This window comes from Mesoplodon mirus (genome assembly GCF_964341445.2).
Source record: "Mesoplodon mirus genome assembly, chromosome: 1".
In the NCBI taxonomy this organism is placed as follows: Eukaryota; Metazoa; Chordata; class Mammalia; order Artiodactyla; family Ziphiidae; genus Mesoplodon; species Mesoplodon mirus.
In genome coordinates this window covers 13,545,819-13,678,183 of record NC_138976.1, presented here as the reverse complement: position 1 = coordinate 13,678,183, position 132,365 = coordinate 13,545,819, and the positions used below count along the sequence as shown (strand labels likewise).

Here is a 132,365-nt window from a genome sequence, read left to right as displayed (position 1 = left end):
GCACATTTTCAACAGACATAAGTAGTATGGTAAATATTTAGAATATGTTAAATAAACTCCCAACAGGCTCTTCTTCACCTGGCTTCTTCCTGAACAGAACCTCCAGGATAATCTTCTTCAAACACTGTTTACATGACATCATGCCATGCCCAAAAGACGTCCTTGGCTCCCTATATCTTCAAGATCAAACCTGAACACCTTGAGATATGCCACAGCAATGGCCTCTGATATGTTCAATGTTTACTGTCCATGGGGAACTCTAACAAGGGAACAATGGGGTCCGTGGAGCCATTCACTGCTATGACAGGTTCACCTGAACATGCCATCCCCCCAAGAACTCTCCCAATGTAAAATAATCCACCAAAGCTGGTACTTATTCTCCCGGAAGTGTTTCCAGGCCAGCTGCTGCAGCCAAGTCACTGTCATGGTCATCTCCACACCTTGCTTCTTCCTGGCTCCAGACCTCTGCTCCTTCTGCATGTCACCCAAGACATGGTCCAGCTTCTCTCTATCAAACCATGTCCATGGTTTCCTTTAAGACCAAGTTCAAGGGACTTCCCTGGTGGCGCAGTGGTTAAGAAGCCGCCTGCCAATGTAGGGGACACAGGTTCGAGCTCTAGTCCGGGAAGATCCCACATGCTGCAGAACAACTAAGCCCACGCACCACAACTACTGAGCCTGCACTCTAGAGCCCACAAGCCACAGCTACTGAGCCCGCATGCCACAGCTACTGAAGCCCATGCGCCTAGAGCCCATGCTCCGCAGCAAGAGAAGCCACCAAAATGAGAAGCCCGCACACCGCAATGAAGTGTAGCCCCCACTCGCCACAACTAGAGAAAGTCTGTAAGCAGCAACAAAGACCCAACACAGTCAAAAATAAATAAATAAATAACGAAATAAATAAATAGATAGATAGATAAATAAAGACCAAGTTCAGGACCTGCCCTCATCCTTTCATGATTTCCTCCAGAGTAACTTAATAATCATCTCCAGTACTGCCTTCCCTTCAAGCTGGTCTGCTATTGGTCCTACATCATCCCCTACTTGGCTTACTGTATTATGTGTGCTTGTTTGCCTTTCTGAACTCAAATGCTTATGAAGGACACACACCATAATCCCTCGAACAAATCAAGAGATGCTAAGGGAGGAAGCTCTGGAGAAAGACAGACCTGGGTTTGAATCCTGATTCAGCTAATAATTATCAGTATGATCTCAGTGGTTACTTAGTTTCTCTAACCCTCTGTATTTTCATCTGTAAAAAGGAGATAATAATTATATTGATCCTATAAGGTTGTCATGATGATATAATGCATGCCATGCACTTCTCACTGGTACCACAATTATACTTCTACAACCCTCACCACATCTGTCCACGCTTCACAAAGAGCAAGAGGATATGAACTAATATGACCCACTTTAGAGATGGACCCACCAAAAGATGTTCTTTAATGGGGCCATTGAAATGTATTTCAACTAACATTAAATTTACACACAAAAAATGTCAGTCAGAATAACAGAGTATAAAATTACCAGGTTGTACCCACAATAGATGCTAAGTAACTACTTGCGGCTATTTAGTAATGAATAATTTAATGCCACATTTGACTAGTGTTATAATAATGAAAACTCTTTATTCATATAATGAAAATGCCATGGTTAAATTTTATTTAAATTAGTTGCATACTCACTATAAAAGTTAAGGTAACTCCTCTTTGCAATGGCTTTAGGTTTTCATCCAATGAATAAACTCTAACATTTACTGTAAGGGAAAAATTGTCATTATTAGAAACTCTGTTGAACTCTAAATGATCTGACAATATTATTAATAACCCTATAATATGAGGGCCGTGAAATTAAACGTAAAGTTAAGAAAGCCCAAAACATTAAATCCAAGTTTAAAGGGAAAGATGAGCTAGGATGTTGGAACGTGAACTTGATATTAAAGTAGAAAATAATATTCTTGGGGCTTCCCTGGTGGCGCAGTGGTTGGGAGTCCGCCTGCCGATGCAGGGGACACGGGTTCGTGCCCCGGTCCGGGAGGGTCCCGGGAGGGTCCGGCGTGCCGCGGAGCGGCTGGGCCCGTGGGCCGTGGCCGCTGGGCCTGCGCGTCCGGAGCCTGTGCTCCGCGATTGGAGGGGCCGCGGCGGTGAGAGGCCCGCGTACCGCAAAAAAACAAAAACAAAACTAAAAAAAAGAAAATAAGGTTCTTTTCACAAAAGATTTCCTGAATGGGATTCTTTAAAATGTTTCTCTTTATGCATTTAAAATATAATTCAACTTATTAAGAAGTATTTTTACACAGCCTTTTGTATTTTTAAACCACTGATAGATAAAAAAAAAGACTGGTATCTGAATTTATTATGGAGTCGAGGAGGAAGAACATAAGCAGTAAGTTATGTCAACAGAACCCAGTGAAGCATTCTCTAATAGAAGGAAGATGCAGGCAAAAATCTGCATGTCTCAGGGTATAATTAAGTACTGGAGTGCATAGAAGGGTGGAAGCCTCACAGGCACCACAGTTCTCCTTCAACACACAGTCATTTTCTGATCAGGTGCCCAAGAAACAGTTCTGTCTAAGGCCAGGTTAATGTGTACTGGCGGGGACCTTGACCTGTTGCTAAAATTATGGCAGTGGTTCCATCTTATCTTATTAGATGATGCTTACCTAATTAGCATCACCATCATCTTCAGTGATGATTCGCAAAGTGCAGCTGCATTCAGTACACCCCCATTAGCTCAACCTTCCTTCCCACTCTTGAGATAACTTGTAAGATGGAATTTCCTGAAAGAAGACTGAAACCATTTCCAACTGGAAACATAAGGAGGCAGATGTAGGTAGGTGAACTTTGCAATTTAGTTCACAATTTTCAATGTTAATATGAAATTGAAATATTTTTATAAAAGGAGATGATATTGAGAATTAAAAGTTAGATTTTTTAAAGTTAAAATTCAGCCTCTATGTTAAGTTCTATAATACATCACTTCAAGGGTTTCTTTTTAAAACCATTTTGAAAGGAGCCTTGGCATCATTCTACGAAAGGTCTTTCTATCTCCAAATTATACTTGTAGTTTTCTGATTCTTTGTGTTTATAATTTACAGTTTAACCTTTAGTTTGTCAGCTCTTTACTTTTGTGTATGGTGTAAAGTTAGGAATTAAGTTCATTTTCCTCCCAAAATAAACCACCTGTCCCAATACCATTAATCAGGCCATCCCACATTTCCCCCAGAAATTACAATTCCCTCTGTATTATACCTGACTGATCTGAACTGTAAATAGATTTGTCTGTCTGAATGAAGAGAAATCCACTGTCATAGTGTAGTGGAATTTTTGTTGCTTTTGAAAAATGAGCAGATACCACTTCTAAATATACATGTGAAACTGCATTTGGTCCTCCAGATAAATCTTTTGGTTGTATCTGTTTAAAAAAATTAATGGATGAATATTGTATAATTAAGATATTCAGATAATATAATTTTATTATATTAATTATGATATATGATTATATTGATTAATTATATATTATTAACTAATTATATCTTAATATAAATACATTAATATAATGAAAGCATTTGTCTTTTAGGTATCTATGAAGATGATTTGAATAATTGTTTACATGCAACACATGTAAAAATTTTGGGGCTTCCCTGGTGGCACAGTGGTTAAGAATCTGCCTGCCAGTGCTGGGGACACGGGTTTGAGCCCTGGTCCGGGAAGATCCCACATGCCATGGAGCAACTGAGCCTGTGAACCACAACTACTGAGCCTGTGCTCTAGAGCCCACGAGCCACAACTACTGAGCCCGTGCTCCTCAAAAGAGAAGCCACCGCAATGAGAAGCCCACGCACCACAACGAAGAGTAGCCCGCGATTGCCACAACTAGAGAAAGCCTGCACGCAGCAACAAAGACCCAACACAGCCAAAAAGAAAAAAAAAAATTGTAAAATAAAATAGTAAATATGTTTTTTCCAGAAACACTTCTGTATTTTAGTTTCTTATCAAATTTAGGTTGAAACAATTACTTTTAAAAAGTTGATCTAGAGTATATGTCTATTAAAAATGACAATCATTGAAAAAATTCAATTTTTAGTAAACAAAATAACCAGAAGTCATTAAGAAAGATAAAAAGCTCAAAAGCTTATCAGCAATAGAGGGGTGGGAGAATGGGGTGATTCAGATGTCAGATGGAGAATGGGCTAAATGACTTATCACATGGTAGTATAAAATATCTCTTATATTTATTTATATTTAGACTTACACTGAAAGTTAAAATGTTTCTTTTGCTAATGTTTTTCATGTCTATTGGTCATTACATAATTAGTATGTAGCCCTCTTCAAATATATTGCATATGGTCAGTATATTTTATAGTAATAGAGTTTGTGGACACATCTCTAATTTTCCTTGACATCTTTCACAAATTTATTTGAAAGAAAATTTGTTTGATTCAAGTCCAAACAGAAAGTACCAAAAGCCTATGATAGATACACACTTTAGGGGAAAAATTAATTTTTCTAGAAAACCATGGGATTAGAATGTTGAATATAGTCTAGGAAAACAAATGTTCAAAATGTTCTCCATTCACTTCTCTGAATTTTTTAAATCAACAGAGTCAAACCTATTTTTATGTCTCTATATATTAATATTTCTGTTCCTCCTAATAAATAAAATTTAAGTATCTAAATTGTCTCTTTCTAGTATTCATCTGTTAATTCTGAAACAGGTGCATGTGTTGGTTAATTTAGTTTTCAACTCATGTCACCAAGTCTTTTCACCTTAAAAACCTTTATCTGCTTCATTCAAAAATTTACATTTCCTGACATTGTCCCCAAATCAGAAACAGATTCTCTGCTAAACATCTCCCATTTACTTACATGTATAAACATATGCCACTTATCTCTCACCAACTAGTAAACTCACTTAATAGTGTGATGTATCACATTTTATCCACGTATGTAAAAAGGATCAATGTACCATCTACAGGTATGTTTTACAAAGACACATTGGCATACAAAAGAAACTGTAAGATGAATATGTACAGTTAAGTTTGAAAAGCTTTGGAATTTATTTTCTGGAGATAAATTAATCTGATCAGAAGAATATGTAAAACTTTTGTCAGGATAACTTTTAATAGCAATGGTCACTGGAAGTGATTCTGTGTATCCATGAACTTGGATTACTACATTTTCAGAGGCTCCAACATAGAATAGTTCAGGTGCTGAGACAACATATCTGTTGAAACAGTGAAATTATAGAATGATTCTCTAATACAACATAATTTTTAATGTTTTCACTTAGTTCAAATTAGCAATTTTTCTTACATTTAGCAATACGTGTCTTATTTCTCAAAAATTTATTATCTATGATAAAGCCAGGATAGTGTCCTGAAAAGCATCCTAAGGATGAAATTTCAAAGAGACAGATCGAAATGATTTTGATCATTTGCAGCCAGGGCAATGTTTAATAGAGTCCTCTATTAGAAGTGCAAATAGGGATCATGCTGTAGTCTTTTGAATTTTTAATCAAAACTCCAGTCAGTAAATTACTCTTCCCCATGGCAGGGATAACAGCCTGGGAAAATACAGAGTATTTGAATATAAGTCATGATAGCTCACAAAGTACTAATATTAAAAAACGGAAATGACATTAGACAGGAGAAAAAAGAGGAAATTCACTTGGAGTTTTCAGAACTAGAAAGTTAATTTCATGTGGCATTGATTGAATTCTGCTTTCTATAAAACTACAACCAAAATACATTGCAAATGAAAATGGGATCCTTCACTTACATTTGCTCCTGTCCCCAACTTCTTCCCAAGTAGAAAAAAAATACACACTATGCTTAAAATGTCCATGGCTGGGTTAGGATTAAACTATTGATACAACCTTTCTTGAAACTGCCCTTCTTTTTTGTGAACTCAGCTTGAATAATTTGGTTAAATAAGTCTTCAGGTTAATTATTAATGTCAGATAGTGGGATCACTAAGAAGGAAACCTAAAAATTTAAATGATAACCTTTTAACGTCCACAGATAATTTTGGGATTCAAAGCAGAGAAACTTGATTTTGATGACTAAAGCAGAAAAGACACCCAAATGGGAGTCTTCAGGAAAATGGTTCAAAGCTGGACACAGATACAAAATATTTGGAGGCTGCTCTGGTCTTGAACATTTTCCGGGTGTAGCAGATGCGGCTGATGCCCAGACCAGATCCTCTTTTCTGGGCCTGCTATGCCCATCCTACAGATGCTGTGAGTGTTGGCTGCTAAAGTTTCCTAATTGCTCCCTTCTCCAGGTAACTCACCTCAGCCCCAGGAGACAGCTTGCCCAGAAATGCCTGGGAAGTTATATCCTCTCCTTGGGATTGGTCCACAGTCAATAATTGACTGATTCTGGGGGTACAACAGACTAGCTCCCTTGCCTCAAGGTGGGACAACCTTGTGGTACCATTCATGCTACAGAGCCCCTCATGGGATCAGGTTGAGGCTAGACCTTGGTTGAAACCACATCTTTGCTTATCTTCTCTCCTGCCCTGTCCTGCTTCCCTCATTGCTTATAAAATTCTCTTAATAAAAGTCTCACAATAAACCACTTGCATGAGAGAGTCTCCCAGTCTCAGGCTCTGCTTCTAGGAAGCCATTCTAAATTTAAGGAGCATGAGAGGGGACTATCATCCTCACTCTCTGTAGAATGTCTCAGATATGGAAATGGTTCTGAGGTTTCCCTGGAATGAGTCTGGTTTGAATTGTGCCCATGAGGCCTATACTGATCCACTTTGGAGCAGATCTGAAATCCCATGGCATACTCCCAAATGCTGAAGTATTCCCAGGAACTCTGGGATTAAAAATGACCCATCAATGACCAGACATGGGCAAGGAAACTATAAAACTGTTGTTGTCATAGTTTCCTCAAGTCTGCATTCAATTGTATGCACAGGCCCATCCTGAACTACAAGTCTCTAGGTATAGTCAGGATTGCTGGTGGTTGGGATGATGGGTTGTTTAATTGCCTATTCACTTGTCTGTTTTCCCCTCTTGACTGCAGTTCCATGAGGACAGGTACTGGGTCTAACATATACAATGGGGATACACACAGAACTTATCACCTAAAAGGCACTTAGACAGTTAACAAATTGTTGCTAAATGAATGAATAAATGAATGCATCATCAGGTGGACCAAGGAAGATGTTGTTGAAAGGTAGGTTGAGGGCCAGATTATATATGGCCTTGAATGCCATGCTAAGGAGTCTAGAAGAGAAATTAAGGACATTCTGACCTTGCTTCTCTGACCCTGAGGATGTTACCATCTATTTATGACATACTAGTATTCTTCATTCCGTGAACAGAATAGACAAGTAGTACGTGTTATGCAAAGAATTAAGAAAATGGTTCTCTAAGGCAAAATGCAAGCAGAAATTGTTGAAAGTCTGAGATGTCAAACATGCATTCACAACAGCAACTTTCAAAAATGATCTCCCACAGCTCGGTGCTTTGTGACCACCTGGAGGGGTGGGATAGGGAGGGTGGGAGGGAGACGCAAGAGGGAGGGGATATGGAAACATATGTATATGTATAACTGATTCATTATGTTATAAAGCAGAAACGAACACACCATTGTTAAGCAATTATACTCCAATAAAGATGAAAAAAAAAGATCTCCCATAAAAGCATTAGATTTTGATAGTGTTTGTTAAGCAGGAGTCTCATAACTGCAAAGCTAGATTTCATCATTTTGTTGGGACTAATGGAATTGTCCCACATGCTACCTACAGGATATACACTTTTGGTTCGAAGATAAAAACAGGTTGAAAGTAAAAGGATGGGAAAAGATATATCATGAAAACAGCAACTACAAGAAAACTGGAGTGGCTATACTATGTTAGACAAAACAGACTTTGAAATTAAAAATGTTGCTAGAGATAAAGAGGGATTTTTACAATAATAGACGGGTCAACCCATCAGGAAGATATAACAATTATAAACATACATATACCTACCACCAGAGCCCCAAAATACGTGAAGCAAAAACAGACAGTTGAAGGGAGAAACAGAAAATTCAACAATAATAGTTTCAATTATGGATAGAACAACTATGCAGAAGATCAACAAGGAAATAGAAGACTAGAACAACACCATAAATCAACTAGACCTAGTAGACATCTGTAGAACATTCTACCCAACAAGAGCAAAATACACATTTTTCTCAAGTGCACATGAAACATTCTCTAGGATAGATCATATGCTAGGCTATAAAACAAGCCTCAGTTAGTTTAAAAGGATTGAACTCACATATTTCTCTGATCACAATGGAGCAAAATTAAACATTAATGACAAAAGAAATTTGGAGAATTTCCAGATCTGTGGAAATTCAACCACACATTCCTAAATATCCAATGAGTCAAAGAAGAAATCACAGGGAAATCAGAAAATACTTTTAGATGAATGACAGTGATAACACAACATACCAATACATATGGGATACAGCAAGAGCAGCACTTAACAGAAAATCTTTTACTATAAATGCCTGTATTAAAAAAGAAGAAAGCTCTCAAATCAACAACCTAATCTCCACTTTAAGACAGTGAGAACAGCAAACTAAGTACAAAGCAAGCTGAAGGAAATAAATAATAAGGATTAGAATGGAAATTAATGCAATAAAGAGTAGAAAAACAACAGAGAAAATCAACCTAACCAAAAGTTGGTTCTTTGAAAAGATCAACAAAATTAACAGAGCTTTAGTTAAGCTCTTTATGAAAAGAGAGAAGACTCAAATTGCTAAAATCACAAATGAAAGAAGAGGCATTATTTCCAATATTCTACAAGTGGAAAGGATTATAGAGGAATACTAAGGGATCATCTCCTAAGATTCAGTTTGGTCTCTCTGTTTACCCTTTCAAGGTACCAGATGGAACATAAGTGTCACCCTAAGTGAAAGCCACCAAAGGCCTAATTACTAGGGAGGTCTTCAGAAATCATTATAAGAGAGAGTTAAGAGGAATTCAAGCTCCTGAATTGAGCTACATGGAGCTGGGAAGATGATTCTGATAATAGTTCATTGTCTGCCATTCTGAGTTTCCTTGGACTCAGCTTCAATAGACTCATGCTTGAGTCCCAGGAAACCCTAATAACAGCCTGGCTTAAAAATGCTCAAATCTCCATGAGGTATTGGGAGACAAGACTTCAGTAGCATGGTTTTGATTGGTTACAGTGGTGATTAGCATTGACAATGACAAGAGTCAATTATATCTCATAAAACTGGAAAAGGAAAAAGAAAACAATGACAAGGGCCAGGACTTCCTGGTTTAGGAGACTCCTCCCTCAGTACAACAAAAGTGCCCTGGCCATCAGGCACTTTCACCCTCAGCACATACCTCCGTGCACTTCAGCAACAGTATGGTGTCTTTGGTGGTCAAAGCAGTGTGAAAACCATGGAGATGGGCTGCTCAGATTTCCCTTGATTAAAGAACTTGCCATCAGTTGCAAGGGGGATATTAGCTGACAGCCTCCAGCTGTTAATGCCTTAAAGCCCTACCTTAGCTTTCAAGCTGAGGCCACGCTCTTTTCAAGAAGCCCTCAACCAATGACTGAACACTAGAGCCTGACCATTTCTATGGAAGAAAATAACTTTATCTTTTAAGACTGAAAAATAATGCAAACTGTAAATTGAAGGAGTTTAGCTAGGTGATATAACAGAACCAGAGATCCTCTCTAGTTCTTACAGTCCATAAATCTGCTGAAAAGAATCTGGGAAAGTTTTATATGGACTATCAGTCCTTTGGTTTGTGACATTGGCTATTATTCCTGGGGAGTCATGTGATCTTAGCTTTTTAGTTCATGAATTACTCAAGGTCTTACTGGCCCTGTCTCTGATTGCTAAATTCTAACTTTGTACAATCTTGTTAATTTCCAAGTTATTCTGATAAATTAAATAAGAGGAAACTCCATTAATATTAAATGATATGATTATGAAACTGCAAGGTTGAAGGATTTCTACTGGGTGCTATATGAAATATAAGACATATCTCCCATCAGGAAGCTGCCTGACAACCTTAGTCTGATTCTCCTCTGAAGCAAATCTGCAAAATTATTAAACTGGATTGTGAAACATGAGGCAAGTGACAATAAACAGAATAGCTTTCTATCATTTGGAGAAAAGAACTGAGGGATAGCTAAGTCACTCTGCTATGGTTAGTATCTGTATTGTAAATGCAACTCAGAAGAGTAACAACTTCATATTATCAGATAAATACAAATTAGTGTGGAATCAAAGAGTTGCCCTCACTCCTTCCCTATTCTCACTCCTGCTTTGGGGAAAGAGGTTCTTTTAGCATGCTAAGAGAGGCAGTTAATATTCAAATTAGCTAGAGAAAGGTTTCACCTCTGACGGCTCTAAGGCCTGAGGTCTATCCAAGGCCTTCATCGTGCTAGACACCAGCAGAGGATCTGGTTGAAGGAGGAGAACTGGCCAAGAAGGAACTGGCAAGTAGCCACCCAAGGTTAACTGGATAGGGAGCGAGAGACTACCCAAGGGAAAAATAAGTGTTTTGCACCATCCTCTGGATTTTGTGTATATTTTTACCAGCTACTCATCAGATTGATAATGAACTACACCAGCACACCATGATTTGATAATGGATCCCACCTAAATATCATGACAGACTTTGAGGGACAGAGCAGTGAGGTGACACCATAAATCCAATTCTCTGTTGGAAAAGAGAAAAAGAAACGAGTGTCAAAACAAAAAGACAAAAAATAATAGAACTGAAATTCAGCAAGGTACACATTCCAAATAAATATCATCTGAACTTAGATTTTTTTAAAAAAGGATACATCTTCCTTTCAATTTAAAACGTGGAGCTTTTAATGAATTTTGACTTTTCTACAACTCCAAGGGCCTCCTTCCGTGTTGCATAAATAGTGGGGGAGAGGGGAGCATCATTCACATAAATGTGAGTGTGAATGGCGCCCCCTGTTGGAAGCCACCTGAACTTCCTATTCCTGAATCCATCTCTGCCTTCAGGAAAAATTACAAGTGCCTAATATGGTTCATAAGGTCCCTCTTCCTGCTTTAGCTTCTACACTCCAGATTTTTGGCTGTATCCTGATCTGCTTAACGTCCAGCTCATTGCCAAGCTCTTTTTTCCCCCTCCTCCTGGGGTTTGCAGAAGTTGTTCCCTTTGCCAAGCAAATTCTTCCCCACTCCCATACTCCTTGAACTAAGTTCTTTGCTTCTTCCAGGACTTAGGAAGAGGCGTCACTTCTTCTGGGAAACCTTTGCCTAATGCTAAAATAACTGAAACATATTGAGAGCATATTATAGGGCATGTGAGAGAACTTAGAACTGTTCTAAGTTCTTTCACATACATGGACATTTATAACTGTCAGGATAACTGTGGGAAGTAGGTAGGATTATCCCATTTCACAGATGAGGAAACTGAGGCACAGACAGGGGAAATTCCTAAAATAGTGTTACACAGATGGGCCATGAACTGTGAAAAAACGGTAAGAACAAGGGATTGGAGGTCACAGTGAAGTGAATTGTGCTGGGACGGGGGTCTTCCGAGCAAGCAAGCTGTTAAGATTGGAGAACTATGGTAAGGGAGAGGTGGTGCCTGCGTTGGCGATTTCTGGAGATGGTGCAACCACTGATGGTGACACTGTCCAGGGTACCAACTTGGAAATGGGAGGCTGGAGTGCAGGAATGGTGTCCTCGGCGACAACGTTTTTTAAAAGAATTCACTGTATTTCCCTGGCATCCAGCACAGTATGTTCTAAATTCTCTTAAACTATCTGTTGAATATACGTGGTGAAATGCAGCCCTTCCAGGCGAGCCCCAACCGAAGTTTCTTCAACCGCTTCTGGCTTTGGCTTCCCTCTCACAACCAGAGCACTAGTCTCTGCCAGGACTCCCAGGTTGCTCTCTCTCCCTTAACCTCGGGGGCAGCTGGAGCCCAAGCTGCGTCCCCTCAGCGGTTTATCCACGTCTGGCCCCTGAAGCAGAGAATTCGCCTCAGAAATGGGCCTCGAGAAGGAGGAGCGTGGGGCGAGGCACACTAGTTCAAACCCAGACGGCTGGCACTGGAAGTACGGGAGCTTGGCGACAGCGCCACATCGGTCTCTTAGGTCGTCCTCAGGCCCAGCCCCCACGGAGCGAGTCGAAGCCTGGCCGTGAGGCGGCCGCTTCGCCTCAGAGAAAAGCGCTAGGCCTCTAGCCAGCTGCCACAGGGAACCTCCTCTCCCGCCGACTCCCGCGCGCCTTTGCGCGCCCGCGGCCCTCTGCGTCCTAGGCGGCGGGAAGCCCGGCCCCGCCCCCATGCTCCGGGGAGGGGCGCGACCGCAGCAGGCCCCGCCCACGCCGCACGCACTGCCCCTCGGCAACCGGCACAACACAACAAAATGGCCGCCGCGCCGCTAAGCGCCTGAAGGGAGCGACCAGCGCCTCTCCGTCCGGCGTCGGCCCGCGAGCTCGCTCGGCCCGGCTCCTCCGTGGTGAGTGGCCCTGGTTGAGGCCGTTCTCCGGCATCCAGACGGAGCGGTGGGGGTGAGGGGCGAAGGCGGGAAGGCCTGAACCTTCCCGCGTGGGATGGATTCGGGGCGGGGGCGTGTGCCTGGGAATTGGGATTGGATGGGAAGGAGGGGAGGGCCCGGAACGGGCGTGGGGAGGAGGAGGATGGAGGGAGGTTTGGATGGGAAATGAGGAGGTCAGGGGTGGGGTGCGGCGTGGAGGAAGATGGGGTCCCGCCACCGAGCGGAGGAGGGAGGAGGTGTGCCGGGTGTATGCGGGGAATGACAGGGGTACAGGATGGTTTGGGTATCCTGACGGGCGTCCTGGGATCGGGCGGAATACAGTACATGGAGAAAAATGAGAGTTAGGGTATTGGGAAGAAATATTTGAAGGAGGGGAAGAGCAAATACTTTGTTGTATAATGGTTAAGGGACAGGTGCATTTTGAAGTCAAAACTTGGCTTCACGTCTTGATTCGGCCACCTTTGTTACCGGCTCTGAGATTTGGGCGTGGTCCTTAACCTTCCCGAGCAAATGTTTTCTTGTTTGTAAAAAATAGTCGCTAATTACTTTCGAGTGTACACTGTGTGCCAGATTCAGTTCTGAGTCCTTTAGTCCTTTGCGTTAACTGATTTAGAATTTAAAATAACTTGTATGAGGTTTTCATCCCCATTTCAAAAGTGATGAAACTGTGGATCAGAGAGGTTAAATAATTTGCCTGTGTCACACAGAAAGTGGAAAATTAACATTTGAACTCAGGTTGCTTAGTTCCAGAGTCCAAGCTCTTAATTCTCAATGATACCCTGTCGCTTATCAATGAGGTTAATAATTTTGACCTTACACACCATCTGCGAGAACTGAAATTTGGTAATGTCTTTAGAGTGCTTAGCACAGTCCTTTCTTCACTCATTCAACAAATATTTCTTGTGCACCAAACAATAAACAGATAGAGTCCTTACTGTCTTGTAGCATAAACTCTAGAAGGAGAAACAAGCGATAATCAAGTCGTTTCACAAATAATCATTTAATTCTAATTGTAAGGTGTTGTAAAGGATGCTATTTGGTGCAGAGACCTAATCCTGTTGTGCGTCTTGAGTGTAGAAACCCTGCCTTCTCAGCCCTGTATTCTTAGAGCCTAACACAGTTCTTGGTGCATAAAAGTTGCCGAATAAAATTGGATGACTGAATAAATAAAATACTGGAAAGGGATGGGGAGCTTGGTTTTTTGGGTACCTGAGTAGAATGGAGAGAGATGTGAGAGGAGAGTTCAGGATGTTAATAGGATGCAGAGGGACACAGATGTCAGGGTGTTGGAAGAGAAAGGCAAGTAGATAGGCAGTTGGGTTGAGATGAAGAGGAATGGGTGGAGGTTTGATTATTTTGTTTGAAGAGGGGTTAATTAGAAGTCAGAGTATTGGAATGGATTAGGATGTTAGAATATTTGCTGTGATGAGCAGTTTGGGAAATCAAGATGGATATAGAAGTGTTGAGTCAGGGTACTGGAAAGAACTATAGAGAAATGGAGGAGACTAATACAGTGTTAGGAAATTGGAACAGAATTTGTGGGAGAATTTGGCAATCGGAATAGGATGAAGGACGGGAGGCAGAGGTTGATGAGCACAGGATGGAGAATTGCCATTGGAGAGGAATAGGAGTCAGGATATTTGAAAGGACTAGTTAGAGAGTAATATGTTTAAATGGGTGAGGGTATGGGATGAAGTCGAATTGTAGGGAAAGTACTGAGATGTGATTAAAGGGCTAAGGGATGCAGTGGAGAGGATTTGGAGGTCAAGAAATGGGGATGGATATTTGCCTATTGGAGTGGCTGGGAAGAGAGAAGGAAGGTTTGAGAATTATTGAGGTCTGCTTCATTGGAAAAGATCAGAGAAGAAGGTGGAAAGTTAGGAATGTTGGGAAAGGCTGGATAGAGGTGGAGGTGCGGTCTCTACTAAGCTGTGATGGAGGGGATTGTTAGATCAAGGCAAGTATCTGAGTCTGAGAATGACAGGATGCCCGGTCATATGATTCGGATGATCACATCATCCAACAGCTTTCCGTACTCTGCAGACTACCTTCTGGACCTTCAAAATGTGTCTCCAGCTCTGGACTTGTTTTGCTTGTTTTGTTTTCTCTTTATCCTGCCCTTCACACACTCTAACCCTACATCTCAGCTCTATCTTCTCTTTTCTATTGCTTAGTCTTTGTTTATATTATTGCAAACTACAGCCTAGGTCAAACAACATCCGTATCTGTCTCTTTAAATTGTGGTTCAAGGTGTCACTACCCCCAGGTGATAGTCTCTGAAATAATGCCAGCCTTTCTCAAGCACAGTAAATCCCTAACCTCATTTCACTGAGTTAGCTGTTGTATGAGATCCTATGTCCAGGCTTTACAGGAGCTATGGCAACCAAGGGAGGGGGTCTGGCAATGCACTGTGACTTTGGAACCATCATTTAATCTTTCAGGTTACAATTCATTAAAGGAAAGAGTTGATTTCAATTTCTGGAATCCATTCTAATATATTTCTTTAACTCTATAAATGAGTAAGGCAGAGTTTTTCTAATCAGGTGAGGTAACAAAGGACTGCATGATATTCTAGTGAGGCCCAAAGAGTCTTGGTTATTAGGATGTTCTGAGAGGAATTCAGGATGGTTCAATATTTTAAGAATTTAGAGATAAGACTAAGGTGCAGGATACAGAATAATTGCATTGCATAAAAATATAGGATGTGCATTTTTAAACCAAGAAACTAAAAAAATATGTAAGCTATATCTCTGTAACATGTACCATACTATCATTCTAATATTATAATTTTCTATCATGCTATGGGATAGAGAAAGACATGTACAAGTGGGAACTGGGCCCTGTGCCTCTCCTCTTTTATCTTTTAAATCTCTTGCCTTTATGAAAACTATATTTAATTCAGGAATGAATTAAATTATACTATTAAAGTACATGCCTCTTAGCTCTTCTCAACCTTGAGTATATTATTATTTAGAAAGAGCACACCAGTGCAGCTTAACACAGAATGAGGAGTATTACTAAGAGACTTTTTGCCTTGGCAGAATGGTGAGACAAAAATTGTTTACCACGCTTCTGAAATTAAGACCCAAAACCTTGTGGCTGTGGCATAAATAGCAGGTACGTGAATTGGGGGAAAGCTTTTCTGACCTATGGGGATGATATGACATGAAAAAGTGAAAGAGAAAGTAAAGAAATAGATTTGCACTTTAAAGTGACCTAGACTATTGGAACAAGGTAGTTGGCCATGTTGTACTGTATACCTGTGAAATAATAGTCACTTTTTAAAAATTTCGCAGGTTTTTGTTACCTTCAAACTCGTCACCTTAAGAAGCTAGATCATGAGTTCAGTGATGCTATTTTTGTATTAAATTTTCTGTTTTTCCTTCAGGAATAGTTTTTATAGTGTATGTCGTCCATTAACCAAGGTTGTTTAGTGGCACTTGTTTATGATCTGTTTTGTCTAAGGCACTATCCTAGGCCCTGCAGAGTGAATCAAACATGATCTGGCCTCCAGAAAACTCAGTCAGCAGTATGACATGGTAATGAAGTCATGGGCTTTGGAATCAGATCAAGATTCAAGTCTTGGCTTAACCAATTAGTTATGGGACTTTGAACAAATTATTTAACCTCTTAATCTTTAAAATGGGAGATAATAACACCTATTTCATAGAGTTGTTTTGTTTAATCCTTCTAATGTGATGATACATACAAGAGCTTATCACAATATTTGGCACATCGTAAAGTTAACAATCAAACTGGGAAAATAAGAACAAAATGTAGTTGAAGTGATGAATCTAGTTTTCCTGTGAGAATTATAAATTAATTCTGAAAGCAGGACCCAAAGAGGAATTCCAGAAATGTTTTGGGCAAGATCAGCATTCCTAGAATGACTATATAGTCATTGAAAGGTACTAACATCTGTTAAATGTTGGTTAATTGATTCGATATATTAATGGCAGCCCTCCTTTACATATATTGTATGTGTTCTAAGCATTTAAAAAATAAGTTTCTTTAAAATCCCAGCCTGTATAATAATACCCATGTACATACCTGTGAAGGTGTATTTATTATATATGAAGATGTTCACACATCAAACCACTATAATATCTCTTTCTAATACCAATTTATATGGCATTAAGATTTTTTTTAGACTTTCGTGGTGGTTCAGTGGTTAAGACTTCATGCTTCCAATGCAGCAGGCGCGGGTTCGATCCCTGGTTGGGGAACTAAGATCCACACGCTGCCACACTATGCGGCACAGCCAACAACAAAAAAAATTAAAATAAGATTTCTTTTTTTTAAGCTACGATTTATTATTATTATTTCTTTCTCTTTTTTTTTTTTTGGCCATGCTGTACGCAGCATGTGGGATCTTAGTTCCCCAATCAGGGATCAAACCCGCGGACCCTGCAGTGGAAGCATGGAGTCTTAACCACTGGACCACCAGGGAAGTCCCTGGCATCAAGATTGGAGCTATCCAAAAACTCTGGATTGCAAACTACTTTTCTAAAAAAAGAATTTGTGTTTTATCTTCACATTTTAAGTAGTGAGAGTAGGGGAGATTGTGGATATTGAGCAAAAATAGAATCATTGTTAATGCAGCTTTGTTCAAGACCTATGCTTCTTATAAGATTTTTTGGTCTAAAAGTTTGTCAAATTTATAATTTATGCAATGTACTTATAAGAGCAATTGTATAACATGAAAATCTTTTTTGCATAAACCTAACTTGTAAGTTAGGGCTCTTGGTATTGAGAACTAATACTACTCATGAAGATATCCTATGGCTGAAGTACTAAATAGCATTTTATTGGTTCCAGGTTCTTTATGAATAAATCATTCCATAAGTAGTAATTATCTACTATCTTTTAGGCTCTGTTCTAGGCCTGGAATACATCAGTGAACAATATCCCTACTTTCATGGAACTTACATTCTACTAGATTAATTATGTGATTTGACTCACAAATTAATTTGAGAGGAGAACTGATGCCAGCTAGCATTGTGTCTGACCAAGTCATTTACCATTCTGGGCCTTAATTTTCTTACATAACAAGTAAAGGAATTTGGTCAAATGATTTTTGACAAGGGTACCAAGATCATTCAATGGAGAAAGGGAAGTCTTCAGAAATCGTGCTGGGAAAACTGGATATCCACATGCAAAAGAATGAATTTGGACCTTTACCTAATACCATATATAAAAATTAACTCGAAATGGATCAAAGACCTAAATGTAAGAGCTAAAATTATAAACCTCTTAGAAGAAAACGTAGGGCAAAGCTTCATGGCATTGGATTTGGCAGTGACTTCTTGGATATGACACCAAAGGCACAGGCAACAAAAGAAAACATAGACAAATGGGACTTCTTAAAAAGTTTTAAATGAGCATCAAAAGACAGTATCACAGAGTAAAAAGGAAACCACAGAATGGGAGAAAATTTTTGCAAATCATATATCTGATTAGGGTTAATATCCAGATTATATGGAGAGAATTTCTGAAAAGTTTTTAAAAAGGAAAAGACAAGACTGAGGACAAGCATTTACAGCAGAAGAAATTAGATGTAGAGGTCCGTATGGCTGGAGCCACAGAGTTGAGGGAACCAGTGACAGATGTGAGGCTAGAGACAAGGCTGTATCATGGGGGACCTCATAGGTCATGTTAAATATTTCATTTATTACAGACAGATAGATTAACTTTTAAAATAGATCAGTCTGGCTGCAATGTAGTGATGGAGGAGGAAGGCAAGAGAGCTTGTAGACAGATCAGTTAGAAGCTATTATTAGTAGTTTGATGAGGGTGTGGATTAGAGTAGACGACAGTGGAGATGGAAAGAATGGACTATTTTGAGAGATATTTAGGAGGTCGAATTGACAAAACTTGGTGATTGTTTGGTTATGGGAAAAAGGGAAAGGGAAGCATCAAGAATGACTCCCAGGTTTCTGTCTTATTCCCAAGAGCATTGTTCATAGTTAGGGAACACTGGAGGAGGAACAGGATGGGAAGAAAATGAGGAAGGAGTGAGAGAAATGATAAATTCAATTTGGACATGTTGATTCAGGATGCCAATGAGATATCAGGTAGCAGTTGGGAATAGGTGTCTGGAACTCGGAGAAAGGTTGGATTGAAAATATAAATATTAGTATACAGGTGGCGTTGGGAACCATGGGTGTGCATTAGATTGTCTAAATTAAGATTAGAAAGACCAGAAGAGACTTGAGGAGCTCTGACATTTAAAGATTGAATAAGAGAGCCTTGGCCAGCAAAGGAGGCCAAGGAGTGGCCAGGGAGACGGGAGGATACCAGGAGAGTATGGTGTCCCAGAAGCCAAAGGAAAAAACTGTTTCAGGAAGGAGAGACTGCCCCTATATTTCATTATCAGTATGAAATACTGCTGGTTGCCAAATATTTCCACCTTCCTGCAATCTAGGACCCCTTATGGGTAGAAGAGACATTGTGACCAGTTTGGCCAAATAAACTGAGAACTGTAATGACAGGTAAGGCTTCTGTCTGGAGTATGTGTCAGTACAGGACCCTCAAGAGGTCTCTTTTCCCTCTGGTAAAGTAATCAGCAATGTCTGAAATAGTGTCTTCTCCCATCACCTTGGAGTAGTTTAGGTTCTAGCATCTATAACTTCTGAGTTTATAACTTTGTAGTATTGAAAATTCTAGAAATAAATAGTTTGATAGCTCTAAAAATTAACCTTGTTAAATATACTGGAAACTCTTACAGGTTTTGATGGATACCTGGCTTTATTCTTGCAATGAAGAAAGGTCCTCAGCAAAAAATTTCCAAAGCAAAGATGCCACCATCATCTCACTCTCCTAGTCCATCATCTCTTACGTCCAATATGAGATCTAGGTCACTTTCACCTTTAAGTGGATCCGAGACTCTACCTTTTCATTCTGGAAGACAGTGGTATGAGCAAGTTGAGATTATAGGTGAAAACACTGTGCTTTTGGACTACCAAGACCATCAAGGTATTGCTTTTAATCTAAGAATTTCACCAAATACTCTTAAGTACAGATGGAAAATATTCAGCTTACATTTTTGGTCCAAATGTAACATATATCCAACTACTAACTTGAACCATTGTTTTTATTGACAGAAATTGTGTAGGGACAGTGGAGGCTGGAGGCTTCTGGGTGAGGGTGAAGATGTCTGAAAGGGTTAGGAGAAGGGAGTTTCCTGAAAGAGGAAGCTTTATTTCCTGTGGTGGGAGAGTGCCTTAAAGCTCTTATGCCAAATTTACCATAATCCTTGTCTGGGGGGAGGGCATATCTGTTCACTTCAGAATGGAGTGCCTTAATTCAGTATAAAAATGCTATCCACCCCTGGGCTATTCCAGTCTGCTTATTAGCATCTTGCTTATTAGCAATCTGTGAATGGACTGATTTCCACATAAGGGAGATATAAATGTTCCACCAAGGTTTTTATTTTTTCTTAAAAGCATTCTGTTAGTCTGGGAATCTATAATGTGATTAAGTGTGAAAGAAAACTTTGTGATTTCTTTGCTAAGTCATGAAATCACAGTCATCAAACTGTTGACCTGAATATTGATCAGTGTTTATTAATAAACATTATCAGCCTTGAGTTGACTGTACCCTTGCTGCCTGTTGGTACATTGTTATTTCTAATTTGATTAATATTTTAGAATATGTTCTTTCCTAGAATGGCCCAAATTTTTAAAATTATTTTATTTTGAACCAAAATAAATGTAATATTAACTTATTATAAGTAATCATAGGGAAACTTTGGCCCACAGCCTGGATCTGAACCCAGGATTAATTATCTTTGATTCATAAAGAAAGAACCAAGAGGCAATTTTCTTTTATTGGATGCTTTTGCAGAATTTAACATAGCTTTCTTTAAAATAATTTTTTTAATTGGAGTATAGTTGATTTACAATGTTGTGTTAGTTTCATGTGTACAGCAAAATGAATCAGTTATTCATATACATACATCCACTGTTTTTTTGATTCTTTTCCCATATAGGCCATTACAGAGTACTGAGTAGAGTTCCCTGTGCTATACTAACATGGCTTTAACAAGCTGTGACTGCAATATCCAGGAAGGTCTTAAGATAGGGTGTGCTATCCACTAAGTTAGTACTTTATTTCTATAAAATATGTTATGATCCTCTATATTTAAAAGAGCAACATATTTGAGTTTCCTACCGTAAAAAAGAAATAGGAAAAGAGGTGTCGTGGTCTGAACGTGGGTTGGAAAAGAATTTCCAGACTCAAGGCAGAGTGTAAAGAAGATAGAATTTATTAGAGGGAAGGGTTGCTGCCAGAACAGCGGGCCGACTTCCTAGTAGTCTGGGAGAGTCGAGCCCAAACATGTGCTATCGATCAGCTTTTATAGCCAGAAAACAAAGGAATGGTCCGAGGTGAAAATTTCATTTACTGATTGGTCGAGGCACATCTACCTTCCTTCTATAGGGTGGAAGTGGGAAAGGGCAGATGCCTTTCCTTATTTGGGACAGGCCCTGTAGCCCAGGTGGGCGTCGCCCAGGTGGGCTCAGGAATTTCGTAACCATGGCAACATGGTGGGGAAGGCGATTAAGAGTCAGTAGAGGGTATAATGGGGTATAACGCTGAAACTTTCTGAAAGAGGGTCATTCTTTGTCCTTGAAGCACCATTGTCCTTGGAGCACCACAAGAGGATTTTTAAGAATTCCAGTGTTTTTGAACTGTAGATAAGAATTTTAAAAAACAAACAAATAATGCCAATATATATATATTTTTAAAATAGCTAACATTAAAATACTGTTAAAAACCTCAGTGCTGCATATAATTAAAAGTATAAGTTTTAGTTTCATCTGCCTAGGTTCAAGTCCTAGATTTGCACATTTCTAGCTGCAAGGTCTTGAATAAATTATTATAATTTCTTTTATAAAGGGGAACAGTAATTTCTATCCCAAAAGTTTGTTGTACAAATTAAACTTTTTAAATTAATTAATTAATCTTATTTTTGGCTGCGTTGGGTCTTCATTGCTGCACGCAGGCTTTCTCTAGTTGTGGCGAGCGGGGGCTACTCTTCGTTGCGGTGCGTGGGCTTCTCATTTGCGGTGGCTTCTCTTGTTGCAGAGTATGGGCTCTAGACGCACGGGCTTCAGTAGTTGCAGCACGTGGGCTCAGTAGCTGTGGCGCGCAGGCTTAGTTGCTCCGCGGCATGTGGGATCTTCCCGGACCAGGACTCGAACCCGTGTTCCCTACATTGGCAGGCAGATTCTTAACCACTGCACCACCAGGGAAGTCCCTAGATTAAATTTTTAAATGTAAAGTATTTAGCACAAAGCTTGCACACAATATTTATAGAGTATAACTGTTATTGTCATTATTATGAAATGCTACATAAAGTAAAATATTATTATTAAAACGTTGCAATTAGAACTAGCCAGCTGTTTTTACATTTGCATGGCTTAAATTTTTTTTGTTGTTATATAACATCAAGACAATTTGCTTTTCAAAGTATTCGTGTCTTCTTCTACTGATAATGATCTGTTTGTGTAATTTCAGAAGCTGATTCACATGAAGGAGTTCGATATATTACCGAGGCCCTGGTTAAAAAACTTACTAAACAGGACAATTTGGCTTTGGTAAAATCTCTGAACCTTTCACTTTCTAAAGATGGTGGCAAGAAATTTAGGGTAGGTTACCAACATTTCTGAATACAGACATTGTTTTTAATTTCTATGTGCTTTAAAATTTTTTTAAAAGAGTATATTAGATTTACAGCACCCTAATATCACCGAATTTGTTGCAGATCTTTTATTGCTTCTAGTAAAAGTTCTCCATCAGAAGTGTGACATCTTCAAGTTCATAAGCTCCTATTATCCTACACATTATTGATTCTCTCTAGAATGAGTCAGCAAACTACAGCCTGTAGGCCACATTGGGCCTACTGCCTATTTTTGTTAATAAAGTTTTATTGAAGCAGAGCTACACTCATTTGTTTACATATTGTCTGTGGCTGTTTTTGCACTACAATGGCAGAGGCAAGTGGCTGTCAAAGAGACTGTCTCACAAAGCCAAAAATATTTACTATTTGGCCTTTTACAGAAGTTTGCTGATCCCTGCTCTAGACTGTTTACTACTTTATTCATAAACTATACAACATGAGCACATTATAATGACAACTTAATTTTTTAATTGGAAATAATATAAACTTAGATGCCTACTACATTAGTCAAAAAATTAATTCCAGAAGATTGAAAATCTTAATGAAAATGAAACAAAAGTCAACCAACAAAAGTGCTATAAAATTATTAGGAAAGAATATAGGAGAATATATTTTTAAATCTTAGAGTTGGGAAGGCCTTTCTAAGCAAACACCAACCCTAATACCACAAAGAAAAATATTGACAGGTTTAGCTTACTTAAAAAACTTAAAAAGTTGTGTTTAATGAACGATGTCTTTTAAAAAGTTAAAGCAAAACAACAAGCTGGGAGATAGTGTTTCCAGCCTATGTAACAATATCCACATAATATATACAGTACCTACAGTTCAATAGAAAGAGACAGCTAAATGGAAAATGTGCAAAGGATATGAACAGTTTGTTCACAAAAATATTATAAATGGCTAATGTTAACATGAAAATATGTTCAATTTCATTAATGTCAAAGAGATGTGAAATAGAACAATAGTTTGATTCCATTTTCCATCTTGTATGTCTGATGGACAATAATTAAAAAGATTATTTCAGTGTTCAGAAAGGTGTGAGAAATAGGTATTCTCATATGGTCTTAGTGGATGTATAGATCAAATGTATTTGTTTGATCTAGCAATTGAGTTTATACTTACTGAGTTTATACTCACCAACACAGCAGTTCTACTCCTTGATATCTATTAATATTTGCACACATATCCAAAAGTGTCTGAATAGTCATGTTTATTAAGCATTATTTAAGGTGGAAAAATTGGAAATAACCGAATGTCTGTCAATAGGGGATTGCTTAAAAAAATTATGGTGCAGTATACCATGAAATACTATCAAGTTTCTTAAAAGACAAGAACAAAACCCAAAAAACCCCAGAACTCTATGTATTAATGTGGGAAAATGTTCCAGTATATTTAAATGCAACAAACAAATTCTAAAATATTTTGTATAGTAAGGTCTCAAAATATATTTTTAAAAATTCTGTTTTTCTATATATGTATATATAGATGTAAATGAATAGAAAGGCCTATATGTATATACACCAGCCTCTTAACAATGGTTACTTTTGAGCAGTGAGATTTTTTATGGGGGCTTGGAGACCTGATGCAGAGAGCTTTTTATGTTTTGTTTGAAATTTTTATTAGAATATATTTATGTCTTGTGTAATTAAAAAGGAAAAAAGGAGACATCCTGGAGTTTAAAGGGTGTGAAAATGAAATATCAAGTTAGTAAATCTTTACTGTGTGGTTATTATATGCCAGGCATTATGTTTGGCTGTGGGAATAGATACAGAAGTCAATAAGCTTAAGTTTCTGATCTCTGGGAATTTAGAGCTTAGTGTGAAGAATGCCTAGGATTAAGAGGAGAAATAGTGAGAGGGAATCAGAGAAAGAGAGTGAGCACGTGGGAGAGACAGACCCAGTGAAAAAGTCCGAAGGGGCTGTTGGAATAGAAGATCCAAGAGTATGATGAACGGGGGCCAAAGTTGAGAGAACGTCAGGCAGAAAGGATATGCTATAAAATGTCTCTGCATCAGCAAATAGGATAAAAACTTGGAAGAAGTTATTTGATTTGGCAGTTAAAAAAGCCCTTCCTTCTATTTCTCAAACCAACCAGGTTCATTCTTTTAGGGTCATTGCATTTTTTTCTCTGCCTGGTATTCTCTGTCCCCAGATGTTCACACAACTGGCTTATTATTAGGGTCTCAACTCCACGCACTTCCTCTCTCTGTGAAGCCTTCTCTTACCAACCCAATTGCAGTTAGCCACCTTCTCCTCAGTCACACCCTCTCATTCTTTCACTCAATAGATATTTAGCACCTACCATGTGCCAGGCACTAGTACTATAGTAGTGAACACAGCAGACAAAATCTGCCCTCTTGGTGCCTTGCACTCTGTCACATCACGTTACCTTTATTTTCTTGTTAATATGCTTCAGTGCCTGAAAATTTTGTTTCTCTATTTGTTTATTGGCTTCCCCTGTGAATGAAATCAAGAACCTTGTTTTCCTTATTCACGACTGTTTTTCCATGTTTCCAGTACCTAGAACAGCTCCTGATTCATAATCAATCCATGTTTGATAAGTATTTGTTGCAATGGATGAATGAATGGTGATCTTGGAGAGAACTTTTTGAATACATAGTAAGGGTGGAAGATATATTGCCTTGCCAATAGAATAATAGTGAATGGAAGGCCTCAGAGTGAGCAAATATTCACAACTTTTATGAGAACATGGTGGCAAATAAGGGTGATAAAATGAAAGCTTGGTAGGAAGCAAGTTGGGTGTGAGGTGATTTGTATTATATAGAGGAGACTGAGCATGTAGAACATAGGCTCCTGCAGCAGGGAAATTGTCTGGTTCACCGGTATATCGCCATTGCCCAGTGCCACATCTGACATGGAGTGAGTGGGAAATGAATATCTGTTGAAAAGTGACTGTTTTTAAACTTGAGGGGAAGATCCAGGAGAGAGAAAGAGGTTGTAGATACAGGAACACAAGGAGAAGAGATGGGTAAGGTTATGCGAGAGCGGAAGTACCTAGTTGAACTTTGAAGAGGGGAGAAAGGGAGAGGCATAGAAAAGTCGAGGTGGAGAAAAGGACTGATGGGGAAATTCTCATTGGATAGTCTTCAGTTTCTTAGTGCATAGGAAGTGTTGTCCGCTGAGGGGCAAGGAGAGTTTGGCGACCTGGGGAGAGTGGCCACCCCTGGCCAAGGAGAGCCACACCAGGGGGTTTTCCGGGGAAGCAGTAAAGGCTTAGTCTCCAGTGACTGATCAGCACATGCTTATATGTCGTGCTTACGTCGAGGCATCTGTTATATAAAGTGTTTATTCATTTGTTTCCAATTAGTATATCGAAAATTTGGAAAAATGTGTTAAACTTGAAATACTGAATCTCAGCCATAATCTAATAGGGAAGATTGAGAAGGTAGACAAGCTGGTGAAATTATGTGAGCTCAACTTATCATATAACAGAATCTGGTAAGTAACTACTTCTCTGGGTGGCACTGCAGGGTCGTCATCTTTGTTAAAGAGGTAGATTAATGCCGCCGTGTTACTGAAAGAATCCTTTGAAAGAGCAGGCACTTTGATCCTTATTCATTTGTAGTCTAGTCCTTCACATATGATAGCTGTCATATTTTGGCATTACTAAGGTACAGAATAATGTCTGTCATTATCAAAGAAGGAGATACATTTTTTTTTTTTTTTTTTTTTTTTTGCGGTGTGTGGGCCTCTCACTGTTGTGGCCTCTCCCATTGCGGAGCACAGGCTCCGGACGCACAGGCCCAGCGGCCATGGCTCACGGGCCCAGCCGCTCCGCGGCATGTGGGATCCTCCCAGACTGGGGCACGAACCTGTTTCCCCTGCATTGGCAGGCGGACTCTCAACCACTGCGCCACCAGGGAAGCCCCAAGATACATTTTTTGAGTACCAAATTTTATCTTAGTTCCATTTTTGACAGGAAGTTTTCCCAGATATAGTCTGATTAACTGCTTTATTTCCTTAAAAAAGGTAGCATGAAGCACAATGTTTTAACCCTGTCATTTTGATCCTAAAGATATTTCAGCCTGTTTTGAGCCTATGTATTTATCCTAATGTTCTTTGCTCATTGCTGTAATAAATACACACTACCTTGTTTCCACTTCATAATATATATTACTCTGAGAAATAAACATAATAAAACTGACAGTTGCTAAAAATGCACATAGAAAACTTGTTATAGGCAAAATGATACAATTATCAAATCTTGAAAATCTTTATATCTATGTATTTTCCCTCCACATAAGACTTGGTATATATAATGGCCAGAGAACAAAACAACTAACAGTAGCAGAACCTCTAATATGGCAAAAATGAAATGGGAAAAAAAGTGATTAATGAATCAAATCCTTAATGTAAAGTATGTATAAAAAAATTGATCCTGATGAAAATAATTTCAACAAAATAAAACTGAAAATAAAGAAGCTTGGAAATATTTGCCTAGTATAGAGAATTGACCAAGGAATTAAATTGGAATCAACTTGGGAAAATATTTCATCAATAAAAATTCATCAATATGTGTGATAATGTTTTATTAACTTAAATATTCTGATTAAAATATTTTTGGGGCTTCCCTGGTGGCGCAGTGGTTGAGAGTCCGCCTGCCGATGCAGGGGACACGGGTTCGTGCCCCGGTCCGGGAGGATCCCACGTGCCGCGGAGCGGCTGGGCCCGTGAGCCATGGCCGCTGAGCCTGCGCGTCCGGAGCCTGTGCTCCGCAACGGGGGAGGCCACAACAGTGAGAGGCCCGCGTACCGCAAAAAAAAAAAAAAAAAATGTTGTTCATAAAGACAGTATCATTCTGGGGGTCCACTAGCTCAAAATGGCAGCCATATCCTGCTGGCATAGCTGATCTTTTGGTGATGATTTACGGTAATAATTAAGGACACCTTGTTCTTACGCAGGGCTGTAGCACATGGCACAGTGTGTACTGTTGGACTTCCTAGCTTTCCCCTTGCTGTCCACTAGTAGTCTTCACAGTGGTTGGTGAGAATGCTACGGACAGACTCTTCTGTGTTGTGGGACCTTAAAGTCTGATAGTAAGATAGGTGCGATTCCTGGGCACAGGCAGTAATGAAGAGTTTACCAGAGCTCTTCTGGTAAATTTATTTTTAGCCACTCTTTTTTTTTTTTTTTTTTTTTTTTCGGTACGTGGGCCTCTCACCGTTGCGGCCTCTCCCGCCGCGGAGCACAGGCTCCGGACGCGCAGGCCCAGCGGCCATGGCTCACGGGCCCAGCCGCTCCGCGGCACGTGGGATCCTCCCGGACCGGGGCACGAACCCGTGTCCCCTGCCTCGGCAGGCGGACTCTCAACCACTGCGCCACCAGGGAAGCCCTAGCCACTCTTTTAAAATTCTCATTTATAAATTATAATTATGGAAAGTAACTCCACATAAAACCAAGCCTGTTTATTTTTAAAATACAATGGAGGGGCACTATCATTGTACTTATTACTAAGTTTGATTTTACCCTTTGGTTTCCAGCAAAATTGAAGGTATAGAAAATATGCATAATCTGCAAAAGCTAAACCTTGCGGGAAATGAAATTGAACATATTCCAGTATGGTTAGGGAAGAAGTTAAAATGTTTGCGAGTCCTCAATCTGAAAGGCAACAAGATATCATCGGTAAGTTATTCAAAGTAGCAAGAATACTTTTAAAATTTTTGGACTTGTTGAAGCAAAAAATTAAAATCTAAGTTTTTTTTAAAAATGGGACTTCTTCTAAGGTCCTTGGTCCTTTGACGAAACATCACATTCAGACATAACCTAGTATTCTCTATGGTAATTAAATATAGGCAGTCCTGGTTTTGCATGGTTCCATGGTAACTAAAAGTTGACCTCTTAGCATTTTCCCATCTTTCATTTCATTTGAGCCTCAAAATACTCTTGTTAAGGAGACAGTGCAGGGATTATTTTTATAATTCTGTGAGTTAGGTACCATTGTCTTATTCCCATTTTCAAGTAAAATCTCAGAGAGGGTAACTCTCTTACCCAAAGTCATTCAACTTGTGCCAGAATCCATGTCACTGAATGCCTAGAGCAGAGTTCTTTTTTTTCAAACTTTTGAATTAATCTGAATTAATCTTGATTACAGTGTTAGGGGTTACAAGAAGTGTTAATCACTAGCTTTTTATAGTAGGGCAACTTTGTTTTCGTGGTTCACATAAGCTAATAATGATGTGTATTTTTCTCTGGAGTATATTTTATGATTTCCTTGTGATATTTATACAGTTACATATTCAATAAGCATTGAAAAGTAAAAACATTAATTTACTTAAATATTAAAATTGGTACAATCCTGCTATAATTTAAAGAACTTAAGTCTTAGAATAGAAAATAAAAGATGTGACTTCCAGTATGGGTCTAGACTTTGCTTCTGTGACCTTTGGAGAATCTTTCTTCTCTCTAAAACTCACTGTTTAAATTAGAGAAAACAGTCCCTGCCCTGCCTTCTTTACAGAAGTGGTATGGGGCTCAGATGAAATGATAGATGTGAAAATACTTTAAAAACTGTAAGGAATACAGCATTAGAGTTTTTAGTATTTTAAACTTTCACCAGTAGAAGCCAATAATAATAAATAACATTTGTTTAATGCTGTGCAATGTTTATGCTTTCTCATTTCATCTTTATAAAGATCTGGTTAGGTGACTCTACCATGTCACTGTGACAGCCCAAGAGCCTCAGAGCCCAAGCCCCATGCCATGTTACACAGCATCACCTTGGAGCTCTTGGAGCTTATGGTGTGATGGGAGGAGGTAGCCATGAATCTATTTAAAATTTGCCACACATGTTCCAAAGGTAGTTGATCCCTAGATAGGACTGTTAACAGGAAAATCATTTATTAAATATTTATTATTATTTCTAATTTTATAAGACCTTCTCATCCCAGTTCATATTTGACATTGGCTTCAGTAAGAGGGCACATCCACTTGGGAGAGATTTATTTATACTAGCTATTGGTAGTAGTGTTTCTCAACCTTTTAAAATCCCTCTTTGGGTAAATATAAAAATCTTACTTCAGAACCGTGAGTGTCTCTACATATCCTTATTTCTTTTAACTATCAAGTATAACTGTTACCTGAAGATTTACCAGACTCCTTTTTTATAGCCATTTATATTTTTGATTTGTTCAGTCAGCATACTGAAAAGATAATAGGATTAGAGTCTCACAGTCTTGAATTCAAATCCTATTTCATTCACATATAACCTCTGAGCTTTGAGCAAGTCACCTAAATTCTTTGGACCTCAGTTTCATCATCTAGAAAATTAAGATGGTTCTTATATCATAGGTTTTTGTGAGGAGTCACAGATAAAATGGTATATGGAAAATGCCTAATATTGCCCTTGATACATTTTAGATTCTCAAATATTCCTTTCTTTTCCACCCTTCAAATCACTACTTTTGGATAATAGGTTTCATGAATAGGTTCCTTGCCATGTTAATAGCAATTTCCTTGATTTATTACTTCCCTTAGGTATGTTTATGATTTTTATTTTATTTATTTATTTATTTGTTTTAACATCTTGATGTTTATGATTTTTAAATTCAGTTATACCAATTATAATATTACCTATCATTTCAGCTCCAAGATGTAAGCAAATTGAAACCACTTCAAGATTTGACTTCTGTGATCCTAGCTGAAAATCCAGTTGTGAGCCTTCCTCATTACCTCCAGTTCACCATTTTTCACCTCCGTTCACTGGAAAGTTTGGAAGGTCAGCCAGTAACTGCTCAGGACAGACAGGAAGCTTTTGAGAGATTCAGTTTAGGTGAGGTGACATATTTTTAAAAAACTAAATTTGGGTGGGAGAGGAATTTATTTTCAGAAATTATCCAGAAAAAATATATTTATTATGAACTTTATAATGCTATTAAAATTTGCATAGACAATGGCACCATAAATCAGTGAACTCATCAAATATTCATTAGGCATGTACTGTGAGCCAGGCACTGTATCTGGCACTAAAGATATAATGGTGATCAAGACATAAGGTACTGGCCTTCGTGCAGCTTGTGTTTTAGTGGAGAGAAGATAGACAAAAAAACAAGTAAACCCAGATAAAGTAACAGAGGAGGACCCCCTTTTTGGAAAGTGGTGTAAAGGAATGGCTCTCTGAGGAAGTGACATATAAGCTGAAGGCAAAGGCAGGAGAGGATTAGTCATGTGAAGAAAGGCCTGAGGGAGAGGGAGCAGCTTGTACTTTTAGATGGAAAGACCCTGGTGAGTTGAGAGACAGAAAGAAGATCAGTATGACTGGAGGATAGCCCAGGTAAAAGTTTGGAGAGATGGGGAGGGGAGAGATGGCACAGGGCCTTGGGGTTTGGATTTTATTCCAGGTGCAGTGGAAAGCCACTGACAACTTTTAAGCAGGGGTTTATATATTAAGATTATTTTTGATGCTGGATGGAGAATGATTTGAAGCAGGGCAAAATAGAGATAAAGGGACATGTTAGAAGGCTATTGCCTTAGAAATGTTGGTGGCCTGTATTTAGGTGGTAGATGTGGAATAGACAGATCAGCTTTGGGAGTAGAATCAGCAGCACTCTCTAATGGATTGGATAATCCTCAAGCTTCTGGCTGGAGTAAGTGGTTGGATGGTAGTATTGTTTTGGAAAATGGGAGAACTCAGAATGCTGAGTTTGAATGTCTGTGAGACAACCAAGAAGAGAATCAGAAATATGAGTCTGGAGTTCAAGAGATCTGTCCTAGAGGTATAAATTTTGGATCCATCAGCATAAAAATAATATTTAATTCCACCAGAATCAACTAGCTCACTCAGGCAGGGGTTTGGAAGAGCATGAAGAGGAGCCAGTTAAGAAAACTGAGAAAGAGAGGCCAGCAAAGTAGGAGAAAACCAGGAAATAGTAGGTTGCAGAAGCCCAGGGAAGATTTCAAAAGAGAAAGTGGTCAGCTATGCTGAATGTTGCTGAGACATGAAGAAAGATGAGCACAGAGAAGTGCTTTAGATTGACAACATGATGATAATAAGCTTGACAAGAGCAGTTAAGGAGTGGCTGGGACAAATGCTAGATTATAGATTGAAGACTGAATGGGAGGGAGACATTTGGGTAAAGATTTGAAATTGCCTCCCACAGTTTCCTCCCCTAGTACCTAATAAATGAACTTTAAAAAATAAGTTTAAAAAAATTTCACCTGTAGCTTCCAACCAGGAAATGGAGAAGCAAGTGCAATAAACCTCAAAGCTAGTAATCAAAGCAACAGAAAATATTCAAGAGCAGAGTGGAGAGACAAATCATGGCTTAGTTCTTTTGGTCCTTGAGAAGACAAGGAGATGAGATTAGTAAAAAAGAGGAAAGATTGTCTGTTGTTAAGAGGGATGGGACACTTTCTCCGTCAGAAGGGAGAGAAGATGCATGTAGGTATGGGTAGTTTTGTTGCCTTGGTGGTAGGAAGATGAGGAAGTTCCCACTGGTGGGGTATGTTTTCTCAATAAGAGGTCATCAGCTGAGAAAGAAAATAGAAGGAGTACAACATTGCAAAGCAACTATACTCCAATAAAAATTAATTTAAAAAAAAGATTGGAAATAAAAGAAAATAGAAGGAGTATGGGAGGTTTGAAGGGAAGAGGAAGGTATGAAATAGCCTAACATGATAACGTTAGAGCATGAGCCTGTGTATTCAACCATTTGAAATTGATGTTAGTCCATTTTGACTTATAAAAACAGCAGTTTCATATGGTTTGATCCAATACTTGAGAAATGTGGTAGATTTTTATTTGTTTCAGATCCCCCTAACTCAACATTTGTTACCCAGAAGTTGATGTTTTGGAATCACTAAAAAATATAAATAATGCAAAGGGAATTCATTATATAAATATACTGTTGGGGGAAATGTTTAAAGTACTTATAATTCATTCACAACTTTGAATGTTAGTTAAGAGCTTTTAGTGATGCTGAGCTCTTGGGATCCAGTGCTAACACAGATAGATGCAGTTTCTGCTTTTGCAAAACTTTAGTGGAGAAGGCAGACAGCCAAGCTATTTGATCACATTTTCCAACTCCCTCTGTGAGGAGGACTGTGGCAGAGGTGCAGGGTGGCATCATAGCATCCCTGAGAAGCGTCCAACCTGGGGAGGGTAGAGTCAGGGCAGGCTTCTCAGAATGGTTTTTAAAACTAAGACCTGGAGGATGCAAAATAGGCCAGGAGGAGATAGAGGAAGACAGTTCCAGGGAGAAGGTGTGAATAAAAGCCTGCAGGTGGAAAAAGTTTTCGACAAAATTCAACACCCATTTATGATAAAAACCCTCTAGAAAGTAGGCATAGAGGGAGCTTACCTCAACATAATAAAGGCCATATATGACAAACCCACAGCCAACATCATTCTCAATGTTGAAAAACTGAAACCATTTCCTCTAAGATCAGGAACAAGACAAGGTTGCCCACTCTCACCACTGTTATTCAACATAGTTTTGGAAGTTTTAGCCACAGCAATCAGAGAAGAAAAAGGAATCCAAATTGGAAAAGATGAAGTAAAGCTGTCACTGTTTGCAGATGACATGATACTATACATAGAGAATCCTAAAGATGCTACCAGAAAACTGTTAGAGCTAATCAATGAATTTGGTAAAGTAGCAGGATACAAAATTAATGCACAGAAATCTCTTGCATTCCTGTACACTAATGATGAAAAATCTGAGAGAGAGATTAAGGAAACACTCCCATTTACCATTGCAACAAAAAAATAAAATACCTAGGAATAAACCTACCTAAGGAGACAAAAGACCTGTATGCAGAAAACTATAAGACACTGATGAAAGAAATTAAAGATGACACAAACAGATGGAGAGATATACCATGTTCTTGGATTGGAAGAATGAACACTGTGAAAATGACTATACTACCCAAAGCAATCCACAGATTCAATGCAATCTGTATCAACCTACCAATGGCATTTTTCACAGAACTAGAACAAAAAATTTCACAATTTGTATGGCAACACAAAAGACCCCAAATAGCCAAAGCAATCTTTTCTTTTTAAGAAGTTTTTTTTTTTTTTTTAATTTTTTTTTTATTTATTTATTTTTGGCTGCATTGGGTCTTTGTTGCTGCGTGCGACCTTTCTCTAGTTGCAGCGAGCAGGGGCTACCCTTTGTTGTGGTGCGCGGGCTTCTCATTGCAGTGGCTTCTCTTGTTGCAGAGCATGGGCTCTAGGCATGCAGGCTTCAGTAGTTGTGGCACACAGGCTCAGTAGTTGTGACTCACGGGCTCTAGAGCACAGGCTCAGTAGTTGTGGTGCACAGGCTTAGTTGCTCTGCGGCATGTGGGATCTTCCCAGGCCAGGGCTCAAACCCGTGTCACCTGCATTGGCAGGCAGATTCTTAACCACTGCGCCACCGGGGAAGCCCCAAAGCAATCTTGAGAAAGAAAAACGGAGCTGGAGGAATCAGGCTCCCAGACTTCAGACTATACTACAAAGCTACAGTAATCAAGACAGTATGGTACTGGCACAAAAACAGAAATATAGATCAACGGAACAGGATAGAAAGCCCAGAGATAAACCCACGCACCTATAGTCACCTTATTTTTGTGTTATCTTTTAAAATTGTTATCCACATGGTAATACCTTCTTACATCTTAATAGAAATCACTTTCTAGCTCAAAATAATCTTTTTTTCCAAAACCATAGTGAATAATTTTAAAAGTAGAATTGTATATATACTATTCTAAGACTTCTTTTGCTATTATTTGAGAAATAGTCTTATGTTTCTTCAAATAGAAAATATAATGATCAATAAAATATTAAATTTGTACTAGCAGAAGAGGTAGAAAGACTGGAAAGAGACCTGGAGAAGAAGGTGATGGAAACTGAAGAGCTTAAAAGCAAACAAACAGGGTTCCTCGAGGAAATTAAAAATCAAGATAAGTTGAACAAATCATTAAAAGAGGAGGCCATGTTACAAAAACAGAGCTGTGAGGAGCTAGAGAGTAACCTAAACACGAAAAATGAACTGGTAAGTCCGTATTTTACATTGCTTTGACTATATTCTCTTGAAATAGAAAATTCTTTGTTCTTAGGTCTGAAAACACAACTTCCTGACTATAAAATGGGGAAGATGTGGTTTAACAGAAATATGTGCAACAGGTTTGACAGGTTTCAGTTGACTGCACACTGTATGGTATGGCTGCCCAAAAGATGCATACTGTCTTGAGCCGTGTTATGTGAAAGTATGATATCCAGAACAAATGAGGAAGGTGAAGCCCCACACCATGGGTAGTTGGTCAGACTGCCCTTAGATGTCTGTATTTTTTTAAACAACAACACTGTTGGTGAGACTGTACGTTGGCAAAAACTTTTAGAAAGCAATTTGGCAAAATTATCCAAATTTAAATGGATGTACCCTATGTCCTGTATGTTGGAAATATTGTATATAATATTTATATTATTTATTGGTTAGTATGTAATAGTTATAGTATAATATAATATATATTTCTAATAATGTAGTCTGTAGAAATGGTAGCAAGAATGTATAAAGATATTATATATGTAGATACATGCATATATGTATATAAATATACATATACACATATGTATACAAGGACATTGACTACATTATTGTCTATATTAGCAAAATATTGAGAATAACTAAAATGTCCCTCAGTGGATATCCATGTGGTAGAATAATAGTGTTCTTATCAAAGGAAGGTAGAGCTGTATATCCTCATATGGAAAGATGTCTAACATATATTGCTATATGAAAAAAAGCAAGCTGTATATCAAGTATGGTCCTATATATAAAGGAAGTATATAATAGTATAAGTATGTGTAAGTCAAATGGTAGAATGTCTCCCAAATTCTTGACAGCAGTTATTTTAAGGGAGTAGAATTATAGAGCACTTTCAAATTGCCATATATGCATATCCTTAATGTTTAAATTTTAAATAATTTGGCTTTACGGTTGAAATAGGTAGAAAAGATATCCTAAAAGAGAAAGATTCAGACAGACTAGATAGCATATCTTCAGAAGGTACCTGACCCAGAGGCTTCAAAGGTCTTGAGACCATGTCTGAAAAGTGGCCAAAGCAACAGGGGTGTCCAGGCTGGAGAAGAGGAGACCCAGTGAGCTGTGATGATTGCCTTCAGATAGTCAAAGGACTGTTTCATGCAAGAGGGACTGGAGTTATTGATGAAGGTACCAAGAGATAAAATTAAGAAATGGCAAATAGAATTATAGGAAAACAGTTTTTCATTTAGTAATGTAGAAGAAATCTATATAATAGCTGTCTTGAGATAAAATGTGATAACTCTGGAATGTGTTTGCTATCGCTGAAACCGTCCATGTGCTCAGGGTTTAGGGAAAAGATAAAAAAAAAACATTGGTCAGGGAGATGGACTAAATCACCTTAAAAGCCCTTTTCAACCTAGATAATTTGATTCTGTAAAATTATTAGTCTACTTTCCTTGAAGAAAAAAATAGCTATTGGTACTCTCTTTTCTTTTTCTTTTGACAGTTCTTCTTCTGATCTGTGCATAACTTAGAGAATTGTATTTCTCATATAATTAATAGAATCCTTGATACAGTTATCTTTTTTTTTTTTTTGCATCCCCCTTTCAAGATTGGCATTCTGGCTTAATTACTTGATTTGTTGACAAGAATCCTGCCTAAGCACTTATATTTTTAAGCAAGAAAAAAAAGCGTTCCCTCCTCTGTATAGAGAGGGAAATTGTTACTTGAAATCCAAATACTACTTAATTACCTCTTTCTTGAGCTCTTCTTTGTCAGGGGGACATGATAAAAGACAGGGCAGCTTTCCCAGCTCTGTTAGTCAAACATTCGGAGCATTTGTGGCTTCCTTCATATGCCTCTTATTTGAAGGTAGTTTTCAAATTTGTCTGCTGTGTTCTGAAGGCATATTATATATGATGTTAATAACCCAGTGATTATCAATGGTCTTATAATATGCATAGATCTGTTGCACTCCATTCCATAATAGAGTGGACTGATGAGTAATTAAATTATTGAAGACATATTACAATCAGTTTTATTTTAGCAGTGAACTCTTTGTGCCATCACTTAACAGTTGTATTTAAAATACAAAAATAAAACAGTACTTAAAAAAAACACAGTACTTACTTTGGTATCACTTGATATTTGTGAACATTTAATAAATTTTCCTGAGTTATTGATCTTTTTTGTAGTGTAGAATTCATCTTGTATTATTAAGACAAAAAAACATTATGATTTCCATATGCTGACTCCCTGGTGCACGTTAAGTCAACCGATTGAAAATCATGGCAAAATATTTTATTTTATATTTGTGTGCTATCCCAAAATTATGGATTATTATAGTTGCCTAGTTTTCTCTTTTGTTCGTTTATTATGTTGATATGTTTATGCTGTAAATAAATGTTTTGTAAATTGTCAACAGTTTTTGTTCTTTTTTTTTCCTGTAACTGTTTTCAGTTAGAAGACAGACTGTGCTCTTTCTGAGTCATTATGTTACTTTTATCATTAACTATTTAAAAACACTTTATATACAAAGTTACTATATGTTTATTATAACAAATTCAGATAACACAAATGTATACAGTAGAAAATGAAGGTTTCACTCTTCCCCTGCCACATTCCTTGGAGGTTAGTATGTATCCTTTTTGTTTTCTATGCTTATATAATATATATATATAATTACATAGTGTATATGTAATTAAATATATATTTTTTTGAATGTTTTGTGATTAAAAAAAATTTCACTATATGTTTTTTTTAATTCTGCCATCTTATTTTTTTACAAAACAGTATATCATTGGACAGCTGTCCAAGTTAAAAAAATACATACACGTGTGTATGTGTGCACACATATATACACAAACACATAAATTCTTTTCAAAGTCTATATTGTGTTCCACTATACGGATTTTCCATGATTTATTTAACCTTCTCTTATTGATGAATATTTAAGTTGCTTCCACTTTTTTGTTATTAGAAACAATACTATAGAGAAAATCTTTATATATATGTATCTTATGCATTCATACTAGTACTTCCTTAGCATAATCACTATAAGTTTTAAATTTTTAAATTTTGATGGCTATTAATGTTACCACTCAAAAAGCTTATAACTGCTTCACACTTCTATAGCAGTGGGTGAAGGAGCCCAACCCCAACTTGATAGTATTATTTTGAACTTGTAAATAGGATAGAAAAAAATGGAATCTCATTGCTTTTATTTCGCATTTCTTCAGGTATTGGAGAGCTGAGTACTGCATATGTATTTCTTAGCTATTCTGTATTTCTTCTTCAAATTCATATTGTTTTGCCAGTTCTTTTATTATTCCAAAGGACTATTCTATGTTAAAAAAAAAAGAATTCTGTGTCTTATTCTAAGAGCCTACATTTGAAAAACATTTTCCATTATCTTATGCAGAATATCTGGTGATAATATCACCTATAGTTGTATAATGTTTTCTAGTTTCATATAATAATTCCTCATGTAGTAAGTCAATTAACTTATAAATGAAGCATAGTAATGTTGAAGGAAAACCTCTGGTGGCCATTTAACCTGTAGTAGTCCCCCTCTTCTGCCACCAACAAATGTTAACTTTAATATTAATGTTACTCATTGTCTTTTTGCAAGTTATTTAAACTCCTGTACTTGTTTCCTCATTTTTAAAATGAGGATGATTTACCTGTCCTGCCAGCCCCACAGAGTTGTGAGGACTAAGTGAGGTTATGAATGTGAAAATGATTTGAAATGAATCAAGCTAAGTAATGGAAGGTGCTCAATATGAAACTCCACTAGAATGATGATAAAGTGTGTCCATGTAAGAATAATGCAGGTATTAATAACCATATCTTCCTAAGGTAAGTTGTCAGTAAAGAGCAGCTTACGTTGTTATAGCCTCGCTCTCTAGAATTCTCCAGGTGATGGTATCTGTTTGATTCTTTCTCCTTTTAGCCCTTGTTTTGGTTTCTTGCAGACCCTTTTCTGCTGATTCTTTATTCTTCCTTAAAGGTAGTTTGTTCAGGACTGAATTGTATACTATGTTTTTCATGGTTTGCATGAAAACTTGTATGAATATCCTTATGTACATTTTAAGTTTTGAAACTGGCTTGCCTTTTGAGAAATGTGCTTGTGTGTATGTATAATTTTTTTTAATGATTGTTTACATAGGAGAGTGAATTTGAATGTGGGGGAAAGAATTTATATCATTTTTCCTATTGGTAAATATGTTAACTGCAGTCAGCTCTTGATTATCCACAGCTAATACTGTAAGTAGCCTACTTTCCCGGGCTTTGACTCCCAATTTGCTCCCATTTATGCATTTCTTCAAAGGACATTTATTGAATGCTTACTATATGCTAAGCCTACTGCTGTAAAAGACACAAAGGTACTTTAAGATGCACAGAGTATTCATTATTAGAGTTGAGCCTTGAACAACACAGGGGTTAGTCCACGTATAACTTATAGTTGGTCCTCAATATCCTTAGTTCCTCGGCATCCACAGATTCAAACAACCACCGACCGTCTAGTACTATAGTATTTACTATTGAAAAGTATGAGTAAGTGAACCTGCTCAGTTCGAACCCACATTGTTCAAGGGTCAACTGTATTTGCCTGCGGAGACCAGTCCCTATAGCCTTCATGGTTCAGTCACATTTGCCTTTGTTTGTCCCCACTGCCACCGATCTTTAGGGAGAGAAGTGCAAGATTAGTTGACATAGTTGGTTGTGAGTTGCCTTCTAGAGACTCAGGGACTTGTGAGCATTCAGTGAAAGCATCAGTGTGGGTAATGTGCTTGACACCCTGCAGCAGGACATCGAAGGCAGTGTAGTATAATAGTGTCGGATTTGAAATCGGGAAACTTGGAACTGAACTCTGCCTCTTCCACTACCAGCTGTGCAATTGGACAAGTTATTTAACCTCTCTGTACAGCTTTTATCATCTCATAGGGTAGTTGTGAAGATTCAGTGAGATAGCATATGTCAAATGCTTAGCGTGGTGTCTGGCATACAGTGAGTACTCAGTCAGAATTACCTGTTATCCAGGTTAGCCTTACTTCCACTCAGATGGATAATCAGGAGGTGACTGAAAGCTAAATGCACGACTTTGATTTCACGGGCCTTGTAAAATGTTCATGTTTGTTTATGTTTTATTTTCTTCAGCTTGCATTTTTCTATTAAAGAAGTTTTTCTGCATGCCTTTTTTTGTCTGGTATCTACTGTCAGACGCTGGGGGGAATGAAAAAGCAGAAATCACTTAGTGGACCTTTGAAATGAACTCAAGGATTGCTTTAGTAGAAAGGGGACTGGTACTGGTAGTTAATAAAATATTTAACTTGTGCCACCAATCTAATTATGTAACTTTTGACAAGTCAGTTCACCAATCTGGGACTCAGTTTCTTTATTTATAAATTCAGGGGGTTAGATTAGATGATTTTTCTTCTAGCTCCTAAAATTTCTAAGAATAACTAAAAAGTTGTAATTACAGTAGGATTACTTTATTAAAAATTTAATATCCCATATTTGGATCTGATTGAGCTTATTCACATCGCTTATCCTCCATTACAAAGAATAATGTTCTGAACCCTTAAAACTGAGATGCCATTAGCCAAAATACTACAGCAACATCAGTACAACAATTAAAACCAATCTCCTATTTTCATCCTTCTCACTCCTTCTAATTTCTTAGTAATAAATGTCAAATATCATTTCTATCCATGATTTGAAACTATCATGAGTCAGTTAAATAAATTAGTACCAGTTATTGGGAAATCAGGAAGCAGGTACTTAGTAGACTAGTTACTTAAAAATAATTGATACAGAGTTATTTTCATGTTTGGATAAAGCAAATTTAAATGATTTTTAAAACTTTTATTCATTGTATCCTGAAATAACATATAAACTTCAAAGGTCTTTTATGTGATCTCTTATGAAATGATAATTTTGTATTTCATTCTTTGTAATACTTTAGAATTAAGATAAAATGCTCTTAATGTTATTCTATTTGCTGTGGGATTTTTAAAAATCTAATTATCAGTTATGATTAGAGCTTGCCACACCACTGTACCTTTATACTAACTTACTGAATCTGTGTGTTGTTTCATATCAAATTGGGCCAATAGCTAAGACAGAAGACCATGGAACTAACTCGAGCATGTCAGAAACAGTATGAACTGGAACAGGAATTGGCTTTTTATAAAATTGATGCTAAATTTGAGCCACTGAATTATTATCCATCAGAGGTGAGTTATTTTGATTTCGTAGTAATCCACAGTTAAAGCCAGCATAGAATGGGGCAGGGGAGGGCAGGGTGGTGGAGATGTTCAAATGATTTTATCAATAACCACTCCATGTTTTTCTTATGAAGATATCAGCAGAGTATTTTGGTTGAATCTGTGAATTATTTGGCTCAGTGAAGTAAAGCAGTATCCAAAAGAGGTTAAAAGCCCCAAGAGGATATTTGCCCACATCCATATTTGTAACCATAAGCAGCCCTTCTAATCCTCAGTTACCTCACTCAAGAGTGTGGTTGATCAGCTTCGTTAAATCCAAACCTCCAGGAAAAGTGCACTGCCTGCTTCAGTGACCATGGAATAGACATCTCCCTACATCATTTTTTCAATAATCAGTGGGTTCACTATTAGTCAACCATTATTTGTACAAATACCATAAATGCCACTGCAACAGGGAACTGTTTAACTTCCAAGCTCCAGTCAATATCATATAAAATAATATATGATAATAAAATGTCATATCAAATATGATTTAGTAAAAATTTAGTATTTAGTAAATACTAAATACTAAATTTTTACGAAAAATTATTTTAGTAAAAATTCAACATTTAAAATTTATTAGACTGAGATTTTACTTATATATCAGCCAAGAAACCAAAATAAAACATGTAGATTTCTGATCTGAGAGATACAGCAGTGCTAAAAACAGCAACAACAACAAAAAACACATAACTGTAGGCACTTCCTTAGTCAGTCCAGCTCACTGTTTGGGGATAGGAGGAGTAATCCTCTTGAGACCATTCTTTGTTCTAGTTCCTTTTTAGTATATTAAGAATAAGATCAAAGAATTACATATATTTTTTAACTTCTGTGTATGTAGGATTACTGTTTAGGCAATTCTGTGATATATTCATTAATAAAATGAATAATGTCACTTGACTGCATAGCAGTTACTTATTAAGTCACAAGATGTATTTATTTTGTTTTTAGTATGTTGACATTGATAAAGCCCCAGACGAAAGCCCTTACATTGGCAAATCCAGATACAAGAGAAATATGTTTGCCACAGAGAGTTATATTATCGATAATGCCCAGCTAGTAGAGATCAAGAGGATGGATCCAGATGAAGGGGAACAACTTAGAAATGAACATGTGAACTTGAGAGACCATACGCCACTGGACACACAACTGGAAGACAAAGAAAACAAAATAAGTGCAGGTTAAAAAAAGTTACTTTTAATTCTTTAAAAAGACAAAAGAATTGAATATATAAGCAAATTTTGTTCTTTAATTCTTCTAGTTAAACATGCTGAAGTTATTTATTATTATTGTTGTTTACATGAGACGTCTAAAACAAAAGCAGTGATTCATTGAGCAGATTATTTTTTAATGATTCCTGTTATGAAGAATGAGGTTTTTGACTGTTATTTGATAGCAGCATGTCCAGGGGCTCCAAGAATGTTTAAATTTCATCCTGCCAACAGGTGCTTCTCACCATTGGACTTATACATTCAAAGGCATCATTAGTAATAATTGAAGCAAGTAAAGTTATTGATTCCTATACATGTCGCCAAAACCTAAAGTAGTGCTTTGGATAAACTGGATCAGAGTGCACTCTCCTTAGGCTTAGGCCTGAGGCTGGCCTCTGACTCTTCTTGACCTGCCCCACACTCCACCTCGTCAACCGCGCCCTGCCCCCAGTCATCTAATTCAAGGAATCTTACTACTTCCTGGCAAGTCACAAAGAGGCAGAAATCAATCCAAGGGGACACTTGGAGACCTTCCAAATGGCAAACTTTGGACACACTTCCCCACTTAGCTGTATGCATATGGCGGAAGGAGAAAGCAGACCTGAGTTCATTCATCTCACTAGTAATCGTGGCCCATTGTGGGGATCTCAAGCAATGAGATTAGTTGCCCATCTTCCCTTGGTTGGCAGCTAAATGGAATACATGGAAGGCCAATAGAGGTTGACTTGGAGAGGGGAGAAAAGAGGCCGAGTTGTCCATGCCTGCGTATACTATATGCAAGGCTCTGGAAGGGGAAAGCGAAACTAAATCACACCAGCCTCAAGGGGCTCATAGTTTTATAGGAGGCAGGGAGGGAGAGAGAAATCAGGAATTTGAGGTGGAAAGTCACTGATTTGGGACCAAATCAGTAGTGAATTTCTTGATATTGAATCCCATCATAAAGCATTTGCCTCTAACACAGGTTTTTGTTTAATACTCTAAACCTAATTATAACTTAGTGACATGTAAGCACATATTTACAAATAAAATCCTTATTCTTTCAAAAGAGTTCTTTAATGTTGGGAGTATCAAGTAGAGCCCCTTTTATGTTAGGAATTTTACAAATAAATGGATCAATTATAGCTCTATGGCATATCATGAAACTATTCTAGAGATTAACTAATAGAGAGGAAAACAATCATAAGAAATTACTTTTTTTAATTCCTGTGTTGTATAATTGCAGAATTTAATTGGAGGAAGTTATTGCTAAGAAAAAGGTAGAAATTTGAGAATTCAAGATTTTTCTTGTGTGTGTCTGTGTGCGTGGTTTTTAAATTTGCAGCACAAGCTCGACTATCAGGACTGCATGATGAAATAGAAAAGGCAGAACAACAAATTTTAAGAGCTACTGAAGAATTTAAACAATTGGAAGAAGCTATACAACTTAAAAAAGTAAGTAGAAGTAAAGTTGCATTGCTAAGAGAAAATGCCAAAAATGAAATGTGTTTCCCTCTTCATAACCGTGTAAAACAATCTTTAAATCAGTGCTGCCTAATTAATTACAGAATAACAAATTTCAGAGTCAGATATGGTTCTAGCATTTTCCAATTTCATTTCCTTCCATTCAGGATGACATCCTATTAGCATTTAATAGAGTGTATAGATACATGTTACTTAACCATTTATGTAAAAAGATATATTCGGTCTACTCTATTATGAAAGTGTCCAATTTACCCAGGGAAGCTGCTTCCTAATATATCTCTCCTAATTTAATTAAGCACTCACCACCTTTAAGATCCTGGAACCTAGATTAAGAGCCAGAAAACACCTCTACAATGAACATTATTAAACATGAGCAGCAAAAATATAAATAATATAAGATATGGTATACAAAAAGATGATGTCATGAAGAAGCAAGCAGCTCAAACCCATGATGTAGTTGCATAGGGAGAAAGTTCAAAAAAGGAAGTATTTTGACATTTTAGTTTTTAAGTAAGTAAAAGGTTTTAGTTATTTGCAACTTTTAAAAATCAGTATTTCAAAATTGTGATGGTAATGTATTCATACCATAGTAGGAAGAAAAGAAGGTGAAGTCCAAATTATATATTCTTTTAAAAAGATAACCCTGTGTCATTAGTTTCAAATTATTTAGTAACTAGAAATTGATTCAAGTTTATGTGGCAGTTGCTGACTGAGCTGGGCCCTGAGTAATGAAAAAAACAGATGTGTTCCTCTCTTATGGGCAGGAAGTAGGCAAAAAAATAAGTAAAAATAAGTTTAAAAGAAATGTGCAGTTAAACAACATAAGTTCTAGGGGGGGAAAAAAAGAAAATTAGGAGAGACAGTAAAGAGGATGTAGATTGCTGCAACCCACAAAGGCCTCACTGAGGAAGTGACATTTAGGCTGAGACCCAAAGGATGAAAAGAAGCCAGTGAGACAGAATTAAGGGCAAGCTTATTCCAGGCAGAGGTGACAGTGCGTGCAAAAGACTTCAGACTAAAGATTCCTCTGCAGGGTGAGGGAGAGTATAGTGGAAGATGAGGTTAAAGCTCATGCCAGGCACCATAGGCCATTTTAAGGGGTTTGAATTTTATTCTGAATGTAATGGGAAACCTTTGAAGGACTTTAGGTGGTAGCATGGCTGATCCTATTTGTATTTTTATAAGGTCACTCTGGCTACTTGATGAGAGTGAAATGGGTTGAGAGAGATGGAAAAAATGGAGATGTGTACATCGGTTAGGAGGCTATTGTTTAGTACAGGCAAGACATGATAATGGCTTGGACTACAAAGGTGATGGTGGACGTGGAGAGAAAGAAGACTAGGTAAAATCTGGCAGTAGAATTGACAGGACTTAAAGATGGATTGAAAATGGGAGATGAGGTGGATGGAGCTATTAAGAATGATTTTAATAAATAAGAATGTTTTATAACAGTACTGGCGAAAGCTTTATATAGATAAGTTGGTAGAAGTAAATAATGTACATAATTTTTAAGTAAATGGATGCTTACAAAATGTGCTTGGAAAAAATAGTTATTTTAAATGAGTAAGTATAATATAGCCTAAATTTTTCATTACATTGTCAGTTGGCTTGATATTCTAGTACAAGGGTAAGTGCTGTATAAAGTCAGCTACCATTAATATTATGGTTATTATTATTAATAATTTATAAATTATACTAATATGACAACTTCATTTCTACCTGCTATTGTTTTCATAAGCTTTTATAAAATAAAATTTTCTATATATAATAAGGATAAAAGTATAAGATATGAATGGAGTGCCTAGGTATCTCCTGCATTTTACTTTTTTTTTTTTTTTTTTTGCGGTACACGGGCCTCTCAGTGTTGTGGCTTCTCCCGTTGCGGAGCACAGGCTCCGGACGCACAGGCTCAGTGGCCATGGCTCACGGGCCTAGCTGTTGCATGGCATGTGGGATCTTCCCAGACCGGGGCATGAACCCGTGTCCCCTGCATCGGCAGGCAGACTCTCAACCACTGTGCCACCAGGGAAGCCCCTGCATTTTACTTTTATTATTAAAAAAAAACTGATAGAGCATGGAATACCTTTTTAAATTGTACTAGTTGTTTTCTGTAAATTTGTAAATCAGTGTTGCTGTCCTCTGTTAATTGTATGTTGGGGTGTGGGGGGAATTAGATTTCAGAAGCGGAGAAAGACTTTCTTTTCAAGCAGTTGAGTGGTAGGATACAACTTCTAAATAAATTACGCCAAGAAGCTCTGGATCTAGAAATGCAGATGGAAAAGCAAAGAGGAGAAATTTCTGAAAAGCAGAAGGAGATCAAGGACCTGCAAATAGGTATTGCTAGTCTGGATTCCAAAGACCCAAAACATGTAAGTAAATGAAGAGATCTTTGGCTTGTTCTATGGGGATGAGCATATCATTCTTTCTAGGTATTATGTCTTATCGTTTTTAGCCTGAGTCCTTTCTGAAAATCTCTTTTAGTTTGATGCACAAATCTGAGCGATACACATGTTTATATGTGTGTGTGTATATATATAATATGAGTGTATGTATGTGTATTATATATATACATATGTGTGTATATACATACACACACATATATATAAAGTGTGTGTGTGTTTAAAACAAAACAACCTAGGGCTTGATGGAGATAGCTTTCAGTAGAACAGTTGATGAATGATATACTTATTTTTTTTAAGTAATTGAATTTCATTATATTTCAGATCAAGAGAAACCTGCTCTAAGGTGCTCTCCAAACCTCTTACTCTTTCTCTCTCCTTGTTTTATTTTCTTCTTTCTTAACAGCAAGGTGGCAAGATGGGAGAGCTGAGGGGGTTCAGAATCCTTTTTCTACCTCTTCTTTAATCCTTTATGCAAATATTCCACTAAAGCTATTTGTTGTTTCATATTGTTTTGTTTTGTCCTTAAAAAGAAAACATTTCTCTAGAGTGTGTCTTCCTAAAAGGTGGCCAGAGGTGTTCAGGTGGCTGGATGATGGAGTTAGGTTCTTGTCTCTTTCTGTCTCTACTCTGAAAAGTCTTACTAATGGTTTATATTTTAGCCAATATTTGTAAAATAGAAATAAGAATATTTCCTGCATATTTTACTGGTATACTTTGAATAATAAGGTTATTTAAAAAAAAAACTTTAAAATCTCTGGATTATGAGAAACCATAGTTTAACATGGTAAAGACAATGCACTAAAATTGCTTTATGTACTTGACAAGTTATTTAGTTATCCCTTTAAACATCTTAGTAAAATATCATAGATATTTTTTGGAGGCCAGCTAATTTTGACAAAGGGTGACCTGACCATATCATCACAGATATAAGGTCTTTTCTAACAAAAGCCTAAGACTTAGTATTAAAATTGAAACCAGGGCTTCCCTGGTGGCGCAGTGGTTGAGAGTCCGCCTGCCGATGCAGGGAACACGGGTTCGTGCCCAGGTCCGGGAAGATCCCACATGCCGTGGAGCGGCTGGGCCCGTGAGCCATGGCTGCTGAGCCTGTGCGTCTGGAACCTGTGCTCTGCAACAGGAGAGGCCACAACAGTGAGAGGCCCGCATACCGCAAAAAAAAAAAAAAAAAAAAAAAAATTGAAACCAAAAGTAGTCTTGATTATCTTGAAGAATTTTCATTACATGAAAAATTAGAGATTTTAAATAATATATAATATGGTCTATGATATCTTCGCATATCATGTTTATTTGTTCGGAAGTCAGTGCTATGTTTATGAATGCTTGCATTAAGGAAAGTAGGGAAGAACTGGCCTATAGGCACTACCCAAAGCTCCTTTACTCCCTCTTGTAGTTCTGTGATCTATGAGTGTGATCAGAACCTAGATTGTCTGTTTGCTTTCAACTTAGGACTGTGATAGTCTTGGCATACAGGGAGTCTAATACACACTGGATTTCTGTAAAGAATTACATATAGAAAGGAGTTAAATGAGAAGTAGGAAAGGCATCCAAGTTTTGAAGGTAGTCAAAATCAATCTGTAATAGTGGAGATGAAATATACAAGCCAGATTTTGAAGTTCCTTTTTGGTATTGTTAAAACTCGTGAAGGTTACTTCTTAGGATTACAGTCTTAGTCTGAGCACCAGAGGATGTCTCTTTTTAATTTGTTCACCTGGAAGGAGCATCTTTTTCTAATTTGCACAAAGCCACCTTAATGCCTAGTGTTAGGCACCCCATTTTAGACTGAAAAATGTGAACATTTTAGCAAGAGGGAAAGAATCAAGAATGGTATTCTGCATATTTTTCTGCAGATACAGGCTTTTATTTAACTTTTATTATCTAATCAGATGAAGTATCTTTCTGAATAGCAAATAGAATTTAAAGTAAAAGCTTGAGAGATTAGGAAACAGTAAATGACTGAGATATGATGGAAAACAAGTATGTTAAGTGCCAGTGATGTGTCTTGCATTGCACTTGGTTTTAGGCACATATGGTGAGGAACTTTATTTTATTACAGCATCCAAATGAGATTGGTGACTTTTTAAATTTGCATAAAATGAAAATGTGATTTAGAAAGATTAAATGATTTCCCAAAGTACCCCTTTTAGGAAGAGGCAGAGCCTCACAAAGGAGTTACAGGTCTAAAGAGATTAATTATTTTTAAAATTAGCTCAGAGCCAAGCCTAGTCAAGTTTTCAACAGACATAAGCATTTAACTAGTTTTCAAAAGGAAAAGGTACTATATAAAAATCAACTCCCATTTTAGTTCTAGAAAACATTCACAGTTAGAAGCAGAAATACCACAGGAGCAAACATAATAAAGGGAGATTTGTATCCCTGTTCCCTATCTAGCGATGCTCTATGGGAGCAAACTGTATGCTAAAGGCAATTAATCTGTAGTAATCTGTTGCAAAGGTTGTGCGTGATTGGCCTGTGGGAGCTTCCTGTGTTGTGATTTAAAGCGCAGAGGGTGTGGCCTGCCTGCAGAGGCTGCTTGTGATTGGACGGGCTGGGCTGCCGCTCAATCTCTGCCAGGAATGTGGTTTGAAGCGCTGGGAGGTTAGAGGCTTAGAGGCGTTTACAAAATTGTGGCTGTCAGAGAGGGAAGTGCACATGAATTTCAAGACAGCATTAGAAAGCGTTCCGCCCACAGCTCCTCTGTTCTCAACGGCTCAGTTTTAACAGGACAAATTCTAAATTAAGGTATGATCATTTTCTCTCTCTGTGTACAAAGGATTTAAAAAGGAGGAGGAGTGAGAGATGTAAGTTCCTGTTTTTACAGTACCTCTATTGTGAGCTCCATGGTAGTGAAAATCGCTGAACCTACTTTTGCTCCCATGTGTTTAATGCAGGTCATTGGTGTATTGAACTAATTTTTTGTCCTGCATGTAGAGATTTCAGTGGAAGTTTTAATGGTGAATTTTTAAGATTTATTGTTACAGATGTGAGTGTAGAACTTTTTGAAAATTCTTTCTTGAGCCATAAAAATCCTAAATTTACTTAGAATTTAAGGTTTTATCTGCAGTTACCTTTTCAGAAAGACTTCAGATGGGTGTTTTGGGAGAGTAGAAGGGTTTTGAACATCCATTACGTTTTACCAGTAGTAAAATAAAAACCTTCCAATCAAGCTGCCTCTCATTTATTCTTCAGAAATGAAGAGACTTTCTTTCTTGTCTTTGGAGGCAACAGACTTGTAAAATTGAGAAATGTTCTTTTATAATCAAATTATAGTCTTAGACTTGAGACGCGTGGAGTTCATTGTTCAGACGAATATTGTTCTTTCTCCTGGTAACTTTCTCTTGATTTATTATTGTTCTGTTCCTCTGATCCTGTGGGGGCAAACTAGAGCTGCAAAGGTGTGATGTGAGTGGGAGGGCACGGGTTCTCTTGGGGAATTATTTTGTCTCCATATGAACAGTTGCTTAAGGAGACCTGGGCAAGTCATTTGATGGATCTGAGATTCAGTTTTCTCACATGTAAAAGGAAGAGTTAGACTAGGTCATCAATTTTCAGTTTTTTTCCCCCAGCACACCTGAGAAATACAATCCAATCCTTTCAGTTAACAGTAGCTCCCTAAAGCGATGACTGTCAGAGTGTGTGTGGGGGTGTGAAAGCTCTTTCCACCAGGGGCATATGTAGTGGTTGCAGTTGTATGTAGTGGTTGTAGGGGTGTGCCTCCATAGGGCCCTCCATCTTGAGAATCACTGGGCTAAATGGTCTTCGAGGACCCTCTCAACTCCCAGTTTATGGAACTTAAAAGCAAAATGTTTCTTTGCATAAGGAATTGAAAATAAACTCGTTAAGGACACGGAGAGGGGGAAGGGTAAGCTGGGACAAAGTGAGAGAGTGGCATGGACACATATACACTACCAAATGTAAAATAGATAGCTAGTGGGAAGCAGCCACATAGCACAGGGAGATCAGCTCGGTGCTTTGTGACCACCTAGAGGGGTGGGATAGGGAGGGTGGGAGGGAGATGCAAGAGGGAGGAGATATGGGGATATATGTATATGTATAGCTGATTCACTTTGTTATAAAGCAGAAACTAACACACCACTGTAAAGCAATTATACTCCAATAATAAAGATATTTAAAAAAAAGAAAATAAACTTGAATTCTAAGGAAGTATTTATTTCATGTCGCTATTTCCCCAAAAAAACCTTTTTAAAAATTATACTTAATGTTTTTTAATAAAAAGTTATTACTTGTCTATTATAAAATTTTTTAGCTAAAAAAACTTATTAAAAATCTCCTGTAATCTTTCCACCCAGATATAACCTTTGTTAACATTTTAGAATATAGCCTTTTCCTATGGGTATATGTATATATAATCAATTAACTTTTTGGAAACCTTTTGGAAAGATACATTTTAGTGCAGTGCAGAGAACACTGAAATTGGCTACATTAACTACTAGCTGTTACCTGGGAAAAATCACTTAACCTTCCTGAGCCTCAGTTTGCTCATCTGTAAAATGGAGATGATTTCCACATCAAGTTATCATGAGGTTTAAATGAAAACTATTCATGTGAAAACAACAGTGTCTGACACAAAACAGATGCAAATTGTTACAGTTTCTTTTCCACTCTTCCCTAGAAATGTTATTAAGGATTATTATTTTTATAAGAGTTTAAAGAATTTGGGCTTTTAATTTTTTTTTTCAATTCAGTGCCATATGAAGGCTCAGAAAAGGGGTAAAGAACAACAGCTTGACATTATGAACAAGCAGTACAAACAACTTGAAAGCCGTTTGGATGAGATACTTTCTAGAATTGCTAAAGAAACTGAAGAGATTAAGGACCTTGAACAACAGCTTACTGAAGGTGAGAATTTAAGTATGATTTAAGGTAAATCAGATTCAGTGTTAATAAAAGACAAATAACAGGCATTAATCAAGATATTAGCTGAATATGCTTCAGCTGTTAGTACTAGTATTTGATAGGGAAATATTTGCAGAGTACTCAAAAATGTTTAATAAAATTTAAAATTTTTATTTTAGTTTTCTTGGGTTGATGTCCTAGTGAGTCAGGTCACTATGGCAAGAAGTCCATACATTATCATGATAAACTCTGGCATGTGATTGTCTTCTTCTAAGTCCTAAAATCTTTTCAGGAGCGAAGAGTCTGTTGATATCAGGCATTCGGTGTCTGGTTATAAGGAGACTGTAGAAAGAATTTTAGGATCTATTTTTGCAGTGCAAATTTCAATTGTGACATTGCTGGGAATTCCCGGGTGGTCCTGTGGTTAGGACTCTTTTGCTTTTACTGCCATGGGCCCAGGTTCAATCCCTAGTTGGGGAACTGAGATCCCACAAGCTGCACAGTGTGGCCAAAAAAGAAAAATTTTTTAATAAATAAATAAATAAATAATAAAAATAGATCTTCCACCCATTTAAAAAAATCATTTTAAAAAAATGTGACATTGCCATAATAGTGGAAGAGGAAGATAATGGACTGTAGTGATGAGAGCCTTGACTTGTGGTAAAAAGACCCCAGTCCTTGTTTTGCCATTATCAGCTGTGTTACCTGGGACAAATTATTTCTGTCACGATCATTAGTTTGGGGGAAGATTAAATGAAATAGTGTTCATAAAGTGCCTGGACATAGTAAGTACCCAATATATGGTTTGTTTGTTTTTTTAAGTCTTCAGGTTACAGGTTAATGCTGCTAGTCTGGGATTTTACTTGGTTTTGTTTTGTGTGTCTAGCAGCAAGAACTGTTTTGTTGCACATTTTTCATTATTTTATTTGGAAATCACTACTTTAAACTTTTTTTTAGCATGTATTAAGCATTTCATAAGCAATGCCAATGAATATACTATTTTTATTGTGTACCTGCTTAATACTCCTGTACCATGGATAATGGGGGGGAAAGCTATTACTATATCCTGAAAATGAAAACTAAGATAGTAGGAAATAACTGGAAGCTTATAATTTCATTCTTAGCTAGTAACAATAGCTAAGGAGACTAAATGCAGTAATTATGTATCCTGAAAGCATTTTCTTATATATATTATCGCCTTCCCTTTCTTCGTCTTGCTTAGGCCAGATAGCAGCAAATGAAGCCCTGAAGAAGGACTTAGAAGGTGTCATCAGTGGGTTGCAAGAATACCTGGGGACTGTCAAAGGCCAGGCTACTCAGGCCCAGAATGAGTGCAGAAGGCTACAGGATGAGAAAGAGACATTGCTGCAGAGATTGACTGAGGTCAAGCAGGAAAGGGACCAACTGGAAATAGTTGCCTTAGATGCAGAAAATATGAGGAAGGTATGATTTGTTTCTTCTTGTCTATTTTCCTTACCTTCAGAAGTAGATGATGTCCAAGTTAAGTTAGTTAAGGAAGTTAGCAACAGTGCACTTGTAAGTGACAAAAGTGTTAGGGGCTCTTTAGTGTTTTGGGGTTTTTTTCCCTTTAGTTGTGATACACTTGGAAACGTTATTTTTCCCTTACTAAGAAAAGGAAGATTATTTTAGCTGAATTTCTATCCCTGAAAAGTATTGTGATCAAATAACTAAAGAATAAGAAACTATAGCTATTACAAATACTGTATTAGATGTTCATATTTTGTTATTTGTGTAGCAAAATTAAGCATAACATAATTTTTCTTATTCTTGTTGCTGTTACTTCATAATTGTAATATTATTTTACAGATAACAAAACAGACACAGTATTGTAAATTATACCTTTCCATGCTTGATTTGTTGACATTCATTTGGAGATTTCACTTGCTCTGTTTTAGTTGTTTGGTAAACTTTACATTGCAGGAGAACCCAGATTCCCAAACCTCATCCTCAGTAGGGTTGGCTTTGGAAATTTGAATTAATTTGTTTTAATGTTATGAAATGTATCAGACATATAAGAGTATCAAAAATATTTAATACTATGTACTCACAGCTTAAAAACTAAGACATACAGATATATTTGAAACCCTCTGTGTACCCCTCCCAGAGGGAGCAAAATCCTGAATATGGTTATTATTTTCCTCTATCTCTCTTCTTTTATTATATGTGTATCCATCTATAAACAATACGTATTATAGTTTTGCATAACTTTAGGATTTATATAAAAAGTACGTAGTGTATTCTTTGGCTACTTCCTTTCTTCATGTTTATGTTTTTGAGAATTATGCAAGTTGATACATGTAGCTCTATTTTTATTGATGTATATAGCATCCCATTGTATGTGCCTACCACAAATTTATTGCTTATTCATTCTCCTCTTGGGGGATATTGAGGTGGTTTCCATTCTTTTGCTATTACAATATTGAGAGTGACATTCTTACACACATCCTGAGCATGGGGACTGTGTTCACAGTGGAACTGTGAGTCAGAGTGTACGTGCCTTCTCAGCTTCACTAGATATTGTCAAATTACTGTCCATAGTGATTTTGTGAATTTCTCTTCCCCCGGCAGCAGTGTGAAGGGCTACCATTACACCACATCCTTGACATCACCTCAATGTTATCTAACTTTTATTTTGTAAGCCTTAATTTTGAAATAATTTCAAGCTTACAGGAGAGTTGCAAGAATAGCTCACTATACCCTCCATTCAGAGTCACCAATTAATATTTTGCCACATTTGCTTTCTCTCTCTCTCATATATAATTTTACATGATTTTATATACATTGTTATAAAAAATTTTTCCTAATCATTTTAGAATTAGCAGTAGACATCATGCTCTTTAGCTTCTAAATATTTCAGTATGTTTCCTAAGAACAAGGACATTTTCTAAGATAAACACAGAATAAAGATCAAATTCAGGAAATTTAACATTTTGTCAGACTTAGTGTTTGCCAATGTGCTGAGTTTGAAATGATGTCTTTTTATTATGAAAATTTTTACATTTACAGGAAAGTTGAAAGAATAATTCATTGAGCATCTATGTGCTCTCTTAGATTCAACAAATATTTTTCTATATCTGTTTTTTTTGCTGGGTCGTTTGAAAATTGCAGATGTTATGACATCATCCCTTCAGTACATATCTCTTAAAAATGAGGACATTTTCCTACATCAGTGCAATACCATTATTATACCTAGGAAAATTAACAGCAATTCCCTAATATCATCTAATATCTGAGCCATATTCACATTTTCCCAATGTGCCAAGAATGTCTTTCATGGCGTGTGTGTGTGTGTGTGTGTGTGTGTGTGTGTAGAATCCAGCTGGTAGTTCTGTAGAGTGTCCCACATTCTGGATTTATCTGATTGTTTCCTCATGGTTTGTTTAACTTGTTTCTCTATGCTCTGTGCAAAATTGTGTCTTGTTTTAACTGCATTCTCACTTGATTACTGGAGAGGTTAAGTACTTTTCATCTGTTTATTTGCCATTCAGTTTTTCTCTTCAGTGAAATCCCTATTCATATTCTTTGCCCATTTTTTCTATTGGATTGTCTGTCTTTTTCTTAATGATTTGTAGGAACCTTTTATATATTCTGGATATTAATCCTCTGTTGGTTATATGTAGCATCTGCATTTTGGACAAGCAACCCATATGATTCAGATGCCAGGTGGTCTTTTGATCACTTACTGAGAAACTCTTCTATAGAAGTCCTTATCACAGGATTCTCCTCTTTAATCAGAATAGTTTAATTCTTCAAGATTCCAAATAAACAGATGAAAGCTATAATGTTTAATCATAAAAAAAATAAATAGGCTAAAATGAATCAGAACTGTGGTATGCTAATCAATAGGTACTTATATTCTTGTTAACACTTGTTTCTCTATCATCCTTAATATTAGAGAGTGCTAGTCCCATTTTCTTCTTCTGGTAAGTGAACATACTATGGTTTAATAGGAAGAGTGTGGGCTTTGGGGTCAGAAATCTCAGTTCATATTCTGACCCTGTCCTTTTTTTAGCTGCACAGCTCTGTGCTGTTTACTTAGATCTTCATTCTCCATTTCCTCATCTATAAAACGGGGATAATACCTTGCCTTACACAGTTACTGTGAGGATGTAATTAAATAATGAACGTGAAAACATTTATTCCAGTGTTTGAAGGAAAATAGGCCTTAAATTTTATCCTCCTCTCATTTTTTCTTCTTATGAATACATAAGACTCGTTTAAAGTATCACACAACTGGTTACTTTGGAAAACATGTTGTAGCTTACTGATTTTTCTGATTACATTTAGTCAGTGTTTTTGTTTTCCAGCCTGGATTCACACGGCCTGCAGCTTCATCGTATTGCCATTGAGTACTCTGTGCCTGGCCAGCACTGGCTGGCCAGCATTTGCTTTGAGTGCTCAAGTTACTTATAATGACTTGCAGATGCTTAAGCAGCACACTGAGGGCTCTGTACTTAAAACACTGAATCCTTGCAGGAGCTTGCAGAGCTAGAAAGCGCCCTTCAGGAGCAGCATGAGGTGAATGCATCCCTGCAGCAGACCCAAGGAGACCTCAGTGCTTACGAGGCTGAGCTAGAGGCTCAGTTAAAAATAAAGGATGCCGAAGCCAACCAGCTCAAAGAAGAGTTGGGAAAACTAACAAGGCTCAGCCAGGTAAGTAAGAGCACAAAGCCATCTAGAAACCAAGTAGGCTGGGCCTTAACATAACAGCTTTCCTTTAATTTAATCGAAGATTAAACACTCTTTAATATAATGTATGTGGAGTGATGGGAAGAGCACATTTTTGGAGTCAGACATTCTGAGCTTAAATATGACCCCTGTGTGAACATGGGCAAGTCACTTCATGGCTCTGAGCCTCTGACAAATGCCTCATCTTCTGTAAAGCGGGTTATGGTGAGGGTAAGTGAGACAATGGGCCTGAAAGCACCTAGCAGTTGCTAATCAATAAATTCTAGTTGTTCTTTCTCAAAACAGCTTTAAGAGACCTCTTTTAAGTTGATATTAAATTTTACTTTGCTACTTCCTATTCTGGTTGGATGAAATACCCACTAGTTTAATTATACTTGCAAATTAGTGAAATAGTTATTCATCCAATAAATACTTATCGATTGGCCATTAAGGGCCAGGTGCCATGGATGCTGTAGGGAATAGCACACACATGGTTATGTCATTGTGAAGCTGACAGTCTGGTAGGTAAAACAGGTGTCAGACAAAGAAAACGATAGGGTTCTGTGCTAGGGCAGTGGTGGTCAGGGAAGACTGCCCTATGGAAATGGCGTTTCAGCCGAGACTTCAAGGGGAACTAGGATTTGGCTGTGCAGAGGGAGCAGAGGTGAGAAGGTAGAGGTAAGGGATGTGTTCTAGGCAGAGAGGCAAGGAGAGAGAGCCTAATGCATTTCAAGTGCTGAAAGTATGCCTCCAGTATGCCAGGAGCGAGAAGAGGAGTAGGGAATGAGAGTGAGAGATAAGGGCAGAGAGGAAGACAGAGGCCAGTTATAATATATTCTTGATCACATTAAAATACAGTTTTGTTTAGCTATTAGCCAAATGGGTTGCATCTTCCTCCAGGAAGCCCGCCCTCACCTTCTGTTATGCCTACTGAAAATCTGGATTCAGGACTCTACTTTGATTTTCCTTTAACCTGTGCTCAGTCAAAGCATTTTAGCTTGTGTATGAAATCATGTTTAGATTGTCTGTCTCTCCTGCTAGACTCAGAGCACAGTGAATGCCCAGATTGTAGATGCCTGTTTCAGTGCCTGGCACATGAGGAGGGTCAATAGGTTCTAACTGGATGAAAGTTAAATAAAATAAGATAGTTTGAAACAGGCACATGAAAAGATGCTCAACATCGCTAATTATTAGAGAAATGCAAATCAAAACTACAATGAGGTACCACTTCACACTGGTCAGAATGGCCATCATCTACAAATAATAAATGCTGGAGAGGGTGTGGAGAAAAGGAAACCCTCCTACACTGTTAGGGGAATGTAAATTCATGCAGCCACTATGGAGAAGTGGAGGTTCCTTAAAAAACTAAAAATAGAGTTACCGTATCATCCAGCAGTCCCACTCCTGGGCATATATCTGGAAAAGATGAAAACTAATTTGAAAAGATACATGGACCTCAATGTTCATAGCAGCACTATTTACAATAGCCAAGACATGGGAGCAACCTAAATGTCCATCGACATATGTATGGATAAAGAAGATGTGGTATTTATATACAGTGGAATATTACTCAGCTGTAAAAAAAAAAAAAAAAAAAGAAATAATGCCATTTGCAGCAACCTAGATGGGCCCAGAGATTATCATACTAAGTGAAGTAAGTCAGACAGAGAAAGACGAATATCATATGATATCACTTATATGTGGAATCTAAAAAAATGATACAAATGAACTTATTTACAAAACAGAAATAGACTCACAGACATAGAAAACAAATTTGTGGTTACCAAAGGGGAAAGGGGGGAGGAGGGATAAATTGGGAATTTGGGATTAACATATACACACTACTGTATATAAAATAGGGAAACAACAAGGACCTACTATATAGCACAGGGAACTGTATGCAATATCTTGTATTGATAATAACCTCTAATGGAAAAGAATCTGAAAAAGAATAGATATATATTTATGTAACTGAATCACTTTGCTGTATACTGAAACATTGTAAATCAACTATAATTTAAAATTAATTAATTATTTTAAAAAATAAGATAGTTTGAATCCCAGGAATTCATGTAAAATGGCATTCATATGATTAGAAAAGGATATAAAAATAGGCTTATTATAGTAATTATATTACTTTGTGGTCCTTTACATTAGATACCAAATGATATCAAATGACCATTTGCCAGTTGTCAGTGTTATATTTCTTAAGAGTACCAAGTTTTATAAAACTGTAGTTGACCTGATCAGAGTGTGGAAAACAAGAGGTTGGGACGGAAACAATTAAAATAACAGTAAATACATATTTTAAAATAATAGTAAATACAATTTCTGGTTAGCATCTCCTTTGAAATAAATTTTCTTCTTTCAAAAGTTTTTAAGCCAGCCCTTACTGGCTTAAAATCCATTGTCTTTTGTACTTCCATTGTCCTTTTTTTTTTTTCTTTTAAATCTTGACAAAAATATTACAGCAGCCTGGCCTTTTCACAAATTCATATGGTATTGAAAGGGACATTCCTTTCCTTGCATCAGGACTACCAGGATTGGTCTTCAAACCACACATCGAGATTGTGGAGCATAACAGATCTTCTCTCTCTGATTTACAGATCTATGAGTGGGACCCTTTAGTTATATGAAATCACTTGTGATGCCTGTTAAATGCAGATTCCTGGGCCTTGCCTAGAAATTCTGGCCCATCAAGTCTGAGAGGGAGTCCAGGCATCTGTATTTTTAACAGGTGCAGCAAGTGATTTTGATGCAGGTATTTGAGGACCACAGTGTGAGAAATATTGGTCTAAGGGGAAAGAGAGCAGTAACTGTTGAATCACTCACAGAGCTTTTAAAGGTAGGTATTTAGGCTCACTCCTGGAGATTCTGAATTGGCGTACCTGGGCTGAGCTGATTCTGATGCTTGCTTTTCCTTATGTATTAATAGTTTAAGGAGGCGTGTGAAAAGCTTACCTTGGGCTTTTAAACTTGGGGGTACAAATGTAAAACTGAGTCGTTATAAAACCAAAGCTCCCAAGGGATTGCATGTGTATGTAAATTTATTTATGCCTTATTAGATCATAAATTATTGCTATTTTACTTTTTTTGTATCATCGCTTCCTATGGCAATAGTTAGAACAATCAGCTGTTCAAACAGAACTTGAGAAAGAAAAGCAAGCCCTCAAGAATGCACTCGGAAAAGCCCAGCTCTCAGAAGAAAAGGAACAAGAAAATAGTGAGCTCCGCACCCAACTTAAACAGCTGCAGGTAGAGACTTATTGGCTCCCAATACATTCTTTATATGGGACACCCAAATATGTTGCCATCTTTATGTCAGATACTTCACAACCTGCTCATATATGTAGTAAGCTACTTGAGTTATTAGAAAAAAGGAATTCTGGATGGGATAGTACCATAGCCTCTGTTGCGATCATTTTAAGATTATTAATATGCATATCCTTTGTGTTGTTATTATGGTGCTAAGAGATAGAGGCAGTGTCGATGGGAAACAGAGAACACTAGGTAAACTCAGGGGGGACAGCAGTACCTTGCATTTCCGCTAGAAGCGGCTTTGTTACCAGACTGAGCTAAAATTATAAGATTGATGCATTCTTCTTCCACTGAAATATCTTTGTAATTATCCAGGAATTTAACTAGAACTTCTTAATTGTAAAGTTTTCAGTCCCCTTCTCAGAAGGAATGTCATTAAAAATGCAGTCATTTTACATTTATGAGAGTTTTCTTTGGCAGACTATTTTTATAGCTATTGTCACAATAATCTGCCCAACAAACTGCCCAAGAAGCAAGTGGACAGGATTTTCCAGGTAATTAAACGCTCTCAAAGAGGACACATGTCTGAACAAACAAGTACCTGGATCAACACGTAGGTTTCCAGATCTGTGAGGTCAGGGGTCACTTAGCTGACCGAGGTGGCAGCTGTTATACTTCACCAGAAATCAAGGGGCAGAGTTATTGTGGTTTGGGGGAAGGCTCAAAAAATTCATCTAGGGGGGTTTGTGACAAATAAGACTAAACTCACCCAAATTCTCTCTCTCTTCTTCCAATGCCTTGAATATTTTTTTTCTCAAAGTTTAAGAAAATCTAGTTAGGGCTTCCCTGGTGGTGCAGTGGTTGGGAGTCCGCCTGCTGGTGCAGGGGACACGGGTTCGTGCCCCGGTCCAGGAGGATCCCACATGCCGCGGAGCGGCTGGGCCCGTGAGCCATGGCCACTGAGCCTGCACGTCCGGAGCCTGTCCTCCGCAACGGGGGAGGCCACAGCAGTGAGAGGCCCGCGTACCACAAAAAAAAAAAAAAAAAAGAAAATCTAGTTACCTAGAATTTAATTTTTACTGCTATCATTTTAGCTTCTGAAGTAAATATCATAAAAGATATACATGTGGGCTTCCCTGGTGGCGCAGTGGTTGAGAGTCCGCCTGCCGACGCAGGGGACGCGGGTTCGTGCCCCGGTCTGGGAAGATCCCACATGCCGCGGAGCGGCTGGGCCCGTGAGCCATGGCCGCTGAGCCTGCGCGTCTGGAGCCTGTGCTCCGCAGCGGAAGAGGCCACAACAGTGAGAGGCCCGCATACCGCAAAAAAAAAAAAAAAAAGATATACATGTTTTCCATTCTTGTGTGTGTTGTGTGTATGTATTGGGTGTTCACTGGATTATTATTTTTTATTTTTACCTTGGAAATTTTCAAATAATCACAAAATCAGAGAGAAGATAGCCTTATGCCCTTTCATTTACTCAGCTTAAACAATTGTCAACATTCTGCTGTTCTTATTTCAGTTAATCCACATTTTTTTTTTTGCTGGAATATTTTAAAGAAAATCTCATACATCTTTATTTCAACCATAAATACTTCAGTACACATCTATTAAAGAAAAGGATTTCAGGGGTCTCTCTCCAAGGTAGAAATTGAGGTCAGCTTTCCAGAATGCTGGTCCATGCTGTAAGACTCCCTTAGTTGGACCTAGGTCCTTTGGTTACTTGGCCTACTGACCTCCTGATGCAGAGTACAAGTTAAACTCACTCTACATTTATCTTTGTCAGAAATCATTTAGTTGCAGTGAACCAAAACCTACTAATACTAGCTCAAGGAAGGAGACAGGCAGCTTGCTGGTGACCAGAGCTGCTCTGTTAACCTTCCAGGGCCTGTGCGGCTCTCATTTCTCCTTCTCTGTCTCCCCGGGCATTGCATTTTGGCCCAGCATCAACCCCAGCCCCAGGCTCGCATAACTTTACAGGTCTAGCTCTCATACAGACTTGCTGGACTGGATCTTGGTTCACATTTTGGAGAGGGAGAGAACTTGTTTTCTGGCTAGTCAGTGGATTGGCTGTCCTTGGGTCAGATCACCTGTGGCCAGGATTAGAAAGTAGTGCATATGTGGGTGGACAGGCACGTTCATTGCAATGCTCATTCTCCAATTTAGTTAACAGTGTTAAAAAAAAACCCCAAAAAACAAAAAACCCAATGTTATACCAAGTTTGAAGAAAATCACTTAAGTAGAATATAGGTATTCAGGGGAATATAGTCAATAACTTAGGATATAGAACTATTTTTTCTGTACAGTTTAGAGAAATTTTAGCAGTTTCTTTTTACTTGAAAGAGGTACTGTCTGGATTTAATTCTGGGGTCTAGTTATGTTCATTAGTTTCTTAGTGAAAATATCCTAGCATATAACAAATACTCCCACAGAGAATTGTAAGCTATTAGAGAACTTCAGTATTAGATGTTGCATTTTTCAGTTGATTGGCAGATAAAGCTGAGTATTATGGGAAGGTGTTTTTTGTTTTTGTTTTTTCTAAGTTTGAATTATATATATTCTCAAGCATATACATAAATAGAATACTAAAATGAATCCTTATGTATATATCACTCATCTTCAACAGTTTCAACACATGGACTATCTTACTTCATCTGTAACACATGGCCAGTCTTATTTCCTCTATAATACCCTCCACACCTCACGCCTCACACTTGTTCACACACTGAATTATTTTGAAGTAAATCCAAAACATCTGATTTTATCTGTAAATACTGTACTATTGTATGTATCTCTAAAAAATAAGGCTTTAAAAAAGAAGCATAGGGTAGTTCCCTGGTGGCCTAGTGGTTATTAGGATTCCGAGCTTTCACTGCTATGGCCCGGCTTCAATCTCTGGTCAGGGAACTGTGATCCCACAAGCCATGCAGCACGGCCAAAAAAAAAAGAGGCATAAACACGGATACTATCGTTACACCTTAAAATTACAATAACTCCCAGGCTTCCCTGGTGGCTCAGTGGCTGAGAGTCTGCCTGCCGATGCAGGGGACACGGGTTCCTGCCCCGGTCCGGGAAGATCCCACATGCCGTGGAGTGGCTGGGTCCGTGAGCCATGGCCACTGAACCTGTGTGTCCGGAGCCTGTGCTCCACAACGGGAGAGGCCACAGCAGTGAGAGGCCCGCGTACCGCAAAAAAAAAAAAAATTACAATAACTCCCTGATATTGTCAAATACCTTAAGTGTACAAAATGTTCAAATTATAAATTTTTTAGAAGTGTTATGTTGGAATCAGAATCCAAATAATGTGCACACATTGCATTTGGATGACTTGACTCTTGTCTCCTGTAATCTATAGTTTTGCTCTTTTTTTTCTCTTTGTTACATACTAAAGAAAACCAGGTCTTTGTCCTGTAGAGTTTCCCATAGTCTAGATTTTGGTGGTTGCATCCCCATGGCATTGATTAACATGTTCTTATGTCACATATGGAGGCTTATTCAGGTTCAAGTTATTTACTCTTTGGCAAGAAGACAGTCTTAGGTAGTGTTCATACGTACTTCTTTTTTGCATCACATCAGGACACATCATAATGCCTGTTTGTGTCTTTTGTGACTTCGGATTAATCAATAGATTCAGGTATTGTTGGCCATAGTGCAAAGGGTTTTTAAAAAAACTGGTAAAGGGAGTTGACTGGAACTGTTATATGGTAAATAATATGGGCTGTGTGTGTGTATTTGGGTGTGTTTTTTATTTTGTTTTGGTAATTTTTACCCCTCTCCATTTTACCCCCTCCACAGGATGACAATAACCTGTTAAAACAGCAACTTAAAGATTTCCAGAATCACCTTAACCATGTAGTTGATGGTTTGATTCGTCCAGAAGAAGTGGCAGCTCGTGTAGATGAGCTAAGGAGAAAACTGAAATCAGGAGCTGGGGAGATGAGGTAATGGAAAATCAAGACCTCCAGGTAGAGAGTGGGCTGAGTTGTGAATGTGGGGTTCAATGATGAAATCACCTTTCCAACTACTGTTAATGGCTGAGTTCTTTTGTAAGGTTTCCCTTTTCCCTTATCATATTACCATGATTGAGACACAGGTTGCTTAATTCAAGTTGCCTGTCACTGATTTTTTTAATCTTTTATACTTTTTGGTATTATTTAATTTAAAAAACACAAAGGCTTTACGAGTAACTTGTTCTTGAAAGCTTTCTGCAGATGGTCAGGAAATAGAGTCACATTATGCATTTTAAATAGAAAACAAATATCAAAAGAAAACTGAGGCTAATTTGAATATATGAAATGGACATTTATTCTTTGAACACACATTGTTAGCCTGACAGGAGCCTGTGCTTTCAGAGTGGCAACAGTCATTTAATAAAAAAATGATTTGCACTGAGGAGGTGCACAGTAATTTGCTACAGATTGACACCAGTCCCATTCCTCACAACTCTTTTTACTTCTGCACTAATGTTACCGGCATGTTTGCACCCAGCATCCAGCATCAAAAATAAAATGTCACACTTATACCATTTTTTTTTCCCTCCCTTACCAGAATCCATAGTCCTTCCGATGTCTTAGGGAAAAGTCTCGCTGATTTGCAGAAACAGTTCAGTGAAATCCTTACACGTTCCCAGTGGGAAAAAGAGGAAGCTCAAGTGAGAGAGAGAAAACTCCAAGAAGAAGTGGCTCTGCATCAGGAGAAGCTGGCCAGCGGACAAGAAGAGTTCAGGCAGGCCTGTGAGAGAGCCCTTGAAGCAAGAGTAAGAGAAGGGCAAGAGGCAGCTAGAGGGAAGTGTTTAGAAAACATTCATATTTTTCAGCAAATTACAGTGCTTCCTTTCTCATGTAAATGCAATGTAGGGAATTCCTGGGTGGTCCAGTGGTTAAGATTTCTTGCTTTCACTGCCCAGGGCCAGGGTTCGATCCCTGATGGGGAACTAAGATCCCACAAGCCGTGTGGCACAGCCAAAAAAAAAAAGAAAAAAGAAAGAAAAGAGTGTCTGTTATGTAGATTATACCTTAATAAAGGTATACCTTTATAAGGTATACCTTTATTAAGGTATAATTAATAAAGGTATAATTTTTTAAAATACAGTGTAATTGTTGTTAGTTTCACTCCTAATAAGTCAAACTAGGTGTGACTAAAATTCAACTCTAAATGTGGTTACTGATGTCAAAGTCACGCTTCTTTGTGACACTGTGTTTTCCTTGTTTTGGAAGCAAGTGAGAGATGTTTCTTAACGTGCAAGTGGATAATACAACATCGCTAGAGTGTAGTATAGTGCCAGGATCTGAGTTTTTGATGTAATTATTTTAATGATCAGGCAAACATTAAAATGGATCCTAGAGGACAGTTGTGATAAAGCCATCCCCAGTAACTCATTAGCACAGCATTTCATTTTACTCTTTAGTAAAATGAAATATAATTCTCTAGAAGGTTTTTATTTTGCTCAAAACATATTTTGCTTAAAAATCATCTTTGAAACTTGATTTCTTCACAGATTAATTTTGACAAGAGGCAACACAAAGCAAGAATTCAGCAGTTAGAGAATGAAATTCACTATTTACAAGAAAATCTAAAAAGTATGGAGGAAATCCAAGGCCTTACAGATCTCCAACTTCAGGAAGCTGATGAAGAGAAGGAGAGAATTCTGGCCCAACTCCAAGAGTTAGAGAAGAAGGTGGGCAAGACTAGGAAAGAGACGTATGAGTCCCCACTGCCAGGGTCCTGCACCCAGCAATGGGGCAGCTGAGAGGGGTGTGATCCACGGTCACCTCTGGCTGCATTGCTGGTCCAGAGGTGGACCTGACCTAGAGAGACCTAGATGCATGTCATCAAATCAAGAGCCTGAGACAAGGGTGCCATGCTAGATGGAAGCAAGAGAATTGGGATGTAAGGAGTGACTTGAGAGTCAGTTAGGTGGGGCTTAAATGCTATGGGGCTGAGTCATGCTGACAGGTTTTCAACCTTCTTGATAATCCCAGTGCATTACCCCCACCTTTTCTGTGTGTTAGGCTTTCCTGTCTTTACTTTCTTCCTTGTCCAACTTAAATTCCATGGTCTCCCACTATCGCTCTTTTTTGCAAATATCCTCAGATCCCTTGCTCTTTTCTCCTATCTTCTATGACAAAACTGCAGCTATCTGCTTTCTTTAGCCCTGCACCCATGGCTAAGTATTCCTGAAGAAAAAAGTCACCCATCCAGGCATAGCAGTAACACTATAAATGTTTGCCAGCCTCAAATGGGCAGCATTACCCTTTTCTCTGGTAGGCTCATTCCCTTGCTGCACTGTTTCGTACCTTCTCACGTCTCACACCTACCCTCTCCCTTCTCCCAGCCCCAGTGAATGACTTGCTTCGTGCTTCACTGAGAACCCATCAGTTCCCAAGTATTATTGAGTCTGCCTCCAAAATCTCTCTGGAATATTTGCACTTTGTCCTTCTCCAGTGCCATCACCCTCATCCAGCCATCATCTCACTTCTGGACAACTGCTGTGGCCACCTGACAGTCCCCCACTTCCACTCATGACCTGCTCCACAGAGCAGCCAACACGCTCTTCCAAAAACGTGAATAGGCTCTTGTCAGTCCCTCCCCATCTCCCCTTGTCTCCAGCAGCTTCTGTTGTCTTTAGGATAAAGGCAAAAATTCTTCACCCTCTGAGCCCTTGCATGATTCGCCTCTGTTGAGCTCTCTCCTTTTCTTACCGTGCTGCTTCTTTCAGTTCCTGAGACTTCCCAAGTTTTGTCTTCCCTCCTGGCCATTTCTTCTCCTGGACCATGCCCCTCCCCCATTCTTCTTCCTGAAAGCCCTCCCCCCAGCAATCTAGGTCTCCCCTGCTGGCCTCCACATAGTACCTTGTTCTGTCCCTGGATAGCAGTGATCACAGTGTTAGTTACACATTTGTCTGAGTGTTTGTTTAATACATGTCTCTCATAAGCTCCTTGAGGGCAGCAGCCAAGTCTGTTTTGTTTACCACCCTATGCCCAGTGCCTGACTCCACGATCACAAGGGGCGGGCCCATTGCTTGGTGATGGCGCCAAGAAATGTTTCTACAACAAATGAATGGATTTATGATCATGAAGATTCTTGACTAAGTATACTGATTTCATTCTAAGTTATCATACAGCTTTGAGATGTTGTTATTTATTTATTCACTCAGGAGCACCTGCTGAGTACCAGGTATGGTTCTAGGCGTGGGGTGTGTGAACAGAGTCCCCGCCCTCATGGGGCTTATGTCTTAATTCACTGCTACCAAATGATTCATCTCCTTAATTAGTGTTTCTTTTATTTTAGAAGAAACTTGAAGATGCCAAATCTCAGGCACAGTTTCTTGGTTTAGATAAAGAACTGAAGAAACTAAAGAAAGCTGTGGCCGCCTCTGATAAGCTGGCCACAGCTGAGCTCACCACTGCCAAAGACCAGCTCAAGTCCCTTCATGGAACCGTTATGAAAATTAACCAGGAGCGCGCAGAGGTGAGTCCCCACGCACAGAACAAGTTTCCACCAGGGCTGCCCCTGTCGAAAAACATAGCAACTTGTATTACTGATCTCTTGTTATAGACTTTGGCTCTTTTATAAACCACCATAAAGTTGTCTGTTCCTCTTCAGACCTGAAGATTGTATTTCCCCCGTCACAACCCTACCATGGGTCCTGTACTCTATTGAGTCCCAAAGGAGCCATCAAATGAAACATACTCTCCTAATCTCAAAGCGTAGGGGTCTCTGCTTAGGGAGGCACCTGTCAATACACATCCGAACAGAGGTCTTCAAGGCTCGCTGTATAACCCTTCTGAACCTCAACTTTTTGTCTTTGTCATCGTGTGCAGTCTGATGATAATATGTCACTTCACAGGGTTATTTTGACTCCTGACTGAGATAAGTCTGTTATAGTCTTTATAATATGCAAATGCTATGAGATTAAGACAGTAAGTCATAGGAGGGAAAATCTAACCATGGGGGTCCTCAGAGACACCAGTCACGGCAGACTGTAGAACAGAGAAGAAACAGTCCTTGCTCTTCCTGATGCGGAACCCTGCCCACTTGGCCCCCAAAGAGTGCCAGAGTGAGCTGCCAAATCATAGGAACAGCACACATAAGGTGGGACTTGGTACTACGGGTGCATGGGGTAGCTAGGCGGGCGATCTGATGAAAGCAGAGGACTCATTCTGAGGAAGAAAGAAAGAAAGAGGGCAGCCTGCAATAGCAGTGGTGCCTTTCTCACACCTCCGTCCCCGTAGGAGCTGCAGGAAGCAGAGAGGTTCAGCAGAAAGGCAGCACAAGCCGCCAGGGATCTGACCCGAGCAGAAGCAGAGATCGAACTCCTGCAGAATCTCCTCAGGGATAAAGAGGAGCAGGTCAGTGCTGGTACCCCCATGAGACCGCCTCCTTACTGGGTACTTATCAGTTCCTAAAAGACTGAATTACTGTAGGCAACATCTCAAAGAATTTTGAGGTACAGCCAATAGTCAATCAGTCCTTGATTCTCTGCTGTGTGCCAGGCATTGCATGGTTTAAATGTAAGGAGTAATGCAGTTCCTCATTAGTAAAGTATAAGTAAAAAATTATAGAATTATAATCTTACTGCAAGGAGACTGCATCTGGGAAAGAATATTCATTGACAACTTTGTATATGTGATTTTTTAATAGTTTCGAACTGAGATGGAGAAAGTAGAGGTAGGCACCAGAGGAGCAAACTCACAGGTGCTAGAAATCGAAAAACTGAATGAGACCATGGAGAGACAAAGGAAAGAGATCGTAAGACTGCGGAATTTACTAGACCTCACTGGGGCTGGTAAGGTATTGGGCTTTGATTTTGGTAGTGGTTTTGTAGTTCTAAAATTAAATCATCGTGTTTGTTTTTTACCTTTAGCAAATTATTTAACTGTTACAGATCAATTCCGTGCTCGATTTATAGAGCTGTGATAATTAGCTTAATAAATAAAGCACTTTTTAAAATTTAAGTACAGTATCAAGGGACTTGATTACAAAGAGAGGTTTATTTTTGTATTTTCAAAAGAAATAATGTTTACAAATCTGTTCTTTCTCTGGCTCACTTTATAAGTGAACAGCAGTAGGATATGTCTATCCTCTTTAAGTGCCAACAAAAATTTATTACCAAAGGACAGGCTGAACGGCAGCTTTGAGGAACTGATAAAAGTCATTGGCTCTCGTGGAATCACTTTTGTATTTTGAGAGAGAGAGGAAGTAGATGATTTCATACCCAACTTCACAGAATGGCTTTCCTTTTACAGATAACAGAGGAAGCTTTGAAAATGTTTTGGAAGAAATTGCTGAACTCCGACGTGAAGTTTCTTATCAGAATGATTACGTCAGCAGCATGGCAGATCCTTTCAAAAGACGAGGCTATTGGTACTTTATGCCACCACCATCATCATCAAAAGTAGGAAGTCTGTGGTGCTGGGAATATATACTAAATTTTCTTTAAGCAAGTGTGACGGTGTTGCCTTCCCTAAATCTGTGATCAGGTCTCAAGAACAACATATCTAGGCTAAGCCATGCATTGAGGTTCTTAAGTACTTTGTGCTGTGTGAGATGGAAATAGGGCATTCCCAAGCAATGTGGCAGTTGCCCACTCATGCTCAGGTGGTATGTGTGGGGTCCCTGAACAAGGATCCTATAAGGGTAGATTAAGTGACTTGAGCCCAGAGAGCCTTTTGAAAATGGCAGTAGAATTATAGAGTCTCAGACAGAAAAATAGGCACCTGGATTGCATTTCCTTTTAACACATTCATTCAGTACTTACTGAGGTCTAGGTCAAGTACAAGGCTTTGGTGGGGAACCATGATGCATCATATAGCCCCTGCTCTCAAAGAGCTCATGGGCTGGTGGGGAAGACAAGCACACCAATGTGATTATGAAACAGTGACATGCATGTGACACCAGACTGGACTTCCGTGCCCCAGTTGCAGAGAAATGTTAAAGATTTACCTCATGGGGATGTTTAGGGAAGAAGCCTTCCCAAACAGGGGCTTGAAGTCAGCACTTAGCACCCCCTCAAAGGATGGGCTTTCAGGAGGGAGGGAACAGCTTGTGAGGAAGAGGAGAGTTGGCTTAGCCCCTCGTAGGGCTGGAGGGCTGGATGGGAACAGTGAAAGGTGAAACAGAAAACGTAGATTGGGGTCATGCTTTTTTTTAAAAAAAACAAAAGGGGCCTCAAAACCCCTTGCACTTAATTATGTAGGCCTTGAGAAACTGCGGTTGAGTGTGCTATGATCAGAGCTGCAGTTTAGGAAGAATAATCAGGCAGAGTGTGGAGGCTAGACTTGTAGTGGGTGAACTCTGCGTGGGGCTGTTCGAACTCGTTCGGGTGAAGGATGGAAGAAGCCAGAGCCAGAGCAGTGGAGCTAGAGCAGAGATGGATTGAGGGGTGTTCAGGCAGCAGAATGTCAGGGCTTGCAGCCTGAATGTGGGAAGGGAGGAGAGGACTGTAAGGGGCTCTTATCCAAAGCAGAGGGGCTGGGCAACATCCTCCTAGAATCAGCTGACAACAGCAGTCAGGAGAAGCACCTCCCACACGCTAGGATCCCCGGGCCATTCAGACTTAATCAGAACCCCGAAAAGCAGAATCTGAAATCCTCCTCCCAGAAATCTAAGGGAAGCAGACATCCGTGTCACAGCCAGGGCTGCAGGTGGAAGCAGTATAGGTTAGAGCAAAACATTGTAAGCCTGAGCTGGATGAGGGTTTGGAGGGTCGACTTACAACTGAAAGGAGAGGGAGAGTAACAGAGTAGAGCTCTAAAGCCACTCCAAGCTTCTGGCACAACAGGAGACTAATATCCCAGCTTGCCTTGAAAGCTCCTGTTTCCTTGATCTTAGTTGCTGGGCCATCAGGGACTAGGCAAAAGAAGAGAAACCACCAGGAAAGATGAGTACGGGAGACGGGAGGCTGACACCCATGCAGGTTATATGACCACATAATCACGTCTCGTTTCTGCCTGTGAAAAATGAGAATTACGATATATGAAAAAAAAACAGTTCTTTCTCAACTTCGCTGTAGACTTCGACATTTCTCCACATCGGCCTTTTTATTTGTTAAGAGATGGTATGCTCTGCTCTCATTTATTTTAGGTTTCCAGCCACAGTTCCCAGGCCACCAAGGACTCTGGTGTCGGCCTAAAGTATGCAGCCTCAACTCCTGTTAGAAAACCATGGCAGGATGGGAAGGAACGCAGTGCACCTCCACCTGCTTCAGGATACTGGGTTTATTCTCCCATCAGGAGTGGGTTACATAAATCATGTTCAAATAGAGGTAAGTTACATCAGGGAAGTTGCATTTCTCTTGCCTGTTTAATGACCTTTTATTGGTTCCCTGAAATCCGTAAGACACAGTCCAGACTCCTTAGCTTGCTCTGCAAGGCCCTCTGTGACCTGGTCTTGGCCAACGGCCTCTTGTCTCACCTTCCATCACTCTCCCACATGTCAGCCATACCCACTGCATGCCACGTTTCTCGCACCTCCATGTTTTGAACCCTCTGTTCAGAATGTCCTGCTTCCTCCTTTCTCTCCCAAAACTATTCCTACTCATCCTTCAGCAAGACCCAGGTCCTCAAACAACACTCCTTTTCTGGACCCTTCCTCCTCCCTGCCTTTCTCGGCAGACTGAGCGGCATCTTCACCTCCACTCCTGGAATGTGGCAGTTTACTTCCTCGTGTTTTGGCACGAATTAGCTTGACTGAAATGAAGTGTTACAGGTCTGTCTTCCAGAGCTCCAGGGGGAAGAGTCAGACCTGGGGTAAATCCTGGCACTTTCACTAAGTAACTGTGTTATCCTAGGGGAATTATTTAGCCGCTCTGAGACTGTTAATCTGTAAAATGGGAATGTTACCTTCTGAGAATTTGTTCATTCAGGAACTATTTATTGAGTGCCTGCTGTGTGCTAGGCTTTCTTCATCGGTGGGAAAAAGAAACCTAGTTCCTGCTTATAGGGGAGATAAGTAAGAGAACCAACACCTGAGAGAGGCTGTGTGTCCCGATAGTGGTAAAGCTGGGAGCTGTGGTATCTCACAGCACTCCTCTGTTGGTCTTTTACGTAGCACAAAGCAGGCACCCAAATGTTGCTGAATGAATGAATGAATGAATGAATGAAGATGGAAAAAAAACAACAGATAGGTATAAGAAAAACTCAGGGGACTTCCCTGGTGGTACAGTGGTTAGGAATCCACCTTCCAGTGCAGGGGACACGGTTCGATCCCTGGTCGGGAAGACCCACATGCCACGGAGCAGTTAAGCCCATGTGCCACAGTTACTGAAGCCTGCGGGCCCTAGGGCCCAAGTGCCACAACTACTGAGCCCACATGCTGCAACTACTGAAGCCCATGCACCTAGAGCCCATGCTCCGCAGCAAGAGAAGCCACCGCAATGAGAAGCCTGCACACCACAACGCAGAGTAGCCCCCGCTCACCGCAACTAGAGAAAGCCCGCTCACAGCAACGAAGACCCAATGCAACCAAAAATAAATTTTAGATTAAAAAAAATAAATAAAGTTCATTCGTTTAAAAAAAAAAGAAAAACTCAACTTCACCTGGTGAAAATAATTTGCATCCCTGTTTGATCCACTTTTCAAAACTGCTTTTGACCTTTTTTATAGAATTTTATTTTCACATCTCTGGTATCTTGGCCTAAACGCTGCTATTCTCTACTGAACATGTTTACCTAGTGAGCCATGGGAGTAAAATGCTCTTCTGTTTTTTTGTTTCAAGATGCAGACAGTGGAGGAGATAGCCAGGAAGAGAGCGAGCTGGATGACCAAGAGGACCGCCCATTTGTGCCTCCTCCTGGATACATGATGTATACCGTGTTTCCCGATGGTTCTCCTGTACCCCAGGGCATGGCCCTGTATGCACCACCTCCTCCCTTGCCCACCAACAGCCAACCTCTCACCCCTGGCACTGTTGTTTATGGCCCGCCTCCCGCTGGGGCCCCCATCGTATGTGGGCCTCCACCCCCCAACTTCTCCATCCCCCTCATCCCAATGGGCGTGCTGCACTGCAATGTCCCGGAGCACCATAACTTAGTAAGTGGAAAGACACAAGACCCCTATCCACACTGCTTCCATGGGAGACTGAGTAAGGTTATATACTTGATGAGTCGACCTACTTATGCGTGGATTATATCCCGAAAGTGTGTTTGTAAGGCTGATGTTTAGAACTGAGCAAGCATCCTCTTAATAAAACACTGTTCTGGACAGGAGTTAGGGTACCAGGCCATTCTACGAACCTGGTTTAACCATTTTATGACAGAAATGCTTTCAGTCCAGAAAATAGCCATTTTTAGAAAGCTTTTTATATATTTTTCTATTGACAAGTACTATATTAATGTGTATGAATAGGTATATTCACAAACTAGTGCCTGTACCTGTACATACACATATTATGTGTGCTTGTGTATGAACACATGTAAGAGCAGCATACAGTAAGGTTTTGGTGGGGGTTATCTCTGGGTGGTGAAATTAATGATTATTCTTCCTTTCTTTTCATAGTTCTTAACTTATGCGCATAATTTTGTGTCCTGTTTTTCCCACTTAATGTTACAAGCATTTTCCCCATGGTTTTACAAGTGTTTTTAAGCAGTATTTTTATGACTGCATAACATTTCTTTATTTGTAGGCTGTGTAGTTCATTTAACTGTGTATAAATTTTTACTGTATTTCATATTTTCCTCTAGGCTAAATTCTAAGAAATGATTACTTCCTAATCACTAGCTTCCTTTATAACTTTTTTGTTTTAAAGAAATAAAATGCATTACAAGGGCCTCCTTCAAACTTAAGGCACCTGGAGTTCTTTATTTTTTCCTTTTCCTCTCAGCAGATTGAGAGGAAGATAAAGGACTAGGATACCTGGGTGCCAAGCCACCAGCCCCATTTTAGTAGGCCAGACTAGTTTCAGAGGGACTGTGGATATTTACATGGTTAAAAATGGTAGTTACTCGTGTTATCCTGCAGTTTTGCAGTGCACACTGTTTTCATAGCAATTCTGTTGGTTCTTTTACTCTCCACCAGTACCCGGCTGTTCCTGTAGTTTCCCAGGTGTGCCTTTATACCTCCCTACATTTGCACATTATTTCTTCAGCATAGTCATTTCCTATTTCATTTATTCTTCAAAACCAGGCAGAACACCACTTCCTCTAGGCATCCTTCTCAGCCAACTCCTCTCACGTGCGCAGAGGAGGGAGAGACCTCTGTCTGTGTCTTCTGCTAGATGCTGAACTCTGGAGCCAGACATTATCCACAGGAGGTGCTTGGTGACTGTTTATCAGCCGTAGCTGGACTGATGGAAGAGTCATATAAGATCTATTGGTCCATCAGTTTCATCTATGGCACGTGAAGAAATTGGCTTGACTTAATTTTTCTTTTCATACTGAAGTCTTAGAAGCTACCACTATTATCAGGTCAAAGATACCACTTTAATCACTGTGAATTTCAGTTTTTGGCAGGAAGAAGGGGAAACATCATGTGGTATTTCAGTATTGCATTTCTTTCTTTGCTCAGGAGAATGAAGTTTCTAGATTGGAAGATATAATACAGCATTTAAAATCAAAGAAACAGGAACAGTGGATGAGAGTATCCAAGCAGCAGTGTGAGAAAGAAATAGAAGAACTGCATCATAATATTGATGATCTTTTGCAAGAGAAGAGAGACTTAGAGCACGAAGTAGAAGAATTGCATAGAACCATTCAGAAACATCAACAGCGAAAGTAATTATTAGCCATTTTATCTTTATAATTCAGATGAATATGATATTAGTTCATTAAGGTAACCTAAATCAGTGTTGTCCAATAGAACTTTCTGTGATCATGGGAATGTTCTAGATCAGTACTATCCAAAACAGTAGCCTTAGCCACATGTGGCTATTGAGTACTTGAAATGTAGCTAATAGAACTGAGGAACAGAGTTAATTTAATAGCCACGTGGTGATTATCATATGGGACAGTACAAGTCTAAGTTCTTTTGGCCAATAATCCATACCAGCTCCTCTTGTAGTCCCTCTTGGAGAATGGCACAACCGCCACCCCTCCCCAGTTACCCTGGCTGAAAACACGCTGGGTGTCCTCAACACCTGCCTTTCCCTCACTCCCCCAGGCATCCAGCTGCTCTCCAAGTCCTACTGACTCTATACACAAAGAGCTCTCAAACTGGTCCCCTTCTTTCGTCTCCACTACCCTGGCCTTTAGTCATCCTCATCCTAGGTCAGGCCTTCCAGGTCTAGTGTCTTTCTCTCCATCCCACCCTCGACATGGCTGGAGATCTAACTGTGCACGCTGCCCTGTGTCTCTCATTCCCACCAGCATACATACTGCCCTCCAAGATCTGAACCCTACCTCTCTTTTTTTTTTTTTTTTTTTTTTTTTTTTTTGCGGTACGCGGGTCCCTCACTGTTGTGGCCTCTCCCGTTGCGGAGCACAGGCTCTGGACGCGCAGGCTCAGTGGCCATGGCTTACGGGCCTAGCCACTCCGCGGCATGTGGGATCTTCCCGGACTGCGGCACGAACCCGTGTCCCCTGCATTGGCAGGCGGACTCTCAACCACTGCGCCACCAGGGAAGCCCCCCTACCTCTCTTTTTTATCCTTCTCTCCCACGTGGTACTTACTCTGGCCCTACACTTTGCTGTGGTTTCCCTGAGCACCACGTTTTCTCCTGCCTCCCCACCTTAGCACATGCTGTCCTTTGCCTGAAATGGCTTCCCCCCACCTAACTCCAGTGTGTCTTTCCAGATGAAGGTTAGGGATCCCCTCTGACAGAAAAGCTTTCTCATCTCAGGCTCCCACAGTTTGGAGTTGGCAACCTTGGGCATAGTGTTGTTCAGACCATGTTGTAAGATACCCAGAAGGGCAGTAGCGGGGCCTCCCTCTCTGTGCCCCAGCATCTGGCATAGGGTCCGTTAGCTAATGCTTGTATCTGCTGCGTGGGTCAGTTATGGAGAAGCCCATCTTCTGCACTAGACCATGAATTATGACAGTTCCCCAGTTTTTGTCCCTTAAGCCAGACTGGCCCAGGTACCAGGGTTGGGGGGAGACCTGTGGAGTACATAGAGGTGAGTGAGATATGGTCTCTGCCTTCTAGGAGCAAACGCAAGAGTGACTGATAGACCTGGCAGGGAAAACCAAGGGTCATACCGAGAGAAGGTTGGGACTAGATGTTTGAAGGCTTGGGGGATGGTTATTTCATTTTTGTAGGTGTATATGGGGGAGGTGAGGTTTTTTGAGGGGGGTGTAGTGCAATGGGAGAACCACTACTTTTCCTAGTTATAAATGTATAATAAATGATCATTTTAGGGAATTTGGATAACACAAAAATGTTCAAAGAAGAATTAATCTGTTAATATGTTGATGAATTTATTTTCATGTTTTTCTGTCAATGATAGTCCCGTTTTCAAATAATTTTGACTTTAATCTTGAGTTAACCAAGTCCTGTGTTACGCTTTCTGATTTGTCCAATATCGTCACCATAATTTTACTCTAGTAGAAACTTAGGATAGTTTTGAGGGAATGGATGATTATTGAGGCAGTGGTTTGTTTTATTTTTATACCACAGAAGAATTGAAGTATCAGCATTGTCTTGACCAAGTGCTGATGAAAAAATAATCTTTATATTTAAAAGGACAAAACAACTGCCTCATACATTATACATATTATCCACTTATTGTCAACAGTATTCCATGTTGAGTAAAAAGGTAAGCATAGACATTGAACTTAATCAGATGTAGCTGTCTGTCCAGTCCGTTCTCATATAAAATTAGAAAATCATTGTGCCTCTTTTTATCATTAGGCTACAAGTGTCTATACTGTCACGTTTAAAATCTCTTGATGAGTGTGTATATATGATTTTTTTAGAGACTTCATTGATGGAAATGTTGAGAGTCTTATGAATGAACTAGAAATAGAAAAATCACTCAGGCACCATGAAGATATTGTAGATGAAATTGAGTGCATCGAGAAGACCCTCCTGAAACGTCGAGCAGAGCTCAGGGAGGCTGACCGACTGCTGGCAGAAGCTGAGAGTAAACTTTCACACACAACCGAGAAAGTATGTGCTGCTGTGCTTGGGGTGAGACGGCTTGCTGGCTTGCAGTCCTCAGTGGAGGCAGGAAGGGTTAGAAAGAAAACGTGAAGAGCACAGTGGTCCAAATCAGGCTGTGCTCTGCTAGTTAAGGAGCTGTGAGGATTTGGGCAAGTTGCTTAAGTCCCCGAGCTTTGCTTTCCTCCTCTGTAAATTCAGGCTAAGAAAACCTAGGCTGTTCGGTATGAATTAAATGAAATATAATTAACCTAGATTATACTAATTACACTAGAATTAACCGAGTATAATTCAGTATGAATTAAATGCAGTAGCATATTTAAAGCTCCTGAAAGTCATTTAGTTCCTAACACACCCCACCTCCTTATCCTGTGTGTGTCTTTTAAAAATTATTCGGGCTGTGATATCTGTGTCTGTTAAATAGGTCAGTCTTATATTCTTATAACAATGGACCTCATAAGACTCTTATTCTTACTTTGTTCTCCAAGTTGATAGTAATATAAAATCAAATATTTTTTGGCCTGAGGTAGTATTCTTAAGACTGAAACACAGAGGAAGTTGGGGAGGAAAAGGAACTGCCTTTTATGAGCCCCTGCTATAGCCACACATTGGCTATTTTATAAATACCACTTCATTTAACCTTCCTGGCAGCGTTGTAAGATGGTCATTAGCCCAGTTTGCACATGTAGCTCAGAGGCTGGTCTAGCCCAGGGTCACACAGCTAAAGTTCTGACTCACCAAGAGAGCTTTAGATGGGAATTCCAGGATTAAAAACAAAAGTCCCGAATCCATATGGGGCACATCAGGAACTACTATTTTTATATTGTTATTTCAACGTGGATCAATTTAAATGAATAGAAATCTATTACCCAGGAACTGAAATGAAAGATTTATTAAAGAAATTCTGTGAGTGATGGCTTTAATAAGAACGGAAAAGTTTCCTCATCTCTTTCCAGGTGATCAGTTCCCTCTTCTGTCACATGTTAGATTACTGTGAGAGAAAATAGGTGTGAGCAGGACCAGAGAAAAATATATCCCTGGTGTATAAAAGAAAACTGCTGAGACCGGTAGTTGGCAGAGATAGTAAGTGAACCGAGACTAATAAGCTCTTCCTCCTTCATCCTCCCAAAATGACTCAGGGAAGCAGCTGGCTAAAAGGGAAGAGGAAAGGAGAAAGTGCTGCATTTTGTAAGGAATGTGCCAGACTTGTTAAAACCTGACCTACAAGGGGATGAAAAACTACTTAGAGACGTGGCTGGCTTTCTGTAGTGTATAGTGAGTTCTGTCCCATGCTTTGCTGATGAATCTGGTAGAAACCAGCTCTCCGAAGTGGAAAGAAGTGTGGTGAAATATCTAGCTCTCTGGGAGCTGGCCAAACCCTCTTGCATCCACACGGGGTATTTACTAGACAAGCTTCACATACAGATGCCTCTGACTTGAGTGCATCTGCAACACGGAGTGTTTTGGCAGAAAAGTGAGTCACTGCTGAACCAAGTACAAACCATACTCTGTTTTTGGACCTCTCATGACATTATTTTAAGCCTCTTATTTGAGACAGAAAAAGAAACCAAGGTGACAAAAAAAAAAAATGATGTTTTTGCCAAATCATATATAGGAAGATTTTGAAATACTTCAAAAGTATTAAATATTTGTGTTTCTCAGCCATAATTAAATCATCCTTAGATTAATAGGGTTTTACTTAACAAGATAATATCTAGAGTAAAGGAAGAATATGTGGAGGGAATATTGGTAGAATCACTTCCTTGCCACTTAATTGGGTACATATTTGGGTTTTTTTTCACTTTTTTCTTCTCTTTTTTAAATTTCTTGTTTTCCTTTTTTTTAATTTCTTTTTTTCCTATTTTTTTTGGTTGTTGTTTTGGGGTAGATATTTTTAAGTGAAAAAAATAACATGTAATAATATTACAGATTATTTTTAAATAAAACATCATCCACCATCTCACCACCCTCAGATGACTATTTGTTTTTGCATAGCCTTTCTGTCTTTGTTGACAAGATAGTTTTCTATAGTTGCTCTTACAGTGCTTAAGCCATTTAAAATTTTATTTTCAGCCAACATTTTATCATTAACATTCTTCTATGTTACTACATTGTCATTATTTTAAAGACTGTACAGTATTCCATTATGTTGATGCATTATCACTTACTGAATCGATTGTTTGTCAAGTCTTATATTATTTCAGTATACAATGAGCATTTTTGTGTAATAGTTCTTCTGAATTCTTTTTTGAGAATTGGAGAGTCTAAGTGAATGAACATTTTTATCAGTCTTTCTGTATTGTCTTGTTTTCCAAGAGCTGTGCCAATTTACGATACCAGTAGCTGTGAGAGAGTATTGTAACTGAATTGCTTTTAACGACAGTTTCTTTTCTAGACAAAAGATGCTGTTGAAAAGTTCACTGATGCCAAAAGAAATTTATTGCAAACTGAGAAAGATGCTGAGGAGTTAGAAAGGAGAGCTCAGGAAACTGCTGTTAACCTTGTCAAAGCCGATCAGCAGCTCAGGTAGGTGGACTCCCTCAGCCATTGATGTACTCGGTGAGATGAATGAGAAGTTTGATTCTAAGAGGACGATAATTGCTCTATGATAAACAATGCACGTCAAGTCTAAGGAGTCTAGGGGAAATAAAGAGATGTGTTTTAGGTTGCTCCAGGCTGACACAAAGGATTTGGAGCAGCACAAAATTGAGCAAGAAGAAATCTTGAAAGAGATCAACAAAGTTGTTGCAGCAAAAGACTCAGACTTCCAGTGTCTAAACAAGAAGAAGGAAAAACTGACAGAAGAGTAAGTACGGCCTCTGCAGGCCTTCAAGGGGCTTGTGCTGGAAGGCGGCTCCTGGGGCTCTGTCTCCCTTCCAATTTGCTCTAGTACCGCTGGTGCTTTGTAGGCTGCAGAAGCTGCAAAAAGACATCGAGACTGCAGAACGCACTGAGGCTCATCACCTGCAGGTGCTTAAAGAGTCGGAGACCCTCCTGCAGGCCAAGAGAGCAGAGCTGGAAAAGCTGCAAAGCCAGGTATGGCAGCAGACACCTTGAAAACCAGTTCATGCTGCTCTGCAACCTACATTTGTGCTATGATTATAAGAAGTAATACATGTTTGATTGTAGAAAAGACTCGAAAATACAGAATAAAGTATAAAGCATAAATGAGGCTATATATCCTAGTGGTTAAGAAGAGTCCAACCCAAATTTGAATCTCAACTCAGTACGGTATATTATTGAATAAGTGAGTCTCAAAACACAATGTGCTCTGAGATCATTTATGTTAAATGTGTTTATGTATACTTGTGTTTGAATTTTTAGTCTATACCAGAGTACAAACATGGTCATCTGATAAGGGGGGGATTGTGAATATTTTCTATTCCTTTTGCATGTCTGCATTTTCTGCTTTTCTGTAACTAAATATGTATTGCCCTTAAAATTGTAAGTTTTAAATTTACAAAATGAATAAATTTTTTAAATCCTTGCCTAACTTCCATTGCCAAGGTGGTTGCCAATTGGAGTAAAATATAGATAGGAAAGTTCTTTGAAAACCATAACCTGAAGGATAATCATTATTATCATATTGTTGTTTTTGCTGTGATTTAAGTGTTTTTACCTATGTGAGCTCAAGGCCTTTATTAGGCATTTTATGCCTGCAGCCCCCCAGCCTGGCCTTCCTGACTCTTGCAGCTAGGATTGTGAGAATTAGACTACCTCCTTATTTCCCCACACAACTTTTAGCTGGACTAAATATTCCCCATCTCAGCACTTTGTCAGGCTTTGCGTTCTTTACTTTTCTTTAATGCAGGTAACAGGTCAGCAGCAGGAGATGGCTGTCTTGGACAGACAGTTGGGGCATAAAAAGGAGGAGCTGCATCTACTCCAGGGAAGCATGGTCCAGGCCAGAGCTGACCTCCAGGAAGCGCTGAGACTGGGAGAAACTGAAGTAGCTGAGAAGTGCGGTCACATCAGGGTACATTTTTCAATAGTTTTTCTTGAGAGTCCTAGTATAGTCCTGTAGATTTATTTTGAGATATTTTCATTGGTTTCCCCCTAAAATGCAAATATAAAATTCCTGAATCTTGATGCCTCTGTAACGAGCTTGGTGTTGTGCTATCTATCCATGCTGTGGCTGCCGTGCATAGCTCTCCCCCTGTGTTGTTTTCTGGACATGCCCAAGGTTTTATGCCTCTGTGCCTTTCTCATACTGTTTCTTCTCTAGGAATTCCCTTTCTGGGAATGTCCAGATCCGACCCAGCTTTCATGGTCCAGCTTCATGCCACTAAGAAGACTTCCCCAACTTTTCCTTAACCCTGGAAGGAGTTTCCCTCGATTCTGAGTTTGGTAGCACTCTGCACATTTCCTAGGGCACCTTAGCCTTTCGTGATCATGTTTCTGTTCCCTGCCTTATTTCCCCACCAGGTGCTAAGCCCCTTGAGGGCAGGAGATGTGTCCGAGTCAGCCTTTTTTCTCTGCAACACATGGCTTTGCTCATAGTAAATATTGCATATAAATTTTAAATGAAGATAACGTGTTACTTTTTTACTTCTATTATACTGAAATATGTTAGTGTAAAATATAGTGCTGTTCTTGACGTAAAACTCAAACATGAGCTTGTTTCCAAATGAGAATTTCTATGAAATGAGACAGTTAATAACAGAACTGATTTTAAAGTAATTTCTATTCATAACTTGGTGAAGGTGAGTTGACTTTTTTCTTTTCTTTTCTTTTTCTTTGCACAGGAACTAAAATCTCTTCTGGAAGAACTGAGTTTTCAGAAAGGAGAACTGAATGTCCAGATTAGTGAGAAAAAAAATCAACTTTCACTTATAAAGCAGGAAATTGAAAAAGAGGAAGAAAATCTCCAGGTAGTTTTAGGGCAAATGTCTAAACATAAAACTGGTAAGTTTAAAGTTTAACCTTATTTCTAATCAAAGAAAAGCAGATTATAAAAAGAATATAATATTTTCTGCCACTCAGATTGACTAAAAGTAAAATAATCATCTTCACTGCTGACCAGGGTGTGATGAAAGAAGAGCGCTTGCAGGCTGTTGATTGAAGTATAAAATGGAACAACCTCCCAGTGTCTTAAGACTATTAAACTCACACCTGTTAAACCGGGTAGCCCATTTCCAGTTATCTAGAGAGGGCAACCGTTTATGTACATCGCAGCAATATTTATTTTATTTCTCTCTCTCTTTTTTTTTCTTAAGAAGTAAGCCTTTATTTCCTTGTTTTACAAATTAAGTTGACTGAGTCCGTTACTTGCAACAGAAATTATAATGACAAAATTTGGAAACAAATGACTAATTTAAAAACCATATTTTGGGCTTCCCTGGTGGCACAGTAGTTAAGAATCCGCCTGCCAATGCAGGGAACACGGGTTCGAGCCCTGGTCCAGGAAGATCCCACATGCCGCGGAGCAACTAAGCCCATGCGCCACAACTACTGAGCCTGCACTCCAGAGCCCGTGAGCCACAACTCCTGAAGCCCGGGCACCTAGCACCCGTGCTCTGCAACAAGAGAGGCCACCGCAATAAGAAGCCCGCACACCGCAACCAAGAGTAGCCCCCGCTCACTGCAACTAGAGAAAGCCCACGCACAGCAACAAAGACCCAACGCAGCCAAAAATAAATAAATAAAATAAATAAATTTTTTTAAAAAAACATATTTTAACATTTAATGACATGTAAAAATGCTGATGAAAGAAGAGTGAAAAAATAGATTAAAAACTGAATATTGATTGTAGTCCCAGTTTATTTTAAAATAGATATATGTGTGTATGTCTATCCATGTGCGTGCACTCCTGGTAGGGAGTACATCAAAATGCTATTGCAGTAGTGATTGTCTTTGGATGGTAGGATAATGATGGGTTTTCATTTTTTTCTTTTATACTTTTTTCAAATTTTCTATAATGAATACATATTTTTATAATCAGATAAAAGTAGTTAATATTTAAAAATCTGTATTTCAAAGGACAAAAGAATTGTTATATAAATCTCAGCTGATATATTTTAAAGTTTTTCCTATTTATTTTGATTTAAATTCTTTTAGGTAGGGTAAGTAATTTTTAGAACTAGATCTCTGTTGAATGTTTTTGTTTAAATGTTTATAACAAATTAATGTTTAGCAATACTTTTAAAGGCTTTTTACATTCAGAATACAATTAATTAGCTCCATTAATTCAGCACAACAAATATATTTTTATTATCTTTTGTTTCTTGTATCAGCCAGTAGCATTATTTTCTGTTTCATTTTGTAAATGTTTCAACATTCATTTAATAGCCTGGACCATGCTTTGTTTCTGTTAGAACTAAAGAATATTCTGGACATGTTGCAACTTGAAAACAATGAGCTGCAAGGTTTGAAGCTACAACATGACCAAAAGGTGTCTGAGTTAGAGAAGGCTCAGGTTGAAGTGCTAGAGGTAATAAACAAAGCTGTTTTACCGGTAGTGAACCGCGGTCTTTCTCAGTTTGCATGGTTGACTCCTCTTTTATCTGCTTTAGGAGAAACTGGAGTTGGACAGTTTGCAGCAGACAGCCCTGCGACAGAAAGGGGAAATGGAGTGGCAGAAGCAGCTCTTGGAGAGGGACAAACGAGAAATTGAGCAAATAACTGCTGAGATCCGAGCACTGCAGTTATGTGTTGAGTCTTTGTGCAAACAAAAGGAAGATCTCGAAGAGAAATGTGATGGCTGGGAGAAGAAGTTGGCACAAACCAAACGGTGAGAGCAGGAACAAGTAAGCTTGTAAAATCCCATCTGGAGAGCTAAAGCATTATTAACACACTATTCAAAAATTGGAAAATTGAGAAAAGGCAAAAAAATACAAAATACGCCACAAACTCAGTATCACAGTACAGTACACCAACAGCATTTTTGGGTGAATTTTCCTTTTAGGTTTTTTTTTTTTTTTTCCCAAAAGCATTTTTTAAAATAACTTGTTGTGATTTTTTTAAATAAAATAATATATGCTTGTTCGTGTGTAGGAAGACCCAATCTTAACCCATTGTTAAGATTCAGTTCTCCTCAAATTGATCTATAGATTCAAAACAATCACAGTCAAAATCCCAACAGGTTTTTTAAATAGAAATTGGCCATCTGATTCTAAAATTCATATTGAAATGCAGAGGACCTAGAATAGAACCTAAAACTTTTTAGATATGACACCAAAACAACTTTGAAAAAGAAGAACAAAAGTTTAGGGCTAATACTATATGATTTCAAGACAGTATACAGCTATGGTAATCAAGACACTGTGGTATTGGTATAAAGATAGACAAATAGGTCAATGGAACAGAACAGAAGTCTGCAAGTAAACTCACAAATATATGCACAACTGATTTTGACAAAGATGCAAAGTAGAGAAAAGATAGTGTTTTCAAAAACTGTTGCTAAAAGCACTACGTATCCAAAACCAAAAAAATGAAGCTTGATCTATACCTCACACTACATATAAAAATTAACTCGAAATGGATCATAAACATAAATGTAAACCAAAATATAAAACTTGTAGGAGAAAACATGGGAAAAAATGTTTGTGGCCTTGGGTTAGGCAAAAATTCCTTAGATAAGACGCTGAAAGCATGATCCATAAAAGAGTAAATTGATAGGGCCTCCCTGGTGGCGCAGTGGTTGAGAGTCCGCCTGCCGATGCAGGGGATACGGGTTCGTGCCCCGGTCCGGGAGGATCCCATATGCCGCGGAGCGGCTGGGCCCGTGGGCCATGGCCGCTGAGCTTGCGCGTCCGGAGCCTGTGCTCCGCAACGGGAGAGGCCACAACAGTGAGAGGCCCGCGTACCGCAAAAAAAAAAAAAGAGTAAATTGATAAAGTTGGACCTCATCAAACTTTAAAACTTCTGTTTCTCAAAAGACACTGTTGAGATAATGAACAGACATGTCACAGACTGCGAGAGAAATCCTGGCAACCATATATCCGATAAAGGACGTGTACCCAGGATATAATGAACTCTCAAAACTCAGTAATTAGAAAATGAAGAACCCAATTTTTCATATGGGCAAGAGATTTGAAATTTTATTTAAGAAAATATATGGATGGCAGATAAGCACATGAAAAGATGCTTGGTATCATTAACCACTAGGGAAATGCAAATTAAAACCACAATTAGATATCATTACACACCTAACAGAATAGCTAAGATTAAACACTGACCATATCAAATGCTAGCGAGGAACTTTCATACACAATTGGTGGGAGTATAAAATGTTAGTAAGACCACTTTGGAAAATAGTTTGGCAGTTACTTAAAAATGCAAGCATACACCTAGCAGAAGATCTAGCTTTCTCGCAGCTAGAGGTGAAAGCATGTGTCCATACAAAAACTGTACACTGATGTTCATAGTGGCTTTATTTGCAGTAACCAAAAACTGGAAACAACCTAAACGCCCATCAGCTGGTGAATGGATTAGCAAATTATAGTGTAGCCATACCATAGAATACTACTCAGCAATAAAAAGCAATGGAGGATTGATACAGACAAATTCATGGATGAATCTCAAAGTAACTATGCTTACTGAAAGAAGCCAGACAAAAACCAGTCCATAGTATATGATTCCATTCGTGTAAAGGAATGCATGCTCATACATATCTGTTTTGGGGGCAAATCCTATTATACATACAGTGTGTTTCCTGCTTTTTCACTTATCAGAAGTTAGTGATCCATTTTAATCACATTTTTTAAAATTAATTAATTTATTTTTTGGCTGCGTTGGGTCTTCGTTGCTGCGTGCAGGCTTTCTCTAGTTGCGGCAAGTGGGGGCTACTCTTCGTTGTGGTGCGCGGGCTTCTCATTGCAGTCGCTCCTCTTGTTGCAGAGCACGGGCTTTAGGCACGTGGGCTCAGTAGCTGTGGCTCAAGGGCTCTAGAGCACAGGCTCAGTAGTTGTGGTGCATGGGCTTAGCTGCTCCGCAGCATGTGGGATCTTCCTGGAGCAGGGCTCGAACCCGTGTCCCCTGCATTGGCAGGCGGATTCTTAACCACTGCGCCATCAGGGAAGTCCTTAATCACATTTTTGGAATTATAAGTGCTATCCATGTTATCCCTGATTTTTATAAAACTTCGGTTTGGCAAGTCACTTTTTGAAATGATAAACATTTCCAAATGTTCTATTTGGAAAGCTGAAAATAAGATTTCTTTTGAAAATGAGTTGAAGAGCCTTACATTTTGTTAATATTTAATAACATTTAATAATTCGGTAAATTGTTAATATTTATTTATTAATATCATCCAGACTCCACAACTACATTGTGAAACATAACACTATTCCTTGTCACGTGTGTGTGCTTAGACATTTTGTATTTGACAGTCTAACTTATTCTCCATTTGTATTGTAGGGTTTTAGCAGCTACAGAGGAGAATAGCAGAACAAAGCAATCAGACTTAGAAAAGTTGGAAGTGGATGTCAGAAAACTGCAGCAGGAGCTGGACCAGCTGAACAGAAACAAACTCTCACTGCATGGAGACATCGCAGCCATGCAGCAGCAGCTCCAGGGTATGAGGCAGTACAACAGGAGAGATGGGACTTTCTTCCTTTTGCCAGATTCTTTCTTTTGTTTGCTTTCTTATTACAGAAATAATTCATGCTACAGGGCATGGGGTTTCTTTTAGAAGTGAGAAAAATGTTCTAAAATTAGGTATGGTGGTGGTTGCACAACTCTGTGAACTTACCGAAAGCCATGAAGTTGTATACTTTAAATGGGTGGAAAATGCATGGTATGAGAATTACCTCTCAGTAAAGCTGTTTTTTAAAAAAACTAATTCATATTCTTTAGAGAACAATTTAAAAACATAGCAAAATGACAAAATAAAAATTACTATTCACCTCACTCCTCAGAGGTAATTTCTATTATCAATTTAGTAAATATCCTTCCAGATTTTTCCTTGGGGAGTGTGTGTGTGTGTGTGTGTGTGTGTGTGTAGATTTAAAAACAAAAACAAAGATGCAAATAACATCTTAATTACCAACTCTTTATAAAGCCTCATGATTGTTTATTTATAAGTTACTAAGTAATTCTAGCCAACAGTATACTGTTGAGCACTTACTGTGTCCTGGACATGATGCAGGTGTTTTCATATGCATTTTATCACTTAATCCTTGTAACATTTTAATGAGGTAGAAACTATTATTTCACCCATTTACAGATAAAGCAACTTAAGCCTAGTTTCCTTGCGGCTCGCCTAAGCGAGAAGTGACTTGCTCAAGCTTACACAGCTAGTAAGTGACAAAACCAGTACAGATATAAAATTTATTCCCAAATTGTCTTCCTGAAAGGTTGTACCAAATTTATATTTTTATCAGCAATGTGGAAGGTACCTGTTCTTAAACCATGCACCTCATCAACATTAGGTATTATGTGTAAATTTTCATCGTGAGGTTTTGAACATGTAACATGTCTTTTTTTTTGAACATGCAAGTCTTTAAAAACGTAGGCTCCAAGTCCAGATCTGGATTGCGCATGTACCTCTCTTTTGGCCTTTAATAAGATAGGGTGGCATAGTCATACATTTAACAGAAGGAAGTGTAAATTCACTTCTACTCTACTTCTCTGAGGGGACTGATAGGAATCTGGAACATGTATGCATATGTATTTTTATGTAAATGTTATTTCTGTAGAAAAACGAGAAGCAGTAAACTCATTACAGGAGGAACTAGCTGATGTCCAAGACCACTTGAACCTAGCAAAACAGGTAAGCCTCACAAAGGTAATCTTCTAGTAGTGTCCTGAAGGCATGCAGATAATTGGTTGAAATAACAAATCAAGTAGGCTGGTTCCTTTTCACATGAGCAGGTCCCTTAGAACCATTTATAAAACACAAATATAATATATACAAAAATTTTGATGCAGAGCAGTGATATTCCAGTTTATTTTAGCCCTAGAATTCTTTATTCAAACAACGTTTTACTCGAAGCTAATAAGTAAGGTCGTGGCTAAAAGAGCCCAAGGGTCCCTCAGCAGCCACTCTGGGGGCTTCAGGGACCAGATGGACCATCTCTTACCCATGGCACAGTTGAGGCCTGCAAAGGCTGGGCTTAGATTTGATCACTCGTTGAGCTGCAGAATAATGGCCAAATCTGGGCCTTCATCTTGTCAGATGTTGAATAGAGCAGATTCTTTTTTTTTTTTAATTAATTTATTTATTTGGCTGCATTGGATCTTTGTTGCTGAGCACGGGCTTTCTCTAGTTGCGGTGAGCGGGGGCTGCTCTTTGTTGCGGTGCACGGGCTTCTCATTGTGGTGGCTTCCCTTGTTGCGGAGCACGGGCTCTAGGCGCACGGGCTTCAGTAGTTTGTGGCACGTGGGCTCAGTAGTTGTGGCTCGTGGGCTCTACAGCGCAGGCTCAGTAGTTGCAGCGCACAGGCTTAGTTGCTCCGCGGCGTGTGGGATCTTCCCGGAGCAGGGCTTGAACCCCTGTCCCCTGCATTGGCAGGTGGATTCTCAACCACTGCGCCACCAGGGAAGCCCCTAGAGCAGATTCTTTTTACCCTTGTGCTTCTGATCATCTTCTTAAGGTAATTCAGTGTTGTCCTGTGAGATTATTGCCAAAATTTGAGTTTCAGAGAAACTCAAGCAAGTTTTGGGCCTCAGTTTCCACTCTGTAAATTACAGGTTAGATTAGACATCTAAATTCTCATCCTTCTACCTGTAAGATTCTGTGTTTCTAAGATATATAAAGCTTAAATTATTCTGTCTTTTAAGAAGTCTTATTCAGGTTCGTATGAATATTTTCTGTGTTAGAAATATGGTAACTTTTTCTAAAGTGCTTAATTTGGGTTCCTTGAAGAAAGAAGTATTTATTGTTGTCTGAGGTTTTTGTGTTTTTTTTTGGCTGTGTTGGGTCTTTGTTGCTGCGCGTGGGCTTTCTCTAGTTGTGGCGAGCGGAGGCTATTCTTCGTTGCGATGCGTGGGCTTCTCATTGTGGTGGCTTCTCTTGTTGCGGAACACAGGCTCTAGGCACGCTCGGGCTTCAGTAGTTGTGGTGTGCGGGCTCAGTAGTTGTGGCTTGCAGGCTCTAGAGCACAGGCTCAGTAGTTGTGGCACAGGGGCTTAGTTGCTCCGCGGCATGTGGGATCTTCCCGGACCAGGGCTCGAACCCGTGTCCCCTGCATTGGCAGGAGGATTCTTAACCACTGCACCACCAGGGAAGTCCTGTTGTCTGAGTTTTTTAACCTGTATAAATATTTCAAATAGTAACAAAAGCATGACTTTAGGTTCATTTTCAGAGTTAAGCCTTATTCACAGCTTTTCTTAATCTTAGCAGTCCTGTGAGGTGGGTGTTGTTTATTCCCATCTCAGTGACAAGGCAGCTAAAGCTCGGAGGAACTGAGTCTCTTGCTGAGGTTCTGACATCTCTGTCATCCTAGGTACTAAAAAGAGGGAAGCCAGTGATTAAATTGAGTTCCAGGTACCTTTGTATGTTTGTTGAAATAATAAAGGATATGGAACTTTTACGCTTTAATTTTGTCAGACTTAGTAGATAGATGTAGCTGTGGCACTAGCCACCTGTAATGAAGGTGGCTTTGTCCGTAGTTTCAATTTGTTCTTTCACCTGAAGGACCTGCTCCACACCACCAAGCGTCAGGATGTACTGCTCAGTGAGCAGACCAGGCTCCAGGAGGACATCAGAGAACAAGTAAAGAAGTTGGAAGTCTGCCGAAAAGAGGAGGAAACAAAACAACAACAACTGCAGGCGTTTCAGAATGAGGTTGAAGAAAACAAGGCCAAACTAGCCCAACAGGAAATGGTACCGCACATCTATGACGTTATATAAGAGGAAACATTTGATCACTTGTGTGAGCTTTTTCCCCTGGCAGAAAGCTGCTGAGAAGCATCCCCCTTGGGATTAGCTTCCCTTACCTGCCCTGTGTGACCAGAGGGGATTTTACACCAACTCTTTGACTCCCTTGGTATTAATATTACGGGCCATTAAGACCATAGAACAGGCCCGGTAAGGAATCTTGAAGGCCACGTGCCAGTTCCTGCTTGAATCCCCTCCTCACATGCTGGCCAAACAGTTTTCCAGTCCCTACTTGATCACCTTTGTAAAGAGAACTCACTCTCTGTCCCCATGGGCTGTTTTCTACTTTCTGTTGAACTGGAATCTATCTAGTGTCCATGAAGATTCCCTCAGGACACTGGGTATTTTTTATTTTATGACTAACTAAGGTTGTTCTCTATTAAGATGTTTCAGAGACTCCAGAAAGAGAGAGAAAGTGAAGAAGAAAAATTAGAAGCCAGTAGAGTGACACTGAAGGAGCAGCAGCACCAGCTGGAAAAGGAGATAGCAGGCCAGAAAAGCAGACTGGAGCAGGTGCTGACCAAGGTGTCGGTGGCTGAGGAGCGCATCAGGACTCTGCAGGAAGAGGAAAGGTGGGGTGAGACCCTGGAGAAGACGCTCTCCCAAACCCGTATGTATTCTGGAACATTGCACTGAGGGCGGGGAAATCTGCTGATTGTCGTGTGAAATGTGCAAAGGAGTCCCAGGCCCCAGCTATAGCCCAGACAGGAGGCAGGATGAGCACAGTGGGAAGAATGGTCCCTCATCTGAACCTCCCAGCCCTGTGAGAGATGAGGAAACAGGCTCAGAGGGACAGAGGGAATTTGTCTTTATGGAGATAGGATTTGATTCCAAGACTGTCAGGTCTTTTTACTTTTACTGTATTGCTTTCTTCGAGAGTGCTGTCTCAAGGAAGTGGAACATTAAGGCAGAGAAGTGCCAGAAGGTTCTCTAAAGGCTTTCTATAAAGTACATTAATTCTGAGCTTTGGAACAATGATCCATTTCATCTCAATCTATTAAAAAAAAAACCCACAATATTAACAATTCTACTTCTGTCTAAATTTGACATAGTGAATGATACCAAGATACAGATGTTGGCCTTTGGGTTTGTTTACTCTCTCGAGCCATACATAAATGAAGTTGACATGGGAATCCAGGGTAAATGATTGTTCTCACATCAATAAATGAGTTTTCTTTTCCTTAGGCTTTAGGTTTTAATAATGCTCAGAAAATGTTGTTCTACCTTGAGTGAACTCAGTGGACTTGGGACCTGAAAGGGTTATTATTCCTTTTTCCCTGGGAACTCTTGATGCATTCAGACCCAACCATTTCATTATAAAACTGAAACTTAACAAATATGCTGAGTCTGACCATGCCAGAGGTGTGAGAAGTGAAATCTGGGCGGGGTGTTGCTTTACAGAGGGTGATGAGAAAAATCTGTTTTAAATATCACTGTTGTGCATAAGCATTATTTATTGAGTACTCACTATGTGAGTGTTTGCGTACACGATTCCCATTAAACACCAGGAAATACATTTCTTCTGTAGAAAATAAGATGTGTGCCATTCCAAATCCTGTGTGCTTTCCTCTGCGCTGCCTCCCATGAAGGAAGAAATACTGTGCCCCCCTTTATTAAAATTAGGTTTATAAGAAACATTTCAGCAGTCTGTCCCGTGTTCCCTGCACCTCAGGGTTGGTGCTCTCTGGTCTCAAAGACTCAAAAGAGAAGACAGTAGCTGTCTCGTCACTTTGGGATCAGGCCTCTGGGAACAAATTACATCAAGAGGCACACTTCTCTGGGCCTTTTTCTGGGCCTCTGGTGTGGGTCAGGGGAGATCCGGACGACTGAGTGATGGAGGAAAGTGCCTGAGTGGGTGGCATGTCGTTGTGGAGTCTGCCCACGGCCAGCCCAGAGCCTCGGGCTAAACTGCCTAACACGCTCATTTCAGAACGACAGCTTTCAGAACGGGAGCAGCAGTTACTGGAGAAGTCAGGCGAGCTTCTGGCTCTGCAGAAGGAGGCGGACTCTGTGAGGGTGGACTTCAGCCTCTTGCGGAACCAGTTCCTGACAGAGAGAAAGCAAGCCGAGAAGCAGGTCGCCGGCCTCAAGGAAGCACTTAAGATCCAGCGGAGTCAGCTGGAGAAGAACCTTCTCGTGAGTATCCACCGCCCTGGCAGTTTATGAGGAGATGATGCCTTTAAATTTTTAACTAAAATACTTCTTCAATGTAGAGAAAATAAATTACCTGTCAACCAAGTCCCTAACCCACCTGTGGTTTGTGGTGCATTTACGCGTAATTTGTTCCTGAAGCTGATGTTAGATTTTTCCAGAGTCTGGGCTCAGCCCTAGGGGAGCTGTCTGGCTGGCTGGAACGATGGTCGTGTGCACAGACAACGTCAGCACTGAGCAGAGAGCACCCTCAGTGGTCCAGCCTCTGCTCACATCTCCCCAGCAGGGTCGAGGAGGGGGCTGGGGAAGGAAAGCCTCTAAAGACATTCTTACCCAGCTGCAGTCTGTGCTCACAGGTTTTTCTTGTCGCGCCCTTTTCGGTTAACGTTAGTTTTAATTAATCATTATCCTGAAACTGGGAAGCTCAACCTACCATGGTTTTATCCCTGGAGATAAATTGTGGGAGGTGACACTCAGATGAGTTCAAAACAGTGTATGGTGGGTGGAGGCCAGTGGGCAGCAATGGGGGCTGTCACAGGAATGGATTTTTCTAACACCCTTTGGAGGAATTAATGTAGCCCTGTTGAATGGTACTTTCCAACCAGGTGTGTTTCCCTAAGGGTGATACACTTACAACCAGTGATGGGCAACATGATTGTGAAGACAGTATGTAGATGTGTAGATTTTAATCCTCCCAGGAACCCTATGACGGTGGCTATAGTTAACATCTTACAGACAAGGGAAAGTAACCTAGTATCAATGGTGATGTTGCAGATCTAGGATTCAGACTCTGGGCTGACAGACTGACCACATGTTTACTCCCAGCTCTACCACAGCTGCTGAAGAAGGCAGGTAGATTATCCCCATTTTATAGCTGAAGCCTAGACGAGAAATGAAGTCACGGAGCTAGTGAGTGCGTAAGCCAGCAACGCACACCTCCAGAGTCATTCTCCTCCTCTGGTGCTAGGAGCAAAAGCAGGAGAACAGCTGCATGCAGAAGGAAATGGCCACCATCGAACAGGTGGCCCAGGACAACCACGAGCGGGCCAGGCGCCTGATGAAGGAGCTCAGCCAGATGCAGCAGGAGTACACGGAGCTCAAGAAACAGGTGCGCCCACAGCCCACGGGGCTCGGCAGAGCTTTACTTCTTCAATAGCTCTTTTAACAGGGGTATTTCTTTGGGAAAATCGTGAAAAGCTCATTAATCAAGTCTGTTTTTCTAGTTTTGAAATGTAGAAATGTACCTCCACAAGAAAAAAAGTATTTGTTCAAAATATACTTTTTTTAAAATTAATTTTTATTGGAGTACAGTTGCTTTACAGTGTTGTGTTGGTTTCTGCTGTACAGCAAAGTGAGTCAGCTCTACGTATACACGTATCCCCTCTCTTTTGGATTTCCTTCCCATTTAGGTCACCACAGTGCATTAAGTAGAGTTCCCTGTGCTCTACAGTAGGTTCTCATTAGTTATCTATTTTATATATAGTATCAATAGGGTCAAAATGTACTTTTAAAATGCTCTTAAGTTCAACAAGGTTTTTATGTTAGTTTTTGAAAGAAAAATGGCAGCTCTTCAGCATAAAATTTTATCATGTCCCAAAGCACTGTATTGAAATGTTAGATTTTATGTCAGAAACAAGTCTATAAGAGCCAAACCCCTGGGGAAGGAAAAAATGACCCCCGGGGAAACCTTTGATAACCTGTAATGTTGCCAAGCTGAGGGTGGGAAAGCAGTTCACACTAGATGGAGAGTCTAACCCTAGACCCTCCTGGTGTCCCTTAGCCATTGGCAGCAGCTGGGCCACCCCAGAGCTCTAGTCTAGTCAGGCTGCTGGGGCCACTCAGTTGACCCTGCTACACCTTGTCCTTTGGATAACCCTGTGTGGCCATTCAGTTTCATCTGTGCCTATAGCCACCCACCCCCAGCCCTGCCACACACACACACACACACACACACACACACCTTTTATTTAAAGGCCCCCCCAGCCTCTGCAAACTTGGAAGGGCAGTTAGAGGTGGGTATGACTGTAATATCTTCACTAAGCTCTTTATTATGGAGAGAGCCACATAGGGTAGTCTCAGGTCTTAAACACAAACTGTAAAACCTGAGGAAACCTCCAGACTGCCAAAACCGCCAGATTCTTCATCCATAAAATGAAAACCTTGGACCAGATCTTTTCTAAGTCCCCTTCCAGCATTAACATTTATAATCTAGATCACTTACGGCTTGTTTAGGTAAATGGCCCTTTTCTGATTTGGGTACCACTAAGGTGCTTTGTATAAATTCTCACCTAGTTCTTGCATTTCGGGATGCAAGGTATTATCTTCATGTTAAATGAGGTAAGAGAGGTGCAGAAGTTAGCTAACTTGCCCTAAGTCATACTGGTAATGTTTACTGGAAACGAGATTGGAATCCAGCTCTGTCTAGCTCGAGAGAGACTGACTTCTATAGAGTAATGCACCTTCAAGGAACATGGCACCCGTGCTTTTCTAAATGGAAGTTGCTTCAGTCAAATGTCAGTAAAATTGTTTACTTGGTAGCTTATAGATACTTGAATAGCTGAAAAATCACAAGTTTTTACCATTCTAATCATAGTAATTAACATTTGTAGGTCTGTAAATACATGACACATGTATTTAAAACATTAAATTTAAATCATTAACAATAACAGTTCAATTCCAGGTAAGTCCCAAACTTTACCTAGTAGTTATTTGACTCTCACTCACTCCTTAGATGGAAAACCAAAAAGATTTGGAAAGAAGACAAATGGAAATGAGTGAAGCAATGAGGACACTTAAGTCTGAAGTGAAAGATGAAATCCGAACCAGCCTGAAGAATCTTAACCAGTTTCTTCCAGAACTACCAGCAGATCTGGAAGCTGTTTTGGAAAGGAACGAAAACCTAGAAGGAGGGCTGGAAAGCTTGAAAGAGAACTTTCCATTCCCCGTGAGTGAGAGACCATCACCTTTTGAAGAAAAACTGAATTTTTCTCATGTTCACATAATGGTAAGGGTTTATCCTGCTATTCTGTGGACTTCATAAAAGGATAATTTGGTTCCCACCTACCCTAGATAAGCTCAAACACAGACTTGAGGATGGAAGAGGGTTAGAGGAGGGAAAGGTGGGTTGGTTACTGATGGTGGTCCTTAGAGACTCTTTGTTTCCCTTTCCCTCTGAAAAAGGACGAACACTGGCGTGGAGAAGCACTCCGAGAGAAACTGCGTCACCGTGAAGATCGACTCAAGGTTTTGCCCTTTTAAAAGAAAAATACAGCATAAGATACTTGGCATACTGAGGAGTGTGGGGGGGAATTCTCACGGCAGCTTTACAGATCACACACTCGAAGCTCAGAGAAGGACCTCTTTCTATAGGCAGCTGAAAACAGGTGTCCAGAATAGGTCACTGTTGACCTAAAAACTTGGAGGTTAAGAGTTTAGGTAGGAGTTGGAAAATGAGAGTGAGTTAGAACAAGAGAGAACAGGATGCATCTTTGGAGAACGGCCACTTACAGCGAGGGCCGAGAAGGAGCCATGGGCAGTACAAGTGAGTGGAGGACCTTGACATCAAATAGCCTCCAGCCACATGTGACTGTTTAAATGTAAATTCACTTTAATTAAATCAGGTTAAAAATTCAGTTCTTCAGTTACCACATTTCAAGTGCTCCAAGGCCACACATGACCAGTGGCTACCACAGTGGGCAGCACAGATACAGAACATTCCCATCATCACAGAAAGTTCTATGGGACAGCGCTTGCTGTTGACTTTAATAAGAGAATCATTTCAGAGGTACGGTGGGGAAGCCAGAATGTAGTATGGGGTTGAGGATTACGTACATTGTGAGAGACTAAGTATAAACCAATCTTCTAAGTCTGGGCAGTAAAGAGAGAGAGATGAGGCAGTCATTTAATGGGGAGGCCAGGGATGCTGAAATCCTAAGTGTTGTGACAGCAGAGAAGCGGCTGAGTTAAAGGCCCAGTTAATGACAACACAGAGTAGCCATCTGGCACCTCTTTTTTTGTTTAAGGACAAGAAGAGGATTTTCAGCAGCCATTCCTATTTTATGATAGTCAGATTTGCCTATCAAATGTTCAACATGAGGAAGGTAGCCAGTGTTAGTTCTAATATATTCTACCGTAACACTTTCAGGCCCAGCTTCGACACTGTATGTCCAAGCAGGCAGAAGTGTTAAGCAAAGGGAAGCGGCAGACAGAGGGCACTTTACACAGCTTGAGGAGACAAGTGGATGCCTTAGGGGAACTGGTCACCAGCACATCTGTAGATTCCACGTCATCACCCAGTCTGTCTCAGCTAGAGTCTTCCCTTGCAGAGGACTCCCATCTTGGACCAAGCCAGGTAGGAGGAAGCTCTTCACAAGGGGTCTGACTTATACATGGCAAGTACCTGAAAGCTTTGGGGTCCATAATCTTGAGGAGACTCAGAAGGATATGAATGCCACCTTCAAATCTCTGAATAACTTGTCTTAGGAAAGACTTGCTTTTCCATGATCCCTGGGGAGACTGGAATCAATTGGTTGGTAGATGTATAAAGAGGATAAGCTGATGATTTAGGGAATAGCCTAGGAAACTGGGTGACCTGTCAGGGATATAGTTAATTCTTCTATAAATGCCTTCCACTTCTGGATATCCTTATCGTCTACTTGGTCAATATAAAGAGTTTAGGGAATTCCCTGGTGGTCCAGTGGTTAGGACTCTGTACTCTCACTGCTGCAGACCCCGGTTCGATCCCTGGTTAGGGAACTAAAATCCCATAAGCTGGGACTTCCCTGGTGGTGCAGTGGTTAAGAATCTGCCTGCCAATGCAGGGGACACGGGTTCGAGCCCTGGTCCGGGAAGATCCCACATGCCGCAGAGCGGCTGGGCCCGTGAGCCATGGCCGCTGAGCCTGCGCGCCCGGGGCCTGTGCTCCGCAATGGGAGAGGCCACAACAGTGAGAGGCCCGCGTACCGCAAAAAAAAAAAAAAAAATATATATATATATATATATACTCATGGAATCAGTAAATAACACAGTATTACTGTCAGAGATGGATAATAGCTACCATCTTGTGTGCCTATTGTGTGTACTAAACACTTTACATGTATTATCTCATTTATATCCTGGGAAATAGGATTTATCCCTCTATATAGATAAGGAAATTGTATAAAATGAAAAATGATGTCAAGGTCACAGCAAAAGACAACACCAGGACTTAGAGGCTAATCTTTACCACAGAGTAGTATATTGTATGGTTGAGCCACGAGAACATTCAAGGCCAGTTGCATCATTAATAGACACACACAGCTCGCTCATTAGCAGCAGAGCCAAGATTTGAATGATTACCTTAAAACCTTCCATGGTAGGATCCAAGTCAGATACAGGCCAAAACCATCATGGGCCTCAGGGCAGGCCTTGAGGAACAGTGTGTCAGAGGCACAGAGCATTGAAGAGCAGATGCCTCGAGGTAAGAGAGCCCAGAATAGTGGGAGAGGAGGAGACGGGTTTGGGGGCCAGGTTAAATTCTTAGCTCATGGTGGCAGCCAGAAGAGTTCAGGTGCTCTAAATCCAAGAGGTTATTAACAGAGGAATGTTTGAGGCACAATGAGTAGAGGTGAGTTTGTTAGAATTATTTTGGACTCTGGAGTCGTAATCTAGGCCTACGTGGGATAAAAGTCTGAACTAGGTTGGAATTAAGAGACTGGCTTCTGAGCCTAATGTTTTATCTTCCTTCGTTTCAGAGCTCCTTCCAAGTTCTACAAGGTCCGTCACAATCACTAGACAGTTACCGACACTGATGCCATTCCGAGCCTCCTGCTCACAGGGTACATGTTACAAAGAGTTCTTTTAACCTGCACTTTCAATTGGAAGATCTTGAATTCTAGTTTATCATACAGTCTTAAGAAAAGTAACCTTCTGACTTTTCTCTTGGAAAATTTCGTACGGTGGTTCATCTTAAAACATTTTTCCGAAGAGGTACTCAGTATATATTTTACCTGTTAGCCATGATGCTATCATTTAATTCTGGTAATCTAGTTAAAACCTGTTTTTACTGTTGCAAGGGTTCATCCTGACTTTCTCATCTTGTTGTAGGAAAAGAGTGGCTCAGCCAGATGGAGGAAAACTGTCTTGCATAAATATGAGGAAATACCTTTTCCACTACCTCACCAACTTCATAATTAGAATGCCACTTGCTTTTTATCAGGAACCAGTGAATTCAAATGCTGAAACTCCACTTGTACAATTACCGTCAGGGTTTTTGTAAGTCACCTGTACATATGGGAACAAATGTATACAATTGAAACCAGGGTCCTAGATGGCTGAGGGTTTTTTCACTTTGAAATGATTATAAAACCAGTACTGATTTGAATCTATAAACTGGTAAAACCTATAGCTAGAAAGGTTAAAAAAAAAATGTACTTAAGCCCCTCTTCATTAACAGTGCCAAGTTATTTTTGGATTTTGTTTAAAATCTGTATTCATATAAAAATAAAAGATAAAGTAAATTTGGGTCTGACATCTGACTTTACACTTCACGTATCTACAGTTAAGCCACAAAATTTTTACCTAAATGTCAGTCTTTCAAGTGATTTTTCCATCTCTGCCTTCCGGTTGAAATATGTTGTACCTATCAATGAATATATTTTATCACTTGAAAATATGTTATAAAACTATTATAAATACTTCAGGTGCTTTTCCTTAACCAAAAATATTCTGTGGTAGAAAATTAGGAGAACTTTGGACTTTGGAGAATCTGACCCAGTGGCAAATTCAAATTGTGTTCAGTCAGACTTTGTTTTAAAATATCCCCAAGGACTCTTCTAGGCCCCTATACAGCTTTTGAACCGTAACAGGTATTATATACCATGTTACTATACACAGTATAGCACAGTGAGTAATCTCTCACCACCTACTGAGGTTTATTTTCCTAAAAAGTTGTTTGGCTAGAGCTGGACCATTAAGATATGGAGATATGGGATAGGGACTTCCCTGGTGGTCCAGTGGTTAAGACTCCACGCCCCACTGCAGGGGGCCGCACAGGTTCGATCCCTGGTGGGGGAACTAAGATCCCTCATGCCACATGGCACAGCCAAAAGAAAAAAAAAAAGATACGGGATAAATACGATTAAAGACAATGAAAATGGCATAAAATTTATTAACACACATTAAGTTCTAGAAAACATCTACTTCCAAAATAAAACTGATTTGGTAGTTATATTCTTTCATTTTCACAAGTCTTAGCAAAATGCTTAAAATCCTGGCCTATCCACAAATACTGAAATCCTTCAAGGACAGTTTCCTGGTCTGTCCATGTGCTGAATGAGGGTAAGATATTTTCTTCCTAAACTGCCACATGAACCCTCTCTATATTCCCACATGAACAGGAATCATTTGGTCTTCTGTTAAGGGGAGTAAATTGAGCCACACATTTATAAGAAAAGAGAACACTTAAAACATGTGTGGGCAAAAAAGTTCCCAAAACTGTAGTCTTCTGGAATTAGAGGTGAGGTAATTAACGTGTAAAGCCGAATAAACACCCAGTTCCAAAAGACATCTTTCCAAAGAAACTTTACTACCTCTAACTAGTATTATGAAACCACCACCAACCCCCCCGCCCCAGCCAAAAAAAAAAAAAAAAAAAATCAAAGTTACTGCATCAAACACTTTATTGTCCATGAAAAATACTTGAACATCATACTGGAATGTCTAACGCATAGAGTACTGAGCACCAATTACTAATCAGGAGGGCCTCATAGGTGCAAGGGCAACGAGTAACCCAGAAAAGCGGGTGACCACACAAGTAGTAAGCTCTCCATGGATTAAAAATTAAAAGAATTTCACATTCTCTCCAAAGTGTACTTGCCCAGTGTCTGGCACACAGATATTACAATATGACAATTTGCTTCTCTATTTTTGAGCACCCAAGTTTATTATAGGGGATTACACATGCAAATAACAGAATTTGGCCCCAAGTACAGTCAAGGGAGAACACTCAGCCACCAAATGTGCTGATCTCACACTGAAAAAGGTTGAAAAACACTGCAGGTGTGATCTGAACACAAGGATAAGACTAGCTCAATTACTGGGTGATGTGGATTTATATGCTACTTATGTAGACTTTTCTTTTTAAACAAAAAGGACAATTCTGAAATAAAAACTGGCAACTTATGCCAAATAACTGTTTGCCTGAAAAAAATATGAAATCCTGTTATAATTCAGAAAATAATGCAAACAATTTTAATTTAATCTAGGTACAGGTACTTTATTTACAAATATTTAGATTAATAGCATTTTGTTACATCAAATGAAGAGTACAGCAGTCTGAATAGCTCCTGTCACAAAAACAATTAAGACCCACTGTAACTAACTTTGGGAAATCAGGGCACTGCACCTAAACAAGCCACAGTCTTTAGTTTGTGATTGCTACCTTATATCCCAATGGGTGGTTTGTTTGTTTTGTTTTTATAAATATATACACACACCAGCAGGTCATGGTCCCTGGGCAAGTCCCTTGTGATGCAACAGTGTAAGCAAAATGGATCACTGTTAAGTCTTTAACAGAATACACTGATCTACTTCAGGTATCTTGTTTTTTAAAAAGTTAAACAAAGACAGAAAGGTGAGTCCACAAATTAACCAAATCCTATTTTCTGCACATTCCAGTTTTGGCTTTTATTTAACACTGACTATACAATACTCTGGTACTACCACATGTTTACAACCCAGAAAGCTGTATTTTTGACGTTAGTGTCTGTAAATAGGGATTTAAAATGTGTATTTTAAACACAACAGTTGAGCTGAGAGTGCATTGTATATAATATACTGAGGTTTACCTATCCTACTTCAAATAACTTCTCAGTTCCCAGCCTGAACCATAAACTCAATTAGAAATCAATCAACAGAAGTAAAGAGCTTGGTAAAACATAAGTTTGCTTTCTAAAGAAATAAAAGATTGTTTCCCTTGCAATACAGTATTCTGTCAGTGGCCAAACCACCTAGTGCAAAGTAATAACTTACTTTGTATCAGCACAAATATTGGAACACCGTTAGAAACACTTTCCCTTTTACAAAACAGTTTATGCCAACATGACATAAAATAGCCCCTCATACTAAGAACACGGGGGATATCTTAGATTATTTCACTGTAGTGTTAAAAATGCACAATTTAAAATCCCTTAACAGCAGACCTGCAGTTCTGGCTGTCTGGTTCAGAATCTCACCATTCCAAGAAGATACAGGTATAAAAGCTTAAAATGTGCAATAATAAACCCAGCCTTTTTTCTTTTTCTATATAGTAAGGCAAGAAATGCAGCCTGTAATGCAAAACGTTTACAAAAAGAGAAAAGCAGGTTAGCACATTATTGATTGCACAAGAACAGTTAAGAAAATCAGCAGGTAAGCCACAGTGCAAAGATGGAACAGAATCTACTAGTGTTAATCCTCTCACGCCAGGAGCTCCTTCCAGCGTCATGTCCCCAAACTGCCAGCACCAAAGGGTGGAGCCAGTATATCCTGTGAACTGCAGTTGTGTCTATTTCTTTATGTGAAATGGAAGGGAGTAACATAGTCACATATAGGTCATACTGTACAAACTGGTATTTTATACTGTTCCAATGCCAGTAATCAATTTATTTTCTTCATTAAAATAATATACACAGAATGTATTGTTAGTTCGGTTCCTTCAAATTTTATACATATTTACTTTCTGCTAAAGAGAAAAAGATAAAATGGTGTAAAAAAAAAAGGATAAAGCTATTAATTACGCACAAGAGAAAAGATAAATGGATATTTTCCCTGTGCAAGGCTAAGACAGAAGCAAACCGCCTCAAGAAAAATGCCACCCACACAACAGGGAATTTATCCAACAAAAACAAAAGGCTTTAAAGGACCCCTTCTCTATCATCAGAAGTCACTTCACAGCAATAAACTTATGGGTTATAACAGACATACCTGAACAGTTAAAAATGGGAAGAAAGGCTTAAGATATCATCAAATTAAACCGTACAATGAGACAAAGCCTTGCCAAAAAGAGGGAGGGGTAAAACTCAAGTCCAGCATCAGTGCTCAGTTTAAATCATGTATTGGTGACATACCTATCACGAGGACAATCAAGGGGGGAAAAAAGTCTAGATTTACCATGCAGAAGAGATTTATTACTCTACTTGCCTTTGATAACCTGATTACATCTAGTTGTTTAGCAGTTTAGTATTGTGTTAAACTGTTTTTACAACAGAGTTGTTTTTTCTTTTTAATTAAACCCAGTAAGATGTACAGAAGACAATGAGGCAGCAAGTAAAAAGTACTGCTTCCAACAGACAGAGGTGAAAGGTCAAATGAGAGCCACGGCAAAGAGGTCACTAGCAGCCACAGCCTTCTCTCTGGGGTTGGGGTTCACTGGTTAGCCGGCCTCCCTGTGGGGCTGAAGGTTTGTGTTGTACGCCAGACTCGGCAGCATTCAGATCCAAGCTTCCATCCTGAATGTTCTGATAGATTTTCTTGGCAGCCTCAAGGAAAGCATCTTCTACGTTCTCTCCCCTAAGAGGCAATTGACAACTTTATTGGCGAACCACAGCTTTCTACAACAGATAGGACATGATACACTGACCTTTTGCTAACCTTTAATCAACTGGCATGATGTCTTCGACTCAGCCACTATCATCTAATAAGGGACTACCAGAAGACTGAGCTAAGAGAACAACATGGGAAAATATTTCCTGTGGAAAGCATATAAACAATACAGCTCTTTCTACAAATCCTATGTGAAACTATGTGCTCTAATCATTAAAATGCTATATATTAATATATAACAATAATTAAGACAGGCCATTATAGTGGGTATTCCAAACAGAAATGAAGTTATCTCCAAACATATGCAGAACAGTATTCCAGGATTTGTATGGTCTGATTAGCCAAGCATGAACTGTACTGTTCTTATCATGCTTAGCCATGTTCACACTTGAGTTCATCTCCCTTAGGACTAACAGTACAGATGAGGCTAAACAAAAAGGGGCTCACTTTTCACCACTGCAAGGAATTTTTGGCTTAATAAATGAAGAACTATGGCAGCAGTGCTGGGGTTCAATAATGAACATGGAATAACAATTAGAAAATGTTAATTATGCTTCTGATTATTCTTAGACATTGAATATTTCCTTAAGTCATGCTTTTTACTATAAGAAGAAGCATTAAATCAACAGGTTGACCAACCTTGAGTCCAAGATGCCAAATTCAACCTTGGTTGTAAAAGTCAAACACTTCTGAAATGTTAACACAATTTCATTTATTAACCTGGCTTACCAACGGGTATACGCAAGGTATAATATTTTAGGGAAAATAACAAAAAACATTATTTTGAAATGTGAAACAGGAAGCAAAGGGATGTCTGCTGACTGTTTTCCCTGCCATAAGCATTACACATTTATATATTATACATTACATGTATATACATTATACATTTTTTAATGTATGGTTCTACTTTGAGAAATTTGAATGTAATTTAAAATCATCTACTAATTTTAGCCATACTTACGTTTTTGCACTTGCTTCAAGGAACAATAAGCCTAAAAATAAAATTCAGACTATGAAGGATATTTCGAATTAACTTTCACAAGGACACTCTCTTCAGTAACATCTGAATAAAAGTTTCCCAACAGCTTTCAGTACTCCTTCTATAGTATTTTATTAAAGGCTATATGAGTTTGAGATGGAGGGAATCTTTACATTTGTCATTAAATAACTCTACTGCCCTCAAATATTTCAAACACATTTTGTTATTTCCTCATTCTTAGATTTGAGCAGTTTGTATTTTTAAAAAACTGTCAAATAATCTGCATTGTCAAAATCCCACCTACCCCTAGAAATTCTCCCATGTGTGACCCAAAAAAGCCATTAAAAATCTTAAAAGAAACCCACCATTTTCTTCAGCAAACTGTTTGGCTTCTTCATATGTAACATCTCTCTGTGCCTCCAAATCTGCTTTATTTCCTATGAGAATTATTACCTAGTTTGTGACCAAAAGAAAGACATCTTAAAACGAAAGAAACCATTTAAATCACACATGAAAATTCTGAAATCTAAAAATCTTGAAGAAAAAACAAGTGGGTCTAAAAAGGAAACGAAATACTAGCAATTATCCATCAGACAGAACTACAGAATCATGAAGGTATTAGTATGAAGAGGGATGTCAGCAATGACCTAGGCCAGGAGTTGACAAACTCTGCGAAGGGCAAAAAGTATATATTTCAGGTTTCTGGTCACTTTGCATATACTTCTTTTTTGACTTTTTTCTTTTTAAACAACCCTATAAACATGTAAAAACCAGTCTCAGCTCTCAAGCCATTTAAAAACAAAACAGTCGTGTTTTGTTTGTGTGTGCCTGAAACACATCTGGTCTAGGCCAAAGATTATGATTTATCTGAGTAAGACTACTAAGGGTCCATGGACAAGCTCCAGGGTATCTGTGAATATACTGAAATTAAGCACAAAATGCTGTAAACAAGGACATTCCCTGGAAGAGAAGGTTTGTGGCTTTCATCATATTTTCACCTGGGACCCTCAGAAAACTTTACAACTACTAGTTCAACTTCTCAGGCTACAAGTAAGGAATACTCAAATAAGGACTTGTCAAAGGTCACTCAGTGAGTAGTGGTAGGTGGACATTAGAAGTCAGGTAGAAAATCCAAACTGTGACCATCAAAAACTGTCCTCCCCTACACTATCCCTAGGCTGGACTAAGTTTGTAGCAACTGATAACAAACAAATGACTGTGTATCCATGATAGAGGACAGTGGGGGTGGGAGGACGTATATGCAGTGGGTTCAAATTCAAGGCAAAATATTACACACCTGTACCAACTCTGGAGCCATTTATACCAGTGAAGTTAGGCTGAAGTTAAAGGCTGCTCTGAAAAGCTCTAAGAAAAACACGTGCAGCCTTGGGAAACAGGGCTTCGGCCTTTACTGGAATGAGCCGGGGGATAAACTGTCTCTTCCTATGTATTTTTTGACACCAACTGGCAACTCCCCCCATCCCCCTGCTTTTCCCCTTCAAAAAAGATGTGGTAATCCAGATACAGATACTTTAGAAATGGACGGTTTCAACTAAAAGGGATTTCCACCATTAACTCTTTTTCATGTGAAATTTCAGGCCCTGGCTGACCTACTTTCAAAAAATGCTGTCCATGAAGTATAATCATTTTGACCCGAATGTAAACCTTCAGCAAGTGAGCATTCTTCAATCAGTGTGGACAAGTGCCCACTGAGGAGAGAAAGAAGTTTTCATATATAGTCCACTAGTCTTCTAAAGAATAAGGCAATAACACTTAAAAAAGGAAATCAATTTTTCAAAAAATATCAAAGTTGGTCAAGTCACGATGGCTTAGTAGTACAGGGCCATTACGACACAGGTGCTCAAAGCAAGAAATGTTTGCTTAATGGAAACACTGCCTGCTCTCCACTCCTTAAGAATTCCCAGGGCTTCCCTGGTGGCGCAGTGGTTCAGAGTCCGCCTGCCGATGCAGGGGACACGAGTTCATGCCCCGGTCCGGGAGGATCCCACATGCCGCGGAGCAGCTGGGCCCGTGAGCCATGGCCACTGAGCCTGCGCATCCGGAGCCTGTGCTCCACAACGGGAGAGGCCACAACAGTGAGAGGCCCGTGTACCACAAAAAAAAAAAAGAAGAATTTCCAAAATGCTTCCCATCATCATGAAAGGGGAGGCATAAAGTGGCATGCTAACAAGACAGAGGTACAAAATATACCACCAACAAAATGAGAAAGTATTTAACTTCCACACAAATCAAAGGCAACGTTACAGAAAACGTAACATTTGCACTGGACCTTAAGAGATTTTCTTTTTTCTAAAGATCCGGTAAGATTTTAAGAGGCATAAATGAGGCAGGAAGGACACGGCTAATTTTTTTATTACACTCCTCTAAGGACCCTGTACAATAAGTTGTTTTCTTGCTGTTTTTAATATTTTACCAATACCTGAACATAACTATAGAACCACAAAAGCTTACAGAAGAGTAGAGGGGTCCTATATACCCTTCACCAAGCTTCCCCAATAGTAGCATCTTACATACTTACTGTACACTCTCAAAATGAGGAAAACTGACATTGGTACAATCTAGAGTCCTTACTCAGATTTCACCAGTTTTACAGGTTCTGGAGTGTGTATAGTTCTATGCAATTTTATTGCAGGTATAGATTTGTGTCATCACCATCAGGATACAGAACTGTTCCATCACTTCAAAGAAACTGCTCTGTGCTGCCCTCTTTATAGTCAACTCACACTAACACCTTTCACCCCCATCGCTAACCCCTGACAACCACGAATCTGTTCTCCATCTCAATAATTTTATCTTTTTGAGAATGTCTTATATAAATGGAATCATACAGTATGTCATCTTTTGGGACTGACTTTTTCATTCAGCACAATGCCCAAAATCTATCTAATGTGCTGCATTTATCTACAGTTCATTCCTTTGTATGGCTGGGGAGTATTCCATAGTATGGACGTACCAGATTGTTTCACCATTTACGTGTTGATGGCCATCTAGGTTGCTTCCAGTTTTTGGTTATTGCAAATAAAGCTGCTGATGAACATTCATCTATAGATTTTTATGTATACCTACAGAGGGTTTAATGTGATAATGGAAAGTTCCAGACACAGTCCCTGGCATAATAGGCAAACCATGTTAACTGACTATCAATATAATTAAATTGCTGTTCCCTGACGAAAGCCAATCTTACCACTGATTACATATTTACTAAACCAGGGCACTGCCAGGTGCTGGGGTACAAAGCTAAGTGAGACACAGGCCTTACTCTCAAAAAGCTCAGAGTCAGTCACAGATCTGTGCTTTTCCTCACTTGTTCCTGGAATACCCTCAACAGAATCTACTGAAACCTTTTTACCCCTCAAGTCCCAGCTCAAACAACACCTCCTCTGTAAAGCTGGTTTCTCCAGATGGCACTGCTCATACTGGGTCCTCACCACCACCACCAAGTAACTCTATTTCTAACCCATATTCCACTCTGCTTTTCAGTATAATTATCTGTATACCCACAGGTAATCTCCCTGCTAGACTATAACCCTTTATGGGCTAAGGACCCACAGTCATTTTTGTATATTGCAGAGTCTGGCATGGTGGCATGAATATCTCAATAAATAAGTATCTTCTCAGACTGGCTAATTTTTTAACGCATGCAGAACTCATTTTTAATTGAAATTTTACTGAGACTTACATGCAGTTGTAAGAAATACAGAGATTCCCTAGTACATTTTGCCTAGTTTCCTCCAATGGTAACATTTTATGAAACTAATGCAGATTAAAGTGATAGTTTCAGATTTCAGAGTCTCCACCTGACATGAGATCACCACCCAACTCGTAACTTTCATTTTTTTTAACCACAAACATGAACAAACACCAAGTATAAGACACAAAACCTGGCATAATCCATATTTGAAAAGAACGTTTTTTCCTCAATTAATTTCAGAATAAAGATTCTCTCATTCTTAGTACCCAAATACAAAAAAAGCCCACTTAGCAAATGGCTTTCCTTTCTGGGTCAACTTAGATCTTAAGTTTTCTGTATAATAGATGTCATTTAACTTACAGTATTTGGATTGGTGAGATTCCTTGCATCTGTCAACCAGCTGCTTAAGTGATTATATGTACTTCTTCTGCAAAAATTAAAGTTTACATTTGTGACTGCCACAGATGCCATTTCAACAGAAAAAAAGAAACTTCAACAAATATTTTAAATATACACTTTAATCAACAGATCCTAAAGAAGTATTTTTGATTTGACTAGATTGTTACACTAAAGTACAACTGTGGAATGCAAACATATACTTTTCAAAAATCTAGAAAAACCTATTATTTTTAAATAAATAACTCGATAGCCAGCAACTTTGCTAATTACTTACACATCAGGAGTAAATTTTTTACATTTAAAAGAACATCCATAAACAGACCAATAAGCAAGCAAGGAATAACTTTAAAAAACTGATGGAAAACAATTCTAAACTCAGAGTTTTAAAAATTGGCTTTAAAAAGACATTTAAGGGCTTCCCTGGTGGCGCAGTGGTTGACAGTCCGCCTGCCGATGCAGGGGACCCGGGTTCGTGCCCCGGTCCGGGAAGATCCCACATGCCGTGGAGCGGCTGGGCCCATGAGCCATGGCCTCTAGGCCTGCGCGTCCGGAGCCTGTGCTCCGCAACAGGAGAGGCCACAGCAGTGAGAGGCCCACGTACAGCAAAAAAAAAAAAAAAAAAAGACATTTAATACATTTGACTCGAAACTGAAATCCCCAGGTATATCAGACAGTGAGTTTATCCTAACTCTGTACTCTTATTTACCAGCAGCTAAATCATTTGGGGATTCAGACTGCCTTATTTCTCCATTTTCTCTAATCCAAGAGTTTAAAAACTTATAGGCTCCTTCGCACTAGCCAGGTAGGATCTAAGATAATAAACAAATCCAAATAATTTACAACAATATACAGAGTATATACTATTACTATTAGTTAGACTTTACCAAAAAGGTCCAAATTTTAAAAAATTTGTAGGTTAAAAATATTTCTGACTTCTACAGACTCACAGAACATTAATCTATCTTACTCATTTATCAGGTGAGGAAACAGAAGCCCATAAAGATTTTAATGATTTCAGAGCTGCGCGTAGAACCCTGTACACACACTGTGTCCTTGAAGTGTTTCGAGTTCAGCCTTGTGAATATATTCCATGATCTCCAGCTGCCAGTGCTCATATAAAATCTGATATTCGAAACCCTTAATCCTTTCCCAGTGAGAAGTGGAAAGAATTCCTTACTCAGACTCTTTTTTCTGTGCTATATTACATTATACACAAATCACCACCTAAATGTCAAAAAAAAAGTCACATAAAAACTTTTTTCCCAATGCTTTAAAATTTTCTAAGCAAACAATGGTCAAATATAATTCTTAAAAAGCACAAGCCTTGGGACTTCCCTGGTGGCGCAGTGGTTTTAAGACTCTGCCTGCCAATGCAGGGGACACCGGGTTAGAGCCCTGGTCCGGGAAGATCCCACATGCCGCAGAGCAACTAAGCCCGTGGGCCACAACTACTGAGCCCACGTGCCACAACTACTGAAGCCCACGCGCCTAGAGCCTGTGCTCCACAACAAGAGAAGCCACTGCAATGAGAAGCCTGCGCGCCACAACGAAGAGTAGCCCCTGCTTGCCCCAACTAGAAAAAGCCCGTGTGCAGCAACGAACACGCAATGCAGCCTAAAATAAATGAATACTTTTTTTTTTTAAAAAGCACAAGCCTTATCCCTCTTTAATACTTGTAGTACTAGCATACCTTGCTTTTACCCGACACATCTATCTTGCTTTGTGCACAAAACCGTATACAACACAAGTCCAAAGATACTTATACTGAGTTAGATCAAGTTTTAAATGTCAAAGCTGGCGGCAAGAGTGGATTACAAACTGCCAACACTTTGGTAAACAGAAAAATCTACACATCCTTTGTAAGCAGTATCAAGATCACGTAAACTGAATCACTTACATGTACATAACTTCTGCTAATGCTTTTGGTAACTGTCTCATACTAATTTAAAATTCACCAACATACTTTCAAATCTATAGATATAATATCTCTCTATATATTGACCCAAATACGCATTAACTGGTGTTACTACTGCTAAAAAAAAAAAAAAGGTGCTAAAAGATTCCCTAAATTTGGTGTGATGTTAGATATGATATAGCAAACAATTGATATAGCCAAATAAACGACCATGATAAACTAGGATGTCAATTTAGGCAAGTACCCTGTGACAATGAAGAGTTAATGCTAATGGGCTTGCCTGGTGGCGCAGTGGTTAAGAATGTGCCTGCCAATTCAGGGGACACAGGTTCGAGCCCTGGTCTGGGAAGATCCCACATGCCGCGGAGCAACTAAGCCCGTGCGCCACAACTACTGGGCCTGTGCTCTAGAGCCCATGAGCCACAACTACTGAGCCCATATGCTGCAACTACTGAAGCTCACGCACCTGGAGCCCGTGCTCTACAACAAGAGAAGCCACCGCAATGAGATGCCCGCACACTGCAACGAAGAGTAGCCCCCACTCACCGCAACTAGAGAAAGCCCACGTGCAGCAACAAATACCCAACGCAGCCAAAAATAAATAAATAAAAAATTTAAAAAGTGTTAAAGCAGAGAATTTTAAGTTTGCAAGATGTCAATGATTAATAATAGGAAAAAAGGGGAAAAAATCAGTGTCATAGCTGCCACATCAATGTTGCTATGAAGTATCACTTTAACAAGAAAAAGTACCCATCTAAAACCTGAAGTACTGTTTTTTTTCAGTAACAGTTTTTTTTTTTTTTTTTTTTTTTTTTTTTTTTTGCGTTACGCGGGCCTCTCACCGCTGTGGCCTCTCCCGTTGCGGAGCACAGGCTCCGGACACACAGGCTCCGCGGCCATGGCTCGCGGGCCCAGCCGCTCCGCGGCATGTGGGATCTTCCGGGATCGGGGCACGAACCCGTGTCCCCTGCATCGGCAGGCGGACTCTCAACCACTGCGCCACCAGGGAAGCCCTCAGTAACAGTTTTATTGGGATATAACGAATATCACAAAGCTCATCCTGTTAAAGTATACAATATAGTGGTTTTTAATATATTCATAAATTTGTGGCATGATCATCACTCTAATTCTATAACATTTCATCACTCCTAAAAAGAAACTCTATACCCCTTAGCACTTACTCCTCATCCCCTGGCAATCCACTTTCTGTCTTTATAAATTGGCCCATTCCAGGTATTTCATATAAATGGAATCATACAACATGTGACTGTATGTGTCTGGCTTCTTTCACTTAGTAAAATGTTTTCTAGGTTCACCCCTTTATAGTATGTATCAATGTTTCCTTCCTTTTAATGGCTGAATTATATTCCACTATATGGATATACCACACTTGTTTATCCATTTGTCAGATGATGGGCATTTGGGCTGCTTCTAGCAAAGTACTTTTGATGACTTGAATAGACACAAATTTTCTCAAAAGTAGTTACTATGCTTAAAAGCAAGATATATACACGTATCAAATGATCTTAAACTTATACAATCTTCTATGTTGACTGTATCTCAATAGGCTGGAATTAAAAAAGCACACACAGAGAAAGCAAAACAAACTACAACACTATAGATAGATAAACTTAAGCACACATCACAGTATTTATATTTTATTAATAATGAATGCAGGGCTTCCCTGGTGGCACAGTGGTTAAGAATCCTCCTGCCAACACAGGGGACACAGGTTCGAGCCCTGGTCCAGGAAGATCCCCCGTGCACTACAACTACTGAAGCCCATGTGCCTAGAGCCCATGCTCTGCAAAAAGAGAAGCCACCACGAAGAGAAGCCTGCACACCGCAATGAAGACTAGCCCCCGCTCGCCGCAACGAGAGAAAGCCCACGTGCAGCAATGAAGACCCAACGCAGCCAAAAAAAAAATAAATAAATAAATAAAATTTTTTAAAATAAAATAATGAATGCAGTTTTCAATTATGCAAAGTCTTCAGGAATGTATCTCTCATAAAAGGATGTCTGTACAGATGGACAGGTTCTTTAACAGTCTTCCCACAAAACTATTTACCAATTGTCTGGCTCCAGTGAAGAGCATTAAGGCTGTTTCACTCTGTTTTGCCCTGAGACCACCCAATTCTAGAATTTAGTAAAACTTCAAGCACTATAATTATAATCATCCACTATTTTTATTCTAAGGCAGCATTTTCCAAAGGGTGTTCCTCAATAAAATAACCTTAGAAAACACCAAATTAAACAAACTTAAAGAGTTCCTTTACTACAGAACTTCTCAAGGTCCTATAATATGCTAATGTGACTCTTCAAGAGGAAACAGTGTAAAGCATTTCCCAAAAGGAAATAACTTGAAAGTCTATCACTTGGTCCCACTCACCAATTCCTACCCCCCCCCAAAAAGTAAGACAAGAGTCACACTAATTTAGACTGGCACTTTGCATTAACATTAAAGGTGATCCAGTTCATTTTCTAGCTTATAGTAGATAAACGGCACAGAGTTTAATGAAGTGGCATAGTATTCCAAAGTCAAACATTCAGGATCCAGTTTTGTTAGTTTGTATCAATTGCTTTGAGTTTCCAGAAACAGAGTTGAAATAAATTTAATCTTGCTAAATGAAGTATCATGAGCTACTTCAATCCATTTTAGGACAAAAAAGAATTTAAGTAAATAAACAATAAAATACTTCAGATGCAAGTATGAGAACTTTTTATAATCTACCATGGTGGGTTAGCAAAACTACTTAATTCCTTGCTTGACCTTATTTTGAAAAGGTGTGGGGACTTCCCTGGTGGCGCAGTGGTTAAGAACCCACCTGCCAATGCAGGGGACACAGATTCGATCCCTGGTCCGGGAAGACCCACATGCCGCAGAGCAACTAAGCCCATGCGCCACAACTACTGAGCCTGCAAGCCACAACTACTGAAGCCCGCACCCCTAGAGCCCGTGCTCCACAAGAAGATAAGCCTCTGCAATGAGAAGCCCGCGCACCGCAACAAAGAGTAGCCCCTGGTCACGGCAACTAGAGAAAGCCCGTGCGCAGCAACGAAGACCCAATGCAGCCAAAAATAAATAACTAGAGGCTGAATAGAGTAACTCCTCAAGATCTGCTTGCTTTCTACTGAAGTGAAAATATGTGGTGTAAAATATTATTTCACCTCAAATAATTCAACTGATACTGCTTTTCAAAACAGTATTCTTTCACTCGCTCCACCAGCATCTCCTGAAGTTTTTCTTCAGTCATACTCACTTTCAGAAAGGGAAATCAACATGTTATATCAAGTGTTACACATGGCAATTTAGAGAAAAATCCATAAAACCCAAATAAGCTCATTTACAGACACGCAATTACAAACTATAGAACGCCTAAATCGATAAAAAAAGAAACCGCACTGCCTAAAATAGATTTCTTTTTTCAAGTATGAAGGTTGAAAATTATTAATCTCTTACCTAGTGATATCATACACCATAAGTGCTCCCGCAGCTCCTCTGTAGTAGCTTCGTGTGACAGCCCTAAACCTCTCCTGTCCTGCTGTATCCCAAATCTGCAGTTTGATTTTTTGGCCACTAACTTCAATTATTCTTGTACCAAATTCAACACCAATTGTATGAGGACAGTCAGCCATAACTGTTAGGGAGGAAAAGAAACAGAACATTCCAACTTGCAGAAATCTTCAAATTAAGACCAGTGGGAAAATAATCCACTAGTAAATCAAATGACTTATTAATGCTTGTAGGCTATAAACAGACTAAAGCTTGCACTAAAAAAAAAAAAAAAAAAATTAGCAAAAACCCAGAAGTAAGGAGTCACAGAGATGTGATTGGAACAAGGGTCAGCAAACTTCTGTAAAGAACCAAATAATAAGACTTCCCTGGAAATTCCACTGGTTAAGACTCCGTCCTTCCACTGCAGGGGGTGAGGGTTCGATCCCTGGTTGGAGAAGATCCTACATGCCAGGGAAGATCCCGCATGCCGCACTGTGCGGCCAAAAAAAAAAGAACCAAATAAGTATTTTAAATTCTGTAGGCCAAAAAATCTCTGTCACAAGGACTGCATTCTGCTGAAGCACAAGAGCAGCCATAGACAATACGTAAAAAATGGGCATGGTTGCATTCCAATAAAACTTTATTTCTAAAAACAGCCAGTGACTGGATTTGGCCCACAGGTTACTGTTTGCTGACCTTTGGACAAAAAGAATCTGCTAATGAAAAATAAAGATTTTAATAAACTCTTCATAATACCAACATTATACTATTTAGCCTTCTGACAATTCTTACATACAACAAATCAATCAATGGTTTTAGGACTCTAGTTTTTGGTCAAACAAATATTTATCTTGTAAAATGTTATCAATATCTCACAGAAAGTCACCATGTTTAATATATATTTATAATTATATATTGTCAAGTTATATACGTCTAATCCAACAGAACAATTTTATTAGTCTTTTCCTTATAATTAGGCCACTGAAAACCTAAACCCACTATTATTCTCTTCTACAGTACACACAGACTGCTGGACACTTCATAAAATGTTACATTAAGCCAAAAAATGCCATAGAAATGATTTCAACTACTGGAAACAATTTCAACTATATTTAGCCTATCGGTTACATAAAATAAAATGCCCCCTCCCTCTACCACCCAAGACAGAGTAGTAAGTACACTTTGAATCTTAACCAGTCATGAATGTAGAAAGAATTCCATCTTAAATATTTCCAATCTATTATTATTTAGTTATTAGCAAATGATGTATGAACAAATTTCCCCCAATAAGATAATTTCTATAATGGAAAGTCAGAGAACAAGAAAAAGATTACTTAAATTTGACACTGTAATATTTTTTTATTTTTTATAGTATACATTTTTAAAATTTCAGTTTATATCATCAAAAAAATCTAAACAAGTCAATCAAGTTATTTATGGCATAAAAAGTCAACACTCTATACATACAGGTATATTTCATTTTGTCTGCACCTATTAAAAAGAAAATCACTTCCTAAAGACAAAAGTGCATATATAGGGAAAGGTTATATTTAATTGCACAGAGTACACTGAAAATGACACTTTTTAAAAGGTAGGAAAGTGACAATAAAGAATTTACTAATGTTTTATCTTACATATTGAACTTACACTTTTTTTCTGTAAATTGATGAAGCAAGCAAGATTTTCCTACTCCCATGTCCCCTGTTTAAAAAAAAAGTTTCAAGTGGTAATTTTATTTCTCAATTTTATAACTCTTTATAATTTTATACTCTTCAATGATTGCTATACCCCTTTTATCATATCACATCACAAACTTCTGGGGCACTTAAAAAAGTTTTATTTCCATAATTTATAATGAGTTCAAAAGATCCTAAAGGTCAGTTTTCACTGTGATATATAAATTGACTATTCCCAGCCTTCACCAGTGACAGAATCTGGTTATGAATTATGTTAATAAATAGACACCAGCTGGCAAAAGCTTTTTAACAGAGAAACATAGTATTTTTTACTTTGAACTATTTCAACTTTTTTTGTTTTTTTCCCTTAACCCATGCAAAAAAGCCAGAAACTCCTAGGAGTGACCAAAAGGGCAGCATATAACAAGTAGAAATAATAAGTTTGGGAAGGTTGATTCACTAGATCCCATCTTATCTCGTATTTCTTGTAGAATTCCACAAAAGAATGTACATCACATGAAAATCGTAACAGAAGAGATATCATCTCTAACTGTACTAACAGCAATTTAACCTTTGATGAAGGAAGCATTACAATACAGTCACATAAGCTCAACATTAAACCAAACTGTTCTAATATGAATTAACAGAATACTATGTATACTTTCAACTGTGTTCTTAAAACTGTATCTGGATAAACAGCATTGTCTTAATTTGAGCTGAATCTCAAAACTTATTACGAGAAAAACCACCATTATATTTTATGTATCTTACACAATTACTCTGAATCTTTATCAACTGTTGGAATCCAGGGGGCTCTGAGAGCTTTCATGTTATTTCTGGAATGTATCAGCACTCCTACGAAGTTAGTCTCATTCCCAGTATTAACAAACTTTCAGGTAGCCCTCAAGAAAAACCAACATCACTTCAAAGGTACCCAGCTTTGTACTACAGAAGTACCCAGGGTCACAAAGCAAAAGGTACATCATTGGTACAAAAATAAACCTTATCAAAGGAGCTTTAATTTTGCAGTGAGAAAGAAAATCCTTCACTTCTTCTGGAGTACTACATTAAGTATTAGCATATAAATATTTTGCATTTTAACCTTCTTTGGAGAACAAGAGTATAAGTTAAATAAACTTACCAATAATAATATATTTAAAGATGTAAGAGTAGTTGTATGGTGCAGTTGCCATTGTGGCACTAAAAACAAAGAAAACTGTGTTACTTCAGAAAAAAAGTATACACAAGTCACCCAAGCTGTGTATCCTTTACAGATATATAAAATAAAGCACAGTGATTATAAACAAAATGTTGGTTACAGTATCAGAGCAAAACTGCATTTTCCAAAATGATCAAATTCACTTAGATGAACACGCTTTAACGTTCTCATGTATTATCCCCAGAAATATAAGAACATATATAAAAACAATTCCAATATTCCACTTTAGGAAATACCCAATAAGAAATGCTACTCTGAAAAATTTCAAACAAGAAAATCTTCATAAATTTAAGTTAAATAGTATCATCATTATAAACAGTCCTCCTCCCCTATTAAGGTCTCCATCCCTGTTAACTGATCAAGTGAATACTGATGACCTATTTGTTTGGAACTCTTTGATTTTACAATAGAATGTTATAAAAACTAACCACCAACTTATAAACACAAAATAACCTTTTTACTCTACCTGAAATTATCAATTAGCATAGCATCCAAAGAAAGAGTAATCATATTATTTCTAAACCAAATAAATGTCAGAATTAGAACCAAATGAAACTGTTGTTCTTATAGGTTTTTTAAAAAAAGTCAATTATTGACAATTTCATATAGCTCAACCTAATATAGGATTTGAAGATTAACAATATACCAAATGCCTGCTATATATTATTCTAGGAGCTAAGAGAAATAATGGCATATTGTGGTTGTAAAATTTGGAAGTTTGTTTATTAGAAGGTATTCTTAAAGATCACAGCCCATTTCTTACCCTCAGAGAAGACTTAACCTAAAGAATTCTAATTTATCTTCTACTTTTAATAACTTAAAAAAAACTCTCCAATTTATTCAAACAAACGCCTTGAATGTGTCAGACACTGTGCTAGGTGCTAGAGAAATAAGAGGTGAATTCTAATGCTGGTAATAACTTACAATAAATTTTATTCCCCAATAAAAGTGAAAGAAAAAAATTTATTCTCAAAGCAGTTTTCAGGGAATTCTCTGGTGGTCCAGTGGTTAGGACTGCACGCTTTCACTGCCAAGGGTCGGGATTCGATCCCTGGTTGGGGAACTAAGATCCCACAAGCCACACGGTGTAGCCAAAAAGCAATTTTCAGCTTAAGATAAAAATTCTTCATAAATATGAAGGTTTAACCCTATTTTTAAAAAAGTTTATTTCCAGTATTTTTTTAATCTCGATTTTACTGTTTTGGCCAACTGTCGCATACACAAGCCATTCACTTATTATGATTGGGGAAACTCATTTACTGAAATTAACACCTTACTGTATGTCATATTTCAAATAAAATTTCTAAGTAACTAATAAAATTTAACCTGTAGAAAAAGTACATATTTAGAATAAGTGAATTATTGTTACCAGGGAAGAGGAAGTTGTCAATTACAGTAAATTATTAGATAATCATTTCACACAGTATAGTCTTCCCACTTAGCTGTATGAACTACATTCAACAAAAGTGGGACATGATGTAACACACTTATAATCAGTCACATCACAGAAAACTCCCTTAACCAGTTCTTTCAGGAAAGAGTTTCTAGTTAAAGTAACTCTGATTCTGAACGTCATACTAATTTCATTCCCTTTTTCCAGAAATAATGAACTTGGTCCTGAGGCTCAAACTGGTCTGTATTATCTACTACATCTCTGAACCAGATCCTAAACACAAGGAAAAAAAAAATCTCTCACAATAAAAATGATATTTAAAGGTTATTAATTTCTTCTTGGGCTGCATTTCTCTCAGGTTCTTCTCAACTAATTCTTTTTTTTTTTTTTTTTTTTGCGGTACAGGGGCCTCTCACTGTTCTGGCCTCTCCAGTTGCAGAGCACAGGCTCCGGACACGCAGGCTCAGCAGCCATGGCTCACGGGCCCAGCCACTCCACGGCATGTGGGATCTTCCCCGACCGGGGCACGAACCCGTGTCCCCTGCATTGGCAGGCGGACTCTCAACCACTGCACCACCAGGGAAGCCCCTCATCTAATTCATTTTTAACTCCTCTTTTAACTTCTTTTTCCCTATTCAAACTTGGGGGAAGGTAATTAGTCACCTTTAAATTACTGTTACTCTCAAGCTCTCCCTCTTCTGATTTTCCTATTTCTTTTCTCTCTTCTAACTGAACATTGTAGCTGTACTTTGCTTCCCTTCGTTTTATGCTAAAACTGTGGCCTCTAACAATCCCAGTTTCTACTTGAAATGCTCTAAAGGCTAATCATGAAATTATAAACCAATTCTAGTTGTACTAATTTGTGTATTGCTAATTATCACACAAGCATTAATTAATTAAATATCTACTGAGATGACTAATTTTGAATTTTTTTAAAATTTCCAAGCATTAATTATTATAAACTATTTCCAAATAGAAGAGAATGATCCCTGTTTCAAACTGAATACCAGCACCCTGTCTCCACCTCACTACACAATTTTCTGGTCAAGTTTCTTAAAAATTACAATAAAAATCCTAAAAGCAGAGTTAAAGGAGAACTACTCAAACTTACTAATTTCCGTAGATAGGAAAGCAAAAATATCTAGCACTGTAGCCACTAACACAACAAGTCCTCTTTTTATTATTCTAAGGTAAGATACTAGTTAGGTTTAAATAGACTCCCATAGTTTATTGACAGCGTTCACTCAAAACTACGTATTTGCAGTAGAATCATGTTCAAGTGGCACCTTTTAACTATTAATTATGCTTAATACTGCTTTAACTAAGGATTTCTCAATCTCATTTCTTGAACATGAAACATACCAATGTTAAGGTGAGGAATATATTTTTAACTAGCTTTTGGAAGGGAGAAAAAAGTTTTTCCCCTATTACTTAAGTGTGCTTCTGCTTTACTTACTTTGAGAACTCAAAAAGTGAAAAAAAAAATGTGGTATTGGGAGAGCAAGAAATGTTGGTTGAGTTCAAACACTCTGAAAACATGAGTCCACTCAACACTACAATATCCACTAATTTTTAAATCTTGGTAATATTCTGTAATTTGTGCACAGCAGATGTGTGATTGGTGTGATTAAAATGCACCTTCTTACATGTTTTACAAAAATCATTTGAATAAAATTCACATATAAATAAGATCTCCTTTAACACCTTTTTCTTAAAGACAAGAAGCAGACAAGTCATTAAATATGTGATGAACAATTTGTAAACTAGTAACAAACACAATTGTTATAGTCACCATTTATTGGGCACTTAACATATGCCAGGCAATGTGCTGAATACTTTACATGCTATTTCATTTAATCCTCACTACTACCTTTATATAAAATGGTGACTATTATCCTCATTTCACAGGTAAGACTCAACAGGTAAGTAATATGCTCACGTCACAGAGCTAAGTGGTCAAGTCTATACTGAACCTACAACTGTTCTGACTGCAGAAAACCCTCTCTTAATCACTATATTATCTGGCCTCCTCCACAGCTGAGATGCACCATAAAACCCTACAGCGGTACTTTGGGACACAAATCTTTCTCAGTTCACTCACTTGGTTCTAACTTAATATTGTGAATAGGCGTTATTAAATAACTACATTCAGAGGATGCACTATGATCAGGATTTGCAGATATGGATAAGTGATAATACTAGTAACAACGATTCATATTATATCTACTTACAAAGAAGTTTCTGAAGGGAACTAACATTTGTTGAGAGTAAACCATGTGAGGATGTGCACTACTTTTCCCTATATTGTCTTGTATAATTCTTACTCATGTCTACAACTCTGCAGAGTCATTACCATTATGTCCACGGAAAAACTGAAGGAATTGAGGTTTGGGGAAATTCACTGATTTGGTTGGTTTACAAAGTTAGCAAATAGCAGAGCTGGAACCTGAACCCAAACCTGACTCCAAAGAACATGATTTTCTCTATCTAAAGTAGCTCATTAAAAACATATATACGTAGGTTGATAAAATAAAAGCAAAAAATCAAAATCAGAGAAAGATGGAGGTTAATTAATACTCAAAGTTCAGGTAATAGTTTTACTATCAGTCCATGTAAAATTTAGTCCTAAACTTCCTGGTTGTCGAGAAGAATGTTTACCAAACGCATATTAAACACTACTATTATTCTGTGGCCCCATTTAAATACTAACTGCCTAATGATGCTGTAACAAAGGATTTCTCAACCTCATCTCGTGAACATGAAACATATACCACTGTTAAGGTGAGAAATATATTTAAAATGGGGTATGCTATTGAATGAAACTCTGCAGCGTGCTTTTTTCACTTAACAATATCATGGATCTATTTCCAGGCCAATACATATAGATGTAAATGGTTACTAAATGCACATTAAACACTAATCATTGCTGGGCCAAAACAGTATCACATAGTCTCCATATACGGCATCAGACACCTTTCCAAATAAAACTATACATATAAATGACTAATTTTGAAATGTGCAGATACAGATGTGAAGGTAGGTACTTTCATATACTCTGCTTGTGGGAATCTGAAGTGTCACAATACTTTGGGGAAGTAATCAGTATATTTTAATATTTAAAAAACAACCCGGGCTTCCCTGGTGGTGCAGTGGTTGGGAGTCCGCCTGCCGATGCTGGGGACACGGGTTCGTGCCCCAGTCCGGGAGGATCCCGCGTGCCGTGGAGCGGCTGGGCCTGTAAGCTATGGCCGCTGAACCTGCGCGTCCGGAGCCTGTGCCCCGCAGCGGGAGAGGCCACAACGGTGAGAGGCCCGCGTACCGCAAAAAAAAAAAAAACAACCCAAATTACCCTTTGGCCAAGAAACCCACTTAGAAGTAGTCTACAGGGCTTCCCTGTTGGTGCAGTGGTTAAGAATCTGCCTGCCAACGCAAGGGACATGGGTTCGAGCCCTGGCCCGGGAAGATCCCACATGCCGCGGAGCAACTAAGCCCATACGCCACAACTACTGAGCATGAGCTCTAGAGCCTGCAAGCCACAGCTACTGAGCCCACATGCCACAGCTACTGAAGCTTGCTCGCCTAGAGTCCGTGCTCCACAAGAGAAGCCACGACAATGAGAAGCCTGCGCACTGCAGCAAAGAGTAGCCCCCGCTCACCGCAACCAGAGAAAGCCCGCGCACAGCAACGAAGACCCAACACAGCCAAAAATATAAATAAATAAATAAATAAATTTATTTTTAAAAAAGTAGTCTACAGAAACAAAAGCATCAGTCCATAATTTACAGGTGCAAGTGCATTTAATGCAGCATTTTTACAGCAAAAAACTGGAAACAATCTACACACGTGTCAACAGGGAAATGACTAAAGTACATCTGTACTATGAAATAATATAAATCTAGTTTAAAAACCATTTAGATATAAGTATTAACCTGGAAATATATCCATGATTTTAAGTGAAAAAGAGCATGCTGCAGAGTTTTATGATAGCATATCCCATTTTTAAACACATACACACTCAATCCTATATGCATATACTATGGAAGGATATACACCAAGCTGTGAAAAATTAATACACAGATTGAGAGAGAAAAAAGGAATATTATTAACTTTCTTTATATATCCCTGTGAGGACACTATAAGTATGTACTATATTCATTAGTAATATTCTAAAATATTAAAAGTAGAGAAAAAAAGACAAATATTTTTTAAGCATTTTTATATATAATTCTAATACAAAACAAGAACAAACAAAAAATCCCAGTCATAATACTTCCAACATTACTTCCACATTTACCAATAATATGGGGAACATCATATGAAGTGACTCGTGATTAGACTCAAAAAACAAACAGGAGGGCTTCCCTGGTGGCACAGTGGTTGAGAGTCCGCCTGCCGATGCAGGGGACACGGGTTCGTGCCCCGGTCCGGGAAGATCCCACATGCCGCGGAGCGGCTGGGCCCGTGAGCCATGGCCGCTGAACCTGCGCGTCCGGAGCCTGTGCTCCGCAACAGGAGAGGCCACAACAGTGAGAGGTCCGCGTACCGCAAAAAAAAAAAAAAAACAAAAAACAGGAGAATTCCCTGGCAGTCTAGTGGTGGGGACTCTGTGCTTTCACAGCCGAGAGCCCAGATTCAATCCCTAGTTGGGGTACTAAGATCCCACAAGCCCCGGGGTGCAGACAAAAAAAAAAAAAAACCCAACACACAAACAGAAAACACCCCAATAATGGAGGGTATATTTTCATTTTCTTATGGTTTGACTGCTTGCTGTGTTAACTTATGCACTTGTCTGACTAATCCTTTCACAACTGTTACACAGCTATTTTATTCCACTCTTAGAACATAAGATGTTACTGTGTAATTTTTACGTAACTGATTCAAGACAACACAGGAAAAAAGCAACCCCCTGAATAAAAATATTCCCGGTGATTTAAATTCTTATCCTTATTGTTAAAATTAAGTGGTTTTTTTTTTACATGAAAAACACTGTTAAAAGCACCTGAGCCAGGATAAACTGCGTTTGTGATTCCAATATAAAAAAATTTTTAAATTATCTACTAGGCACAAAGCCTTATGCTAGGCTTTGACAATACAGTAATGAAATTATACAATACAGTAATGAAATACATTACAATACAGTAATGAAATAAAGGGGTCCCCCTCCCTTCACGGAACTCAAGAAGAGAAGCATTTTGGTGGGCTTACAAGCCCACTAAAGTGGAATGCTACTTGACTTGTCAGTTAAGTGGACACAAAACTTTGGGAGTTAATCTACTAAACTAATCTAATCAAAATGTATGCTCAATTTCCTTTCCTCAACACTAATGCAACCTCTGAAAATAACCCGCTCATTTCTGAGACGCAGTTTAAAAATCACCTCACTTTTGACAAGATATTTAAAGTCACACTTTTATATAAATTAATAATGTGATAAGAAAAAACCAGATTTCTCTTGTATCACGAGAAAGACAAAATTTTCCACCTAATTATGACAGCATGCTGTGAATAGGAAATAAAGTACTTTACTATTGTACCTCTGTCCACAGAAGGAAAGTACTTAGGAGGAAAACAAAACAAAACTAAAACCCTGCACTTACCGTTGGAGTTAAAAGGATTAGCAATAAGTGAAAAATTTACTGATGAAATGATGTCTGAGACTTCCTTCAAAATAATTTGGTAGATGGAAAAGAATCTAAAAAAGAGTGGATATATGTATATGTATAAATGATTCACTTCACTGTACAGAGGAAACTAACACAACACTAAATCAACTATACCCCAATAAAAATCAAAACAACAACAAAAAACAACAACAACAAAAAGTAATTTGGTGGAGAGGTACAGTTGTATATAGATGAAAGGAGACTGATCACTGATGACACTGGCTGATGGGTATATGAAGGCTCAATATACTACTCTACTTTGTATATGTTTAAAATTGTCTAGAAAAAATAGTTTCTTAAAATAATAGTATCTTTGATACCTCTATATGTACACTGCTGACTCCCGGCATGCCCAGCATTTTTAATCACATAAAAATGTTTCATGCTTTTTTAAAACAATGAAACATCTCTCAATAGCCCTAGTTTTAAAATATCTTATTTGCTTTAACCCAAAGTTTCCTCTAATTGTACAATATCTTACTGAGATTATGCAAAGGTGTTTAACACTGATAATAATCAGTTGTAAAAACACTCCACATTCTGTTGCATAGCTGAAGTATGCAACAACTATAAAGTGTAACATGAAATATAAAAAACAAAATTTTTAAAATGTAGCTTTAATTCCAAGGAATTTTTTAGGTTATTAATATCTAAAGGTTTTACTTCTTTACAACAACTGCCATTTACTGAGTGCCTATTATATGCCAGCTACTTTATAAGCAATCTCTAATTCTAAAAACTAACTCATTTTACAGATAAGGAAACCAGCTCAGAGAGGAGATATACCCATGGTCATATACTACTAAAGGGAAAGCTAAGATTAAGGCCCAGGTCTAACTCTACAGCTCTCTAAAGCCATGCTCCTCGCAATCAACAAATATTAAACACCCACTACGTGCCTGGCACTGTTAGAGACAACGGGGCACTTACCATATTCCAAGCAATGTGCTAAGGGTTTTAAGCCCCATTTAATCTTCACAACAACTCTAAATTGTAGGTGCAGTTATCCCGTGAACAGATAAGGACACTTAGTCCGAGAAGTAACTTAAGGTCACTTAACTAGGAAGTGGCAGTACGGGCGTGGGAACCCTCCAAACTCCTAACCATTACATGTCTCAAAAGCATGACCAAGTAAATGGGTGTAAGCAGAAATCTGAAGAAACGTTTGGGGAAGTCTTGGGGGGTGGGCGAGTGGGAGCTGGGTTATTGCAAGGTCAGATTTGTCCTCAATAACCACCCCTAAGTAAAAGGCAGTTGTGACAGTAATGGAACCGAGCGGTAAACTTTGCAAGAGTCCAAATCTGGACTCTGACACTTGCTGTGGGACCACCAGGAACGCATTTGCTCTCTGCGAACCCCAGTTTCTCCTTCAAATATAAAATGGAAATCTTGCTATCTCTCCTCTGGGGTGGTGAAAATGAGGACTGGCAGTGTAGTGGCCGACACGACGGACTCTGGGTTCTAAAGGAGTAATCAGCTGTTGTTACCCAAATGCAAACATAGCAAAAAAGGAATTAAGCTGTAGCTACACTTTAAATGGTCCTGTCTGTAACCCTGGCCTAACCTGAGTTTGCCTGTACCATCATTAACCAGCCACATCACACCTTCAAGCCTCAGTTTCCTCACTTGGGAAATGGAGAAACTCTACTTACCCCCCAGGGCCCCGTGAAGCAAGATAAACCTGCGGGAAGACACCTAAATCCGTGTTTCGCACACGGTGAAGTGCAAACCACCGGAACACGCTTCTTCCGCCTTCTTTTCTTAAATTCTAGAAAGGCCAAAACTTTTTGTCTTCGTTATTTCTAGATGCTAGCTAACATCGGGGTCTTAGAGGATCTTAGAGTCTTAGAGATCTGTGATCTGTAAGGTCACAGACCTTACAGGGCTTCACCCAAACCAGAACCTCGGACGCCCAGACCCCTGCCCAGCCCGAGTCCAAGAGAGCCTACCCACACCGACAAGGACGCCGGAGACGGTCCAAGAGGCCGGCGGGGCTGCGGGCTGCTGCGTTTTGTGCTCGGGGCCGGACGCGGCCTATGGGCCGGGGAACGCCACGTCCGGGGCTCGTGAGCTGCAGAGCGGCGCGGCCCGCGTGGACAAACCCGGCGGGGGAGGTCGGCGGCCGCCGAGAGCCGCGACAAGGAGACGGGGCCCGCGGGAGGTGCGAGTCGGCCCAGGCCGGCTGAGGAGGCGGAGAAGGCGAGGCCGAACACACCCTTGCCCACGCCGCGCCCCGGAGCCCTCGACTGGGCGGGGAGGACCGGAGCTTCGGCGGGCACCGCGTGGGGACACCCTCGCCCCCGCATGGACTCCTGTCAGGCCGCCGCGGCGCCCACCGCCGACTCCGGGCTCGCCGCGGCCTGACACGGCCCACCCTGCGACGCCCCTCGCCCGCGCCCCGGGCCCGCCGTCGTCCCCACCCCCGGCCCGGGGAGAGCCCGGCGAGGAGGCCCCGGCCCCCCGGACACTGCGGAAGGCCTGGGTTACCTGAGGGGTTGCTGGTGGCTGGGCAGCTTTCCGGGAGTGAGGGGGGCGTCAGGACGAGGAAGAGGAGGGCGGGCGCAGCAGGAGGGGGGCGGGGGCGGTCGGCCGAGGCGCCGGCAAGCAGCGGGCAGGCCGAGAAGCTGCAGACGCACTGGCGGCAGTAGCGGTGGCAGCGGCGACGCTCCTGCGGCTCCCTCAGGGTCTTCCTCGGGCACGTCCAAGATGGCGGCGCTCCCTGCACAGGGTTTCCTGTCACCCTCGCAATGGGCCGGACCACAAAAGAAGGGGGGAGGAGGATGCGCACGCAGCTGGAGAAGCCCGGAAGAGTGTGGCCGTGGCCCGGCCTGCTGGCCACGCCCCTTCCTCAGTCCTCCCCTCTGGACTCGTCGCAACGCCGCCGAACCCGCCCCTCTGGTCCTCGCGCCCGAAGGGGCGGAGGAAAGCGCTTATGCGCAAGCGCAGTTGCGCGTCCTCGCCTCCTGTGGGAAGTTACTGCGCAGGTGTCGGTAGGACGCTGAGGTACGTCTGGGTCCTGCAGCGCTAGGGTTGTAACTATGGGGACTTTTTACTATTTTTAATGCTAGCAGCTACCACTTACTGGAGGCTTACCTTACACCGACCACTGTGCTAAGCACACATTTACTGAATTCATTCAACATGTATGTATCAAGCGATTCGTACCTAACGGTGAACACGGCACCTAGGTCCCTGTCCAACAACCTCAGGAGGTACATATCTCCATTTTATTGATGGTGAAACTGAGGCTCAGATTGATCAAGTCACCTGTCCAAAATCATGCAGCTAGGAAGTGGCACTTTCTGCCCTATGTTTCACCTCTGTCCCTTACAACCTCCCTTTGGGGGGTGACTTTGATGGGAGGAGAGAAATTGTGATGGGAGGAGAGAAATTTGATGGGAGAAATTTGAAGGGGGGAGAGAAATTGTGACATTTTTCAGAATCTGGCCACCACCTTTTCCAACTTAGTCTGCTATATCACCTCCCCAGAAAGTTTAGCGCACCCCGGTACAAGGCCGCATTCTGACTTTCATGGGCCCCGGGCACTTTTGCTTTGCGCTTGTGGATATATAATATATATATTTATGTAGTAGATAATATTTATTTAATATATATTTCATATTTTACAAATGCATTAATATACAGATAGATATATTAATGTTATATAGCAAATCATTTTCTTCAACCTAAAAGTCCATTTTTCTCTTCTGATTTTGAACTTAAACATTTTTATAGACCCCTAAAAGTATTGTGGACCCTAGGCACTGTGCCTGCTGTACCTAATGGATAAGACAGCCGTGGCTCAATCCACCAAAATGAAGTTCAAGCCTGCTTTTGGCATTCAAGACCTTTCATAAGCTGTTTCTGCCATGCGCAAGTGAGATTTCATTGGAAAAATGTATGGGAATTTACAAATACCTTTTTTTCAGAACGATCTGAGAGTGAATCCCTGCTCTACAACTTACTAATGATATCTTTGGGCATGTCACTTGATTTGTCAGATCTTCAGTCTCGTCAGAATAAGAATAATAATATCTATCTCACATGAGTCCTTGTGAAAATTAAATGAGATAATATATTCAAAATGCTTGGCATATGAGAATTTAATACATGGGATGGTTATTACATGATAATCTAATATAAGGTAATACTAATCTATAAGGTAATCTAATATAAGGTAATCCATTCCAGCCCTATAGGTCTGTGCTTCTATTTCTATATTCTTTAACTCCAATAAGTATAGTTTGTTTGTTGTCACAATTTAACATCTCTGAAATCAGGAAATTTGCCTGTACCAAATAAAGGAGAAAGCTATGAACCAACTGACACTGCTTGTCCAGCTATGAACTTATGTCTGGCTAGAAAGTTTGTATATATACAATTGTCACCTGAATTGAAACCTTTATGTATAGCTAATGCTTACTGAACACTTATGGTGTTCCAGGAAATGTCCTAAGAATCTTGCATATTTTCTTATTTAATCCCTACAACATCCCCATGAAGTCACTACTCTATTCACCCCATTTTATGAATGAGAAAACTGAGTGTCATACAGGTCTAAAGTCATATAGGTAAAAACTGGTACTGGGATTTGAATTCAAGCACATATGACTTCAGATCTCCCATCCTAAGCATTACTTTGTAGTTCAGTCTTTATTTGCATTTAGCAGCTTAAATGTGGATCTCTAAATTTGCTTAAATCTGTGTCAAAGTCGTTACACTTGGAAGCTGCATTAAAGAGAAACATGGTGAATGCAGAATGCCTATCACATGCTAAGCAGTGCACTTAAAGAGTAGAAATTGTCAATTCTTGTAATAATTCACAGAATTTTCAAAGTAGGAAGAGGTTGTGTGACACTAATTGCAGCATAATTAACGTGGACTGTCCTTTGGATGACAAACATCTGTCAGGGTTTCCAATTAAGTTTGTTTTTAAAAAGCTATTTATATGAAAAGAGCATATGCAAAATATTCATTGTAGCACCGTTTGTAATAGCAAAAGACTAGACTAACTGTCCCTAGAGAGCTGTTGCAATAAATTTTAGTACATCCATATTGTGGAATATATGAAGCAATAGAAAAGAATGAGGCACATGTACATATCCTGATATGGAACAATCTCTAGGAAATACTTCAAGTGAAAAAAACCAGATATGGAAAAGTAAATAGTATGCCAACATTTATTAAATTATAAAAGGAGAGGATAATAGACATATATTCTTGTGTAATTGGACAGTAAGAGAGCTTTTTCCTATTGTCCTGAAACTGCTGCTGAATCCCAAATCTGAACCAAAAAGTCCATAAGGAGCCCACATTCTATATTTAAAGAACTGCCAGTGGTTGGAACCAGCTATCTTCCAGCAGGGCATTTGAAGAGCCATTATTGTTCTTCTACCAGCCCTTCCATCAATTCCTACTTCACTACTCCACCTATTCCCCATTCCCACCCTTCTCCCACAGACAAACCATCACCACTAATCAGTGGAAAGAAAGAATGGAGAGAAGGGAGGGAAGCCAGCCTTGAGGGCAAATGCAGTTTTCTGAAAAGAGACCCATCCCTTCCTCTCCCTCCATGGGGAGTTGTAGTCCCTCTTAGAGGCAAACGAGAAGGGCTCCCAGGGAATCACTAGTGAAGACTGGGTGTGCCTGCGGGAAGAGGACACTGGCAACCCCCGGATATCTGTTACTTACTAATCTGCTCTGCCCATTGCTTCTTCAGCAAAGGAAAACACAAATGGAGAAAGACCACATGGAAGGGGACTTTGGATGGCATGGTGGAGGGCTTTAGATGGAAAGGGACTGAAACTGCCCCCACCATGCTGACACACAGCTTAACTTCGCAGTCCTAGACTGAATAACACAAGCTGGCACTCAGCTGGAAGATACAGCAAATGTACGAGGGGTCACCCATTCCAAGAGGAGATTCATGAGATCGATCACTCCGGTACTGATTCTTTTTCATACCTACTTGTTCTTGTTCCATTTACACCTGTTTATATTTTTATAATTTCTTTTGTAAAAATAGATGTTCTTCTATTCTTTATCTTTTTCCAGAGCCCAAACATTTAAATTCATTTTCAGATCTCTCTATTGTGTTTACTTAAACCAAAATGATTCATCTCCTTACTGGTTTTATAGGCTTAAATTTGTTAAGTTTCTCATATGTTTTAGAATTTTGGCTCATAGACGTATCTTGGACTGTACATTCTTTTTCCTCTATCTCTCTCTATGCTCACCCTTTTTTTATGTAGTGGTTTTGGAGTTGCCATCAATCCAGAACCAGATATTAAAATATTGATGTCCCAATCCCTAAGGTAATATTGAAGATATAGCAGAACTAATACAATTTGTACTCTGGTATTTATTACCATGTACTACTACCTAATTTAAAAAACTAATATATGTTCAAATGTAGTTGATTAACTTCCAGTGATACATAATTCGATTGAGCAAAAACAAACAGTAATAAAAAATACTAGTTTAGAGATTGGTTCAGCTGAGCAGAAATTGAGACACAGAAGTAGAGAAAAAACATATGGACACCAAGGGGGGAAAGCGGCGGGGGTTGAGGGTGGTGGTGTCATGAATTGGGAGATTGGGATTGACATATATACACTGATGTGTATAAAATAGATGACTAATAAGAAAAAAAAACCCATAAATAAATAAATAAATAATACTAGTTTAATCAAAAAAGAAATGGCAATTGATATACTGTACTTCAAAATTTAGCAGACTAAGAAGTCAAAATTAAGTTCGTGGGACTCTTTAGTCTCTGGATATGGAAAAGGATTAGATTCAAATTTATGGTACTAAAGAAGAAAGTGATATACAAATGTAAGGATAAGTACATGCTATATTCAATCGTAAAAGAAATTTTGTGACCATTAACATATCCCCCCTCCACCTTATATAATCGTCTGGAGTCATAGCTTATGAGGGTGGAACATTCTAAAGTTGATCCATAAGAACAACAAAAATCACATGAGGTGAAAGATGTACTTGAGGGAATTTCCTGGCGGTCCAGTGTTTAGGACTCTGTGATTTCATTGCCAAGGGCCTGGATTCAACCCCTGGTTGGGGAACTAAGATCCCACAAGCCACATGGTGCAGCCAAAACAAACAAACAAACAAAGATGTACTTGAAAATTTCTTAGGAGAGCTTCGAACTGGAGACAGATTTATCATCTCTGAATTTTCCTCCAGCATTTGATCTGATAGCCTTCTCTTTGGCTGACCATCCAAAGTGGGTGGTTTAGATTTAGAGGCCATGCTACATGAAAAAATGTGCGTCTTTGAATCACACTCAGTATGGCAAAATGACCATGCCATGAAAGCCACATGAAAACTAAGATCTACTAAGAAAACAGCAGATTTAACTCTTTTGTCACATGCTTCCTCCATGGCATGCACTTATTTAGAAAAAGAGAAGGCAGAGTGGTATTTAAATTTTCTTTATTGCTTTGTTGACCTTATACATTTAGTTGAAATAATGTAAGTGAAGAGCATGGGTGATGTGACACAACTGGATTAAACGTGGTAACTCTTTCCATGGCACAAATATGGCAGGTGCTGTCAGGAACTAAGATCTTACCCTAGTTGTAAGCCAACAACTTAGCGTAACGCGGTTTCCTGGATATGAGCGGAGGACATGAGACTTCCGGGTCAGAGGCAAAGGACTTTATTATCCACAGCACCACATGCGGCATGAGCATCAGCATGTTTACATCAGTTCCTGGATGTCAGGAACCCTGAACTTAGGGAAACCAAATCTTTTATAGTGGGGAGCAAGCTTTTCTGTCCTTTGCTCTGGAGGGAAATACTCTATCTTCGAAGGCCGTTTGCTCTACAAACATCCTTGTGAAGATGGTCTGGGACAAATGATAGTGCCTCTGCTCACAAGATGTGCAGAAACACAAGAGGACAAGACTGTGTTACGTTGTATTATATTTGGTGGAAGGGCACAGTGAGTAAATGGTTTGCTATGGAGGAAAGAATATGGTTTTCACAGTCACACTGACCCTAGCTCCATTTCTAGCATAAGTTTTTATAAGCTAAATGACCTTAGTCAAAGCGGTTAACTTCTCTGAGCCTCAGTGACATAATGGGATAATAGATCTTCCCCCATGGAATGGTTGTTTAGATCAACTAAGAAAGTGTAATAGAAAGGATCATTCACGGTATCTGGAATATTCTAAGCATTCAACAGATGCCCAATCCTTCTATCCTTCCCTCATTCACTGATTTCCTCATTTGTGTGAATTGGATGCACAATTAGGCCTCTGCCAGAGCCCTAAATTCCCTCCCCCAAATTGAGAAGCAACTGGCCATTTCTGCCACACCACCCTCCTTTGCTTAGGAGGGGGCAAGCATTAGAGCTCAAAGGCCTAGGGAAGCTGGGTTTACACACTGAAGCCACAAAGACTGGAACAACTTTGTGCCACAACTACTGAGCCTGCGCTCTAGAGCCCGCGTGCCATAACTACTGAAGTCCACGTTCCTAGAGCCCGTGCTCCGCAGCAAGAGAAGCCACCGCAATGAGAACCCGTGCACCACAACGAAAAGTAATCCCCACTTGCCAGAACTAGAGAAAAGCCCTCGCGCAGCAATGAAGACCCAACGCAGCCAAAAAAAAAAAAAAAAAAAGTTTCCTAACGTCTCTAAGTCTTCATTTTCTTGCCTCTAACATAAGGAAATAATAGGATCTAATTCCTCAGGTAGTTGTGAAGAGAAAATGAGGTAAAGCATGAAAAGCTCTTAACGAGTGCCTGGTCGTCAGCAAATCCTCAGGAAACAGTAGCTACAATGATTATTTCTGAGAGCCAATCAATAGCTCCTGAAGCAGTTTCTCCATATAATTTGGGAAAGAAAAAAACCTTTATCTGCTATCATGGAATTCAACAGAGATCCAAAGTTCTGTGCCAAATAATAAAAATAGGGAGAGAGAGAGGAGAGGAGAAGGATGGGAAGCAGACCCCTGTATGCATAGCTGGTTTGAAAGACTGACTGGAATAGGATACAGGGCAACTCCGCTAAGCCTTCCCTTCCCTGTACCCACTTTGCCACCCCAGACACACACACACACACACACACACACAATCATAGACCAGCTGATACTTATCCAGGGTCTGACATCACTATTCCCAGGAGAGGATACTGTCTTTATAGATATATTAGCTAGGTTTTGCTGTGTAACAAATAACCCCCAAATCTCAGTGGTGTACAACCCCCAAGGTTTATTTCTTGCTCACCCCTATGTCCATGATGGGTCAACTACTTCCCTGTTCCATGTTTCTTTACTCCAGGACCCAGGCTGAGGGAGCTCCTCTCTCTCTCTCTCTGGAACATTGCCAGATTTCATGGCAGAAGGAAAAGAGACATGGTAAACAACATGCTGGGTCTTCAGCCTTCTGTTCCCAAGTGACATACATCACTTCTTCTCACATTTCATTGGCCAGAGCAAGTCTTATGGCTTCATGATGACAGAGTTGGGGCACATAATTCTGCTCCAGGGAGGTTATATAGGGGAAGAGTAATCCACTCTTCCACGGTGGACTACCTCCCCATCCAAACATCCTCAAGTGTCAGAGGGACAGACAGCCACTGACAGCTGTTTATTAGCTGACCCTGGGCCTTCTCTGAGCCTCAGTTTTATCCTCTGTGAAATGGAGATAGCAATACTTGTCCTGTCAACCTCACAGAAAAGGGGTAAGAATTCAAATGAGACCACAGATATGAATGTGATTTGTAAACTGTAAAGTCCTGCACTCCCATGAGAGGGTTTTATTACTAGTATGAGTCTAACAGGAGAGATAATAAAGCTTTTTAAAAATCATCTGGATAAGGGAATCTCTGAGGTCTCTGATATTCAGTGTTCTCTTACTGAGAAAGCTGTGGGATCCACTCAGGAGAGGCTGCCAGGCGACCACACATCACAGGTAACCCGGAATTCACGCATCAGTGATTCACTCATCAGTAACTGATGTTTTTGCTTGGACTTGGGCTCCCGTCTCCTGACCACTGGAGCTCCTCAGTGCCCCCTTCCTATTTTTCTGCTCAGGCAGAAAAATGGATGCCTTTCTAACCAAGCCCCTATTATGCAGAAGAGAAAATAGAGATCCAAGATGTTAACTGACCTGCCCAACTCAGCAAGTGTGTTCAGAGCTGGGACTAGAAATCAGACTTTGGATTCCTAATCTATTGCTTTTCTAAAACTTAGATTCCAACACTACAGCTGTCAGTGCTGAGATTTGGGCAAGCTTATTAAGCTCTCTGAACCTCAGTTTCCTCATCTGTAAAATAGGTATGGTGGCCCTGACTTTATTGGATTTTTGTGAAGGTTAGACATTCATATAAAATCCTTCTCCACCAAAACCCCCAACCCCACCCCCCATTTACACCCCTCTGCTCTCCCTGCCAAGTGTCAGCTCCCTCCTGGAAGAAGCCCCTGCAGCCTTCAAGGTTGGTTCTGGGTACTGCTCCTGGGCTTCACTGGGGGTAAGGGGGGCATTCCCTTCCCTGTGGTGCCTCAGTACGGATGAGGATTTAGTTATTTTAGAATTCCCAGAGCACAGTATCTGTGAAACAGATGAAAGTTTCGAGAGCAGGTAGACATTTTAATGAATCATTATTCTTAAAAAAAAAAAAAAGTCTTTCTCTCTCTCCTTTGGTCTTGCCAAAGATCCTTTTCCCCTCCAGATTCTGGAGAGAAAGCTAAGGAGGAAAGGGAGCATGAAGGAAGAAGAATTCTTTCCTGTCTATATATTTATTCTGGGTTTTACAGGTTTAATGTCTGACCTCCCCCACTCTGAGCGCAAAGTAGGAAAGGGGCCATTTTTGCTGGGTTCACTGCTTTATACCTGGTACAAGCATGTACAAGATGTAAAGACAGAAACAAAAAGTAACTTGTTTCATCAGCAAATGAACACAGGGCAGCTGGGCTTCTCTAAGTGACCCATGCCTTCAAGCAGTCTCCTTTTTAGGACAGTAGCTGGGGTCACTGGTTT

General features: G+C 39.3%; 2 protein-coding genes across 7 annotated transcripts; one reads left to right on the top strand and one right to left on the bottom strand.

The window, feature by feature from the left end:
* Positions 1 to 12,364: 12,364 nt before the first annotated feature.
* On the top strand, positions 12,365 to 96,837 carry CNTRL (centriolin). 5 transcript variants are annotated; one of them, XM_082615068.1, is made up of 45 exons: positions 12,365 to 12,480; positions 15,561 to 15,636; positions 19,247 to 19,494; positions 22,039 to 22,169; positions 25,530 to 25,660; positions 27,703 to 27,844; positions 29,804 to 29,990; positions 34,001 to 34,194; positions 40,305 to 40,424; positions 41,406 to 41,634; positions 42,987 to 43,096; positions 45,301 to 45,495; positions 50,250 to 50,403; positions 51,623 to 51,843; positions 54,898 to 55,074; positions 58,210 to 58,344; positions 62,140 to 62,285; positions 62,893 to 63,100; positions 63,842 to 64,021; positions 65,635 to 65,814; positions 66,579 to 66,695; positions 66,988 to 67,132; positions 67,593 to 67,741; positions 69,430 to 69,610; positions 71,062 to 71,375; positions 72,849 to 73,054; positions 75,192 to 75,384; positions 77,771 to 77,901; positions 78,041 to 78,181; positions 78,285 to 78,411; positions 79,187 to 79,351; positions 80,121 to 80,280; positions 81,690 to 81,805; positions 81,888 to 82,105; positions 84,733 to 84,890; positions 86,013 to 86,086; positions 87,953 to 88,141; positions 88,580 to 88,805; positions 90,126 to 90,331; positions 91,314 to 91,454; positions 93,078 to 93,350; positions 93,527 to 93,589; positions 94,491 to 94,697; positions 96,079 to 96,162; positions 96,431 to 96,837. In XM_082615068.1, the coding sequence occupies exons 3-44, from the start codon at positions 19,278 to 19,280 to the stop codon at positions 96,133 to 96,135; spliced, it is 7,014 nt and encodes a 2,337-aa protein (XP_082471194.1). In that variant the 5' UTR covers positions 12,365 to 12,480; positions 15,561 to 15,636; positions 19,247 to 19,277; the 3' UTR covers positions 96,136 to 96,162; positions 96,431 to 96,837. The 5 variants fall into 5 exon arrangements, with proteins under 5 accessions (XP_082471194.1, XP_082471192.1, XP_082471193.1 ...); XM_082615066.1 differs by having other exon boundaries at positions 33,998 to 34,194; XM_082615067.1 differs by lacking the exon at positions 15,561 to 15,636 and having other exon boundaries at positions 33,998 to 34,194.
* Positions 96,838 to 98,573: 1,736 nt separating this feature from the next.
* Positions 98,574 to 124,123, bottom strand: RAB14 (RAB14, member RAS oncogene family). 2 transcript variants are annotated; one of them, XM_082630259.1, is made up of 9 exons: positions 123,847 to 124,123; positions 121,294 to 121,388; positions 114,226 to 114,284; positions 113,056 to 113,109; positions 111,373 to 111,550; positions 105,958 to 106,024; positions 102,251 to 102,338; positions 101,868 to 101,898; positions 98,574 to 100,873 (listed from the first exon to the last, which is right to left on the bottom strand). In XM_082630259.1, the coding sequence occupies exons 3-9, from the start codon at positions 114,275 to 114,277 to the stop codon at positions 100,696 to 100,698; spliced, it is 648 nt and encodes a 215-aa protein (XP_082486385.1). In that variant the 5' UTR covers positions 114,278 to 114,284; positions 121,294 to 121,388; positions 123,847 to 124,123; the 3' UTR covers positions 98,574 to 100,695. The 2 variants fall into 2 exon arrangements, with proteins under 2 accessions (XP_082486385.1, XP_082486384.1); XM_082630258.1 differs by lacking the exon at positions 121,294 to 121,388.
* Positions 124,124 to 132,365: the final 8,242 nt, after the last annotated feature.

Bases quoted from the DNA above. Each gene is read 5' to 3' on its own strand.
- CNTRL (XM_082615067.1), top strand. From the start codon at position 19,278: ATGAAGAAAGGTCCTCAGCAAAAAATTTCCAAAGCAAAGATGCCACCA. The intron at 29,991-33,997 runs GTGAGGTGACAT...AATTTGTACTAG, and splicing joins TTTTGAGAGATTCAGTTTAG to CAGAAGAGGTAGAAAGACTG. The intron at 82,106-84,732 runs GTGAGAGCAGGA...TTTGTATTGTAG, and splicing joins AAGTTGGCACAAACCAAACG to GGTTTTAGCAGCTACAGAGG.
- RAB14 (XM_082630259.1), bottom strand. From the start codon at position 114,277: ATGGCAACTGCACCATACAACTACTCTTACATCTTTAAATATATTATT. The intron at 101,899-102,250 runs GTGGGTTTCTTT...TTTTATTTTTAG, and splicing joins ACAGTTTGCTGAAGAAAATG to GCTTATTGTTCCTTGAAGCA. The intron at 100,874-101,867 runs GTAAGTATGGCT...ATTGCCTCTTAG, and splicing joins CTTGAAGCAAGTGCAAAAAC to GGGAGAGAACGTAGAAGATG.